Source organism: Telopea speciosissima, chromosome 9 (assembly GCF_018873765.1).
Source record: "Telopea speciosissima isolate NSW1024214 ecotype Mountain lineage chromosome 9, Tspe_v1, whole genome shotgun sequence".
Classification (NCBI taxonomy): Eukaryota; Viridiplantae; Streptophyta; class Magnoliopsida; order Proteales; family Proteaceae; genus Telopea; species Telopea speciosissima.
Genome location: NC_057924.1, coordinates 16,496,656 through 16,640,834, shown reverse-complemented (window position 1 = coordinate 16,640,834; position 144,179 = coordinate 16,496,656). Strand labels below are relative to the sequence as shown.

The 144,179-nt window shown below is 39.3% G+C and overlaps 2 protein-coding genes and 3 long non-coding RNA genes across 7 annotated transcripts in view; 3 read left to right on the top strand and 2 right to left on the bottom strand.

The window, feature by feature from the left end:
* The first annotated feature begins 27,153 nt into the window (after positions 1 to 27,153).
* LOC122641168 lies at positions 27,154 to 41,382 on the top strand. The gene is made up of 3 exons (XR_006329821.1): positions 27,154 to 27,166; positions 31,618 to 31,622; positions 41,315 to 41,382. It is a non-coding gene; the product is annotated as an uncharacterized LOC122641168 (long non-coding RNA).
* A 7,508-nt stretch (positions 41,383 to 48,890) lies between these two features.
* Positions 48,891 to 49,565, top strand: LOC122640506. Its single transcript, XR_006329674.1, has 2 exons — positions 48,891 to 49,107; positions 49,230 to 49,565. It is a non-coding gene; the product is annotated as an uncharacterized LOC122640506 (long non-coding RNA).
* Positions 49,566 to 53,039: 3,474 nt separating this feature from the next.
* Positions 53,040 to 96,473, top strand: LOC122640464 (transcription factor tau subunit sfc1-like). 2 transcript variants are annotated; one of them, XM_043833670.1, is made up of 15 exons: positions 53,040 to 53,253; positions 57,156 to 57,552; positions 57,665 to 57,754; positions 57,867 to 57,957; positions 61,338 to 61,404; positions 66,538 to 66,580; positions 67,693 to 67,864; positions 68,033 to 68,131; positions 86,850 to 86,921; positions 88,293 to 88,431; positions 94,135 to 94,339; positions 94,502 to 94,615; positions 94,655 to 94,713; positions 95,353 to 95,392; positions 96,273 to 96,473. In XM_043833670.1, the coding sequence occupies exons 1-15, from the start codon at positions 53,119 to 53,121 to the stop codon at positions 96,395 to 96,397; spliced, it is 1,848 nt and encodes a 615-aa protein (XP_043689605.1). In that variant the 5' UTR covers positions 53,040 to 53,118; the 3' UTR covers positions 96,398 to 96,473. The 2 variants fall into 2 exon arrangements, with proteins under 2 accessions (XP_043689605.1, XP_043689604.1); XM_043833669.1 differs by having other exon boundaries at positions 94,502 to 94,713.
* A 9,075-nt stretch (positions 96,474 to 105,548) lies between these two features.
* LOC122640526 lies at positions 105,549 to 126,962 on the bottom strand. The gene is made up of 4 exons (XR_006329678.1): positions 126,686 to 126,962; positions 126,082 to 126,088; positions 120,079 to 120,085; positions 105,549 to 105,558 (listed from the first exon to the last, which is right to left on the bottom strand). It is a non-coding gene; the product is annotated as an uncharacterized LOC122640526 (long non-coding RNA).
* A 14,215-nt stretch (positions 126,963 to 141,177) lies between these two features.
* Positions 141,178 to 144,179, bottom strand: part of LOC122640525 (MACPF domain-containing protein NSL1) — a 9,540-nt gene continuing 6,538 nt past the window's right edge. The window contains exons 6-7 of one of the 2 annotated variants that reach the window (XM_043833740.1): positions 143,102 to 143,268; positions 141,178 to 141,908 (exon numbers count right to left, since the gene is read on the bottom strand). In XM_043833740.1, the coding sequence (XP_043689675.1) occupies positions 141,216 to 141,908; positions 143,102 to 143,268 (860 nt within the window). In that variant the 3' untranslated portion in view covers positions 141,178 to 141,215. The remainder of the gene's footprint in view (positions 141,909 to 143,101; positions 143,269 to 144,179) is intronic. The other variant, XM_043833741.1, reaches the window with a different exon arrangement.

Genomic DNA, 144,179 nt, shown 5'->3' with positions numbered 1-144,179 from the left:
CTAGATCAAGTAATGGGTTTCTAAGTTCCAACAACAATAATCCGAAAAGAAGAATAGAAGAAAAAATAGACATGGAAAAGAATCAGAAACTCAGATAATTTAATAAATTCAGCAAACCAAATCAAATCAAAATGGTATGAAACTTCAATCAATGGGTTTGCAGAGTAGGATAAAATTTTGATAACAAAACAGTAGTTTTCTGAGAAATCCTACTGTACAAAATTGAATTAATTGATCAATAGAAAAAGAAATTTATAGAGACTCAAAATGGAATCACAAAATATAGAAGTTGTCGATATGCAAATTAAGAGATAAGAGCAGGTCTTATCAAATGCAATAGAACTTGAGTCTAAGAAAAGAGTTGAAAATTGATTAGAAGATTCAGAGAGAAAAAAATTAGAGACTATTGAAGAAATGAGTTTAACTCTAAATAGCGGAAACAGATAAGCTAAACAAATCTGAAAATTGAAAGAACAGTATAGCCGCAGGGTAGTTGAGTTGAATTGATCTAACCTGATTATCTGTTAGCAATATAGGTATAAGAATAGATAGGAAAGGAGACAGATACCGCAAGGGGGTTCTATAAACCGCCTTCAAAGCTGCAGATGTTCAACGAGTTCAGACTTCAGACTTCAAAGCTCCTTCAAGTTCAACGATTCTTTCCTTTTGTTTTTCGATGTGGGGATAATTTGCAGAAATCGCAAAGTGGGAAGGCCGAAGGGAAAGAGAAGGGGTTTAGGCTGTTTAGGGTTCGACTCTCATTTTCATTTGGATTTGGAAAAGATTTGCAGCAAACAGAAGATGAAGGGAAAGAGATGGGGTTTCGGCCTTTAGGGTTCTCTTGTTCGAGAAGGGAACGAGCTTATGAGAATCGTGTTTGGAGAAGAATTGTAGCAAACAGAGCATGAAGGGAAAGAGATGGGGTTTGGAGAAGATTTGAAGCAAACGGCGGATGAAGTTAAAGAGAAGGGGTTGAGCATTTGTGAAATGTGAATCGATTTAGGGTTTTGAGTGTTTTGAGGTGTTTTTTTTTTATTGTCCATTTTTGAGTGTTATTATAATATAAATATCTATATATATATATATACTTATAATTAAAATACAGGGTCGGGCCGGGCCGGGCCGGACTAAGCCCGGGATCTAAACCCTGACCCGACCCGACCCTGCCAGGGCCAGGCTATAACTAAACCCAAACCCGCCCTCAGGGTTGAAAAATTAGGGTCGGGTCCGGGCCGGGCTCAGGGCTGGTTCGGGCGGGTTCGGGCCAGCCGGGCTTTATTGACACCCCTACCATTGATCGACCTAGGCATTTTTTTGGTCCAAAACAACCCATCTCGTGTAGAGTTTGTAGTTCTCAAAGAAATTTCAAGGCAACTTGAATGTGTACGTAGGCAGAGGGAGTTATGGGTATGATTAAGAGGCAAAAAGAGTAAGAATCGAATACAAGAGTAGGGTTCAGAGGCATTGGTAGTTTGCATTGAAGCGCAGTAATAGTAGTAATTGTGATGATGGTGATACTGGTAGCCGGCTACGTACGTACGTCGTCGCATGCCGTGAGACTCGGAGAGGGAGAGAGAGAGAGAGAGAGAGCATTCGATGGTTAATTTCTCTCACAATCAAACACTAATGCTCGGATCTGATGCATGCGTCAGTGAGTGCTCGGAAGTTAGCCATAAAGAGAAAGGAAGGAGTGGGTTAACATCGTCACTGCGCGTGATGAGCTTTGGTTTCCAAAATCAGTGTTGATGGTCAGGAAACTATTTTGAGGAGGTTGGGCTTGTAGCTTGTATAGAAAATTAGAAATCGTAATTGTTTTGATTCTTGTTTGGAATTTAGAAGGGTTTTTAAGTTCCAAATCTGAGAAGAATGAGGTGGCTCAGATTTTGTACATTAAAGACAAGAGAGACCCAGAACAAGATTAAAGCTTAATTGACCTTTGCTTGGTTGGGTATGAGTTTGGCCATTAGAGAAGAACATAAATACATACATGTTCTTAAGTACTTACTACTGAGAAGTCTTGCACGCGCAATCATTTCTCCCTTACTAGAGCTGAAAGGCTATATATAACGATAGAACACTGAAGTTAGAATGGTCTTAGCAAGGGGTTGCTGTTTTCTATTCTATTGGGGGGATTAGGCTGTTCTTGTTTCATGTAAGCAACCCACAATTATGATGATATGTTCTTCAGTTGAATTTCAGGAAATGGTAAACACGCTGGAGGAGGAATGGGAGACTTTTTTTTCTGTAAATTTTAGGGTAGATCTTTATTGAGTCGTGTAGCGTATGGCCCAATGTAGGGTCCGGTGAGAGCTACGCAGAGGGTATCAACATAGATAGGGGTGTTGACCGGTCGGGCTCGATTAGGTTCAGTCGGGTGTTGGGCTCCAATCATATCGGGCTAGTGTAATCGGCATGTTTAATTCTAACCGGGTCTTAATATATTTAAGAGTAATAGAATAAACAACTTATCTTTTTCTTGCTCGCTGCTTGAGTTTATTAGCTTTGATCAATGGAGGAAAAAAAATCCTAATCATGTGGTCTTCAAAATATGGATAAATAAGTTAATCAAGATACCAATTAAAGTCCAACGTCTTCTGGGTTTACTCATGCTACATGGGATAAAGTTACTGCATGATGTTTTTATATGAGAGTGAGTGAGAACATATTATAAAATATGTGTGTATTATGAACCTAATCCATCGACTAAGATGTCAATTTTTAAGACCCATATTAAGTTAAAACATGATCGATCATCCAAAGACCAAACATGCCACTAAAATTTATAAATATTCAGTTCACAAGGTTTCAAAACCAGCAAATAAGGCCGGGCTAGCATTCGGTTGGTCCAGTTGGGCGCCCGACGGGCTAAGACCCCACGCCGGACCGCCTAGTTACTAAACATATCAGGCTTAAGCCCAACACGTTTAGTAAACTGGTTGGGCCTGATTGGGCCGGGCAGGCTCGATCAGTTCTACCATGTCGGGCCTGGAATTGACACCCCTAAACATAGATAAGGGTGTCAATTGGTCGGGTTCCGGTTATTTGGTTTGGTTTTAGTGCATTTTACATTTTGACAAGGTGAAATCAAAATCAAACCGGATAAATCAACCAAAATCAGAATCGTTTTGCATTTGGTACGATTTTATCGATTTTTATTCGGTCTCGTTATCTAGTTCATGACAGATTTTTATGCGCTTTGTAGTACTAGTTTTGAAAATTGATAATAAAGACAACCTCAGCTTTTCAAACCCTATATGTTCTCGTATTTCCTCATTCTCTAACCTAGTGTCCCCCACTCATCCTTTTTCTTACACCTATGTGATTAAAAAAATATCCCATCTTCACCATCCTTCTTTTCATTCCATGTTCCTTGTTTTCCCATTTGTTTTCTTCTACACTCTCACATGCGTGATAAGCTATTTCTTACATTAGCAAGTAGGGTTTTTTAATCCATTTTAACATGATAACCTATTTCTTACATTAGCAGGTATGGTTTAACATGATCCATTTTAGCAAGTAGGGTTTTGTTTTAAAAAATCTCATCTTCACTGCCCTTTTTCTCAACACATTTTACTTATTTTATGTTTCAAGTATAATGCAAAAATTGCTGTTTATTAAATTAATTATTATTTTATTAATTAACTCTATTAATGTGTGGACTAATATTCGAGTGAGAGCTAGGTCGGTTTTTATTCGATTTAGAACCGTCGATTTTGCAGTGTAAATCAAAAGCGAACGGAGAAGAAAACCTATGAAATCAAAACTGGATCATTTTTTTGCGATGTGGTTTGGTTCAATCATAAACAGTCTATTCCGGTTCCATTTTGACACCCTTAAACATAAATGCTATTTTTTATTTCATGGGGGCAGGGTGGGACTTTTGTGTGCTCTTATGTCTGGGCGCATGAGTCACATGACCAAGTAGTGTTCTTTTCCCAAATTTTTATTATTGGGAGGGGGATCGTTGTCAGGTTGCTTGCCCTTGCACCAATGTGGGGGCCTATGAGAGCACACATGGCATCCAACATGGATGGTGGGATTTTCACCCTTCATAGGGGGTGGGGAGGTCATTTCGTCCTTCCTGTGTCAGGGCAAAGGCACCAAGTAACATGGCAACCTTATTTATGGATAGTCGAAAATCCATATTCGATCCATGTACGTATCTATTTAAGGGAATTCGTATTCGCAAAATCACTATCCGGAAACTATCTAAATCCATTTGGTAACTAATTAGATACAAATATAATAATTATCCGATTCCTTTAACTATCCGATGGTAATAAAATATTCGAAAAATGTATTCGTATCCATTTATCCGAATAAATGATTAATTAAATTTTAATTTTAATTTTAATTTTGTAATAATACTAGTTGGTGGTATCACGGTATGTTATTAATAATATATTTACATACTATTATTGTACGGTTACTATGGTATAACACTGTATCTTATTACTCTTTAACATTCTTTTACATCTATTACTCTTTAACAATTGGGGGTGTCAATGGGTCGGGCTGGGCCAGGCTTGGCCTTAACCCTAGCCCAACCCTAGGAGCCTTAACCTAAACCTAAGCCCAGCCCAACCCTGCCAGAGCCAAGTATACCCTCAACTCAGCCCGACCCTAGCAGGGTTTTCCCAAACCCGGCCCAACCCTGATTGGTCCATTGAATAGTGAAATTAACAAAACCCACCATGGCATTACAGCCCCCTTGATTATATTAATATATATCAAAGCCCACTTAACATAGCCCTAGCCCACTTTTTGATGTATTATATAAAATAAATAATATATTAATGTCTTATATATTATATAATACATTAATTTATTATATATATAATACATTAATTTATTATATAACATATAATATTATATGTATATATAATACATTAATATATTATTTATTTTATATAATACATTAATTAATACAGGGTTGGGCTGGTCCTACCAGGGCCTAGCAATTGTGAAACCTAGCCCGACCCTTCCTTATTCCCAAGCCCAGCCCAACCCAGCCCTGTTCGGACTCAAGGAGGGTTATGGCCGAATCGGGATGAGCGGTTTTTTTTTTGACAACCCTATTAATAACAACATTATTTTACATTAAGGACTTTAGTTCCCAAATCCCAACTATACATGTCGTTTCACATTTTCACGGTTTCAACTCACCCTTTCTTTTTGTTCATTTTAGGGTTTTTTTCACTTGTGGATCAAAATTGAACATTGACTATTGCTTGCAGCTTAGTGCTCCTGCAAGTTCCGACAAAGGTTCTCTCTCTCTCTCTCTCTCTCCCCTTTAGGTTCTTGATTTTCCATTTTGTTTCACCCTTTAAGTTTTTCATTTAGGCCCCTCCGTTTGTTTAAAGAGGACTTAGGTGGGGTGGAATTATTGGGGTGGGAAAATCCTAATGTGACACTTCAAAATCTCACCCCAACATTGTTTGGTTAATTTGGGATGGTAAACTTACAAAAGCTGAGGAGACATCATTAATTTCCATTGTTTGGTGGGAAAAATAACTTTACCTCAACATATTCATCCTAACAAAACCCCACCAACATGTGGGTTCCATCTTCAGATCCAGATCCTCTACTACCGAGCTGCCCAGTAGGACCGTGCTGCCCAGACACAGTACTATGCGCAATGACCATCTTACCCCCACTTGGGTAAGGCGTTTGGGCAGGGGTAAGGTGGACATTGCATACAACACCATGTCTGGGCAGCACGGTCCTGCCGGGCAGCTCGGCAGTAGAGGATCCAAATTGTCCATCTTCCCAACAATCCCACCCCACCTTTCCCTCTAAATAAACGGGGCCTTAGGGTTTGCTGACTTTTGTTCTCTTCCAAGCCTTCATCGATTGCTGCTATGCTCCTGCAAGTTTCAACAACTCACAACTCAACCACACAAGTACTCTCTCTCTCTCTCTCTCTCTCTCTCTTTGGGTGCCAACTGCCAACCGAAATCCCGCGGATTCCGATCTGGAACAGTATCTCTTTGAAAGATCAGGAAATAGGAAGCATCAGAAAAGCATATAACTGTTGATCCAAAAGTTTTCCTTCCAGTGTCTCATCCATGAGATCGCTCAGGCCTTCAAGACCAATCTTCGATTTCCGCAGTGTTGTTTCTGCACTACAAAAGGCTGCTGAGCCATGTCTTGTGATAAATTTGGAAGAGATTGATTCTTAATTGATTGAGAAAAATTACATAAGAGTGCCATTTAAATAGTAGTATTGCAAGAAGATAGACAGCTATTATCACATGTGATAATGGTGGGATTTCATTTGAATAGTTACCACTATCATATGCGATAATAGATGGAAACAAATATTGCGGAAAAACTTCCATAGGAGTCATTGCGATGATCTCTCCTAGTAGATCACGTTACTACTCCCCCTCAAGTTGGAGCGTGTATGTTTCTAACGCCCAACTTGGATAGGAGAAATAAGAATTGATCACGCCCCAGTGCTTTAGTAAATATGTCTGCCAATTGCAACTTGGAGGACACGTGAAAGGTCTTCAAACAACCGGATTGAATGCGCTCTCGAACCAGGTGGCAATCAAGCTCTATGTGTTTGGTGCGCTCATGAAACACCGGATTCGCAGCAATATATAGAGCGGCTTGATTGTCACAAAATAGGCACATAGGTGTGGGAAGCATGACACCCAGGTCTTGAAGAAGAGTGTGAAGCCAAATGAGTTCACATGTGGCTGCGGCCATGGAACGATATTCAGCCTCAGCTGATGACCTGGAAACGGTGACCTGTTTCTTGGACTTCCAAGAGAGAGGGCAAGCACCAAGAAAAGTGATGTAACCGGTGACCGACCTGTGTGTGGAGGGGCATGCAGCCCAATCCGAATATGAGAAAGTAGTGAGGACAATGGAACTGGCTGCTGAGAAGAAAACCCTAGTGCTTGGAGATGATTTAATGTATCAAACCAATCGAAGTACTGCATCCTAGTGCAGCTGGCGTGGCTGATGCATGAACTGGCTAAGCGTGTTCACTGCATACGTGATGTCCGGCTTGGTTATTGTTAAATAAATCAGTTGCCCAATAAGCCGCCTGTAGGGCTTTGGATCAAATAGAGGAGTGCCTACGTCAATTGCTAGGCGATGATTTTGCTCCATTGGAAATGTGACGGGTTTGGCACCAAGAAGGCCTGATTCGGAAAAAATATCCAGGGCATATTTTCATTGATTGATAAAGAGTCCATCATTGGTGCATGCTACCTCAATGCCCTGAAAATACTTAAGATTGCCCAGATCTTTAAGATGGAAACGGTTATCCAAGAATGAGATGAGCCGTTGAATGGCAGTGAGATCATTACCAGCCACAATTATGTCATCAACATAGACAAGTACCGCCATAAAAGATCCAGAACCCCCCTTGACAAACAGTGAATAATCAGCATGAGATTGAGTAAAACCAGTAGCTAGGAGAGCCTTAGTGAGAGTAGCGAACCAATTCCGAGATGCCTGGTTGAGGCCATAAAGAGACTTCTGAAGCTTACAGAAACGGGTCTCCCTCTCTTTGCCATAACCTGGAGGGAGACGCATATAGACATCTTCGTCAAGGGCACCATGGAGGAACGCATTATTAACATCGAGTTGGCGCAGGTGCCAACCACGAATTATAGCCACAGCCAGTAAGCTTCGCACGGTGACAAGTTTAGCAACAGGGGCAAAAGTTTCATTGTAATCTAGCCCTTCCTGTTGCGTGTAACCCTTTACGACGAGACGAGCTTTATAGCGCTCGATGGAACCATCAGCATGTCTTTTGACTTTGTAAACCCACTTGTAACCTATTGCCCGTTTTCCTGCAGGAAGATGCTCCAAAGACCAAGTGTTATTTTGTTCCAGGGCAGAGATCTCATTTTGCATGGCGTTTTGCCAGTGGGGATATTTAGTAGCTTCTTGAAATGAAGATGGTTCATGATCAGAAGAAATTGCGAAAATAAAGGCAAAATGTGGATTAGTAAAACCAACATAAGATAAAAAATTATGTTGAGGATAAGGTGTGTTACCAACCAAAGGTGTAGTGATGGGTGAGGATTTTTGAGTAACGGTACTGCACACAAAATCTGTCAGACGGGCAGAAGGGACACGAGTCCGATCAGAGCGACGCAAGACAGGGGGATCGACGAGGGGTGCGGGCGAAGTGGCCGAAGGTGAGGGAGGTGAACCAGCCGCAGGTGAAGGTGGGGATGTGGATGGTGAGATGGTTTCAAGGTCATCAAACTCAGCAGAAGGAGAAGGAATGACCGAGTGCGGATCAGGGAGTGGTAGTAGGGTTTGGTATGGAAAGACATCCTCATGAAAAACCACATCACAGGACACAAAGTATTGTTGGGTTTGGAGATTGAAAACTCGATAACCCTTTTGACCATAAGGATAACCAACAAAAATGCAGCGAATTGCACGGGGGTCGAATTTGGAACGACCAGGGTGGTGATCATGAGCATAACAAAGGCACCTGAATACCCGCAAGTGATCATAAGAGGATGTAGTCTTTAATAATAACTCATGTGGTGTCTTGCCCCCCAAATTGGGTGTAGGAATCCGATTAATGAGATATGCGGCTGTCAGAATACAGTCTCCCCAAAAAGATAAGGGTACATGTGCCTGGAAACGTAGGGCACGAGCAACTTCGAGGAGATGTCGGTGTTTACGTTCGGCAACCCCATTTTGTTGTGGAGTCCCAACGCAAGAGTGTTGGTGATGGACACCCTCCTGAGAGAGAAAATCCTGAAATGGTTTAGAAAAAAATTCCTTCCCATTATCGGTCTGAATCTGCTTGATGGATGTTCCAAACTGGGTTTTAACTAATGCAAAAAAAAAGAAAAGAAGAGCATAAGTTTCAGACTTTTGGCGCCTTAGATATACCTAAATAATTCTAGAAAAATCAACAATTGTTAGAAAATAATGAGCACCAGTATTCGTTGGGGTGGGATAACCTCCCCCAATATCACAGTGAATAAGACTAAATATTTATGTGCATCGAGAATTGCTTAATGGGAAAGGGGACCGTGTTTGTTTAACCAGATGACACACATCACAATGTCCATGCTTAGAAATTGCATTAGACAAATTATTGGATAATAAAGATAAACGTTCATGAGAGGGGTGTGTTAGAATAAATTGATCCGAATAGGGACAAAATCCCATAAGCCAGGATCTCCATAGAGCATTCAAGAATGCAATCAATAAATAATAGAAAACAGGGATAGAACCACCAACCTTGTTTTGCATCCATAGTGATGATGATTGCAGCAAAAAAATAAAGAACAAAGATCTAGGTATTTTCTCTCTATTCCCAAAGTAACTAGTCTGATGAGAATACCGTATGCGTAGGGACGATGAACACTAAATATCTCCTTCTCTTTCCAGAATGCACTCCTCAATAGTGATTAAGAATAATTAGTTGTTATGGGTAGAGGGGGGACCTAGCTCTCCTTATATGAAATAATCCCTATAGGGTCTGACTCATCATAGTCCCAATAGGAATCTATCTGCCCACACTAAAGCCAGTCCTCATGGGATTCCTAATATAACTCAATGACCCCCTTAATTAGACCAATACCATAATTAGCTTGAGTTTCACTTTATTTAATATTAGTCCATATTAGGGAATATGAAATTATATTCCAAATATAATTCTAACATTCTCCCACTTTGACTTATATTAAATCACTCGTTTTTAAAGGGATTTAAAAACAGTTTTGACCAAAACAAATTATAGGCTAACAATTCTTTCAGAAAACTTTATGTGCACAGTTTTTAAAAATAAATTGATCTAGAGGTCGTATTAGAAAATCAAACATGTCCCATAGAGTTTTAAACACCGAATCATGGCGGTAACTGCATTTATGATCAAGCGACACAGAGCCTTCCATGGTCACGAGAGCCCTCAACTCTACTAACATGGATGTAAAGTAGTAGTGTGGCAACGAGATAATACTCACATAGTGATTCCTTATGTATTATCAATTTGTCAGTTCAAAATTTCTCTTCTTTAAGTGGCACAGGCTCACTAGAGAAATAATTTTTATGATTTCAATGAATCTGTATGTCTCATCTTGAATAACTCGAGTTTTACATTGTGTTACAAGACATACCTTTAGGCTAATAACTTAATGCCCCAACCTTGCTTAAGGTTAACACATTCGTTAAGTCTTTAAAACCGGATTTATATACATCATGTCAATAAATGAAACACCCATGTGTCCAAAAGAAATTTGCATGCAATGACAACTGATATATATAAATCAAAGTTTACCACACGGTAAAAATTACAGATGAAAAGAAACTTCATTTTACAATGGAGCAAAAAATAACTCCCACTAACCAACCACATCCCATGATGCACCTAAGCCCATACTTGTGACATGTATTTCAAAACACAAGGGCGAAGACCTTAGGTTAAGGGATCTATAACCATATCATCTGTACCAATATGCTCCACTACTATATCACCTTTCTTTACTGTCTCCTTTACGGTCAAATACTTGACATTCATGTGCTTAGACCCTCTAAGTTCTTTATTGTTGTTTATAAACAACACAGGCACACAGCAGAGCTGTTATCACTATATATCTGGATGGGTCTATCCACAAAATCTAAAATGGTCAACTACTTTATAAGTTTCTTGAGTTAAATAACCTGAGTGCCGGTCCCATGGCATGCTACAAAACTTTATTTATATAGTCGAAGTGGTTACCAATATCTATTTTACGTTACTGTCCTTCCTGCCATCAGGAAAACATACCCAGATGTGGATCTCCTATCATCCTCACAGCCAGCAAGGTCGCAATCTGTATGACCCACTAGCTTGAGTTCAGGAATGTGTCTTTATGTTACATATAATCTTTTGTCCCCTTCAAGTACCTCAATACTTTCTTGGCAGCAACCTAGTGGCTAAGACCAGGATCTTACTGATATCTGCCAAGAAGACCAATCACAAAGGCAATATCCGATCTGATACAGACCTGAGCATACATGATACTACCTAGTGCGGTAGCATAAGGCACCCTCTTTATTTCATCCTTCTCAGTTTCATTTTTCTGGCATTGTGTCGAGCTCAGTTTGTCACCCCTAAGAACAGGAATATTCTCAGGTTTGCAATCCAGCATACTGAACCTCTCCTGAATACGATCAACAGAAGCCTTCTGAGAAAAACTTAGTAAACGGCGAGAATGATCCCTATGGATCTCAATGCCAAGGACAAAAGAAACCTCACCAAGGTCCTTCATGTCAAATTCCCTAGATAATAGTTGCTTTCAGTTATGCAACATCCCTAGGTCACTGCTAGCAAGCAGGATGTCATCTACATAAACTATGAGAAAACAAAATTTGCTCCCACTGACCTTGTGATATACACACTGATCCACTTTGTTTTTCACAAACCGAATGAAGTCACGACATTGTCGAACTTCAAATACCATTGCCTGGAAGCTTGCTTAAGATCGTAAATTGACTTCTTGAGTCTACATAAGATGGTCTGAACCATCCATCGCAAAACCCTCAAGTTTAAATCAACAAGCTCCCACTCAACATTATGTTTCATCGATTTCACCTCATCTCTCATCACATCTAACCACAAATCTAACTGAGAACTAGAAACAACGCCCGAACAAGTAACTGGATCAACCACTCAACCAATGTCGTAGTCTTGTTTTCCCAGATAGACCTCATAGATAGATGATATTTTTGAATTTCTCTCCCTGATGGATTTCCGTAATGGTGCTACCATTGCCTCACCCTGAATCTCAGAAATCTTAGCTGGAACTGCATCAATGATAAGATCCTCAACCGCATCCTGATTAAGAGGAATCTTATCAGGTGCTATATGAATGTCAAGGACCTTAGCAATATCAGGCTCCTGAACTCTAGTAGGTGTAACTAATGGCGTAGTATGCCCCACATCCGTCTAAATAGGTAGAAGAACAGGTACCAATGTACCAACCATGTCGCTATCTTGAACAGTCTAAGAACAATTATTCTTTTCGATCATATCAAATTTCAGAAACTTCACTGTCTATGAGTCCACAATCCTAGTGCCTCCGCAAGGATTATAAAATTTATATCCTTTCGAATGATCTGGGTAGCTAACAAAATAGTAATGAGTAGTCCTGGGATCCAACTTGTTCAAAGTCAGATAATATAGTTTTACTTCTGCAGGGCACCCCCAAACTCTAAAATAGATTAAACTGGGTTTAGTATCTACATGGTTAAGGATATGAGGAGTAGTTTTCAAAACCTCTCCCATAAGAACTTAGGTGAATTTGTCTTACTAACCATACTCCTCACCAGTGCAGTTATGCCTTTCGGCGACACCATTTTGCTCAGGACTTCCTGGCATAGTTAACTGACCAACTATCCCAGAGTCCTCTAGGTATTTAGCAAACAGACCCTTAAGCTGTCCAGCATCGCCATTCCTGCCATAATACTCACCCCCATGATCAAATTTAATAATTTTAATAACTTTTTCCAACTGTTTCTCAACTTCAGTCCTAAAAATCTTGAACATGTCATGAGATTCAAACTTTTCTTTAATTAAGAATAGATAACCATTATTAGGAATAGTCATCTGTAAAAGTGATGAAATAAAAATTTCTACACAATGTGGCTGAATAGGGACCACTAATGTCAGTGTGAATGACCTCAAACAGGTCAGAATTATGGACTATAGTTTTCTTCTTTATCTTGGTCATCTTTCCCTTATAATTTTCTACATAAGTTTCTAGATCAGTTTCGAGAGTAGGTAGGATGACAGACTTTATCAGCCTTTCCACTCTTGCCTTAGAAATATGACCTAGCATCTTATGCCACAATGTGAAAGATCGTTCTTTAGGTAAGGGTCTTTTGGAAACAATATTTTCAACTTTATAGGAGGCATAGATATCATTAGGAGATAAACACAGTCTGTAGAATCCATTGGACATAATGTAGGAACCAACTTTATTTGAAACAATAAAAAAATGGTAACTACCAATGTCCAACACTGAAAATGAAATTAAATTTCGCCTGAAGGACGGTACATAAAAAGTGTTCTTTAAAGTCAAATTAAAACTAGAAGCTAGTAATAAAATGATATCTCCCACGAACTCTACGTCAACATATCCATCGTTCCCTACGATAAGCCTTGATTCATCCTGATTTGGCCTCCTGCAGATTTATGAATCCCTATATTGTGAAACCAACATAGTTAGTTGCCCCGCCATCTAGCCTCTAATAACTGGATGAGGCTTCTGGTAGATTGGATTCACAAACAAAAATCAAAGATTCAATACCTGATGGCTTGGGTTTTGATAACCAAGTCTTGTATTTGTTGTAGTCCTTCTTTATGTGACCCTTCTTCTTGCAAAAGAAACAGTGATCACTCTCTTTCTTGAAAGAGTCTTTCTTGGGTCCCAAATTGTTAATCCGATCGCATTCTTTATTGGTAGAATTATGAGTATGGTTTTTAGACTTTTCACTCTCATGGGATTTAAAAGTAACAAAGGTAGTATGGGATTTATCTTTCTTTAGTTTCTCTTCCTCAGATACAACCCTAGAAATGAGGTTATTAATACTCCAGACACCATCCTGGGAAAAATAGTTGGTTTTGATGATGTCAAACTCAAAAGGTAGGGTATTAAGAACTTGAAGAACAATGAAGGCATCAGGAAGAGGAACATTCAAGGCTTTGATTTTGGTTTGATAATCAACCATCCAAACAATATAATCCCTAATACCCCCAGAATCATGATATTCCATATTAAATAGCCCTTGCAGAAGTCTCCTAATCTCAGCATTCGGTGAAACTTGGTATCTCTTGGAAATTGCATCCAGCAACTCCCTGAAAGTACATTTATCAGGCAGACCACTCTTTAGGTGTTTCGGTATTGACCTCTTTATAGACAGTACAACTAAGCGATTACTCTTTTTCCATGCAGAATGCATAGATTTTTTATCATCAGTACTATCATCTGTTGGGTCCATTGGTTTATCTATAACAAGGGACGTATGCACATTCGTCATCTCCATGGCAAACATAATGTCCTCTTTCCACTTCTTAAAATTTGACACAGTAAGAATCTCAATAGTGACCATGTTATTGTTGACAGAAAAAGTGACTGAAAATTTAAACAACAAACAATACAACAATCAGCATGATGCAAGTATAACTTGAAACCTTATAAGCTAATGAGAATTTTACACACATCATTGTGAAAACACCTTTGGGCTAAATTTCCAACATACAATTGTAAAAAATCCATACATACTAGTGGCCATGGGAATACAACTCAATTTTTAAAATCCACCACCTTTGGGTGTGCAGAATTCTAGGGTCAGCATATTCACATGTATACTATATATGTACCCCTTCAAGCACCAATACATGATCACCACCTTTGGGTGTATGACCACATATCAAAGTTGAAGGACATCCCATAACTGTATAAGACCAGTGTTTCACAAATTTAACAAGGAATGTCGCTTTGGCGACTGCATCCTGTCGAACCCATAGAACCCTCTCTTGGGATTTTCCAAAATTACTTACATCCTTAAACAAATTATGTTATTTTATAATTTATAACAAGGGGCTTAACTGTCTCAAAATTAACACAAATGTGCCAACAGTATTGTTCATCAAAGTATGTATTCCAGCAAGTCAGAAAATTAGTTTGATTCCCAATGGAACGAACCGATAAATTCCAGAATAGGGCATGCATCAAAAGAATACTAAGAATATTTAAAATATGCATATCTATTTTTAATGTCTTAAAACTAACACAAAATCCAACGATTCTGTTCATCAAGGTAGGTATTCCAATAAGTCAGAAAATTGATTCGGTTCCCAATGGAACAAAACGATAAATTTTAGAAAAGGACATGCATCAAAAGAATACCAAAAAAATTAAAAATATGCATATCTGATCAAAACAGAGGGCACCACTGTGTAAAGCACAGAAAAATAAAGCCAACGCAAAAAACGGGACCCCAAACGGAGTCTCATAGCCCCCAGAAAACCCGATCAAAGTTTTTAGTCCAAAATGGTTGACTGTACTGGTTTGACCAGTCCGAATGGTCAAACCGGTCAAAGCAAACCAAACCAACCCAAACCCGGTTAGATCAAAGCATTTATACTCGGTCTAATCGGGTTCGGGTTAACCCGATCGGGTAAAAAATGGGTCAATGGGTCGAGAACCGGGTTGACCAAACCCGACCGACGCACGTTAGCAATGTCCTGAAATAGAAACAGGCGCACGATAGCAAACCCCTTAAATTCCTTTTTTTTTTTTTTTTTTTTTTTTAAACACAGCCGGAGAGTGAGATCCACTCGCCGTTGCCTCCAACGCGTGAGAGCGCGTCCGGCGGCCGGCGGTGGCGATCCACACACCAAAATTCTCAGCTCTCTGAGCTCTACACGCCTGTGCCTTCTGTTTTGACTGTCGCCAGCTAAAAAAAATCGGTAGTAAGCCGTGTCCGTACGGTTTTTTCCAAAATTTAAAAAAACCCCCAAAAACTTTATTTGAATCTAAAAATTTTTTATTCCCTTATTATGATCTATTATTTTGAATCTATATAAGTTCAAGAACGAATCTATGGAGGCTTTGATACCACATGTTAGAATAAATCGATCCAAATAGGGACAAAATCCCATAAGCCAGGATCTCCATAGGGCGTTCAAGAACATAATCAATAAATAATAGAAAACAGGGATAGAACCATCAACCTTGTTTCGCATCCATAGTAATGATGATTGCAGCAAAAAAATAAAGAACAAAGATCTAGGTGCTTTCCCTCTATTCCCAAAGTAACTGGCCTGATGAGAATACCTTATGCGCAGGGACGATGAACACTAAATATCTCCCTCTCTTTCCAAAATGTACTCCTCAATAGTGATTGAGAATAATTAGTTCTTATGCGTAGAGGGGGGACCTAGCTCTCCTTATATAGTAATCCCTATAGGGTCTGACTCATCACAGTCCCAATAGGAATCTATCTGCCCACACTAAAGCCAGTCCACATAGGATTTCTAATATAACTCCATGACCCCCTTAATTAGGCCAATACCATAATTAGCTTGAGTTTCACTTTATTTAATATTAGTCCATATTAGGGAATATGGAATTATATTCCAAATATAATTCTAACAGGGTGACCCATGCGAATGTGCCAAAGAGAGGAAGAAAGAGCATGAGATAAGTTTGGTATTGAACTAGACTGCCCGAAGTAAAGTGATATAGACCATTACGCAGCGTTCCAGTTCCAATCAGCCTCTTCGATGGAAAGTCCTGAATGGCACAAAAGGAAGAAAAAAAAGAAACCACACAGGAAAAATTATTAGTGAGTTTACTAATAGACAATAAATTAAATGAAAAAGAAGGTACGTATAGCACATCACGAAGGATAATATCAGAAGTAAGAGGGTGTGTGCCACAATGAGTAACAGGCATATGAGCACCGGTGGGTAAACGGACTAGTATGGGTGAGGCAAGAGAAGTAACATTTGTGAGTAATGAAAGGTCAGAGACCATGTGATCAGAAGCCCCACTGCTAAGTAGCCAAAGATGAGAGCCCTTACCTAAAACCGAAAAACACTGTTCAATACCTACAAAATTGGCATGAGCAACAATGGAATCTGTTGTCAAGAGCGATAGGAGTTGCTGGATCTACGTTGGGGTGAGGCTGGACGTAGTAGGAGACGCTGGCGACTGGGTCACAGGGGGCTGGGCCGGAGCAGTAGTGGCTGCCTTGGCTTGATTGGCAGCAGGCGAACCAGGTTTAGAAGCCTGGGTTGAAGAGGAACGACGGTGCTTCGAGTGTCCAGGTGGATAGCCATGTAATGGCCAGCAAGTGTCCCTAGTGTGACTGTGGATTTTGTAGTAATCACAAAAGGGACGATTGCAGTTGGGATCATGACTGTTGGAACCAGCAGATGTGCGAGGACCCTTTGATGTGGTAGATCGATTAACAGCCATTGTAGCCATGTCAAGAATAGGTGGTGCAGAAAGGGAGCGCTACTGCTCCTCTTGGACAAGGAGATGATATGTCTTATTCACATCAGGGAGGGGATCCATTGCGAGGATTTGGGAACGAATCTGAGCATATATATCTGATAACCCCATGAGAAATTGATACACACGTTCCTGCTGGCCAGCCGAGTGAAGAGCATTTTGGGCGCCGCAAGAACATATTGGAACAGCCACATAAGAAGCTAATTCGTCCTAGAGAACCTTCATCTGTTGAAGTAAGAAGAGAGGGAATCAGTTCCCTGTTGTACAGTTGCAATGGAGCGCTTGGGTTGAAAAACTCGAGAGGCATTGCCGCGTGAGAAATGATCTTCAAGCTCCTTCCAAACGGAAGAGGCTGTCTCAGAGTAAATCACGCTGTCAGCAATGGTTCGAGTGAGTACATTAAGGATCCAAGACAGCACCATGAAGTTGCATCGGTCCCATGTCTGGACAGCAGAGAGTGGCGAAGTGGGACGTGGGAGACTCCCATCCACGAACATCGTTTTATTTTTCGCAAATAGGGCCATTCGCATGGCACGTCGCCAGGTAGGATAGTTATCACTATTGAGGGGTGTGGAGACGAGAAGAGCACCTGGGTTATCGGAATGATGAAGGTGATATGGAGAGGAGGGATCCATGCTAGACAGCTGAGAAGCCTGCGATGAACCTCCCTGCACATTACTGGACTCACCAACTGGAATATTGTCTAGGTCCGGCATGATGAAGCAAGAAGGATGGAAGAGAAAAATGGTCAAAAGGAGGAAGAAGACAATCGGATGAGGCCAAGATCGTCAACAAGCTGATACCATGATAAATTTGGAAGAGACTGATTCTTAATTGATTGAGAAATATTACATAAGAGTTCCATTTAAATAGCAGTATTACAAGAAGATAGACAGCTATTATCACATGTGATAATGGTGGGATTTCATTTGAATAGTTACCATTATCACATGCGATAATAGATGGAAACAAATATTGCGGAAAAACTTCCATAGGAGTCATTGCGATGATCTCTCCTAGTAGATCACGTTATTATCTTGTGAGTCTCTTTGAGGATACTAATCTTTGGGCAATTCATGCCAAGAGGTTCAATATCTATGCCTAAAGATATCCAACTCGCTCATAGGATTCGTGGTGAAAGGGCTTCGTAGTGGTTGATTGTTGCTTCTCATTGCCTGTTTCTTCTTGGTCTTTCGTAGGTGATATAAATTTGTGGGTTTTAGGTGTTGAAATGGTGGATTCTAGATTTCTAGGCTTCTAGGCTTCGGAGTTGGGAACTATGGTGCATCTGTAAGCAAACAATAAACAATCAAAATGTTTAGTCTTAGATTTCTAGGAAATTCTTGAGAAATGAAGATTTGAAGATGTTTATGTCACTCTTTTTCTATTTTTGATGCATTTATGAATGGATACAAACATTCAGATATTCAGTATCCATTTGCTAAAGGAATCAATCCGGGTAATATCTGGAATCCATCTAACAAGTTGGATTCAAATTTGATATTGTCTCAATATATCCAATGGATAATTGGCAAAAAACCGTTAGCTCGGTTGGTTAGAGGCATTGCAAGTTGAGTGCATGTCCCCCAGGAAGACAAGGGATCGACTCTCCTAGATTGCATACTGTGCTAGAAAGGCCCCTTGGATAGCAAATTTGTAAATATTTTCGAATTCGGATAGTACCCAATCTTATTCGAATTCGAATTCAATCTGTTTACATCTCTATTCTTTTCCCCTTTATTATTTTTCACTAATATAAAGCGTATCCACTTTTCTTGGATCATGTTTTTCAAAATCGAGTGTTTTCAGAATCAGGCTGATTTTGTCGACTCTAACCAATTCAAATAAAAATGGGACTCAATTTTGGTTTCTAATACTTTGGAGCCTATGGGAATTCAAATTGAGTTTTGTCAATGGTTAACAATTCCCTTGCCCATCATCAAGGGGGATAAAATAACTTGAACATGGTGTGAGGACAATGATGGGTTTTCATTGGTTCCCCTCAAAGCAGAGAAAACGATGAATGATAAAGATTAATTAGAAGTCCCCACCTAGATTAGGGTCTACGGCCCATCAATATAATTTAAAATGGATATTGATTGGTCAAACCATAAGATATGGGAAGTGTTAAGTAATGGCCGGGAATGGTGTCAAGTTACGATGTGACCTACTTCGATTCCTCTTTGACTAACCATGAATTTTAGAAGTTTTTTTTTATGGCACACAGACTTTTGTGGATTCAGTCTTCACTGATATTTCTTGATTCCCTTGCAGAATTTTCTCAAGGCTTCTATGTGCCCTTATTACAATCCCATATCAGTCATAAGGGGGCTGATCCCATATTGATTACGAAAGGGGATTGGTGTGGGTTGATATTAGGGCTGCAACAAGGTTGGGTTGGGCTGGGCTTTTTAAAACCCTAGCCCAATCTTGAGTCCCCTTATTTGGGCCTAGGCCCGCCCTGACCATGACTCAGGGCCTAAAAACCTTGACGGGCCAAGCCCGCCCTGATTGGGGCGGCCGTGGCCTATTGGCCTTGGTCTTGACCCTGACCCTGACCATGACCCTGGCCCTAACCCTGACCCTAAACTTGTATTGGCCTCTTTCATTAGTCAAACCCACAGTTCATGCCCCTCACTCGGCTCCTGCTGCAATAAGCAAGTTAATTAAGGGTAATTTACACATACCACCCCTGAGGTTTGACAAAAGGATAATTTTACCCCCCAATTTTGGAAAATTCTGTGTACCCCCTGAGGTTTGCAAATGGTAACAAATAAGCCCATTCCGTCAGTTTATGACTAACAACGTTAAAAATATAAAGTGAACTGACAAAATTGCCCTTGTAAGAAAACAAACAGAAAAAAAAAAACTGCAACTCATCTTCCCCAAACAATTTGGGGAAGATGAGTTGCAGGTAGGGAACATCATAAGTTCCAGATTTGTTGTCGCCTAAGACTGCTGGATCGATCCAAACCATTTAGGGAATAATAGTGAAATAAAGCAAAGGTAATATTGACAAACCAGAAATTAGAGATTAAGAAATAGAAGAACCTTTCTCCTTCTTCCACTAAAACCCAATCTCTATTGAAACCAGCCAACAAACTCGAGGTTCAGCAACCTAAAAATCAAGGGGTTTGACAAGAAGCAACACTTGGCGGAAGTTAGGGTTTCAGACCTTCTGCAAGTATTGTTCCTCACCACAGGAATGTGGTTCCTGTGGTGAGGACTGGGGGTGCAAAAAATTAATTCGCCTAAGGGTAGAGAGTCTTTGATCTAAGTTCCAGATCCATTGAACAACTCATAAGGAACTCAATCAAATCTATCACAGCTCAACTGGTTCGGCAATAACAGAGTAGGGTAATAACAGCGTACCAAAGGAAAAGAAGTAAAGAGAGGAAATAGTGAGAGACAAGAGAGAATATCAGAGGGAGGGATGAGAATTGCGCACTCGCTCTTGGCAACAATACGGTAAACCCTTTTCATTCAATTTTCAAATCCCAAATCGTTGGGTTACATGCCCTTTATAAAATAAAATTCCTAATCTTATTGTAAAACTGAAATCATAACTCTTCTCTAACTCTATCTAATCCAGAACAGAAGACATATTTAAATAAAATTGGATCTTACTTTCCAACAATGCTAATAACATGAATAAAATAAGAAAGATTACAAAGAATCCCTATTTGATCATCTTCTTACTGCATCAGATCGTAATCTGGAATTTCAGAGCTGTCTTCCATGGTGTTCCCTACAAGGATACCTGCAACTCATCTTCCCCAAACGACTTGGGGAAGATGAGTTGCAGCTTCTTTTTTTTTTTGTTTTCTTACAAGGGTAATTTTGTCAGCTCACTTTATATTTTTAATGTTGTTAGTCATGAAATAACGGAATGGGCTTATTTGTTACTGTTTGCAAATCTCAGGGGGGTACGTAGAATTTTCCAAAACTGGGGGGTAAAATTATCCTTTTGTCAAACCTCAGGGGTGGTATTTGTAAATTACCCATTAATTAAAATAGCTGAATGTTTATATAGCAACACAATAAAGGGATGGATTCACATTAAACATTAATCTAGTTATTTTATTATGTTTCTTTTTCCTTGGTATAATGGTTAGGCCCCATTTTAAATAATTATATTCCTTGATCAAATGTATCATAACTTCTATTTTTTTATAAATAAAGAATTTTCTTCACAGAGCACAACCCAGAATTGTTGCTTAAGTGAACTATAGAGCACATACTAGAATACTAACATAATAAACAAATAAGGGCCAAGATCAGGGTCAAGATCAGGGCCATGATCAGGGTCAAAATAAGGGCCGAAATCAGGGTCGGGCTGAGGCCGAGGTCTCAACCCTGACCCGGCCCGACTTTGACTCAGGGCCAGGAAAGCCCTAACCTGCCCTTAAGGCCAGAAATCTTTAGCCCAGGCCCTGTTCGGGCTCAGGGCGGGTTCGGGCCGACAGGGTCAAACTTGCAACTCTAGTTGATATAGTCTTGGGCTCCCTCATCTTATAAGCTGATTTATAGGACTGAGTTCTCCTAAGGTTCATATCAACAATATCAAAGCAGTTGATCATTGATTCCAACTAGCGCATGAAAGGGGCGATATGGTCCTAGAATGAAGCCTCTACGAAAGGTTTAGCAGCCGCTAGGTAAAAATCATGGAGTGGAGTAGAGCCCATTAGAAAGTGGGCCACCATTGTGAGAACAATAAATCTCAACCCTCCTAAGAAAGGGAAAAGACCTAGGTTTACAAAATCCTGAGAAGGAAATCATCCTCACTTCTTTAAGATGAAAAAAAACATATAAGGATTCACCTCCTAGATTAGGGTCTAAGACCCACTAAACAAACAATTGACTCCCCCGTTATAGTTCCAATGGGAACCGATCATACAAAATCTACAATTCAAGTAATGTTATGGATTGAAGAAGGCATTAGGCACCACAATCCATCGGGTTAAATCAATTTTCCTATTACTTGGTCTAAATTAAATCACATAATACACACAAAAAAAAAAAAAAAATACAAAATCTAAATAAATATAGGGAAAGGCTCCAAGTAAGCTAGCGGCTATGACCAATAAGGAGGGTGGACAAACAATGGCTTATCCACACCCTTTCTTTGTGGTTGTGCATAATCACGTTCGCAAAGACAAGTTTGCTTAAATAGACCTTCGGGGTTTTGGAGAATATGAATAATAAGGCTAGAACTAGATTATTTAGACCAAAAAAAAAAAATAGAGTAGGCTAAAAACATTGTAGCCTATCTATTGGAGAGGGCTTTTTTTTTTATTCATTATATGTGGTGTCCACTTCTAACATTGAATTGGAAATAGGTTTGATAGAACATTAAAACATGTGTGAATAATTGGAGAAGGAATTAGTTAAAGAAGTCTTCAGCTCAAAACCAAGCAATCTCAAAAGATTTACGAAACTCACTTTTTTAAAATATTTTTCATAAAAAGTTAAATATTAATGATCTTTCTTTTTGTTTTTTTTTCTCTGATTTTTTGTAATATAAGATTGATTTTTTCACTTAATCCTTCCAACTCTTTTGTAGCAGTTCATTTTTTTAATCAAATTAATCAATAAAGTAAATTATATTGTCACAAAGCTTTGTTATTTTTCTAAATGTCACAAGGCATCTAATCTGCCATGTGCATAGATGATATGTTCAATTTGATTGTTAGATAGAGAGGACAATGTCTAAATTAGCCACTCGTCAAATTTCTTTTTCCTAATTCAATCAAATATCTCCTTATATATTCTCACACATCCCGTGTATGTTTATGCATGTGTAGTAGTACCCTAGACCACTCACCCAACTCTATTGGAAACATACAATTTAGATTAAAAAAATAAAAACATAAAAATGGATGGTTCAAATTTATCTTGTATTTTTAGAAACGTCACTTTTCAATGTTCTAATTGAATTCAAAAGTTTTAATTCTGATTTATTCACACCTCCAAATTTGTTTATTCAATGACAAGTGGCTAGACTGTTGGGTTTAGCACAAGTTCGGCGAAGGTGGCGATTTCAACTATCCCACCCCCACCCCTTTTGGACGACACCATCATTCCTCCCCACCCCCTCTTAAAAAAAAAAAGAAACTTTTTTGCTATAAATTTAGGTATCGTTTGATAATGTTTTGTTTCTGTTGTTTATCTGATGTTAATGTTTCTAGCACACAATTAGCATAGAAAACGCGTTTGAGAAATTCGTTTTGTTTCACTTATTTTTAATAAAAAACATAAAAATTTATAATAATTTATACAAAAAAAAAAAAAAAAATTATTGTAGAAACAACAAATAGTTGTTTTTACCCCCTTTATGGTCCAAAGTCCAAAACTGTTAGCCGTGTTTTGAAGAAAGAGAGCCCTAAAATCATTGACAACTCTCTCGCGACCTTTCCCTGAAAACTCTTCTCTCTCGACCTCCTCCTTGAAGAAAAGGTATGAACTCTACCTGAATAACGGTCTGAACTCCGACCGAAACCATAGCAAAGGCGTCGAGAGGGTAGAACGAAGCTCCTGATTTGGCCGCACCTTGCTTCTGTGCGATCCTTCGGCGCACTCAGGTAAACTCTAGTCTTTTTCTTCTTCCTTCTTTGCTCAGTTTCTTCTTCGGTGGCAGATTATCTTCTTCTTCTTCTTCCTCTGTTTATTATTTTGCTTGCGATTTAAACATTATACTCTGATTTTTGCAGAAACCCTAAAAATCCAAGACATTGAGGCTCTTCCCGAACGCTCGAAGCTCGAGTTCACATCTTCTTACGTCTCACACACCGATCCAAGCTCCACAGGTAAAAGCCCTCTCTACTAACTCATATTTGTCTAAAAAAATCCTCTTCTTCCCCCTTTTTTTCTTCCGATCTGGGTCTCTGGTTGTATTGTGAAATGTTTAATGGCATTGAAAGTTGAAAAAAATGGAGTAGGATTTGTCCTAGCAACAACATAGAAGGTGATTAAGGGTTGCCCCAACACAAAGTCATCAAAGAAACCATAACCTGTATTCAGATGCAAGTATGAATAATTGGATAGATAAACTTGGAAACTCATTAACTATATGTTTTGAGTATTATATCCCAACATGTGAAACTTCCAATATACTGGGTACGATTCTACAAGGTTCTGTTCTGGAAAGGGTGCCTATGGTTAAGAAAAGATGTTTCTGCACGCATGGAGTTGAACCGCTGCACGAACAGTTTCAAGCATCCTCCTTTCTTCAATTTCATCCTCTGGAAAGGGATGCAGCTAAGAGATTAATAGTACTAGTCCAAATAATTTATAAGGCATTGTTCAATAGAGAAAGATCAAAGAAAGGCTTTAGTAATCGAGTTGGGAAAATGCCAAATTAGAGAAAGATCAAAGAAAGGCTCGGGCAGCTTTGCTCAAAATGGTATAATTTTGTATAACTAGGAATTTGAGTTCATGTGGATAATTGGTCATCCATGTTCATTTGGCTAACAAACCATGAAACTGCTAGATTCAAACTCTTAACTAATTAAAAACCATCCTCCCTGCACCTGTTGTAGATTTTTACAAAATCATTGCCCATAACAAATTTTAAGGTCAAAAGGGTGGCAGATTACCATGAATTACCATTTCAACTATCTTGAGTTCTGTGGCTTGTGTCATCCATTAGGATATAATTCTATCTTTAGAATTAGAGTGGGAATAATGATGAAAAGATGTGATATCACAGAGCTGATATAAAGATACTGACTGATTTAAAGGGCTTGAAAGGATTTATACAACAACAAAAGTTTAATGATTTAAAGGGTCATATCATATCTGACCTATAAGATAGAGCACAAAAAATGCTAGAGGACCTAAAGGGTCATATATGACCTATTGATAACTTAGAAATGTAGAAGTGATAACCATCAAGCCAGAAAAGTTGCAGCCTTTTTTTTACTGTCAAAAGGGTAGAACATCCCATGTAGCTTCCAACCATATGCTTGGAAGGAAAAAAAAACATGTAATAAAATGATTTGCACTGTGTGATCATCCCATTAGTTGATCAGATCAAATGAGTCTGCCAGAGATATTATTCTCCATGAATGCCAAGGATGGAACTTCATAATTGTCGTAAGGCATAAGTATAAACAATGGTTTCAAGGCTCTGTTTCAGAGAGCATTTCATAAAACTTCTTGTTACATTGACCATCATCAATATGAACTGATGAAAAATGTCATACCACTAGACATAGGAAATGTAAGCAGTACATTGTGGGCTTTCAGTTCCACCAATATATAGAACTCTTGACAATCTAGAAAGTCCAGATTAACTCTAAGCAGTAGAACCACCAATAAAACCCCCTCCCTGTTTCCATGCCATCTTGGGAATGACCCAGAAACAGTAGGACTGGCTTGCTATCATAAGAAATTAAGAATAATAACATGATCCCTTCAAGTCTCACGATTCCTAACCCTATTAGACTGCTCTTTGATGCTAAGCCTATGCTTTCCCCAAGAGGTATTGTAGCACTGCAGTGAGAGAGTCTTCCAACAATGACAATTAGAATGCATTAGTCTTGGCACCTCTCCATCAATAGCCATTGCCTAGAATCCACCAAGAACACAGCATAACACATGCCTTTGCCTACCTCAACTTCTTCCAAATGGCTTATTAAGCTCTCATTCTTGTCCTTCTACCTCTACTTCACATGTTGTCGTTCCTTCTTCCGAGGGTTATCACTAAACTGACCTACTATCATGACTAGACTTCTACTTTCTAAGCTCTATTACACTTGTAACAATCAGCTATTGTTCCTATATTAGAAGTATGTTCTCTCCAAAGTTTATAAAGTACTTCCGCTGGACCTAGCTTGATAAGAACATTTGGTTTAATAAACGAAAAATCAAGCCATATACCATAGTTCATACAAACTGAAGAAAACTAGCTATGTTAAATATAATAACTGCTGCCTACCTAGCCTCTTTGGATGGATGATCAAAATTCCCAACTATAATGATGATAATTTGGTGTTTGGAGGGGAGATTAAGATAAAATTCTAAAGATGAAGGGCTGTTAGGATGATAAAATTCTAAAGAACAGGGCTATTGACACCCATTTTTCTCTCAGAAACTCTATATCTACCTTACACCAATTGCACTGTCCTTTATCAACTAGTTCAAAGCATCCTGTCAAGTCATGGTTTTAAAACAAGGAATTGGTTTCTGAATCGGGTCTAGTTGATTCTGATCTGATTCCATTCTGAATTGGCTGGAATCAGCCTGAACCCTAGAAACCCACTAAGGATAGGTAGCTACTCTTTGAATAGAAGAGAGTGCTTGGACTAAAACAGTCTTAGAACCGATCAGTTTTTTTTTTTTTTTGGAAGAACAAAGAAAAAAAGCTGCATGGAGTGCAATATTAATCAAATTAAATACATGTAATAGACTTTCCCTGAAACTATTACAGCATAGGAAGGGTTGTGGCAAGGTCCTCATTGGGTATTATCATTGAAGCATGGTTTGTAGCATGGTCTCATGGTTACTTGTAAATTTCAAACTTTACTTGTTGGGTCTTTAGCTCAAATTGGTAGAGCACTTGGAACATGAGGATGTGTCAAGCATGTTCCAAGGGGATGGTGGTTTGAATCCACCATGACCTTTTTTATTAAACTGTTCATAGAAGACAATCATGAGCATCATACAGGATGATGAGTAGTTTATAGAATCGTGTACCAAAAGCCAAACTCAGATTTCTTTTTTATGGGTAGTTTATACAAGACCTGAGTTTATGCTTGTAGTCTTGTAAACTACCCTTTGAGGACATGTACTTGGTGTCTCTGAATGTTCCAAATTCGGTTGTTGGTTCATTATGGGGAGACTATGATAGCATCAATCATCCAGAGGAAAGCAGTGGTTGAAATGGAGTATTCAATGGATGATATAGGTTAGACAGGTTACAAACAATAATTAATGTTGATGCCAAGGTATCTATCAAGTTACGTATTGGTTTATAACTTGTTTATTGATGTTGCCAATGTTCATGTGTTTCTCAGGCTATTTCAGGATAATCTAATTTCTCCTGTAAGGTAGTTCTGGGTTGGATTTTAATGCTTGGTACACATGAAAAACAGAGAAGAGGACTAGTGAAAACTGTGCTTTGTTATGGAGCTTTTTGTAAATTCTATGCTACATTAACCATGTGCAATGTCCTGACCAATTGAGGAGAGATGGAGAGAGTTGTCCAAAGCTCTCACTGACTTGTACGAATCAACAATCGGTGATTCATTATATAGAAACAAAGAGTGACAGTGTTGGATCCTCATCACCCATACAGAGAAAAAGAAAAGAATCGAAGTTGTAAAGCAAAGGGGTGAGAGCCATTTCCAGTTTTGCCGTTTAGTAGTTACAGAGGTGTACAGAGTGACCCTACTAGTGCCGAATTGAGGGAGCACAACGATGTAAGCACATCTCAGAGGGATAAAGCAATGCCCCTTTTGTGGGGCTTGATGTTTATAAAATCTTGTCGATTTTGTTTTGAGACTTTAGACCTCATTCACTATACTTCACATGACCATGTCTGTATTGATTGTATTACTGTATTCGTATTGTATTGGAGAGTTTTGAGGGCCTGTGGTAGGGGTGTCAATTGGTCGGTTCGTGCCGGTTTTGGCTCGGGCTGAATTGATTTCGGAAAGCTTTGGTTTCAGTTTGGTTTTGGGTTCATATCGGTTTCTTTTTATCGGATTGATTTTGGTTTGGTTTGACATGTATATGTATCCAAAATTATGAAGAAAAAAAATTAATCCGTTAAGTGTCCACAAGGCATAGGTGTCCACTCCCCCAACAGAATACAGAGATGGGTTGAATAATCCATTCACTCTCTTTCTCTCTCTCTCTCTCTGTGTACATGGTAGCATCTTTTCTTTCCCATGATTTTCAATAGTTTTTTATTAAAAATAATTTTTAATGTCCTACCATCCATGACTTTATGTATTTTAGTAAAAATGACAATTTTGTAATTTATATTAATCAATACAAAGCTGTTACAGAAACAAGTATTATCAAACATCTTTTAGTATTAATAGTATTCTGGATACGTTTCTGGAACAGGTTTATCAAACATCTTTTAGGAAGCCGGTAACGTTATTCTGGTAATAGTAACACTAAAATACGTTTTTGATTTAAAACGACACAGAAACATTAGTAACGTTGTCAAACGGTACCTTAGATAGCTATGTAAATTTGTCTCTCTGTCTAATTAGGAGGGCACATCTGAAGTTTTCACGCTAAAACGATTTATCAAACAACCTCATGACTCTGGAATTGTACTTTAACATAGCATTGACTTATAGGCCCCTTGTTTTACAGGAAAAATGGGGTGGGAATGTTGTGGAATGGGTCCCATAGTATATTGGGTTGGGGAGTGTGAGATTTCTACTTTTTATTTTTATTTTTTTTTATACTGTAATCAAAGTTTTTGTTTTTTTTTGGGGAAAATTACGTATCCCTCCCCTGTACTTTGCCCTAATTACACGTTCCTCCCCTTGATTTTCCTACCTTACATACGATTCCCCTATAGTTTTCAAAAAATTACTAATTCCTCCCTTGCCGTTAGCATCTATCTGTTGAGTGTTGATGTGGCGTAGTTAGATTATTTATAATGCCCAAACTAACCATGGGTTCGTGTAAATAGACTCTTTTACCCTTCTTCTTCTTCTTCTTCTTCCTCCTCCTCCAATCCCTTTCCTGCAACTTCGCCCCCACCCAACTCCTTCAACCTCTGATGTGGAAGTGCAGGCCATCCGCTTGCAATAAGCAGCTCCCCATCAGCCACAGCCTCTGAAGATTCCACCAACCCACCACTCACCTTCATGATAGCCTTCATTGAACTACTTCTTGCACATCTCTTCCCCTGACAAAGCCCACCAAAACCAAATCTTCTATATGAACCAGATCTGGGCATCACTCATAAATGCTTCTTTATGAATCAGAAAATTAAAGATCAAAAGAAGGGGCCTTGGGGTTAAAATAAGAAGAGATTTAGACCTGCAAAAGACCAGCAGCAACGAGGAGCAGCTTCCTTTGGTCTATTCCTGAAACAATCTTTTTCTTGTTGGTAAATTCCTTCACAAGTGACATCACCTTCTCGTGCATGATCAGAAACTCTGGTGAGCATCCCTCAAGTATGACATTGCAGTCGTAATCGTCGACACAGATTTCATTGAGGTCTGTACTGAGGACGACGTTGTGCCCTTGCCTCTCGCTGCAAACCCAAACTCCCTTTGGATCATGGATATGGTCATAGATGGCCATCACACACTTGTCCCCTTTCTTCTTCCCTAGGCTAATTGCATCCACCCTGCATTCCAGTGCTCCCATGGCTTGGAAGGGTACTTTTATCACGTAATCCTCCAAGAGCTTCAAAGATAGGCCTGGAGGAAGTCATCTTTGTCAATAGTCCGATCACATCTTCATTTTGCAACCCCAAGAAAATAGAAACCTCAGACCAAAAACCTAAAAAAAAAAAAAAAAGAATAAGATGGGAATTGCAAAAAATCTTGATAATAGAAGCAACTCAGATCTCACTCCCAAACCCTAACCTCGGTCACCGACCTTCAGAAGCTACTCAGATCTCACCTCACAGTTAATGTTGCTCACAATAGGATATGGATCCTATTAGAGGCCAAGCAACAGGATCTAAATACATCTGCTGGTTTGGCTAGGCAGTGTGGGGCTGTTTAGGGCAAATCTAGGGTTTAGGCTAGGGTTATGGATGAAAGTAATATATGGTAACGATCAGCAGGTCTAAGGGGTTATTTTGACATAAAAATATTAGGATTTGGATCAGTTTAAAATTCCTGCAAAATTAGGGTTAGGGTTTCGGGTTTTAGAAATTAAGAAAAATTACCAAAACTAGGGTTTTGAGTGGGATCTAAGAGCTGGGACTGAGGTCGAGTTTTCTAAACCGTAAAGGGAAGGTTCGACTGTAATATGGGCTGAATTGAATGGCTAATTAGGTCAGAACAGGTTTTTGACTATTTAGGGTTTAGTGGAGATGAAGGGGAATTAGGGTTTAGCTTCGGAAGATGAGGCAGCAGGCTAGGTCGAATGGAGGGGTTGATGTAGTGATGTTGTGTCTGAAGTTTGAAGGGATTTGGCTGATAGGATATGGCTGGACTGAATTTTGAACACTAGGGTTTATGAAATTAAAACAGAAAATAAAGGGATCGAATGGGGAAGGAGAATGAATGATAAAAAACAGAAATTAAACTCAAACTCACCACTGGAATCCACCGGCAGCAGCTTGAATGATGAAGGATGAAACCACCTTCAGAGAGAGATCCTCCTAGCCGTCACGGCGTAAGGAGTCGCAGGAATCCACCTACCCTTTCCACCTTGAAATCCACAAGGATGCACACTCAAAGGAGCAGAAGTCAGCAGCAGTAGTCGGCCAGCAGCAGAAAACAGTCTTTTTAATTCAAATTTTCAATGTCAGGGAGCCCTCCACGATTTTATTATTTATAATATGGCTTGAAGCCAAGTCCTACTACAAAATAAAGTCCTTTCCCTCACAAAATCGTGGAAGGGTGGGACAAAATAAAAACAACTTAAATCTTTTAAAAGAAAAAGACACAATTACCCCTACTAACTTAAAATAAAAGAAGCTAACTTAAAACAACTAATTTAAAAGAAGATTCCATATTAGCCAATAGGATATAAGAACCTATTAACCAATAGGAATACTTCACTTAAATTAGACCAATTGAACCAATTGGATGCAACCAATTCTAAACCGGTTCAATCTAAAAACAGGAAAATAAACTAAGTATGGAAAATAATAATCCCAATCTAAGGCTCCCTATTCAAGCCCTAAGTTCAGGGCTTCTTCTTCTTCTTCTTCTTCCTTCTTGGAGCTGCATCAACTCTCCCCGTCTTGAAAACATTCATCGGGTTTTCATCCCCAATGAATGGCTGGAGATCGCAGAATGGTTTTCCAAATCAGAATCAAGTTTCTTGAGTTCATCTTCAGCGGATGGTTCAAGCTTGTATGCGGACAACAGCTCTTTGGTGGATGAAGAAGGCTGCAATTCTGGCTGGACAGCAGCTTCTTGACGTACTACATGAACACCTTGTAAATCATCATCATCCAAATAATTAGCCACATCATATCCATCATTAGGAGGGAGTGCATGAATATGAATTACGCCTGGTTCTTCATCTTCACCTTGAACTTCTTCTTTTTCAGCCACGTTGATAGGCTTCTTCTTGTGTGGGCAGTCCCTAGCAATATGCCCCTTGTCTTGACAGTAATAACAAGTGAAGGGGTCATTTCGGCCCATAGGAGCCTTGCCCTTATCATCCACACGTGGGGGAACAACAGGGCAAGAGGTGTTGCCTATAGAGGAACCTTGTTTTGAGGTGCTATTGTTGATGTAGGCCGGCTTAGAGGTAGAACCCGGCTGTTTACTTGAAGCTAATAACTCCTCTGCTTTCAAGGCCTTCTCAAAACAATCTCGAATGTCTACAACGTCAACCACTCCAATTGTCCTGTTGATCTCACTTGACAGACATAACCTGAACCTGGAAAGCATTTGGATGCCCTCCTCCCTAATGCCAATGCGAGAAGAAAGAGCATCGAATTGCCTCATGTACTCAGTTACAGTCATGGTTCCTTGGCGAAGGGAGTTGAATTTATCCTGCAACTGAGACCTGAAGTGCCTGGGCAAGTATTGCTTACTCAGGTCACATTTCATTTCTTCTCAAGTGCAGGGTGCAGTACCATTAAAGTCCATCTCTCTTTCAGCAGTTCTCCACCACTCACGTGCAAGTCCGACAAGTTTAGCACGGACTAACTTCATTTTCCCCTCTTCAGATAGGTCATATCAGTCGAAATAATCTTCTATTGCAGCAAGCCAGTCATAAAATACCTGAGGGTCAGAGTGACCATCGAATTCTTTCAGCTCAAGCTTCACTTTTTGGTTGCCTGTATAGCGCCGATTAGTACCCTGGTCTCCAGTGAAGTAGGACCTCATATACTCCTCAAAAGTAGGCTGCTGACCTCTGTCTCTGTCTTGGTCTTCTCTATCCCTGTCTCTGTAGCCTCGGTGGTGATCTCTGTGTTCCCGAGAAGGTTCACGGGCATGTCTAGGTCTGTCCCAACGATCTCTATAATAATCTCTATTATCCCTGTCATCTCTGTCAGTCTTGAATCTGTCCCTGTGACCTATGTGTCCATCTCTATAACCCCTGTAGTCATCTCTAGGGCTCCCATTTCTGTCAGGCAGTCTCTTTATCACTGAATGGAGTTGGTACCTGTCTTCTTAAGTTGTTGTCCCTATCAGGAGGGATTCTTTGTCCTTCCAAGTGTGGCAATCTAGTTATGATTGCATCAGTTGTAGCCTTTTGATCTGCAGTAAATTTTCGGAACATCTCTAACATTGTTGCCATAGGGTCAGCTGGTTGTGGCAGCACCGGATTGCCATGTTCATCCATGGCTTTGGTACCAAGTTAATGTAGCTCACAATAGGATAAGGATCCTATTAGAGGCCAAGCAACAGGATCTAAATACAGCTGTTGGTTTGGCTAGGCAGTGTGGGGCTGTTTAGGGTAAATCTAGGGTTTAGGCTAAGGTTATGGATGAAAGTAATATATGGTAACGATCAGTGGGTCTAGGGGGTTATTTTGATATAAAAATATTGGGATTTGGATCAGTTTAAAATTCTGCAGAATTAGGGTTAGGGTTTTGGGTTTTAGAAATTAAGAAAAATTACCAAAACTAGGGTTTTGAGTGGGATCTAAGGGCTGGGACTGAGGTCGAGTTTTCTAAACAGTAAGGGGAAGGTTCGACTGTAATATGGGCTGAATTGAATGGCTAATTAGGTCAGAATAGGTTTTTGACTATTTAGGGTTTAGTGGAGATGAAGGGGAATTAGGGTTTAGCTTTGGAAGATGAGGCAGCAGGCTAGGTCGAATGGAGGGGTTGATGTAGTGATGTTGTGTCTGAAGTTTGAAGGGATTTGGCTGATAGGATATGGCTGGACTGAATTTAGAACACTAGGGTTTATGAAATTAAAACAGAAAATAAAGGGATCGAATGGGGAAGGAGAAGGAATGATAAAAAACAGCAAATTAAACTCAAACTCACCACTGGAATCCACCGGCAGCAGCTTGAATGATGAAGGATGAAACCACCTTCAGAGAGAGATCCTCCCAGCCATCACGGCGTAAGGAATCGCAGGAATCCACCCACCCTTTCCACCTTGAAATCCACAAGGATGCACACTCAAAGGAGCAGAACAGCAGCAGCAGTCGGCCAGTCTTTTTAATTCAAATTTTCAATGTCGGGGAGCCCTCCACAATTTTATTATTTATAATATGGCTTGAAGCCAAGTCCTACTACAAAATAAAGTCCTTTCCCTCACAAAATCGTGGAAGGGTGGGACAAAATAAAAACAACTTAAATCTTTTAAAAGAAAAAGACACAACTACCCCTACTAACTTAGAATCAAAGAATCTAACTTAAAACAACTAATTTAAAAGAAGATTCCATATTAGCCAATAGGATATAAGGACCTATTAACCAGTAGGAACACTTCACTTAAATTTGACCAATTGAACCAATTGGATGCAACCAATTCTAAACCGATTCAATCTAAAAACAAGAAAATAAACTAAGTATGGAAAATAATAATCCCAATCTAAGGCTCCTTATTCAAGCCCTAAGTTCAGGGCTTCTTCTTCTTCTTCTTCCTTCTTGGAGCTACATCAACGGTGCATCACCAAAGCTGGAGTGCCGCAATGTGGAGTGCAGTGTATTACTTCTCCAACCCTGCTCCAGATCAAAGCACTCACCATGGTGAGACGAGGTCCAGAAAAACCAGAGGTGGTGGTGGTTGGCAATCTCGATCTTGGCAACGGGTTTGAACTTGAAGCTCCAGAAAATATTTTCAGTTCAATCCCCTCGCTCCCTCCCTCCCTCCTTCCACTTTAGTAGGCATAAGGCAGACTCGAGTTGAGTAGATTTTGCTGAACAAAATAACTAATTAACTATTATATCCTAGAATACATGTTAAGATTGGTATCATATTGCGGAGACCCAGAAAGCTCCTTTACGGTTAAACCAAAGAAATGACAATTCATATAGATTTGTAGATTGTCATACAAAGAAACGGCAACTCCATCAGTTGATTTTTTGAGAAAAAAAATCCTCCTTTTCGAGATGAATCGGTCACAAAATAATGAAATCCTTATAAAAAAAACAAGATGAATATGTGAATTTGATTTCTCCTTGTCTACTATTTTCAGAGTTTAGAAAGAGAGAGAGAGAGAGGGGGAAATGGGATTACGTTCAATGTCAAAATCAGAGGTTGCAGGAGTAGGGTGGGGGCGGAGTTGCAGGAAAGGGGTTGGAGGAAGGAGGAGGAAGAAGATGATGTTCAGTCTGCCCAAGTGATTGAATTGAATAAAATTCATGAGAAATTGATGTTATACCCCACAAAGGAAAATGAGTGCTCTGTTGTGGTGGTGGTGATGGCGGCGGTAGAGGAGGAAAGAAATGGGTGTTTTAAGGTTGAAGATGATGAAAAGGGTATCATTGTAATTCTACTTGTGGTGTTTTAGAGCAGGAGTAATATTGTCGGTAATGTTGTCTTTTCAAACACTTAACTAACAGCACCCTAACACCGTCAGCCATAAGGGGTCAAAATGTAAAGTGGGAAAACCAAGGAGAGAGACGTGTAGGACTTTGGATGGCATAGGGGTGGGATTTTCAAGTGCCATGTCAGCAAACAAAACATTTAATGCTCTTCCCCAAGCTTTTCTAAGTTCACCATCCAAGTTAAATAAACAAGGTTGTGGTGGGATTTTGAAGTGCCACATCAACACTGTTCCACCCCAATTCTCCTCCCCAAGATCCCGTCAAACAAATGGGACCTTAGAGATCTGAAGAGCCATGTAGCACAACTCTACCAATCAATTAATTTATATTCAGGTTGTCTTCTCTATCATCTTCATCATTGGTTTAAGTTTATTTACTCAAATGCCCTGTTAGTATGGTTTGGGAAATTGGAATCGATTCGATTCCAATCGAATTGGATCAGAATTGACTGATTTTGAATTCTGATACTGTTCGATTCAAACCGATGATCCCATACTTGATTTCTAAGGCTTTATTTTAGGATTTGGATCTGTGGCCTGGGGTTGAGCGGCCATCGTGCTACGCTCAACTCACAGGCCACCACATGGATTTGATGCAAATACAATGGTTGATAGACTAGCTCAATTCAAAATTATCGCTCAAAATTTAAAAATTTCAGATCATCATCTACCAACCATTGGATTTGCATCAAATTCACGTGGCTGCCTATGAGTTGAGCGCAGCACGATGACCGATCAACCCAAGGCGAGGATCCAAATCCTTCTTTAAAAATAACCATTTCGATACGAATTGGTCGATTCACGGATTTAGGGAAATTTTGCCTTTAATACTACGATCTGAAACAGTAGAGAGTGGGCCACGTTGCCTAAACAACCAAATATTAGGATTCAGATCCTCTACTGCCAAAGTCTTGGCAACCATCGCGCTGCCACGCTCCCATGGTGTGACACGGGTATAAAATACCATCTTACGATCCATTTTAAAAAAAATTCAAAATTTAAAATGTAGACTTGGTTATCTCCACAATCAACCCCAATCAGTCCGAGTTGACCAAAACAAACCGAACCATTTTCAGACCCTCGTTTTCTTCACCCTGCCGCTGCGGTTGCTCTCCACACCGTGAGTGATGGCCGCAACTCACCTGCCTGTGCGGTTCCTCTCCTCACCGTGCCTCTCTTGGGGAGCATTTGCCCTTAAGCATAATAAAATCCAATAAAGACTGCAACCCTTATTAAGCAACCCATGTTTCACAAGCTCATACACACCAACCCTGGAATTGATGAATTCTCTTCGTTCGCTATAAAGACTGCAACCACACTCAACTTCAACAATCAGTTGTTCCATGGTCTTGAAGTTTATCCCCATCAATACTCAAAGAGAATGTTATAGATAATATAAAGGGAACACATCAGCGGATAACGTGGCAAGGGATATTACGACCATTACAACACTGTGGAAGCCACACGTCACTCTAGCGGAGAACCAAGCTACTGCAGCCTGCGTGACTATGTGATCCCACCAACCCGTTAGAACAAGCACATCAACTGTAAAGCATGAATAGATAGAGGGCCCACATTAGGTTATTAATGATAGGCTAAGGAAGTTTGGAGAATTCTGAATAGGACTATATAATGTAATTTCCCACAGTGGAAGAATAGAAAAGTATTATCTCAAATCTCTCTTCTTCTTTCTCCGTTTTCATCTTCTTCTTCTCCTCCTTCCCTTCTTCTTCGTCTTCTTCCTCTCGTCTCGACTTCCCTCTTCCTCTATCCCAATCGAACACGTATCATTGGTCCGACCGCTTCGGATTGCTCTCCAATGGCCGAAGGTACTGCGTCTTGACAGTTGGATGAATTGGTTCGGGCCTTATCCGGCAGCGGATCTACGGCGCGAGGATGCCGTGCTTCGGGAGATCCGTCTTGCCATGGCGGTCAACATGAATCGATAGCGGATCTGTCCATTCGCCTCCTTGCCCTCGGCGATCAGCTCGAACAATCCTGCGCCTTGTCCCCACGACCCTCGCCGGAATCCTCGGTACCCTGGTTCCTCGCGGCAGTAATCCCCCACATCCCCTGCGCCATTCCAACCCACACGATGCGTTTGGGTTTCCTCGCTTGGCGTGGACCCAATGGGATGGGTGTTTAAGGCTGAGCGTTTTTGACTACCATAATACACCCGATGACCAACGCCTCTTGGTTTAGTCTTTCCACATGGATGGATAGGCTCTGCGGTGGTACCGATGGATGTGCCGCTCCGCCATGTTCACGTCTGGGCGGCGTTCATCGGGCGCTCGAAGTGCGCTTGGCCCATCCGAGTTTGATGACCCCCGGGCGTCTCTCGCAGCTCTCCCAACTCACGGCGGTCATGATTCTCGGTCCGTTTTGAGGCATTATTGTCGCATTTTGGGACTTCCCCGGCTTTCTTAATGAGCTGCCGTTTCGGCCTGCGCTCGATATTAAGAATGAGGTCTGGCATTCCGTCCTAATACTATGTCCCGGGGGATCGATCAGCTCGCTGCACACGGGGCGAAGATTCTCGACATGCCGCGTTCTCACTTTCGTGCCTCGTAAGGCGCCACTCTATCGCTGCTCCCATTGCCATTTGTTCCTCTCTCCAACCCCCCCGTATTACCCGCACCTCCGCCGCGATCCCTATCCAACGGCTCACCTCGGTGAGATGCAACGTAGCGGATCGGGGCCTCTTACAATTGTGACGAACGATTTACCCCTGGCCATCGTTGCAAGAATCGCATCCTATTCCTCCTTGAGCTGATGGGGACCCACCCCTGGATTTTCCCACCGAGGTTGTCGACACGGGCCTTTCCTGCCTTGGATGTCGTTCGAGCTCTCCTATAATTCTCTCATCGGCGGCATAGCCCCTACTACTCTGCGTTTACAGGGTGCGTCGCGGGTTCCCCTATCCAAGTGCTTGGTCGACGGTGGTAGCACCCATAACTTTATTCAAAGTCGAGTTGCGCGTCATCCGGGGTTATCTATTGAAGCCGCACCTCGCATCAATGTTATGGTGGGCGTGGGAATCGCCTACGATGTGAGGGCAGGTCAGGTTTCACGTGCTGTTCCTCCTCATCTCTTTGTCCTTGACGCATATGTCCTTCCCTTATTTGGAGCGGACTTCGTCTTGGGCGTCCTTTGTTGGCCACCTTGGGTCCGAGTTGTTTTTGATTACGATAAACCCTCCTTGGAGTTTCACGAGAGATGGGGAGCGAATATGTCTTACGGGGATCCAACTCTCACCCCATCCCCACTACACTACCGAGCATGCGTCGCTTGTTTCACACACACTCCGCGGCGATGTACTTTCGTTTGGAGGTTCAGCCGCTTTCATTGCCAACTTCACAGCCACTTGTCTTGGTGCGCAAGAGGCCATTAGCTCTGTCAGAGTCATGCATCTGTGTTCACCACTCCACATTCCTGCCTCCCCCACGGCCACAAGACCATGCAATTCATCTCCTCCGGGCACTCAACTTTGTAAATGTCGGACCATATCGATACCCCCACTTTCAAAAAGGGAAATAGAGCGTTTGGTCTACGAGATGCTCTCGATGGTATCATCCGACCAAGCACAAGCCCCTACTCGTCTCCGCCTGCTCGTCAAGAAGAAAGACGGTACTTGGCGGTTCTGTGTTGGTTACGGGGGCTTTGAACATGGTGACGTGAAGGACCGCTTCCCAATTCCAAGCTGTCGATGAACTGCTCGATGAGCTCCATGGTGCAGTATTTTTTCCAAATTGGTTTGCGCTCCGGTTACCATCAGATTCGCATTCGCGCAGGGGATGAACACAAGACTGCGTTTCGCACACACGATGGCCATTACGAATTCCTTGTAATGCCCTTCGGACTCACCAACGCGCGCGTCTACTTTCCAATCCACGATGAGCGATATCTTCAAACCATTCTTACGACGCTTCCTTGTGTTTTTTTGATGACCTGTTAATCTACAGCCCCTCTTGGGAAGCTCATCTACAGCATCTACACAAGGTTCTGGAAACGTTGGGCACCACTTTGGCCATGAGTACAGCTTATCACCCTCAATCCGATGGCCAGACTGAAGTCTTGAATCGTTGCCTTGAGATGTATCTCCGGTGTTTTGTTTCAGATAATCCGAAATTATGGGTGAAATTTTTACATTGGGCGGAATATTGGTACAATACCGCCTTCCACACAGCTACAGAGATGACGCCATTTCAGGCTGTTTATGGCCGTCCACCCCCAACATTGCTTCGGTACATTCCCGGCGACTCCTTGAATCACGCGGTGGATCAGGAGTTGCATTCCAGAGATGAGGTCCTCCGTACCTTAAAGAACAATTTGATTCGCGCTCAGGCTCGCATGAAATCTCAGGCAGATAAGCACCGCGTAGAACGTGAGTTTACCATCCATGAATGGGTCCTGGTCAAGCTCCAACCGTATCGCCAGCAGTCTGTGGCACATCGGATTCACCAAAAATTGGGCAAACGGTATTTTGGCCCATTTCGCATCCTTTCCCGTATTGGCAAGGTCGCATATAAGCTGGAACTGCCCCCTACGGCGCAAATCCACCCAGTTTTTCATGTTTCACTTCTGAAACGATTCCTGGGATCGCCGCCGGCCCAACCGGAGCCATTGCCTCTCAGTTTTTCGTCTCCTGATGGTCTCCTCAAACCTGTTGCAATTCTAGGTTTCCGTACGCTGTTGCGCCATGGCCAATCTATTCCCCAAGTTTTAGTTCAGTGGGAGGGTTTGGCTCTCGAGGATACTTCCTGGGAAGACGTCACCCCCCTTCGTCGCCGGTATCCCAGTTTAAACCTTGAGGACAAGGTTCCTCTGGAAGGGAATGGCAATGTTATAGATAATATAAAGGGGAACACATCAGCAGATAACGTGGCAAGGGATATTACGACCATTACAACACCTGTGGAAGCCACACGTCACTCTAGCAGGAGAACCAAGCTACCTGCAGCCTTGCGTGACTATGTGATCCCACCAACCCGTTAGAACAAGCACATCAACCTGTAAAGCATAAATAGATAGAGGGCCCACATTAGGTTATTAATGATAGGCTAAGGAAGTTTGGAGAATTCTGAATAGGACTATATAATGTAATTTCCCACAGAGTGGAAGAATAGAAAAGTATTATCTCAAATCTCTCTTCTTCTTTCTCCGTTTTCATCTTCTTCTTCTCCTCCTTCCCTTCTTCTTCGTCTTCTTCCTCTGTCTCTGACTTCCCTCTTCCTCTATCCCAATCGAACACGTATCAGAGAATGGATCAAAATCCTGAAACAGAAACATATTAATAGAACTTTGTGATTTAATCCTTAAACACCATTACTCCAAAACCCCAATTGAGAGAAGAAAAAACTTCATTCTACAAGAAGAATCTAAGAAGTAGTAAGCATGAATTTGATTAGAAACTTGAAATGGATACCTTCAAAATGAGGAAAAATATTGAAGTAAAACCCAGAAGAAATCATTGCAGAAAAGAAAGAGAAGACGATGTACCCATTCATCAGGGTCAACAATAATGTTTCCTCTGCCCTGAAGGCCTGAACATAGGTGACATGTTTCACAATCAAGGAAGAAGATGATTTTGGTGAAAAATAAGTAAATGCAAAGCCCTTTCATGACTGGGGAAGAGGAAAAAGACGATTTTGAATCAGTGAGAGGCAAGGTGGAAGAGGAAGAAGACGACCTTGGTGGTGTTTCAGGTCGGAGATAAGGTGAAGAGTGACCGAAAAGCATTTTGGTTCAGTGAGAGGCACAATGAGGAGAGGAAGAAGACGACCTTTGGTTCCTCTTCTCATCGCATTGTCCAACTTAGGGTTTTTTGAAACCATTTCAGTTCGGTCGATTTTGGTCAGCTCGGACCGGTCGGGTTGGTTGTGGAGATAACCCAGTCACTTTCATGAAATTTGAATTTTTTGTAACTTAACCGTTAGATGGTAATATCTCCATGTGTCGCTCCCATGGGCGTGGCAGCGCGATGGCTGCCAAGACTTTGGCCGTAGACGATCTGAATCCCAATTATTACACCATCGCAGTGAGAGACGACTTGGTTGAAGCAACGGAGCCAAGGCAAGTTGAAGCCTAGCTCAGGTCTCCATTCACACCCAAGAAGAAATGCCCTTGGGTTAGGTATGCACTCTGAGCTCTCTTTCAATCTCAATCTCTGCCTCACACTCAAGCTCTCTCTCTTTGTCCACCTCCAGGCTCAATTTTATTTTTATATTTACATTCTTAAATTGACATGGCATGGGGATTATTAGATTTGATTTGGACAAGAATTTTTTTTTCAAATGACTAGACTTGTATAATAATGGGAGTTGGATTAGGAATCTCCTCAATCCAATTTAAGCCGTATTCACGTATTCTCTCTCTCTTCCTTGTTCTGGAAATTTGGAACCAGTGGTGTTCGATGAAATGCTCAAGAGAGTTTGAATGTGTTTGTCAACTTCTTGTTGTACATAATGAGAAGAAGCATTTTTTCTTCTATTAATTTCTCTCAATTCAGTTTGATTGCTCTGAGCCATCTAGACTCTGCTCTCACTCCTTTTTTTCCCCTTCCTGCAAGTATGATTTTGTTTGTCTGGTTCTATCATTACCGTTTCTGCTTTTCTTCAATTGGTAAATTTGTGACTGCGTAATATTTTGGCTTGTGCACTTCATTCTATCATACGGAGTGGTATTAAGAGGATATAGAGGGCAAAATGACATCATAGGGAGTAAATCAAGTACAAAAATCATATAAGTTGCATTCTCTAAATTGTCTCACACATGTTAAAAGTCTGTCAGAACTCAGAATTATGTCTCCAATATAGGTTTGTGTTTTGGTATTAGTTTACATAATATTTTATAAATAAATTATCTTTATGCTTCTGCTGCACAACACAAACATTGAAATGTCAGTGTTTGGCTCGTGTATGCCTTTTTGTAATTTGAGTAATTGATGGGATTTAGCCACAATTGGGTGCAGTTGTTCTCTTCCAAGAGTAGGAATTGAGTGGTAGAAAGTCTATACATATAACTGAGGCATTTGGAGTTGGTGGTGGTCTTTTCATTTTGAAGGATTAGTAAGACTTGGGTAAATTTTCTGGTTATCTATAACAATGTCGTTAACCTTTTCAGGTCTTTATCTTTTATTTCTATTGCTGCTGCTAGTTTCTTGTGCTTTAATACGCTCTTCTTCTTCCTTCCCACCTCCTTTGGGTGAGCTAATCACAACTAAAAACTTTCATAATATCTGCTACTGCTTGTTTTATTATTAGTTAGGCTTTTTTTCTTTCAATTAAAGTTCTTATACCCAATCAGATTTCAATTTGATAGTTTAATGACAATATATTACAATATTCCAATCTTTTAAGCATGTAGATAACGCATAAAGCAGTTGATTGCCTAGTTTTTACTCTATGGCTCTAGTGAGTGAAATTTTGGTTTGCTTGTTACATCCAGTTGCGAGATTATTGCAGGTTTGCAAGCTCATGCTTGTTCGTCAATAACATATTCAGATTTTACTTTTATTTAATCCTATTTCTTCTGTGTTTAACAATTTAAGAACTTCAGAACCAGAACCAGTGAAGAAGAAGAGAGCTGAGGGAGAGAATGGAAAGGGGAACTGACTAGAGAACAATAGTCTATACTAGCAGTCCGTCCCCCACCCCCAATGTCTTTATTTATAGTCATCAGATTACATAACTCTAGACTCCTATTTGTAATAGGAATCTGTGATGAAGTCTAAATACATCTCTGGGACTAAAATAGAAACTAAACTAAGGACTCACAATTGCATCATGATAGGGACACTCCCCCCTATTGTGAGTAGTCTTTAGCACTCCCCCTCAAACTGGAGTATATATCTATATCAAAAAGCTCCAGCTTGGAACAACAACAACAGAATATTAAGAGCAACACCAGTCTTGAGCATAATACTAGTGGTAGACACCAGTGAGCACAAGGAGAACTTCTTTCAGGTAGCAGTATCAACTCAAGCACATCAACCATCAACAGTTTCAGTAGATAATAATCTTCATGTCGAATCCAATCAGCAACGAGAAAATAGGCGGTAGTTAACACTAACCGCAATCCACAATATCATATCAGCAACAACAATATCAAAGGCACTTCTGAAAGAAGGCTGGTAGAAGTAAGTAGTCATTTTCTCAAAGAGGCATTGAATCGCCCTCACCGCCGTGCAATCGCCCTCCCGCCACTGCATTCGCCCTCCCGCCGAGCAAGGGGTCTTGAATCGCTGACCGCCGGGAATGAAGACGGAGCAGAATGAAAGAAGAAGGGGTGGATTTGGTTTTTTTCGGCCACTCAGATGAAAGGAAGAAGGGATGGAATGATGGATTTGGGGTTTTCTCTCATTCGAAGGGATTAGGGCAGAAGGCAAGGGTCGGGAAATGGGAATCGGGATTTGGGGTTATTTCATTTTGGGTTTAATTTCGTTTTTTTTTACCTAAATGTTTTAATACATATTATACGCGCATTTTATACATGTATAATACTTCAAACCATAAAAGCCGTGTATAAATCCGACTCCGACGACTTATACGGGAAAACGTGACTTTTTGAATTAAACGTTTGGATCCACGTGGATTTACTAACTATGGGTACGAGTGTAAGACAGCCACGCAACCAACAGGTAGGGGACTTGCGAAAGCGACTCTTAATGGAATAGAGAAGGGTAAATATAGAATTAAATAAGAAAATAACAAAGAACACAACAAAGATGTTACCCATCGACTTGCGAATTACGACAAACCAGGGACAGGCGGTAACCAAGGGAGAAGTGGATTACCAAGGGTTTTATGGAAGAAGAAGGGGCAAATACCAGCCGCAATCAACTCAGCAATCGATAACCATGAGCAGCAAATCAGAGGTGGAAAATAATATCAATGATCTTTGATTTCAGCCTTCACAATAAACATTGCCTGACTTCTCGAGTGAGAGTCGTCTTCTACCTCCAGCTGAAAACCGGAGGTGGAAAACAATGTGTACTAGAGTCGTCTTCGATCAGCAAATAGTTGGTAGCAGCAATTGATGGGAAAAGAACTCCATAGGAGTATCAGCAGCAGTCTTCGATTCAGCAATTCGAAGTAGATATCGATCATATCGTGAAAGAGAAGGTTGTCTTCAACCTTGACACAATCAGGCAGCGGTAGCAGCAATATATCACAGCAGAAACAGAGACAGTTATGTACCATCGAAATAGCAAAAATCCTATATCTTCTTCAACTGGGGCTTTATATAATTTTTTTTCTTCTTCTTCTTCTTCTTCATCGCTCTATTACCATGTAACAATTTAAGAACTTGAGAACCAGAACTGGTGAAGAAGAAGAGAGCTGAGGGAGAGAATGGAAAGGGGGACTGACTAGAGAACGAACAATAGTCAATACTAGCAGTCCCCCCCCCCCCATAATGCCTTTATTTATACTCATCAGATTACCTAACCTCCCCCCCCCCCCCTCCACAATGTCTTTATTTATACTCATCAGATTACATAACTCTAGACTCCTATTTGTAATAGGAATCTGAGATGATATCTAAATACAACTCTAAGACTAAAATAGAAAGTAAACTAAGGACTCACAACTACACCACGATAGGGACACTCCCTCTATCGTGAGTAGTCTTTATCACTTTTGTGGAACATAATTAGTACTACCATAGTTGTCAAGGTGTTGCCTAGGCGTCTAGGCGGAATTTTTGGGCTCTAGGCGACTGTCGTCTCAGTGGTATCGAACCAGGTTTGGCCCTTATTTATGCCAAATGTCATTTAAGTAAATGATTTCCTTTACTTAAGATATTATTCATAAATAAGCAAAGGGTGAGTTAGTTTGTAACCAGACTTCTTTGTCCTCCATAAAATGACGTGGCAGTATAGTGAAAAACCTAATGATGTAATTTTGCAATGGAAAAGAGGGAGAGAGAACAGTTCGGTTGTTGGGGAGCAGGGGTGGAGGAGGGTGTGTGATGCAGATCCAAGCATCCACAAGAAAAAGCAGCCCTAAGATTAGGGCCTAGTAGTTGGAGCCTTAGTTATTTCCATACTTAGTTTATTTCAGCTTTAGTTATCTCCCATAGTTTTTTTTTTAGTTTAATTGTTAACTTAAATTGAACCGGTTCAGACAATGGTTCAATTTAAGTGAATTAATCCTATTGGTTGTTAGGTTCTTATTTCCTATTGGTAGTTAGGGAATCTTTCTTTTTAAGTGTTTTAATTCCATCCCTCCATGAATTTTAGAGGGAGAGCTTTTTAGATTGTAATTAGGATTCAGCCTAGGATTCAAATTCCTGGGGTGAATACGTTTTAGGCCTATGGCCATAGTATATATTAAAAAAATCGTGGGAGGCTCCCCCACAATTCAGATTTAAAAAAAAACTAACCTTTGTGTTGCTTGCTGCCATTGTTGCTGCTGTTTTGCTCCTTTGAGAGTGTGCCTTGTGAGTAATATCAAGATGAAGGGATTGGTGGATCTCCAATCGATTCCTTGCGTCTTGTAGACTGGAAGGATCTTCTTCTCATCTCCTTGCATCTTGTAGATCGGGAGAACCTCAATTCTGTCTTCAAAACTGCTGCCATTGAAGATTTAGTTTTTCAAATATTTTATTATTTCAGCATTAAACCTCCTTCTGACCACTCCCATCATTGCAACCCTAATTCCCCTCATCCCTCCTTAAAACCCAAACCTCTAAAACCTGTCTAGACCTATCCAGCCATCCAAATCCCTCTAAACTACAGCGAACCAACCTACTACTGTACCTAACACTTGACCAAAAGCCCGTCCCTGAAATCCAACTCTAAACCCTAAAACTCACCACACTCATCTTCCCCAAAACCAAAACTCAAAACCCTAATTTCCTAAATTTTGAATTTCCATTCAAGCCTCATTAAATCTACACTATTAGCTTCCTATAAACTTGCCTAGCTTTACCAAATAAAATCTAACCCCATTACCCTATCCTTAACCCTAGAATTTGACCTAAACCATTAAATCTGTCCAATTGGCCAACAGGTCCTGGTTATTTGGCTCCTAGTAGACCCTTGTCTATCTAGGACTACATTAGTGTGCAGTTACAGAAGGATAGGAGCGGAGGAAAGGGAAAGTAGTGGTGGAGGACGGAGGTGGGATGGGGGTGAGGGCTGGGGCGGAAGTCACCTTAGCCGATCTTCCCCGTAGCCGTTTCTCCAAGAGCTGGAGCAGCCACAACTATCTCTCTCACACACACTCAGTGAAATGGATTTCTTCTTTCAATTTTTTGGTTCGATTTTTTATGGTGTTTCTTTCTTGAAATGATGGGGGAAGGCTTGAATGGGATGGGATCTTTTTCATTGTTGTCTTTTGATGATATTAAACCCTCAATTTATACAGCCAGATTCTCCATCCCTCTCTCACAGTGAAATGGAATTCTTCGTTCGATTTTTTGGGTCGATTACTAACGGTGTTTTTGATATTCCTGTCTTTTGAATTGGAATATTGGATTGAAGACAAAAGCCTGCAGGAGGCACTATGATTCTAAAGGATATTCAGTTTTTAAGTTTCTATCATCACTTTTATTTGATTGAATAAATGTTGAAAAACCATTAATTGCCTAATAATTCTCTTTGAATTGCAGCAGTGCAATTTTCAAATTCCAGATCTGACAAACACATACATGTTAATGGCGACATGCAATTAGATGACCAAAGGTGAACCCCTCTACTCTCAAATACAACCGGAGACGTCTTCGATGGGTAAAGCAAGGGCGGGTCGGGGTGCGTATTCGTTGTAAGGAAAGGAGGGATGGCGAATTACAGGGGGAGGGTGGGACCAGGGGCGTAGAGCTGCAGGGGAAGGGAGAAGTTCGATTATCCGTCGGAGAAGCTCTCTGTTTAGCTACTGATGATGTAGGTTCTCCCCTTACTTTGTACGCCCTTCATGACTCATGAGGCAGCTTCCTTTGCAAGTTCTTGGGTGCCCTTTTGTAGGAAATGTAGGATCAATACTATCTACTCCGATGCATTCCTTTATGGGTCTGCCTATGTCAATGGTGATGGTACAGATCTTCATTCCGTGGGTTTTAGTCCAGAAGTCGAGAAAATGAAGGTGTTTCGGAGGGGAGAGGGAGGAGTGTAAAAGTACAAAATAGTCCTCACAAAAAAAATGAGGGAAATATAGGTAAGGGCAAAAAAAGAAAATAAAAACTGGTTACAATAACTTGTTGTAACCACCTTGGTTACAAACAGCTTTTCCCATAAGCAAATACCCCCTATTTGAATTAAAAAAAAGGTTAAAAAATCAAATTCCAAAATGATAAAAAGTCAACCCCCCTATTTGAATAAAAAAATAGATAAAAAATCAAATTCCAAAATGATAAAAAGTCAACCCCCAGTTCAAGAAAAAAAATTTTGAATTTTCGATGGTAGGTGGAAAATTCAATTTTCTAATGCTAGGGTTTTTCTCAAATCTAAAAATTTCATAAATCTTAATATGGTAAATATTGCTAAAAACCAAAACAGCACTAAATATTCATTTGTTTTTTTTATATCTAAAAAAAAAAATTTCATTCTGAGCGATTTTGCCAGCATTTGCGCACACCAAACAAGCTTTGGCCGGAACATAACTCTTTCAATATAAATCAGATTTAAGCAATATTGGATTTGTTAGAAAGCTGGTCTTGTGCTTTACCTAATACAAAAAGTCTCATGTAAAAATAAAATCATTTGACCAGTCAAACTTCTTAGAGAACCATAATATTTCTCTAAATCAAGAGCAATTTAATTACTTATAGATAAGATCATATTTCTATGAACAGTATAAACCAAATGTGATACTAGGTATACCAAGACAATGTCCAATTCCAAGAACAGTAATAACCAAATGTATGTTGTGATTATTTCAATCTTCCAATAGTTTGCTTCTTCAGTTCTATGTCTTTTAGTTCTATGTTGATTTTTGAGGAGTTGATGTGGCTTACTATTGATTTTTGATGACTTGATGTGGCTTAATGTTGATTTTTGAGGATATAAAGTATATAAAATAACATGCTAAATAATGTTAGAAAAGAGGAGAAATATAAATAACACCGGAGCACCTTGGTCGCCTAAACGCTTAGGCACCCCTCAACCGCCTTGACAACTATGAGTACTACTTCCCCTCCCTCCTCTTAATTTTGTTTGATTCTCCATGTTGCTTTTTCCAGTGAGGGAGCCAATTACCTCAGCAATGGTGCTAGTTCTTGCATTATAGTTATTTCTATTATTTAGATTTGACACCAATTCCCAAAAAGGTTCATAGAGCTGTACAAATTTGTGGCAGAGATTCAATTTGGATTGCAAAACCACACATAATCATCCATATCCATTTAAAATACAGTCTAATATCTCCTGAAGAAATGGAAAAATAAAAACCACAAGTATTCCTGCATACCATTTTCGAATTTTAAATATTTTGGTAACCCATCCATTAAAATTTAAAGCAATAAGATGCAATTATCTTAAGGGAGTCATTGTTTTTGTTAAATTAAAATTTATAGACACTGATATTTCCTCTAATAATATTTGTTGAAGTATATCGAGCTCATAGGGAGAAGAGGATATCTCGATTAGAATATTCCATTATTCTTGTCGAGATTCCCCTCCTCCTTATGAGTCTCTCCTATTTATGTTTATTTTTTTAGTTAGAGTTTCCTAGTACTAGTTGGAGTCTTTAGTTCTAGTCCTAGCTCTAGTTCTAATTTCCTATTGTAATTTGGAATCCTAATATGATTAGGAATTCCCTCTTACTGTAATCTGTTTAGTATAAATATAAGCAAGGTGAGGGAGACTGTCAAGTTCGACGGTTCTCTTCTCTTCTTCTCCATCTTTACGGTTCTGGTTTTCTATTAGTGTGCTTTGTTACAGTATTTATTCAACATATATAATCCAAGTTATGGTCTAATGATTCATCAGACTACCTTGAAGTTGTAAAAAAAACTAGGAGCTACATTGGATAGAACTTGGATAAAAGGTCCGATTTTCCTCTTCTAATCAGTTTTCTGTATTTGCTATCTTGAAAGTTCAATGAATTTAAAATGTAGTAAATCAGTTAAAATAGTTGATCTGATCCAGTTGTTCCAAAGCAAGGGAAAACAAGGAGTCAAACTGATCAATTTGTTTCTTTTGGTAATATGAAGCTAAAGGGAAGATCCATATACATATATGAAACACAAAATCTTATGGTTGAATGTGGAAGGTACAAATGCACTGTTGTCATGGATACCTAGGAAGCTGGGTTCCTGATATATTGTTCTTGCAGGTGTTCGAATTGAAGTAGGTAGTGATATACATCAGTAAAAGGGACCGGGTCTTTTACTCTGGCCAGGAGAGGAAGGAAGGTGAGGAAGGATGAACAAAAAGTTTGGAGGAGGGACGCAACCAATTGGAACACCATCGCTAGCATGGTCATCCGTTGTGGTCGTTGTTTCACTTTTAGCAGGTGCCTCTGTTGTGCACAATATCTTCAAGCCTGACCTGGTAAATCACTCTTCTCCCCTTCTCCACTGGGAAAGTTTCTGCCGACCCTGTTTGGGTTCCAAATACATAATGAAAAGGTTTCCTTTATACAACTATTTTCTAACTTTATGGAATTGATGCAGACATTGCCAGCAGTGGAGAATGTCACTGAGACCAAGGAACATTCCCTAGGAAAAAAATGACTAGCCCTCTCTTCGAGGCCCAATATGGATCCAGTTCAGTTCTTAGATCATAAGACTATGTAACGCAGATTGGAGTTTCTGAACTCTAACGTACCAAAATGATGCAGGTTCGGATGGTTCCTTTGTGAATTCAGATTTTGACTTTGTTTCATCTTTAAACTTAATTATCACATTTTTAATGTACTCTCTGTCATACCCTGTTCTTCTGGGTTCCTTTCAAGATGAAATGTACAAGAATTTCATCCAAGTAATCCTTGAACTGATGAATCCTTTATATTTTTATGTGTTAATATCCAAGATATAATGCTCCCTATGGAACAGTTCAGGAACTGTGGCAATGTTTGGAATGTTAGTAATGGATAGAAAAGAGAAAGAAAAACATAATAAGATAAATAAAAAATCTTGATGAAAGTAATATTTTGAGTAACTATTGCTTTCATGGCTTTTATGTAATATATTTGAGAGAAATCCATCAATTTTACTATCTATTATCTATTTACATTATGGGATGATTTTCTTTTCACAAGAGTGCAATTGGGTGCAGGCTGTGCTCAGACAAATGGGGCGGGATGGAGCGGTCATTTCGACCATTCAAGGGGGCGTGCGGTCATTTTGCCCACCCCCATGTGTCTGGGCACATCTTGCACCCTAGTGCGGAGAAATTTTCTCTAACAGGATATATAAATGGAGTTGGGAAAGCAACATGAAAGCAATGCATATCTTAATTTTATTGAAATAGAAAAGATATAATATATATAACCTTGCTACTGCATAGCTTAATTTTATTGGAATAGAAAAGCTATATTATATTTAACCTTGCTACCCTTAAATCCACACCCCTCCCCCAAAAAAAAGTAAAATTCAAAGCACATCCCTATGAGAAGGTGTGATTTGATCCCATTACATGGCTACAACCAGCCAAAACCCTTACTAGCTGGTGATTGCTTCTAATTTGGCTCTTAATTTGGTAAAGATTCAATGATATGAATAGTAATCTTGTGTTGATGAAGAGAACGAGTCACCTTCAACAGTAATAATATGTAAAAGTAAAGTCTGTCCAAGAATCAAGTTCTCATTTAGGCATGAGCTTCAATTAACTCCATGAAAGAACACCTATTACTTTCAAGACCTACAATCCATCGGTCTCTCCCAAATTTATCATTGAGCTTGGGGTTGGCTTATCTAATTATTTAGCAAAGAGCTGTTACCTAGTGGTCAATGGTTCGAGTTTGGAAACAATCTTTCTGTGAAAAGCAGGGGTAACGTTGCATTCATTATGACCCTCCCTAGACCCTGCAGTGTCGAGAGTCTCATGTATTGGGTACACCTTTTTTATTGAGAATGGAGACAAAAAAAAAACATGTATGGACATGGTAAACAAAAAAAGTGGTGTTGGGGAAGGAGGTTGAGTAGGGTTTTAAGAATCGAATTGTATCCTTGACCGATCCAGATCAAAATTAGATGAGGCCAATTGTAATTTTTCTCATTCTGGCTGAGGCCGATCATGTATGAAAATACCCTATATGCATGGAATATGCTGATTCTGAGGTTGATCCGGACTGATCTAGGCCGATTCCAATCCAAAACCGATCTGGATCCTTATTATGTGTGTTTTTTATCCTGTTGAGGAAGAAAGGTAAAGAGATTATAAAATTCTCGAAGAGATGTGAATAATTTACATTAGTATGAAATAGCATTTTTGTAGTATTGTGAAACTTATAAACTAAACTCTTTACTTGTTTCAAGTTGGAAATTGACCAATGAAATGCGTGTGGGTCCTCTGTTACTTAGGCTGTGTTTAGTATGCATTCCAGGTCAATTTCGCATTCTCAGACGATAAAAACAACTATTTTTATCACCCAAGAATGCGAAATTGACATGGAATGCATATCAAACACAACCTTAAACTCACCCATACATGCCTGTTGTCATGAATATATGATCTCTTGGGGGGGGGGGGGGGGAGTTAATTAACAGAAAAATATGAACTGATTAATTGGAATGATTAAGTTTTTCTAGTTGCTCCTGAGTCCTCTTTTTTTTCCTTCTATAAAGTCACCGATTAATTCTCAATTGAGAGGCTTTACAGCTCCCTCTCACCCCAAAGTTATGTCACATAGATTGATTATTTTGTGAGTAGAACCATTAAATGATGAATCTTAAAGATGTGTAATTTGTCAAATTTGATGGTCTATCTTATAGTATATTATTTTCATGAATATAGTTTTTCTTTTTTAATGGTTTCCATATTCTATATTTGAAAAAAAAAAAGTGGTTTCTTTATTCAAATAATAAATTTTGTATCATAAATTAACTCTTGCATGATAGGCTGAGAATGTTAAATTAGACTAAAAATCAACCAATCTAGACAATAGTCAAAAGGAAGCGAAAACTATCCCACCCTATGTTGCTGGTTAAAAGCCAATCTTACCTTTTAATCTAAATATTTCATTGAATTTTGGCTAATAAAATGGTTTAACAAATGCATTATAGTAAGGCTATCTATAAGAGAATTATTTCCATATATTTTATAGCTAATATGGGTATGGTTTTAGAATATAGAAATATGGGTTCAATTATCCTAGCCGTTGGTCATTGCATGCCTAATTGGGCGATCTCCTCATTGGAGAGGAGTCGAATCCGTCTGATTACCTAACCAAACAATATCAATTAGGCCTGACCGAAATCGAGTGGGATATGGATGGAGTCTCACTTAGTAAAGAGAGTTTTAGATTTGTTGAACAAGCCGGTTGTAAATTAATTTCTCTCTCGTCTCAAACATTGCTCATCAGATCTCATCTTTGGCTCTTCGCTCTTGAATCCAAAACCAAAAATCTTTATACATGGAGATAATGTACGATAAAGTAGGCCATCAAATTTGACATAGTACACATCTTTAAGATTTATCATCCAATGGTTCTACTGACCAAATAATCAATCTATGTGACTTAACTTAAGAGTGAGAGGCAACTGTAAAGCCTCTCAATTGAGAATTAAATGGTGACTTTATAGAAAAAAAAAGAACTAAATAGCAACTAGAAAAACCTAATCATTCCAATTAATCAGTTCATATTTTTCTGTTAATTAACCCCCCTCCCAAGAGATCATATATTCATGACAAACCATGGACACGTTTCTATTTGGTCATTTAGTTTCCGATCCACAAGGTTAAAGGAAATTGGTATAAGTAGTCTATATTTGGGATTTAAACGGGTTAATAGATTAAAAGGGCTATAAAGGATTCTTAAACAGGTGAATGAATTGAGTTCCTCTCCAGAGAACCCAGCACGTCTAGGGAGCATCTAGCCGTTGGGTTGTGCCACACACATCCTTAGGTATGCATCGATATGCGTGCAGTACAACCCAACCTTTGGATGCCCCCTGGGCACTCCCTGGGCGCTGAGCTCCCAAGAGAGGAGTCGGATCCTTAATTAGATAGGTTTTTTTCCCATTTACATAGGATAAGAAAATGCTAACTGGTGGTGTAGCCTTGCACCAGCATGATAACCAATGAAAGTATGTGCAGAAGGATTGTTTTGGATGCGCTTTTAATGTCATTGGGCTGAACGATATTTTCGTGCACAAAAGCATTGATTTGCGTCTAGGCGCTGCAACCACGTTAACCACGCGAGCGGTTTTATTAGCATGTAACCTATATTGAATGAAAGTTTGGATTAGTGATTGTGGATTCTTAGGGTGGAGGGGAAAGTGGCGGGAAGAAAACAAAACGAAACGAAACAAAGGGAGCCATAAAACCTTGGTTGAAATAAATCTCCAATTGCGTCTGGTGTTGTAGCAGTGTCTTTAAGAGGGAAGAGTTGCGACTGCGATGGGAATCATACGAGACAACACTGTCTTCGGAGTTCTACCGGAGGCTAACGTTTTCGCGGTTGACTATCCAGGTTACCCTACATCAACCTCCCGGGCCATAGAGACTCTTGGAGGTCTTGAAGGAATCAGTAAGGTATTAATCAGAAGCTTTCCCAATTCTCTGTATTGATTGATTTGATGTTTTAAGGTGTGAACTTGTCTATGATTTTGATTTTATTTGCTCTGTGATATACTCTTGATTAACTAATTGATGGGTTGTGCTCAAGGGATTATTTGTTGAGTAATTCTATTTTTAATAATTATTTATTTTCTGGAAGGGGGTGGCTTGGGGTATTGTTGGGTGTTATTTCAAGTATTTGAAAACTCTAGAAGATGGATAAATGATTAAGTAAACAATTAGTCTCCGTTGTAGAAACCAGCCTGTCGTAGACGGGGGGGGGGGAATTGGGTTTTGTAGGAAAGAGGGGAACCTATGCTCTTTCTGCTTCTATTTTGGAACATTTATAAAATGAAGAAGAATTGAGTATAGAAGAGGAACCAACCCCTGCCTTTACATTACTTCCCAACCCCCCCCCCCCCCCCAAAAAAAAAAGAAAAAAAAGAGAAAAAAAAAAGAAAAAGAAAAAAAAAAGAGAGAGAGGTCCGAATAGGAAAGATGTCTAGGTGCTGTCTAGCTGCCTGTTCAAGTGGTTGCCCTGGAACAAATTCTTATAGGATATGATTTCTTTAATCTTGAACATGGTAGTTGTGTTTGAGTGGTTTTGAATGGTCATGCAATTAAAACTAAGACTGGTAGGTGAGATTAGAAAGTGGAAATTGAGCTCATAGAGAGGAGATATGATCGTCATGAGCTCATTTTTGGTGGAAAATATAATGGTTTACTCAGCCTCTACACTAGTACAAGTATGTAGCAGTAAATTTTTATAAAGAAGGTTTAGAAAGATAATGTAGTTGAAATTCAATTCAAACATCCAAAGAAATGTAGAGAGTTCATTGAATGGAGAAGGCCATGGCTGGGGGTGCTTTTGGATGTAGTGACTGCAACAGGTCATGTTTTCTCTTGGTGGGTTTTTGGCCTACAACGAACAAGACTGGTTAAGTTAACCAACCCCACCTTTTCATGCAACTCACTTACAAATGCCAAGTGGGTTGGGCAAGGTTGGGCTTTAGGCAAATTTCATTTCCTTGTTCTTTTTCTTTTTGCACTTTGCATAAATAGCCTAAAGAGTGGTTGTGCTAGGTTTATAAGTTTATTACAACCCAAGAGTGGGGAGGGAGTGAATCAGTTATTGAAAGACTTTGGAAACTTTCCACAAGTAACTCGAGTTTTCCAATTAGAATGTGGAAACACAAGCAATCACACATGGAAGACACAAAATTTGTTGTGGTTTGGTCCCCTTGACCTACCTCCACTCCCAAGAGCTCCTCATTCTTGGATTTCCACTATCAACGATTGGTCTTCATTGGTGCCAATCAAACCTTACATGTTTCCATGGGCTCACAACAAATCCAGTAGTTTCACAAGATCAATACTTTCAACCCAATCCTTTCACAGTGAATAATATCCCATACACACTCACAATAGAGTTGTTAAGTTTTGCAGCTCAATTACAATTCCTCTTAATAGGCCAATCTTTAATTAAAGAACACTCAAGGACCCTCACTCTAGGGTAGATATACAAATCCATGTACAAATGATTTCCGCAATTTTAAGAGCCCAATATTCTTGGTGTTTTGACAGAATTTTGGCTTAATGGTTGTTATTGGCAAAAGGCCCTCTGCTATATATAGCTAATCTTTAACAATTAAATAATTATCTCTTTTTTGATTGTTGGAGTTTTTGCAGTCGACCCTGAGAGTACGTGGTCGAGCTTGGCAAGAACCATTGATTCCAATGGCTTGTTTTTTGCCAACGAATCTCAGGGCGGCTGACTCTGAGAGTACACAGCAGACCTTAGCAGTCAACCATGTAAAATATGGAGTTCGACCCTGAACATCCGAAGCCCAAACCCCAGCCTCTGGAACTTCCATCCACGGGCTGGAGGGTTACCTCATGTTCTTCCTTCTTGCTCTTATGCCTTGTTTTGATTTTCAGCATTTCTTCAGGAGCGTGACTTGGCTTTTTTGTTTAATGATATTCCCAGGTATTTTAGTCCATGTGACTTGTCTAATTAAATATCTAAGCTGTTCTATGTGACTTGATCAAGTCTGGTCAAGTCCCCAACTCTGGGGCTTCAACCATTAGTTCCATTTCGACAATTTTACTATCTAAGTACTTTGGGCCTATTAGGACTATGGGAACCTTACAACTTTGGATTACCAAATATAACAACATGTTTGAAATAAATCCCAAGTCTAGAAACCCAAGTATAGCTACTCTTCAAAGTCTTGATTCCATTTGAAGCTTGGTTGAGTGCTTGACACTTTGGCTTCTTGTCACTTGAGCTTGTTATATGATCTCCAAATAATTTGAATCTTCCCTTCACTTGTGTTTGAGATGTCCTATTGATTCTCTTGCTTAGTGATGCATTTGGCTTGCTTGGCTTGTAGTGCTTATGCTCTAATACTGAGGGAGGAGAAGCAAGAATGATGCTTACTCTGTTAGAAGTTATGTAATAAGGGTAGTTTAGGAACTAGTCTGTGGAGAAGTCTCTCCAACACAAGAAATTCACAACCAAAATCTCTCTCCCTCCATTCTCTTGTCCTCTTCTTCCTCTCTTCCTCATCTCTTTCTCCTTCAACTTCTCCTCCTTCTGTTACTTGCATCTCTAACCAAAAATCCAACTTGGTATCAGAGCTTTAGGTTTGAGAGTCGTATCAATCCTCTTTCCCTATTCTTTTTCTCTCTTTGGAATCCTAGACGCAAGGGATTTCAAGGAAGAGGCTCTTATGTAAACAACTTGCTGAAGAGGTATGAAATAGGTTCTATACACCCTATTTAAGTGATTGAAGATGATCCTTGAACTGTATTGAAGCTCCCTTGAAGTTTTGAAGCTAAACAAGCTACAACTAGGGTTTCTGCCAGCTCAAAGTTGCAGGCTCTGTCTCTCTCTTTCTTGGCATGTGTTTGGATCTTGGAACAGCTCATTAGGATCGTACAAGGGTACTCATTATGCCCCATGTGTTCCTTCTTGATGAATGGGGATCTTGTTTGAGCATAGCTCATTTTCGTGGGGCCTTTTTTCTGCCTAGGTAAAATCGAAACTGCTGCTACTCTCTTTTTCTTGCATTTGGAGTGTCATGGACTTCTCCCTTGGTTGAGGAGTGATTATGGACACCTTTGTTTGAGGTCTTGGAACTTGTTTAAGTGGGTGTTGCTTCTTGGAAGGTGTTAGGGTGAAGTTTAGTCCAGCTTATACCTGTTTTCTGCCCTGCTGGAATTTTTTTCTTGTGTTTGGAATCCTTATTTGGGTTGAGTGTGTACTCCCCACTTTGTTTGGACTCTTGTGTATGGTTAAGTGCCATTTTCCCTACAATATGATTGATTCTGACGTCTCTGGGCTTGGTTCGGCTGATTCACAACCTACTCCGACAGCCCCTCAGTTTGTCTTTGAGAACTCACACCGACAGATCTCCATTGTGAAATTAGATAACACCAACTATTTAGATTGGTCCCACTCAGTGAAGTTTTCCCTTAGGAGCAAAGGGAAACTTGGGTATATTACAGGTACCATTATAGCCCCAAAGCCTGGTTCTCCTGCCTATGAGAAATGGGAGACCAAAAATTCCACAGTCATGACATGGCTCATCTTCTCCATGAAGCCTGAGATTGGGAGAAGGACCTTGCTGGGCTGGTTTTGGGGCTTGTTCCTGCGGGTACATATGGACATGCTTGAATAGAAACTACCATACCTAGCAATTAGTGACAATGGCAACTTATTGTGAGAGGGAGTAAGAAACAAGTCCGTGCTTTTTCATCAATCACAGACATGTTAGCAGTCACCAAAATATAAGTCAACATACAATATTCCAACAGTTGATAATAGAGAGAAACAAAAGAATTACTCACTAACTATGCCCATGTGTTATTTGTAGGTACGCTGCTTGCAGTCAAACGACTCAAACTGTTTGCAGTCAAACGACTCAAACCGTTTGGAGCTTCGTTTTCGTCCTGAAGATCCATACTCACATCCTGCTTATGGAGAGTGTCATTCCTCTAATAATTTATTACTTAAAATATCCAAAATGAAATGCAGTGTTGATCAAGATGCTGGAACTTCCCGAGGCATGTCTGTATGTTCATCTGCAGACATGACCAGTTCAGGGCCAATACCTTCCTGTCCTGAATCTGGAACAAAGGGACAACAAAGAAATTTAACTGAAAATGAAATGGCATTCAATAATGAAGGCGGTGAAGTCCGGATTCATGAAGAACCCGCAAACCTATCTGCAGATATTGTTGCTCGTGTGTCAGAGGTCTACCACTTTAGTGGTAAGAGCGACTTGTTACCACAATCTTTATCTTTTCCTTCTGTTTTCTCCCCGACCCCTTCCCTCCTTACCTTCCAGGAGCTTTGTTGATCTTTTACTGATTTTCACTGAAGGAATGGTGGACTACCAACATGTTCTTGCTGTTCACGCTGATGTCGCTAGGAGAAAGAAGAGACACTGGAAAGAAGTGGACCCTCTCTTTGGTTAAGCTTATATGGCCTCATGCCTTCGTACTTGAGGTTTTAGCATGGAACTTTTTCCTGATATTTTACTTACAAGGTTATTTCCCGACCCCTTCTTTTAATTGTTTTGCAGAGAAGGGTGGTCTTACGGACTTAGATCGGGAGGATTTAATGGTTTTGATGCCCCCACTTTTCTCACCGAAGGATGTACCAGAGAAACTAGTGTAAGATACTTTAGCTTATTTTTACATTAGTTCATGTTGCTTGTTTAATCTTTTGTTCTTTTATGATTATTAATTTTGAAACAGTGGGGAGCTCTTATTTGTGATATTGTTTATTATAACCTTAAAATTTTAGCTGTTTTATGTACAACTAATATCTTTGTCTGCTTTCTTTTATTTGCCTACTAAATAATAGATTGATCTCACGAAAGCCTGACTTGTCCTTAACAGTAGCTTTTCTTAAATCATGATTCCTTGAAATAAGAGCATTGAGGTTTCAAGGTGAATCTGTTTGTAGAAATCATTATTTAAAAAGTGGAAGTTTGTTTTCTGTCCGGGAGCATGCCCTATGCTCCCGGACCCCTGTGTCTATGTCTTTCCTCCTCCCTGTGTAATGACTTCCCTGCCCCCCCTTTAATTATACCAAAGGGGGGTACGAGTGGGTGTTTCCTGCCAGCTAGCGTACGCTCCTGGAAAGGAAACACTCTCCCTTAAGAAATATATTGCTTGTCTTTCCATTTGTATCTCCTTGATCTTTAAATTCTGTTGCTTGCCTTGTGAGTCTTTTGATTCTTTTAAAGCTGTAGGAAACCATGAGTAATATCAGGCATAATCAAACCTCCCCTCCCAAAAATATATATATTTTTTCATTACCCCTTGAGGGGGTGTACGGAGAAGAGTGGGCTAGGCACATTGTGATGCACTGTGGCACTCCCAATGATATCCGTAATTTCATACTTATGGCCCACATCTATACAATTAGGAAATTCAATAAGCATTTATGATATTATTTAACTCTTTTCATTTTCTTAATTCATATTTTCTTATGAATATATGTTATAATAAAATGAGAAATTCATATGCTTAATGCCACAGGTTTCTTTACTTGATACTAGCTAAATGGGAAACTGCTGGCAAACAACAGTCCATGGGATCATCTAACACATGAATCAAGTGTCGATCCAGTTGGGTTCACAAGTATTAGAAAAATTTGGGTATCCCATGGTCGCCCATAGGCACCCTATTTAAATTATAGGGTTTCCCATGGTCGCCCATGGGAACCTTGGTGTAACTCAATTAGGGTTTGGAATAAAAATTTATTACCAAACCCTCTCTTTTCTTATCCCATAAAATTGTGGGATCCACAAGAAGAGAGAATATCATCTCCTTTCCATCCCATGGAGAGAGGGAACCATCCCATACCCAAATGCGTAGCGGAAAATAGATCGATTCACATTTCTTTCACATCCCATGATTATCAAATAATTAAAAACACTTAATTTATAAAATAAACATCAAGATCTGCTAACCTGTTGAGCCTCAAGTGTTGTTCCTCCTCTAAATAATGGTTCTTCTCCTAACGAGCTGATCAACAAAGCCCTAATCTGGATCTCCTTGATGCAAGTAGAAGATCCCTAAGTCAAACCAGAAAAACCAGGTTTTCAAAACCCTAACCAGATCTCAAAGCTCTAGAGAGCAAAAGAGCAAAAGAGAAGGAGAAAGGAGAGAGAGTGCCTGCGATTTTTTTAGAGGGGGGCAGAAAAATTTGTCCAACCTTGGAATAATGGGTTCTGCACCCCCTCTGGTGTGTTTAAATAGGTGAGGCTTTAAGAGCCTCCCTCATTCTCAGTGAGAGTCTGACTCTCTCTCTCCTGTTTGACTTGAAACCCTAATGGGCTCAAGTGATGGGCTTCTAATTAGTGAAGAAGCAGAATCTAAAAAGGAATAATTTTAATTAATTAATTTAAACATTAATGGGCCTATTAATTAATTAGCATCAAGCCCATACTAGTTTAAATAAATCAATTGATAATTAGCATATCCTAGAAATACCCCTGCATATCAAATCTGCACCAACCCTCTAGTAAACAACATCATCTTCATAGAATCTAGGGCATGTACACTAGTATTGCCAAACCCCATTCCATGGTACATGTCCGTGACGGAGCGTCTGTGTACGTGATCGGAATCCGCAAAACTCGATTACACTCTTTAATCAACTACATAATTATAAGTTATCATTTTATGTGAAAATATGTTTTGAAAAACCATTTAACAAAACGGTACAAGATCCTGATTCAAATCCGACCATTCACAGACTAACTCCCCTTGATGTTCCTCAATCGAGCAGTGGAGACCATGTTGAGTGACTCTTTCACTCACATAATATTTACGCATTCCCAGAACACCAGCTTTAGTTCTCTTGAACCACAATCATTGGTGAACCAAAGAATACGCTCACATTATACAGTGACAAGGCCCTCTCAAGTACTGGGTCTCGGTGACACATGTCTATCCTAAACCTACATCTGACAGTAATACATGAGGGAATCGACAAAATAAGATTCTTTGCCAATACACACATCAACATGTGCGTACTCGCATTCGTACCCCAACATCAAACATGTCTAGGCATACCCAATGCGACGACCATATGATAAGGGCTGCCCAACCCAAACCCTAGTCGTGACTACCAATTTAAAGTAATACTTATGGACATACATTGCTTAAAAAATTTATATTGCATGTGATCATATTAAACAAAAATGTATGAAATGTTTAATACATAATAAACCGGGTTAATGGATACACATATCCAACAACAACTTAATCCGTTTTCATTTTCCAATGTACTAATAAATCAAAGTAGCCAAAAGGTGGAGAAGTCCTATAAATGTCAGGTTCAGGCCTGCCTGTCATCTTTTTCAGGTGCCATATAAGCTGCCATGTGATAGATTTGGGGTGCATTCCACTGATCCATACAATAAGTACAAAAATTATGTTATTTACTTTTACAATCTGTCCTGTTATGTAAAATCTCAGGTTTGGGCTATATGATGTATGCTGATCTAGGTCCTTAATGACATGCCATGCAACATATTCGAGGGATCAAGACTTGTACACAAAGGGCTGGCATGTTAATGATTATGGCAATTAAAATTTAGCATGGTCATGTCATTTAAAAAAAGTTAGCTCTAAACTTTAATATCTTTTGAAACTTTATTTGAAATATTCTTCTTGATCATTCAAATTAATTGACAAAAAGCATACCATTCAATTAATGATGCTTTTCAATCACAATAGTGGATCCCCATCTTCTTATTATGGAACACATGGCAAATTGTAATTATTCTGATTTAATTTTTTTTGAAAAGGTTAGTATAACTTAACAGTTGCCCTCACTTAATGCATTGGAAGTGGGGTCAACTGTAAGTTGGAGAAATTGGAGAAATTTGTTAAGCACTTATGGTAACAATATTTTCAGTCTCCTGAAGAGAAAGATCCTGTCTACTGCCCTCATGACATAATATAGCGTCCTTGGCAACTGTTAATTTTTTCTTCCCTTTTTGATCTGCTTTTTCGTTTTTTCATGATGTCTTCAGTTTAAGACCACCGGCTGCATTGAGTTTGAAAAAGAAGAAGGAGGGAGTTGTGCAACACCGTTGGGAGGTAAATGCTTATGTTAGCTGAAATTATAGGATGTTCTTGTTTATAGGTGTTTGGAACAATGCTAAACTTATACCTCATGAACAAGGCTTGAATTCTATTAAGAAGTTGGTTTGTGTATCGGATTCAAGTGTTAACTAGAATAAACTACTTCAAACATTCATAATTCTAATATAGGACATGCCTAACCATAGAACTTTCTTGTTATTTCTTCAACTGTTAGTGATTCTTTTGCCTTCCTCTAATAGTAATCTACGAACAACATTTTTAAAGTGATTAAGATGCTTTAAAAAAAAAAACCCTTGTCTAGGAGTCAGAATCTCTTCTTTCGGAGATAGTATGTATTAACTGAAAAAGAGATAAGATTTAAAATGGAGTTGAATAGCCAACCCCATTTTAGTTGGGATAAGGCTGAGTTGTTGTATTTAAAATGGAGTTCAATGTAAAAACAAGATTTTCTTTGTCAACCCCATTTTGTTGTGATAAGGCTTATTTGAGTTGATTATATAGCTATAAAGTTTCGTTCATATATCTTTGCTTTATGCTCTTCCTCTTTCTTATCTTTTAACAATATAAGGTGATCTTGGGAGTGACATCAATCTGTAATGAATAGTGTGAACCTTATGTATAAGGGGATCAACTAGGTTGTGAGGCCTGAGTGAGTTTGTTGAGTGCCCATCCACTGGTAGGCCCCTCGCCAAAAGGTACATAGGCATGTGATTGTAGGGTATTTATAGACATACGTAATATATCAGAGTTGAGAAGATAATGTAGAAGCTAGTTCAACTAAGAACCAACAAGATCGATGTATGACTGTGTGATGTAGGACAACACATTAAGAAAAACAGGCCAAAATACTGTTCACGTGAACAAGGTCACAGCCCCTTATTTTGCCTTGGTGAGAATATTATTAGAAGATACTTGATGGAGACCACATGAGAATCCAAGCTTTGACAAGAAAGAGGATCGGTTGCTAGAAGACTTGAAGATCTGATTTTTTGTTACTATTTTCTTAGTAGTACTTAGTTACTAGATCTATTAGTTTCTATTTTAGTTATTCTTGCATGTGGCTGAACTATAAAGTCTAGTAGTTTCTAATTTTAGTTATGTTTTAGTAGTTTCTATTTCTCTACTTTCTATTTTAAAAAGTTTCTATTTTTATTGTAAGCTTGCCTAAGCTATTAATAGGCCCCCTATTGTAAGGAAACAACAGATTTTGGAGAATAGAAATTTCAGGCGATGTTGCCATCGGTTATGGGAGAAATTCCAGGTTTCAACAGCTGGGATAGCTGTGGGTGAGAGACCCAGGTTGAGAGAGCCATTCCCCTACCCCCTTTCTTCTATCTTCTTCTCCCTTCTCTTTTCTTATCCTGCTCGATCTCCTTTAGTACTGCTGCTACTAATCTGTGCCTGCAACAACTGCTGCTGCTTCCCCTTAGATCAACACTAGTGCTGTGAAGATCCATAGAAGACTGCTGCTATTCTCCAAGCATATACAAAGCTGTTGCTGCTGCTATTTCCATTCAATTGAAGACTGCTGCTGTCCTGCGAGTTGATTGTTGCTGCAACTTCAGAGCCCCATAACTTCACAACCTTACATCACAAGCTGCTGGGTTTTGGAGTATAGAGTCACACCACCAACCACCCCATTTGATCCCAGTTCTAGCCTATTCTATTGGCTGGTTTATCCCATAGCCAAAAACCTTTTATTTTCATTCCACCATCATAACTTCATCTGTCTGTCGAACCACATCAAAATTGCAGCAGAGCCTCCCCTCAGCAAGACCTCTACTCGATCCAGATTTGAGCCCAAGCTGAAGGTTGGTTTGGCTTGCAAGGCTTAACTTTCTATTTTGGTGTTGCTGCCATATCTTCCAATTCAACCATCAGATTCAAGTGAGATTTTCAGTAGTGTTTCTTCGCCATACAAGCACCATTTGATCCAAGTTTGGCTGCCTTCTCATGGCTGGTTTGTTTTGAAACCCTGACTTTCTAATTCTGTCCTTTGTTACTATTTTGGTTTTGTGGGTTAGTTGGGACTAGTATTCTAGTCTTACATTACTGTGGTACCAATTGAGTGATGGTTCCTGCAGTGGCAAATCACACTTGATTGAGTATTAAATAGCTAGCAGTTCTCATTCACAGATATTGATTGGAATAAAAAAGATGAAGATAGAAACAAAGATTGGCTAGGTTGGATCGAGCCTCTCACTCTCTCCCGGGCCTCTCACCCATTCATAGGTCTCTCACCTCACTGCATCTCACAGCACCATGTTCAAACTGACCAAAACTCATATTTTCTCAAACTCGTTGGCTATGCTGTCCAGCCCCCATGCTCTTTATGTAATAAAACTCAATTACAACCTAAGACAACCTCTAGAAATAAAATCCCCTCTAATCGGTTGCAAAATAAAGCCCAAATAAAATAGGAAACTTATCCTACATAGCTTTTAATTCTGATTACATAAAAGTAAACCTATTAACTAACAAAACCCCCTACTTAAGTAACAAATCTTTCCTAAAATCTAAGACTAACGAAACTGTCAAACACTCCATGCATTGGTAATCAATCTTCAAAGTTATCTCCATCTTGCTGGCATTAGACCCACATGAAACTGGAACCAATCTTCCTAGAAAATAGCCTATGCAGGCTGTCCAAACACAAGTCCATATTGGGCTTCTTAAGTCCTACCGCAAGCTATTTCTTCCCCAAAAGATCTCACACAGCTGGACGGAATCTGGAAATGATCTTCTCCTTAAATCAGCAAGTCAAGGGCTAAATAAATCTGGAAAATAATTCTTTCTTTAACACTGGCCGATATCCCCAAATAAGGTTGCTGGTCGATCCCTGTTATATATGGCCAGAATATTGGTTTGAACATGATTGATTGATGGGATTTAATAAATCAAGATTATGGCCCAGATTCAGACCTGATTTGGAGCCCCATTGATGTATCGATACTGCATCAATCCCCCCCCCCCCCTTAAGAAAAACTCTTCCATGAGTTTTGGTGGACGTTTGTCTTCAATCCGTAGTAGAATTCTGGCAACTCCTTGACATTTGGAATGTAGTTTTGGAGTCGTGGCTCCCGTTCTTTCAAAAATTCAGGTGGCATAATGAATTCCACGTGACCAACCTTGATATCAGATTTGGATTGGATCACCATTCCCATATTGTCTTCTTCCATTGGATCCTTGACCTCCACCTCTTCAAACGCCGGTGCAATGTTGAACTCTTTGGGGTCTTCTTGGTGATTCTCCATAAGCTTAGTTGGTGCTTCAATCTCCTCTTCAATGTTAGCTTCTACAGTAGGAATTGACTCTTCCTTTGTATCACACACGGCAGGAATTTCTTCATTGGGAACCTTGACCTCAAATTCTGTCGCCTTGATAGGAGGTCTCGTCTCTTTCCATAGAGGTGCTACAGGCGCTATTAATGATTCTGGGATACCAACACATCGCTGCATTCCAGCCAATCTGATGTAGTCCAAGTTCTCGATTGGGGCTCCAAAATGGTTCACAACTGGCCCATAGTTTGGCTATCGATCCAGCCTATTTTGTCCTATTCTATGATTCTATTCATATCGAGCAAACTATTAAGAGGATATTGAGCCAGCAGCTGAAGGAGATATTTTCAGATCTCGAGTGGGCCCCATGACAGCTGGTGGAGAATGAATTACATGCAAAACACTGTTCACATGAACAGTGTCACAGCCCATATTTGCCTTGTGTGGGATTGCTTTTTAGGTGTGCACCCATTGGAGATATCAAGTGGAGAAAGATCCTAATGCTGCCATAGTTTAGTTTCTATTTTCAGTTTTAGAAAGGATACTTTATTTTCTTGCAATAGAATCTTAGGTAGTTTCGATCTCTTCATTAGTTGGGGGAAGAATCCGCACGAATCAGATTTTTTGAGGAACGCATCTAGTGAGAATTGGATTTGGTTAGATAATGTGTGGTTGGTAAGCAAGGATTGGTTTTTTAGCAAGGTACGGAATGTATCGTCAAATATTCAATATGATTCCACAAGATCTATTTTCGTTCAAGTAAGGGATTCTAGCCAATTGAAAGGATCTTCTGATCAATCCAGAGATCGTTTCGATTCCATTAGTAATGAGGTTTTGGAATATCACACATTGATCAATCAAAGAGAGATTCAACAATTAAAAGAAAGATCGATTCTTTGGGATCCTTCCTTTCTTCAAACGGTCAGTTTGTTACTATTTTTGTTTTGTTCTCTATAATAGGAGTTTCTATTTTGATGTATGGCAACTAGATTTTACAGGAAGTTTCTATTTTGGTTGTAAGCTACTTGGTAGCGAACACTTCCTATTTTCTAATCCATGTTTCTATTATAAATAAAGGGAAGAGAGCAGCCTAGCCCATGATTTGAGTTTTAAGAAGAAAAAAAACATAGTTTGTGGTTTATGTGCTGTGAGAGAGTATGGTGAGATGCCATTGGTGTGAGACTCTAATGCGGTGAGAGGCCGTGGGTGAGAGACCCAATCCTATCCCCTTCTTTCTTCAATCTATTTCTTTGTTCTGCACCTACATCAGAAAAGAATCGAAGGCCTTGTTTACTCCTCCATTGAGACTGCTGGTCGTCATAAGACTGTGCTACTGACTACTGTTGTGCCATCGATTTCTGGCTGTAGACTCAAGAACATGACCTGCGGGTATACTGTTTTGGAGTTTATTGCATCAGACTTCAAACCTATGGAACTCTTGATCTGTCCCTCAGTTACAGCTCAAATTCTGACAGTTATACCCATACTATGGTCTTCCTGCGATGGTAATGGCAGTCTGATCCTATGGCTAACTTTCCCACTTGTGTTACTTCTTATCTGTTTTAAGGTCTTGTAGTTGTTTTTGTCTGAGTAGGAACAGTCAGTCTTTAGATTTCCCCCCTTCTTTAGCTATTTCAACTCCTAGTTGAAGGAATGTTTAAGTAGTTTTAGCCAATGTCTAAATCTCAGATTGAAAGGATTCTTGGGTTGATCATTCAGGACCACATCTCTTTAAAAAATCATCCATATTTGTAAAATGTTCCATTTGCATATTTTCTTTCATTTCCCTTCAGATTTTTAAGGTTTACAAAATTTAAATTGACTCATTTGTTATTTTCTTTTCATGCAGATGGATATTGAGCCATGTCTTGCCGTTGATTTTGGCATCAAAGATATCCTCCTTGTTTCAATAGATGTTAATCAAACTTATCACATTTATTATTTTATGTTACTGTGTATACAATTTAAATTCTTTCTTCTTTGAAGAATTCCAAGGACATAAGGAGAAGAATAATAGATCGAAAAGGCTAACCTCACAGTCTAATCAGTAATCACAGCAGATAAAATCATGTTTATTTTTTTTCCTCCCCTCCTTTAATGAGGGTTTTCAATGCCCATATCCCATGTTATGTGCTCAGTTGGGCCTGTGAGCCAACTTTGAGATCGTTTCTGTGAGGTCAGCTCTAGCCAAATTAAATTTATCACCTCTGAATACAGCCCATGCCACCATGTATTAATTCATAGCAATCAGCATCCTAAGTTTTTAATTTGGTTTTCTTTCTAATTCATAATTGTATTTCAATATTTAAATTTTCATATGACAAAAATGTTTGAAATTCCTCGTGTGATATCCTTCCATCATTCATAATAGCAGTAATCTTTTCACAATGTCTTTCCCTCCTGTGATTTATGATCTGTAATGTCTTTTATTCTCTAGTATAGCCTTTGAGGAATCACCCTTGAGATACTGCAAGAGTCCTGTAACTGGGTTCCTCCAAAGATTCCTCCACTTCATTTTTATTTTTGGAAGCATAATTGTCCTATCTCCATTAATGATTACAAGAAGAAATCCTTGGCATGTGCCTCCCCTCCACTGAAAGACCTTCTAGGAGTTTAAATTCATTAAAAAGACATAAGTGCGCCCATTGTTCTCGCCCTGAGTCACCCTGTTCATCTCACCAAATAACCATGAGGCCTATTCTTTTATTGTAATCAGTCAAAGTGCTTTCTTTTGTCGGTAACTGGTTTATGTCATAAGTACCATTGTCTCCTCACTCATTTATTTTTTTCACTTGAGCAGAAGACAATCATTTTTTTAGCACCATTCCATTGATATTTCTTCCATTTTGAATGGAGATCTGGCTTATTCGTAGTGGAGGAAACAGTGATTGTCAAGATTATGGTTTTCACTAAAATAGTCCGTGACTTATACTTACCTTTAAAAAAAATTGATGAGTACTGGTTGCATTCTTTCTCCCCCATTTGTGGTGCTTAAAATACATACAGGTACCCAAGAAATTCCACTGGGAAGAATTTATACCCCAAGGCAAAGGGCACTGGCACTGGCAGATGGCAGTTGCTAAATTGTTTGATGAGCGTCCTATTTGGCACAGACATTCCCTGACTCACCGTTTGCATGATGAAGGCCTAGATTTTGGTGCCCATTTGCTTAAAAGGTCTTCTCCATGAACAGTTTCCCTTTTCTATTCTTTGCTTTCTTGTTTTATAATGGGGATAGAAATGAAAACTGTATGGAATGTGGATTTCTATTGTTATTTGTAGGATTTATGTTGTTATTTGTATTAGTCATGCGTCAGTTTGGTTGTGATACTTGATTTGTGCAGGCTTCTCTTTAGAACTGCGTACTACTTTTCAACTGGACCATTCCGCCTATTCTGGATTAGAAAAGGATATGACCCTCGTAAAGATCCTGAATCTCGAAAGTAAGACCTATACTTAACAATCTTTTAAACTTGTATAATTTTGTCCCCCTTCTATTTTGCCTTGTAGCATAATTCCATATTTATTCATCATTTTAAAAGTTCTATTGGACTGTCACATAACCTGGCCTACATCCTTACTCAAAGTGTCTCATCTGTAGTTAGTTAAAATGGGCACAGAAAGAAAAAAACAAAAAAAAAAACAGAAAACTACTCAGAATTTGAACTGTGCGGTAAAAAATCTGGTCAAACATTAATGGAAAATAAATTGGAAACAGAAAACAGGTTTTGAATGTTTAGATTTGGAAAATGTGGGACCAAAAATACGTCAATATACATTTAAGTTGAGGTTTTTACCTAATTGCCTGCATTTAAAATTTAAAAATCAATTATTACATCCAAGAGAAAGACATAATATCTGCAACCCATTCCAAATGAATAAAGAAAAAGTGTTTTGTTGCTTAGTTTTTCCCTTCCATTGTCAAATAGCATATTTGGATTGACAAAACTAGTTTTTTTTTATTTAAAAAGATACCTTTGAAACCATCACTCATTAGATTTTTCATTAATAAAGGTTGTGATGCTTTTCATTATTAAAGGCTTTATGTAAAGTGGATAATGGGGTATTCTAATCACCTAAGGGATTAGAATTAGAAAACCTCATGTAATCTAGGATCGTAGGATGTAGCCACCAAAACTAGCAACTTAGATTTTTTTGGGTGAATAAAAAATTCATTACCAAAAGGAGAGAAAGATACAACGAGCCCCAGGAAACAGGGGAGAAAGAAGAAAAATTACAAAAATGGCATTACAAGGAAGAACCAGGCCCAACCCTCGGATTGGGGGGGGGGGGGGGGTGAATCAAAGAGAGAGGGAGACACCAGGAGACAACAACAACAACAACAACAAACTCAGCCTTATCCCAACTTAATGGGGTCGGCTACATGGATCCAAACAAAACAAAGTACGGAAAATAGAGTTTTAACCAAAAAAAGGAAAGAAAAGATGGGAAAAGAGATGAGAGACGAAAAAGGAAAAGGACGAATAAAAAATGGGTAATAAATAGAAAAATGAATGATGAAAGATGAAAGATAGTAAGTGGAAAGAGGCATAGCCCAGCTCGCCAGGAGAATCTCAACTAAATGGGGTCTGCGACTTGGATCCTTGACCTCTAATAGGCTCTGTCTGAGGTCATACTTGGAGCAAGCCCTAACCTATACATGTCCTTCCTCACCACTTCTCCTATGGTCATTTTAGGTTTGCCCGTAGCTCTTTTAGCTCCTTCAATCGGAATCATATCACTCCTCCTTACTGGGGCATCACTAGGCCTCCGTTGAATATGACCATACCACCTTAAACGGCTCTCTCGTAGTTTGTCATTGATCGGGGCTACTCCCAAGTCCGATCTAATATGTTCATTTTGTACTTTATCCTTCATTGTTTTCCCACACATCCATCTTAACATCCTCATCTCTGGTACACAGAGCTTATTAATATGACACTTCTTAACTGCCCAACATTCTGTCCCATACATCAGGCCAGTCGAACAACAGTCTTATAGAATTTTCCTTTAAGCTTTAAAGGAATACGTCGGTCACACAACACTCCGGACGCACCTCTCCAGTTCATCCATCCCACTTTAATTCTCTGTGAAACATCATCCACTATGTCACTTTCTTTATTTATGATAAACCCCAAATATCTAAAATAGTTACTTTGCGGTATCTCTCTTTCCTCAATTTGCACCGTATCAGTATCCATCATAGTGTGACAAATTGCACATCATATACTCTGTCTTTGTTCTACTAATGTTAAGGCCTCTTGTTTCCAAGGTTGATCTCCATAGCTCTAACTTAGCGTTAATCCCTTCTTTTGTCTCATCCACCAGAACGATATCATTGGCGAAGAGCATACACCATGGGACCTCGTCTTGAATGCTCTTGGTTAGTTCGTCCATGATAAGTGCAAATAGATAAGGGCTTAAGGTGGACCCCTGATGTAACCCAATCGTAATTGAGAATTCCTTGCCCTGCCCTCTCACTGATCTTACACTGGTCACCCCACTCTCATACATATCTTTAATTACCTGCACATATTTACTTCGTACTCCTCTCTTTACCAGAGTATGCTGGATTAAATCTCTAGGGACTCGGTCATAGGCTTTTTCCAGGTCAATGAAGACCATATAGAGATCCTTCTTACTATCTCTATACCTTTCCATGAGCCTGGATCTACTTGGCATGAAACCAAACTAGTTCACCGAGATATGAGTCTCTCTTCTCAAACGGGCTTCAATAACCTTCTCCCAAAGTTCCATAGTGTAACTCATTAGTTTTATGTTTCTTTAGTTTTTGCAGCTCTGGATATCACCTTTATTTTTGTAAATTGTGCTTCTCCATATCCATAACTTCTATACCCTACAGAAGCCCCATGTCCATGGCCCGAAGAAGAACCTGACGCATAATGCCCAGGGTCTGATGAAGCACCAACATGATATGAACTAATAATAAGTGACTCCATGCCACTCATAAGCACATCACTATCATGTGGATTGTGGGAACGCTTGCCCTTCCGGCTGTAAGTCTGATGGCGACCACCTTGATCAGTATCTTGGGTAGCATGTGTAATGTAGTCCTAGAATAGGAGATAATCCTACTAGGACCCAGGTGAAATCAGATTCTGATCAAGTCTGCTGTTTGGGGCAGATTTGGGGCTGTTTGGGCAAATCTAGGGTTTAGGCTAGGGTTATGGATGAAAGTAATATAGGGTAAGGATCAGCAGGCCTAGGGGACTATTATGATAAAAAAAAAAAAAGGATTTGGTTCAGTTTAAAATTCCTGCAGAATTAGGGTTAGGGTTTCGGGTTTTAGAAATTAGGAAAACTACTAAAATTAGGGTTTAAAGTGGGATTTAGGGGCTGGGCTTGGGATCGAGTTTACCAAACAGGGAAGGGAAGGCTCGATCCAAATATGGGAGGGTTTTGATGGTTAGAAGTGCTGAATCTAGAATTTTAGGGTTTTGGGGTTTAATGGAGTTGGGGGATTTTAGGGTTTGAACAGATCTGATCAAGCCCAAAGCTGGATCGAATGAAAGGGTTGGGATAAGGATGCTATATCTGAATTTTGAAGGGATTTTGATGATAGGATATGGCGGGACAGAATTTAAAGTACTAGGGTTATGCAATCAAACAGAAAATTAAAGGATTGAATGGGAAGGAGATGGAAGGTAAAAACAGAATTGAAAGTTCAAACTTACCACAGGATTCCACCAGCACAGCTTGGATGATGAAGGATGAAGCCACCTTCAAAGAGAGAGATCCACCCAGCCGTCACAGCGTAAGGAGTCACAGGAATCCACCCACCCTTCCACCTTGAAGTCCACAAGGATGCACACTCACACAAGGGAGCAAGGAACAGCAGCAAAGGCAGCCACGAAATCTGTTTTTTTAAATTCAAATAATCTGTCGGGGAGCCCTCCACGATCTACTTTATTTATAATAAAGGCCTAAGCCAAATCCTAGTACAAATTAATGTCTCTTCCTTCTAAAATCGTGGAAGGGAGAGATCTAATCTAACTTAATTAAATTAAAACAGTAAATGTCCTAACTACCCCTACTAACTTAAAATAAAAGAATCTAACTTAAAAACAACTAATTTAAAGTAGATTCCATATTAGCCAATAGGATATAAGAACCTATTAACCAATAGGAACACTTCACTTAAATTAGACCCATTGAACCAATTGGATGCAACCAATTGTAAACCGGTTCAATCTAAAAACAAGAAAATAAACTAAGTATGGAAAATAATAAATCCTAATCTATGGCTCCCTATTCAAGCCCTAATTTCAGGGCTTCTTCTTCTTCTTCTTCCTTCTTGGAGCTGCATCAACTGTCCCCGTCTTGAAATCATTTATCCCCGATGAATGGCTGGAGATCACCGAATGGTCTTCCAAATCAAGATCAAGTTTCTTCAGCTTATCTTCAACGGATGGTTCAAGCTTGTATGCGGACAGCAGCTCTTTGACGGATGAAGAAGGCTGGAATTCTGGCTGGGCAGCAGCCTCTTGAAGTACCATATGAACACCTCGTGAGTCATCATGATCAAAATAATCAGCATCATCATTAGGAGGGAGTGCATGAATATGAGTGCCGCCTTGGTCTTCATCTTCACCTTGAACTTCTTCTTTTTCAGCCACATTGATAGGCTTCTTCTTGTGTGGGCAGTCCCCAGCAATATGTCCCTTGTCTTGACAGTAATAACAAGTAAAGGGGTCATTTCGGCCCATAGGAGCTTTGCCCTTATCATCCACACGTGGGGGAACAGCAGGGCGAGAGATGTTGCCTATGGAGGAACCTTGTTTTGAGGTGCTATTATTGATGTAGGCCGGCTTGGAGGTAGACCCCGGCTGTTTACTTGAAGCTAATAACTCCTCTGCTTTCAAGGTCTTTTCAAAACAATTTCGAACGTCTGCAACGTCAACTACCCCAATTGTCCTGATGATCTCACTTGACAGACCCAACCTGAACATGGAAAGCATTTGGATGCCCTCCTCCCTAATGCTAGTGCGAGAAGAAAGAGCATCGAATTGCCTCATGTACTTAGTTACAGTCATGGTTCCTTGGCGGAGGGAGTTGAATTTATCCTGCAACTGAGGCCTGAAGTGCCTAGGTAAGTATTGCTTGCTTAGGTCATATTTCATGTCTTCCCAAGTGCGGGGTGCAGTACTATTAAAGTCCATCTCTCTTTTAGTAGTTCTCCACCACTCACGTGCAGGTCCGACAAGTTTAGCACGGACTAACTTCATTTTCCCTTCTTCAGATAGATCATACCAGTCGAAATAATCTTCTATTGCAGCAAGCCAATCATAAAATACCTGGGAGTCAGAGTTACCATCGAATTCTTTCAGCTCAAGCTTCACTTTTTGGTTGCCTGTATAGCGTCGATTAGTACCCTAGTCTCCAGTGAAGTAGGACCTCATATACTCCTCAAAAGTAGGCTGCCGACCTCTGTCTCTGTCCCGGTCTTCTCTATCTCTGTCTCTGTAGCCTCGGTGGTGATCTCTGTGTTCCTGAGAAGGTTCACGGGCATGTCTAGGTCTGTCCCGACGATCTCTATAATAATCTCTATCATCCTTGTCATCTCGGTCAGTCCTGAATCTGTCCCTGGGACCTCTGTGTCCATCTCTATAACCCCTGTAGTCATCTCTGGGGCTCCCATCTCTGTCAGGCAGTCTCTGTACCACTGAATGGAGTTGGTACCTGTCTTCTTCTATGGGTACATTGCTGTCCCCATTAAGTGTGAGTTGTCTATGCTCAATTACTTGTAGCCTCTCAGCCACAACTCTCTGTTCAACTCTAAAGTCTTCAATTAAGGTCTTCTGGTCAGCAGTAAATTTCTGAAACATCTCTAACATTGCTGCCACAGGGTCAGGTGGTTGTGGCAGCACCGGATTGCCATGTTCATCCATGGCTCTAATACCAAGTTAATGTAGTCCTAGAATAGGAGATAATCCTACTAGGAGCCAGGTGAAATCAGATTCTGATCAAGTCTGCTGTTTGGGGTAGATTTGGGGCTGTTTGGGCAAATCTAGGGTTTAGGCTAGGGTTATGGATGAAAGTAATATAGGGTAATGATCAGCAGGCCTAGGGGACTATTATGATATAAAAAAAAAAAAGGATTTGGTTCAGTTTAAAATTCCTGCAGAATTAGGGTTAGGGTTTCGGGTTTTAGAAATTAGGAAAACTACTAAAATTAGGGTTTAAAGTGGGATTTCGGGGCTGGGCTTGGGATCGAGTTTACTAAACAGGGAAGGGAAGGCTCGATCCAAATATGGGAGGGTTTTGATGGTTAGAAGTGCTGAATCTGGAATTTTAGGGTTTTGGGGTTTAATGGAGTTAGGGGATTTTAGGGTTTGAACAGATCTGATCAAGCCCAAAGCTGGATCGAATGAAAGGGTTGGGATAAGGATGCTATATCTGAATTTTGAAGGGATTTTGATGATAGGATATGGCTAGACAGAATTTAAAGTACTAGGGTTTATGCAATCAAACAGAAAATTAAAGGATTGAATGGGAAGGAGATGGAAGGTAAAAACATAATTGAAAGTTCAAACTTACCACAGGATTCCACCAGCAGCAACTTGGATGATGAAGGATGAAGCCACCTTCAAAGAGAGAGATCCTCCTAGCCGTCACGGCGTAAAGAGTCACAGGAATCCACCCACCCTTCCACCTTGAAGTCCACAAGGATGCACACTCACACAAGGGAGCAAGGAACAACAGCAAAGGCAGCCACGAAATCTGTTTTTTTTAATTCAAATAATCTGTCGGGGAGCCCTCCACGATCTACTTTATTTATAATAAAGACCTAAGCCAAATCCTAGTATAAATTGATGTCTCTTCCTTCTAAAATCGTGGAAGGGAGAGATCTAATCTAACTTAATTAAATTAAAATAGTAAATGTCCTAACTACCCCTACTAACTTAAAATAAAAGAATCTAACTTAAAAACAACTAATTTAAAGTAGATTCCATATTAGCCAATAGGATATAAGAACCTATTAACCAATAGGAACACTTCACCTAAATTAGACCCATTGAACCAATTGGATGCAACCAATTGTAAACCGGTTCAATCTAAAAACAAGAAAATAAACTAAGTATGGAAAATAATAAATCCTAATCTATGGCTCCCTATTCAAGCCCTAATTTCAGGACTTCTTCTTCTTCTTCTTCCTTCTTGGAGTTGCATCGATGTGTTTATCCTGCCTCACATGTGTACTGCATCCCAACATAATATTGTGAAGCCCCACGACCACCACGACCACCACCATCACCACCACCATCATCATCAGCATCAGCATCACCATCACCATCACCATCAGCATCAGCATCAGCATCACCATCACCATCACCATCGTCGCCTTAATCATCATCATCAAGATCTTGTTGAGTTCCTCCATACAGATGACCTGACCTCGTCCTCCTAATTAAACCTTCGCCAGGGTCACTGACATCCTCTTCAACATTAGGATCTTGTTCTTGTGATGGTGCCTGTGTTTCATCGTCATCAAATTGTCGAATGATGTTCTCTATGATTGGATCAGGTGTGGTTCTCTGGCGATCCTCACTTAACTGATCCATCACCAATACCTTATCGGTGTCCTCTGTCCATGCTCTAACTGGATCTTCTTCGTCAAGTAGATGGTTGATGTTGATTGGGTTGACATCTACTTCATCCCCTTCTCTTTCCAACTTTAAATAGTTCAACTTCATCTTCATATTGTAATGGACATAGACTAACTTCTCCGACTTTGAATAACTGAGACGATTGCGGGGTTTGTTGTGTATCAACCCGAATGTACTCCAGTTACAATCACAGCCACTAGAGGATGCTATTAGGGATAACACCTGAATTGCAATTGTTGTTAAGTGTGGAGCACTAGTACCCCCATAATTGAGCCACCAATTAACTGCACAATAATAAATGAAATATTAATAGACAAAAATTTGAAACAAATTTTCAGTAACATAATAAATTATTAAACCTAACTTATCTGGGCGTTATGTGCCCCTAGCATGGATAGTCATTCTATCAGCAAAACCATGGGTGGCCTCCCGAAAATACTTAGCCTAGAGAGGTATTAAAATATTAGTTCAAAAACTAATGTTTGCCTATGGGAATTTTGCACCACATTGTCCCCTCTAGAGTTATCTATAGTTGTGGCTTGAACAAGAACTCCATGGTAGCTGACATCATTTCTGAAAATGATTGGGATCCTCCCCACTCTCCTCATCCAGTTCTCAACTCAGTGTGGGATGTTTTGCCTTCCATTACTAGAAGACCCTTTGGGAGGGATGATTGTGTTTTCTGGATTCCTGCATCTTCAGGTCTCTTCAACTCCAAATCTGTCTGGAATCTTGTCAGGGCCAGAGGTCCTCTGGTTCAAATACCATATCCCTAGGCATTGATTTACAGCCTGGAGAGCTCTATCTAATTGCCTTCCAACGCAATCCTTTCTTCACCATCGGCAGATCCAGGTCTCCCCTCAATGCTGCCTTTGTTGGAATGCTGTGGAGGACATAGATCATCTCTTTTTTGATTATCCTTTCCCCCACTCCATTTGGCAAGGTATTCTCAATAAATGCTGGCCTCGTCGAAGGATAATCCTTTCTTTTGATCGAGAATGGATTTGGGTTGACATGACTTTTGGTGGTTCTTCCATTTGCGACACTGTGGGGAAGCTTGCTTTTTGCACTGTCATCAACCACATATGGATGGAGCGTAACATCAGGAAATGGACCTCTAACTCTAAGTCTCTTAGACAGATTTGGGACGCCATTTCTTTTGATATTAGAACAAAGCTTTCTTCTGTTCAGTTTGTTTGTTTTGATTCCCCAAGGAACAGGCATATTGTTGTTATGGATGGAGCGTAACATCAAGAAATGGACCTCTAACTCTAGGTCTCTTAAACAGATTTGGGACGCCATTTCTTTTGATATTAGAACAAAGCTTTCTTCTGTTCAGTTTGTTTGTTCTGATTCCCCAAGGAACAGGTATATTGTTGTGTCCTCGGGATTTCCCTCTTCCTCTCTCCAGCCTTCTTCCTCCTCTTCTTGAGGTAGGGGCTGCTTGTGTATTTTTGTATGTCTTTTCCTTTTTCTTTCCCCCTTTCGGCGGTCCTTTGTAGTTCTTTCTTATTGTTAATGAAATTTTTATTCATCAAAAAAAAAAAAAAAAAAAATTAGTTAACCACTGAAACTGTTCTATGATAAATTCTTGGTCTCAATCTTTGTATACATTAATGTATTACTAACCTCTTCCATGGCAAGTGTGGCCTTGGCCACATCTGGCTCTAATCTGTTGACAACTCTCTTTAGGGCTTCCAATAGATCCAGTCTACACCCTATATTATTGGTGTATTGAATATCCGGATTCAAATAATATGTTGCACATGGTTTGTAGTTGATGGTTGGAAACCTAGAATACTAATAAATGAATAGTAACTTAGTGTTTAAAATGAAACCAAAGTCATCTACATAAGGATGAGTTATAAGATTACCTGCCCGATGAACATCTTGAACCAACATTTTTTCCCATCGCTTATTTAGAATTTTTAAATACTTCTTGTTTGATGTTGGGCTATTCTCATGTATCTTCTTCTTAACTAATTCCATGGCCTCTATCATCTTACCCATGGTCTGCTTCTTATCCCCATCAACCTCTCGAAGAAGACAAAAGAGTGGCCTCATATTATTATCAAGTCTGCTCATCATATCCCAAAACCTTAAGGAGATGACAAGATCTTGAACATATCTCCCAATTTCAGACCTTGCATAACTGTTAGTCAACCAGTCAGAAGAGGTGAACATCTTAAGCAGCCTATCCTTACGGGAAATGAGGCTATCAATTGCTATATAATTTGTTGCAAATCTTGTGGTTGCAGGCCTCACTAAATCCCCTTTTGTGCACCTCCTCATCAATTCCAAAACCCAACTGTGATTATAAATAAAGTTGGTAATCTTCCTTGCATTACCAATCATCTGCTGGACTTTTGGCAATTCTCCTACGTCCTTGAACATTAGATCTATACAATGAGCTGCACATGTTGTCCAAAATAGATGCTTCCTCTTCAACATAAGCAACTTACCGATCTTTTTGAAATTTGTTGCATTGTCAGTTATTATCTGGACAATAATATCTTCTCCTACCTCCACAACTTCATCCATTAACTTATACAAGTAATGGGCATCTTTGATTTCACTAGATGCGTTGACTAACTTGTGGAAGATCATCCGACCATCACAATATACAAGGAAATTGATGATGGATAATTTTGTCGGTCCACTCCACCCATGACACATGATGATCACTCCATATAAAGGCCACTTCTCCTTGAACCTCTCAATATACGCATGTACCTCTTGCTCACTATCATCCAAGTAAGGCTCAGCAATCTCATAAGGTGTGGGTGGCTTAACATTTTTCCCACAATACTGAATCTCCTTTACCATAGCTTTGAAGTGGGGATCTTTGGCCTTATGTGGTAGAATCATGGAACTATGGAACAATCTGGAGATTGCTTTACCTATCCTTTTCCTCAATGTTTTTGGGCTAAAAGCTTTCTTCAATCTTCTGTTGGCCATCATCTCTCGGTCTGTAGACATTTGGATCCATGTCTCGGATATCTGAGTTCTTTCTCTTACCCTTACCACTCTTAGTAAACCGGTCAAACATTCCCTTGACACTGGTTGCTTTACTAAGGTCAGCAGGCTCCGTACCCTTTCCTACATATGGACGATAAGAGGAACCGACACCAATTTCTTCAGGGCCTTGACGTTGGGGTCGAGCTAATTGACTTCTTATCAATTGCTCAGCTCTCCATTGTTTCTCTTTTGCTCCATGTCTTGACTGTCGCATAGTCCATGCCAACTCTGGGTCCACCTCCGCTTCCATATCTGATCCTTTATAATCTTCAAAATCTTCTATCAAATTTTATACCAAAACATCCTCATCCTCCTGTGCTTGAGTGGATTTCTTTTTTGCATCTCTAAGGTGTTGCATTGCCTTACTTAACTCTACAGGGCACTTTGTACAGTTGGTAACATTTCCGTATTCTCCTGCCATGTGTTTTTGCTGAGTTACCCCACCTCCAGGATGCTGAGTGTCACAGAAGTTGCACATTGTATGCAATTTGTTGCTGTTTATTTTGGTACAATAAGACCACCCTAATGTCTTTTTGTCGCTGCATCGTCCTAAACACCAAAAATAAGTAAATAACTACATAAGTATCAATGTATATTAAAATCCAAACATCAATAACTTATACAAGTATAGTATATGTTTAATTGTCTATATGATGCATTTCATGCTTTGCATGTACTTAGCAATTAATCATTTTTATATTTTCCACTGTTATTTTCACATTATTTCATTTTTTAGAAATTAAAAAATTGCATAATATAGTACATTATGATACAAATAATATAAATCTAAGTCTTGTCATGTATTTCAGCCATTGGGGCATTTAATCAAAACTATAATGAAAGAGTAAAGATGAAAAAATACTGAATATTTTTTTTCTTCCATTTTTGTAAGTATTTTATAATTCCAGAAAATAGAAAAAAATAATACAGATTATAGAGTAAAAATATAATTTTCATTCAAGGTGATAGATCTGTACATAATGTAGTACATATATTATACACATAACCATAGGTTTCTTATTTTTGGAAGAAATAAAAAAAAATCATTTTTGGAAGCCATTTTCGTTTTTCACTATGGAATGGAAGCCCTCAAGAGATTTGGGCAAAAAATGGTTTCAAATCCAATTTTCTAGGTTTCTCCTTGGCTGGAAATGGTTTTTTTCCGCTGCAGGCAAGCTCTCTGGTTCGTGTTTGGTGTAAAGTGTGAAAAAAGACATAAGTATCGATACATTTAAAATCCCAGAAAAATGGTAAAATTAGTACGTATCGAGTGTATCGATATGTATCGACCACATCGTGTCGACACGTATCGATCGATACATTGATACACTCAATACAATATATCTTTTTTAAAAAAAAGAGACGTATCGGTCAGTATTGTATCGATACTGACCGATACCGATACCGATACGTATCATTCGATACGATACGGACCGATACTTTAAACCTTGTATGGAACTAAAACAACTAATCCCGTATGCAACCCTATTACCCATACTTTAGGCCCATAATAGTGGCCTATTACATAGAAAACCCATGGATCAAAGGCCCAACATGTATATAATCCAACCCTAGACTTATTTCTCAGCAAAGAAGCCCAATTTGGTGATAAATTGCGTCACTAAAACATAAACATAAATAGGAGAGACTCATAAGGAGGTGAGGAATCTTGACTAGAATCATGGAATATTCTAATTGAGATATCCTCTTCTCCCTATGAGCTTGATATACTTCAACACTAGTGTACAAATTACCTAAACCCAGCTTTGAACAACTTCGACGAAAAGCAGGTCCAAACAGCGGCTTTGTAAACATATCACCAAGTTGATTGGTAGTAGAGACAAATGGAGTAGTAATCAACTTCTTCATAACAACATCCCAAACAAAGTGACAATCAACCTCAATGTGCTTGGTCCTCTCATGAAATACAGGATTACTTGCAATATAGATAGTTGCTTGTTTATTACAAAACATTTGCATAGGTTGAGTGATGGGAAATCCCCATTCCTGGAGCAAAGATTTTACCCACATCAACTTTGCTGTAGTATGTGCCATCGCTTGATATTCAGCTTCTGTACTCGACCGAGCAACAGTGATTTGTTTCTTGCTTTTCCAGGTGACCAAATTACCACCCACAAAGGTACAATAACCAGTAGTAAAACACCTATCACCATCACTCCAATCAGCATCAGATAATCTAACCAGATTATCATTCCGATTAGGCCGATTAACAAGACCACCAGGAACACTTTTAGATATCACAACACACGACAGGCAGCATCCTAGTGAATTTTCTTTGGACATTGCATAAATTGACTAATAACTCCCAACGGAAAAGGATATATCTGGGCGAGTGAGAGTAAGATAAATAAGTTTTCCCACTAATCTTCTATATTGATGAACATCTGAAAAATCCTCACTCTCAATGGACCCAAGTTTTTTATGGGGGTCCATGGAGTATTTGCTGCTTTAGAAGCAAGCATTGCAGTGTTAGTCAGAAGGTCAAGGATAGATTTTCTTTGAGATAAGTTAACACCTTTCTTGTTTCACAAAACTTCAATACCAAGGAAATACTTGAGGAACACCCAAGTCTTTCATCTGAAAATGCTGATAAAGATATGCTTTAACTTGGGCAATACCAGAAGCATCATTACCAGATATAATAATGTCATCCACATAGACTACCATCACCACTACCGTTGAACTCTGACGGCGAACAAAAACAGAATGGTCAGAATAACACTGTGAGAATCCAACCTGAGTAACAATGGAGTTGAACTTATCAAACCATGCTTTTCGAGATTGTTTCAACCCATAAATTGCCTTACGAAGCTTGCAAACCTTGGTAGAATTCTCCCCCTGAGCAACATACCCTGGAGGTTGTCCATATAAACTTCCTCTTGAAGATCACCATAGAGAAACACATTTTTTGATATCCATCTGATATAAGGGCCAATCAAAATTAAAAGCCGAGAAATAAGGATCCGAACGGAATTCAGACAAGCAAATGGAGAGGAAGTCTCAAAGTAATCAAGATCATATGTTTGAGTATAGCCTTTAGCAATTAAGCGGGCCTTTAGCTGCTCAACAGAACCATCCAGATTGTATTTGATAGTATAAACCCATCGACACTTAACAAGATCCTTCCTAGTAGGTAATGAAACCAGAGTCCAAGTATTCTGAGATAATAAAGCATTCGTCTCGGTATCCATGGCAGCCTTCCAATAAGGGTGAGAGAACGCCTTATGATGGTGTGAGATATAAAGTTAGTAGATAAAGGAGAAGTAAGTGGGTGATAGTGGGAAGGAAGATGAATAGTGCAAACATTCTGCTCAATAGGATAAACAATTAAGGATTTGTGGGATTTGTGAGTACAAGATCGAATACCTTTACGAACAACAATGGGTAAGTCGATGAAGCCCTCAATATCAGAGTCAGATTGAGTGTCGGGCTGATTGGCGTCCGTTGTAGCAGATGGCAAGTCTGGTAAGTCCGGAACAGCAGGAGCAGTGAGGGATGGACCAAGTACATTTGGTGGGACAGCGGAGGCTGGTATATTAGTAGTGGTGGATGGTAAGGTCAGTGGTCAATGTCGGCGATGGTGATAGACTTGAACCGGTGAGGGGATGGGAATGGTGACAGGTATTGGTGGACCTAGAAGATCTTCATTATTCACTGTGGACAGTATAGAAGTACGAGAAAAATAAGAAGTAATTTCAAAAAATGTGACGTCAACGCTAATAAGCTATTTATTTGAAATGGGATCAAAACATTTATACCCTTTTGAGTACGAGAGTAACTAAGAAAGAGACATTTAATAGACTGAGGAGATAGTTTAGTGATGGTAGGATGAAGAATGTGAACGAAAAACACGCAACCAAAAACACGTGGTGGAAAGGGAAATAAAGGACTATCAGGATAAAGAATAGAAAAATGAACTTTATTATGTAAAACTGAACACGACATACAATTAATAAGATAACAAGCAGTAAGGATGATATCACACAAAAACGTTTGGGGACATTCATGTGGAGCATAATAGATCGGGCAACTTTTAGTAAGTGCCAATTTTTGTGTTCGACCACTCCTTTTTGTTGTAGAGTGTACGAGGGACTAGTTTGGTGAATAATACCATGAATGAGGCAAAAATCAGAAATCTCAGTTTGAGTGTATTCAAGAGCATTATCAGAATAAAATTTTTTTATGGATGTGGCTAATTGAGTCTTTATTTCTTGATAATTTTTTTTTAAATACTGTAAGAAATTGAGTCCAGTCCTTCAACAAATAAACCCAAGTGGATCGGGAATAATCATCCACAAAACTAGCAAAATAAGAAAATCCTAACCTATTACGAACTCGACATGGACCCCAAATGTCTGAATGAACTAAAGAAAACAATGGAGAACTTCTAGGTAAAGTACGGGTAGGAAAGGAGGCATGGCGATGTGCGCCCAATCACAAGCTTCACATTCAAGATGAGATGTCAAGATGTGGACTTGCAACTAGGAACCATTAATTGGAGTTTTGGTAGAGATAGGTGACCAAGGCGTAGATGCCATTGAATAGGAGATAGTATGGTAGTAGATGTAGCAGCAGTGGAAAGTCCGGTGCCATCCAGGTAATACAGCACATTGCGCTCAGGGTCTTGAAAAACACAATAAGAAGGATAGAAAGTTACCGAACAGGTAAGAGACTTGGTAAGTTGATTAACAGATGAAAGATTTAAAGGTAATTTAGGAACATAAAAAACAGTTGAGAAAGTCATGCAGGATGTTGGAGAAACAATTCCATGACCAGCTATCTGAGTAGAGGATTCATCAGCAAGGATAACATTGGAAGAGGTTTGAACGGGATTTATGGCAGAGAATGAACTTGACTTACCAGTCATGTGACATGAAGCACCCGAATCAATAAGCCATGAAGTAGAGGAAGGGTAAAAAGCAGAGTTACCTTTATAGGCTAGAGTGGTGGTAGAGGTGGAGGCAGATGTATCAAGTTGTTGGAGGTGTTTGACTAGTTGGTTGTAATCACCATGAGACACAGGTGATGAAATAGTAGAACTCTGATTGATTTCAATGGTAGGTTTCTCAGTAGCAGTACCCGTCATGGCAACATTGGCTAGTTCATTTGCCCACTCAGGTTTTCCATGCTTGGTCCAACAAGTATCTATTGTATGATTTGGTTTGCCACAATAAGAGCACTAGTGGGAAGATTTGTCAATGAGTTGATGGCTTGTACCTCGTCCACTAGTGCCACGGCCACAACCTCTAAATTGGCCATGACCATGTCCTCGTCCACGATTTGCAACAAATGCTGAGTTGTCCTTGGGTGTATTGTCAGGCTGGAATGGATTAGCCAGACGGTTAATATGAGAAAAAACTTCATTGAGAGAAGGAACCTTGTCCCCTGTGAGCAACTGACTCTTCACAGACAAGTAGTCAGGATGTAGTCCAGCTAGGAATTTTGCAACAATGAACTCAACTCTTTGTTGTTTTAACTGATCCAGATTAGTAGTCAAAGGCTGATGTATCTGGAGTTCTTCAACCATGCTCTTATAACCGACAAAATATTCATTCAAGGTTTTATCTCCCTGTTGGAAAGTAAAAAGTTTCTCATAGAGATCATACATACAGGAGATATTCCTTTTCTTGAGAGAAGCTTTCATGCAAGTCATTCCGGACATCCTTAGCAAGTGTCAACACTGTTCCATAACCATATCTTGATAATAGAATTTTCACGCATCCACTCATCATGAGCTGTGATTGTGGTAGGGTCCTTAGGATCACGATCAGGAGGATCATCTGTAATGTATTTTAGTTTGCTCTTGGCATGTATGTAAGCTTGCACTGCTTGGGCCCATAATAAATAATTTGAAACTCTGGAGAGTTTAATAATAGTTATCTGAACTTGGACATTGTCCATTGGTGGTTGGGATCAGCCATCAAACCAGATTAGGGTAACAGCAACAGCAATATATTAATTGGCTCTTAGATAGAACCAGGTTAGGGTTGAAATAACCCAAAACAGCAGCAGTAGTAAAGTTAGGTTGTGATAACCTAAATCAGTAGCAGTGGTATCGGCAGAACCAATAACCAGAACAGCAGTAGATTAGGGCTTAAAGAATACCCTAAAGAAGGCAGTAGTAATAACCAGAACACCAGGGGCACACTTGGCAGTTCTGAATTAGGGTTTATGAACCCAAAATAGCAGATAAAAACACAACCGGCAGTGGGGAATATTAATCCCAACAGTTTACTAACTCAAACCAGAGAGAATGAGACTGCCGAGTGTTGTTCTGGGTGAAGGAAAATAAAATCCAAAAACTCACCAGAGAAGTTTGGTTGATTGGAGAAGAAAAGCTCACCAAAAAATTTTAATCTTCAAGAAGTAATCGCAGACTTTCAATCTTCATTAATAATTCACTGACTGGATCAAAAATCTTCAAGAAGTATTCGCAGCGATATGATCTTCATAGAGCACCGCAGCTTGAGAAGGAAATTCTCCAATTGAAGTTGCATTCAGGTATGTAAGATAACCCTAGTTTATAATTGAAAACTCCATCTAGGGTTTAAATTGTAGTAATATGCAGCACAGGGTGCTGCAACCCTTTAAGAAAACTTAATTAGGAACTTTCAAACCAGAATCACAGAAGAACAACCAATTAAAGGTTGGGCTCTGATACCATGTAACGAAGCGCACTAAATAGAAAACCAGAACCAAGAAAGTGAGAAGAAGAGATGAGGAGAAGAAGATGGGGAAGAGAAGAGGTCGAACTTGACAGTCTCCCTCACCTTGTTTATATTTATACTAAAAAGATTACGTTAAGAGGGAATTCCTAATATGATAAGGATTCCAAATTACAATAGGAAATTAGAAAAGAAATTAGAAATAGAACTAGGACTAGGAAACTCTAACTAAAACATAAACATAAATAGGAGACTCATAAGGAGGAGAGGAATCTCGACTAGAATCACGGATTATTCTAATCGAGATATCCTCTTCTCCCTATGAGCTCGATATACTTCAACAGTAGTTACATACTACTTAGGTTTGTTTAGTATGTTATTAGTAGAGTAGTAGTATAGTTGTCAAGCATAACCTAGGCGTCCAGGCGTCCCTTGTTGGACGATGCCTTGGGTTGTTTAGGCGCCTTCTTTGTGTCGCCTATGTGTCCAGGACGACTCCAACCCCTTGAGTTACCTAGACGCCATGACAACTAGGAGTATTAGTATGGTTAATGTGTATATACTTATGTTACTTAGTAATATATTTATATTTACATATTGCTTGCTTGTTTTGGAACTTTAGGGGTTACTTTAAGCAACAACAACCATAACCTTATCCCAACTAAATGGGGTCGACTACATGGATCCTATAGAGGCTATAACAGTAATAGAAATAAGAGAAGTAAAAAGAAGTAAGAGTAAAAGAAAGTAAAAAAGAAAATAAGTAAAGGAAGAAGTCCAAGCAGTAGTCAAAGCAGCATCCCAGGAACATTCCCCTACAAGGGGTCGGCTACACGGGTCTTTGTCCTCCAAACAACTCTATCTGCAGTCATACTAGGATCGAGCCTTACCACATGCATATCCTTTCTTACCACTTCTCCAATAGTCAATTTAGGCTTGCCCCTACCTCTTTTAGCTCCGTCAAACTGAATCTGGCCACTCTTCCTTACCTGTGCATCCATAGGTCTCCGTTGTACATTACCATACCACCTCAAGCGGCTCACACGGAGCTTCTCTTGGATTGGTGCAACTCCCAATTCGATTCTAATACAATCATTCCTTACTTTATCTCTCTTGGTCTTGCCACACATCCTTCTCAACATCCTCATCTCCACTACACTCATCTTATCTATATTACTCTTCTTAACTGCCCAACAGTCCTCCTCATAAGTCATGGCGGGTTTTATTACTGTCCTGTAGAATTTTCCCTTAAGCTTAACAGGCATGCGTTTGTCACATAACACTCCCGAAGCACCTCTACACTTCAATCCTACTTTAAATCTGTGGGAAACATCATCCTCTATATCACCCTCTTTGTTAATAGTTGATCCTAGGTATCTAAAGCATTCGCTTTGTGGTAACTCTCGCTCCTCAAGTTTCACCACTTCATCATCTCTCCTGGTTGACTGAAGTTACATATCATAATACGCAAATTGATTCTTTTTCAAATCTTCTTATTAGTTTTCTATTACTCATTAGTAGGTTTGATATTGCACTTTTCAATGAAGATTTGAATGACATAAATGCTGGAAGACATAGATAACCTAACATTGTTGGATACCATTTTGTTATTGCTTATTTATAGTGCACAATGCCTAAAACACTTATTTTGCATGTATCATAAGTATTTCCATTGGTATCAAAGTGTATCTTGCATCTCTTAATGTCTCTCCGATACATCTTTGAGTCATCTCCTAAAACCAGCTTTTTGATTTGCTGCCCGATACTGATACGTGACACCTTGTTTATAGATGCATTTATATTACCACTTGGGTGTTGTCTGTTGACAGATATCAAACAATTGATTTTAGAGTCCCACCACCATTACGAAAATTTGGTGATACAAATTCATCTGATGAAGAGTGAGTTTTTCTTTTCCAGTTATTTCCTTCACTTCTTCACATCTAAAATATGATATGTTGAGAAGTTCATATCAATGGTTGATTTGATGTGTGTGCATGTCAAGCTTAAAAAACTGGTTTTTCTTCTTCACAAGTCTAAAATTTAACTGAAGGTAGGCTATTCATGCATGTATTTGTGTATGGAATTTTTTTTCTTTAAAATTTGAGTCATTATATTGGTTATTCTGTCAGTACTCTTTGGGGCTACTTTTTGAATGGTCAAAACCTTAGTTAATATGATTTTGGTGCCATTTGGAAGCTTATTTTCTTTCCATGATGACTGGAATTTTGTGTTCCAATTTGTATTTCGAGAGCTATGGCTAATTTATTAATTGGGTTTCATTTGATGGGATAAGAGATTCAAATCTAGTCATTGCCTGGTTATAATTTTGTTTCAGAACTCACATAGCCCATAAATATATATATATATATAATAAATAAAGCCCTGCTGGACAACTGGGGATCCTAACTCCTACCTAAATTTCTACTTATTTGCAACTGCTGCAGTAACTGAAAGTTGAAATAATAATTAAATAAACACCTATAAACTAGAAATCAAATTAAAACCTGTTGTAACCCAATATTCCCCTAACTGAACCCTCTGACTGGGGACAAGATCCAGTGTGACAGGATCCTGTATGTTGGATCAACGGTTGAAAAATTCAAAAAGAAAACCTGTTGCACCTGTTGGAAGGGCTCCATCAGTGTTCTTACCTCTATCTTCCTTCTGAGCGCCATGGCCCATTAGTGGCTAAGGAAATATATAGAAGAGAAGGGATTTCTGATTAAACAGCCTAGAATTTCTTCAACAAAGGCATGTATATACTTAGTTTTGCAAGGAGAAAGAACTGACTTCGGAAATTCCCCTCATGCTACTTGCAACAGAATAACAATTAGCTTTGGCTGAAAGCAGGTTGCTCATAAAAGTGGATGAGTGGAGCATGGGTTTTAGAGCATTCGACTAGTTCTAAACATAGTTATCAAGGCGTCGCCAAGGCGTCCAGTAGAGCATGCCTTGAATTTTGACCCTCTAAAACGCCATGGTCACCTTCCCCACCTTGAAAACTATGGTTCTAAATGCCTACAGAGACAATGAACTGTATTAGCAAAGCATAACTCAAAGATCCATTAGTTATAACAGGTAATACTACATATGATAGGGTAAAGCATTATTTTTTGTCTATTATATTCAGGGTCGGAATTTGGTCCTTTGTTATCTTTAAATCTGAAGAAATAAATAGGTTCTAGAAAGTTGAGAAGGTGTAAACCGACCTCGACGTTTCATTGGTGTTTGACATTATTTATTTTAATACTTTCCTTTGTTTTTTACAGGTTGAAGGTCAGATGGAGGGATATATGTGCATTTAAGTTTTTTCCTTCGAAGAATCAAACATGCTTTCAACTTTGTGATCTTGCTGATGAATACATTCAAGAACTGATCGGGAAACCTCCTGATCTACCAAATTGTCTTGTAAGTATTTCATCCTAGTCTCTTCCATGTTTAAACAATACAAATGGCAATAAACTTTGGCTTAAACTACTGCTGTGCCAGTGGAGGTTTCACGCCCAAGAAATGACCCAGATCTATTGAGCCAAAAAGGTTGGGCAAGAAACGGGAGAGACGTTGAGGTGGGCAGGTTCTTTAGTCCCACATTGGCTAGGGGGGAAGAGACTGGGCTAATTGATAACCCCAAGCAGTCCTCTAAGGTCGCGATGGGTTCACCTCAAAGCGGACAATATCATGGCTTGGTGTGATGCTGGGGAGTTATAAATAGTATCAGAGTGGACCCTGACACGGTGCGGGGCCATAATGGGGATGCTGTGTCATAAAGGGCAGAGAATGTCACGCCCAAGAAATGACCTAGATCTGTTGAGCCCCAAAGGTTGGGTCAGAAACGGGAGAGGCGTTGAGGGGGGTAGGCTCTTTAGTCCCATTCACTTGGGGCCACATAGCCTCAATGACATTCTTGGGAATGGAAATGGAGGAAAGGGTAGTAGTAAAAGCAACACCTGTGGGAGAGCATCATAGGAGACAAATTGGGCTATGGGATTAGTACAAGCTCTCTTTCCCTTTCGAATAGCAATGGGAAGATCTAACTCAGAGGGAAGAGAAGGAGTGTTACCTGACTGAGGAAGGTGGAGCTCAGGATGTGGATCCAAAGAAGACTTTTTGTAAGTTTTCTTCTATCTTCTCTTTGTTTTGTAGACAATTCTCCTTATAGCCAGAACCAACACTTGATTGATCATCAATATCAACAACAGCCCCTTCTTTGTGTTTCCCCATATCAAACTAAAATGGAGAAGTAGGCAAAGGTGGGAGGAAAGGGATATCAACAGCCTCTTCATTGCCACTATTTTACCCTTGAAGAGGATGCTGATGAGGAGTGAAGAAAGGTATAGATTCAAAGAAGGTGACATCTTTGGAGAGAAGTCGCCTTCGGAAAGAGGGATGGTAGCACTTATGCCCTTCGATAGAGGACGAATATCCAAGGAAAAGTCATTTGAGGGCCGTAGGTTCAAGCGTAGTCCTAGCAAATTTATTGAAACGGATGTAGCAGACACACCCAAATACCTTGGGAGGAAGAGAGAAAGCTGATGTCTAAGGAGACAATGTTTCCAAAGGGGATTTGGAGCCAAGAAGTTTAGTGGGCATACGGTTGATTAAAAAGGTATCAGTAAGGAGGGTATTTGATAAAAAAGTCTGAGGAACATGCATGCTAAAAAAGTAGACTCCTAGTGCCTTCCAATAAATGACGATTTTTTCTTTCAACTACCCCATTTTGTTGGGGTATGTCAACACAAGCAAGCTGATGGATAATTGGTAAAAAAGTTTTGGAGTCCCCCATACATGTACTCCCTCCCCCCTTTATCAAAATGAATAATCTTAATTTTAGTATCAAATTGAGTACAAATCAATTGATAGAATTTATTGAGAGCATTATAGACCTCACTTCTATGTTTCATAGAAAAGGTCCCATGTAGTGCGGAAACAATCATCAACAAAGGACACGAAATAACGATAGCCAATCAAAGAGGTAGTGGGAGAGGGACCCCAAACATCAACTTGCACAATATGAAAAGGAACTGTAGATCTATTGCCATGGTAAGGATAAGGAGAACGACAATGTTTAGCAAACAAACAGAGTTCACACTGAAAGATATGGGAGGAAGGAATAGAAGAAAGCAAGTGTAGTAATTGTTTCTTCATAACACCAAAAGAGCGGTGGCCCAAACATCGGTGCCAAAGCATCACGGAGTCAATAGTACTACAGTCACTACGTCCACATGTATAAGACTAGCAAGCAGGCAAAACAAATGTTCCTGGATCAAGAAGGTTGAGCCCCTTGTCCCACGTCCACTGCCAATAATCCTCTGTCTCCAAATCCTGAAAAATACAACGGGATGGAAAAAAGGTGACACAACATTTTAAGGATTTGGTTAGGTGGCTCACAGATAGAAGGTTAGTGTTAAACTAAGGAACATGAAGGACAAAGTCAAGGGAAATAGAAGAAGTAACATGGACATTGCCCTTACCAAAAATAGAAGAAAGGGAACCATCAACAACCCTAACCTGATCCTTACTAGAGTAGGCAGACAAATCATAACACTGAGACATACCAGTCATATGGTCAGTAGCTCCGGAGTCAATGACCCAAGAAGAGGCAGTGGAAGGAGTAGATGTAGTGGCCTGCAATGTTGAAGCTGAAGAATTTGGCATTGTTGGTGTAGAGGAAGAGCAACCTAGATATGACACAACCTTGCGAAATGTTGCAATATTAGCCTGAGTGAGGGAGTTGGAGTCTGTCTGTAGTTGAGATGGAGGTCCCGTAGGTTCAACCTTAATCATCATAGTGTGTTCTAGGCCCCCGCTTTTGTGCTGCCATGCATATCAGGTGGGCAGCTATGAAGCACCCAACATCTCTCTTTAGTGTGCCCAGATTTCCCACAATGATCATATTTGAATTTATCATTGTCATTCCCTTGGGGTGGAACCATACTTATCAAGGCAGGAAGGCGACCATGGTGTTTTAGACTGCCAAAAATCAAGGCGACACCGCCATGGCGGTAAGGCACCAGCCTTGGCGTCCAAGGTGACCAAGGAGCCTGGACGCCACGGGCGGTACCTTGATAACTATGGGTGGAACTTGGCATCTTCCTCTAACATCTTACATAATGTGGAAACACATGGAAAAAAGGGAATGAAACACAAACCAAATGGGGAGTACACACTCTACCCAAACTGAGACAATTCTTCCCAGGTAAGACTTCTCCAAACTACTTTGTTTTGTCGATTCATTGATCCCAGGCTGGCTGAAGAAACACACTTAAAAAATAGGGGTAACACCCAAAATCAAATGGGGAGTAAATTCTCAACCCAAACAATAAAGGAAAATCCTTCTCAATACTGGGAAACAAGGTCTAGCAAGCATACAACTCAAAGAAACTCAACTCAGCCACCTTCTTGAAGGTATAACTTCATCACGAAACAACTTGAGGGGCTCAAATGGCTCACCTCACCAACACAAAGTAGCTGGAAGCATCACATACCCACATCACAGGCAAACCAGAGAAATGAAACAGAGCTGGTGGTACTATGGAGATTCCGAGAGAGTGAGTTGTGCTTCTTCAGCTGCACTTCAACAACCGAGACCACAAGGGAATGAAACGTACCTCTTGGGTGTTCTAAGAGACCTAGCCTTAGTCCCAATGGATGCTTGATGAGAGAGAAACAAGAAAATGACCAATAGGCTGGCGGTAACAGTGTGAAGGTCTCTTTGTGCTTCAAATAATCTTCAGAGTCTTCAAACTTCATTCATAGGGTCTTCGTTGTGATGGGGAAACTCTATTAGATTCAAGCAGTTGGTGATTAATATATCTGTTTCTTGACCTGGTATAGCCTCCACACAATACAGTCCAAAAGGCAGCTAACAAACAAGAAAAAAAAACAGGGGAGGCAGTACCTTGAAGTCAGGAAAGAAAGGAGGTGTGGCTTAACAGCCCTTCTCTTTAGGAACAGACGGCAAGAGGGGATGAAAGGATGGCCTAGGGCAATCCAAATGGATCCTACCCCAGCCTCAATGGTAGTCGGATGAGAGAGAGAGGCCCATTCCAAGAAAAACTGGCAGTAAAGGGGAAGAATCTGCCCCACTTTGGTTTGAGCTTCAAAAGCTCTATTTCTTCATGTGAGGCCTCCTCTTGATGTTCCAATGATCTTCAAACAAGTTCATCTCATGGTTTCTTCGAATCTTTCACATAGTATTCTCTTCGTTGGAACCCCTTTGTAACCTAGGGTTCCAAAGAAAGGAAATGGGAGCGGAGAACTCGAAGCACGACTCTCAAACCTAAACCGTGAGATCTGATACCAAAGTTGGAATCTGAAGATTACAAGGGAACAAGAGAGCTAGAGAGAAAGATGTGGGTAGAAGGTTGAAGAAGAGAAAGAAGAAGAGAAGAAATTGTGGTAGAATGTTCTCTTCCACGCCTATAAATATTACTTCACTAAGATAATATATGGAATTACATACAACTCCCTAGGGAGGTGAAAAGTAAAAAAGGACAATTACAATGTAAGACAATAACTTGACTAGTTCCCAAAGTACCCTTAATACATAACTCTGGGGTGTACCTAGTGTATGAGGCTCTTGCCACTGCTGGGTCTGGGGAGGGTCATAATGTCCGCAGCCTTACCCCTGCTTTCGCAAACAGGCTGTTTCCAGACTCGAACCCGTGACCAGTTGCTCGCAATGGAGCAACCTTTACCGTTGCACCAAGGCCCACCCTCAATACATAACTCTTAACAAAGAAAATAAATGAAAGTTTTCTCTCTTTGCTGATGGCAAAAGAAAAAAAATAGAAAGAAACGAACATGAAATGGAGGAGCATAAAGATTAAACTGCTTAATTTTCATTCCCTTGCTTAAACCATAAATGCTAAATTGTTCTCTCACTCTCTCTCTCTTTCTCTCTCTCTCTCTCTATATATATATATATATATATATGTTTGTGATCCTGGACTAATGGTCTTGCTTTTGTATGCTTGTTGGCCTAATGTTAGTATGGAGACTAGGGGTGAGAGGTTTGCTTGAAGGTGATTTAGGACAGCTCAGGACAAGGTGCTGATCTATGACGAAGAAGTATAAGGAAAGGTTTTAGGAAGATTAGGTTTAAAGAAATGGAAGAGACTAGGGTAGGAATGAGAAGAAGGTACTGTGACTGGCTTTGAATAGTACCCAGTAATGGTGACTCTTGAAATAGGTAAAGGAAGAAATAGAAGAAGAAGAATAATAAGAGGGGGAAATTAGATCAAATAAAAGGAGGGGAAAAGAAGAGAGGAGATAGAAGACATGAAGAGATTCACTCCCAACAGGTTAATATGGGCACATTTTACACAGAAACAAGTTTTTTTTCATTGTTTCTTCCAAGAAGTTCCGTTAGATCCTTATATAACAAAGAAATTTATTACTCAAGAAGCTATAAGGTAGTTTACTCAAGAAGTTAAGAAGTAACATGGTCAAGAAACAAAGATTTAGCTTCCTCAAGAAGCCAACTGTTCCTTCAACTTTCTTAAGCCCCAACGCAAACCAAAAGTTACAATTATTGAGATCATAATTTAAACCTGATCCTACACTACTCATCCCCCAACTTAAACCTGATCCTAAACTACTCATCCCACAACATCAAAATGCTTCCCTAACAAATAAACTTGATTCAATTGTTGTGATGGAAGATAAATCCCTATAAATTCTCCATGAAGATGCTCCTGCATCTGAAGGTCTTAAAAGTAGGGGACAATGAGCATCAAATAAATCTCTTGATAGAGAGCACTTGTATATCAGTTGGAAGTGGGACTTTAGGCTTAAGATAGAAACAAATGGGAATGGAAAAAATAGAATACCATAAAGGAAAGAACTCATATGATTAACTTAAACGGGCATCAATTAGGTTTGTATTCTGATGCTTTGTCAGTTCTCTTAACATTTTCATGTCATGTGTTCTAAAGCTGCTACTCAACCCTATCTTTAGTTTTCTGCATTGTGCATCATAGTTGTTTCCAATTTGAATCATTCTTTTGCAATTTTTTGATCATTTTCATGTATATTAAGGGTTTCATTTCATGTGCCAGAGTTTTTAATCACCATTTGTCATTTGCATATTTGACATTGTTGAGTCTGTAGTGTTCGACAGGGTGGTTTTCTTCGTATGTACTTAGTAGCTTGAGATTATGTGTTCAAGTGAGGTTCCTATCAATATATCCTAAAGTGGGTGCAAAAGACTTGTTGAAATCTGCATCTGAACGCTTTGAGAAGTCAAAAAAGATGCAACTTCATAAAACCGACTTCAGGCCTGATGAAGAAGAAGAACAACAACATACTAATGAAGGTTGCCTCTTTATCTTTTGAGCCTTACCTGATTGTGTGTGTATGGATAAGAAAGGTTGCTATTGCACATCCAGTTTTGTGGTTAACACTAAATAATTTTTGCATGTCTTGCCTTGAAGTAGTTGCAACATGTGCTTCTTATAGATATTGTTTTCACTTGCAGGCTCAGATGGTCATGCTTTCGGAGAATCACCAGTAAAATTTAATGATACGGAAAGGGGCAGCAATGATGATAAAAACGAACAAGAAAATGAGGATTACTTTGATGATGATGATGATGATGAAATTGAGGATGTGGAAGAGGAGGAAGAATTAGATGAAATTGAGGATGAGGAAGAGGAGGAAGAATTAGATGAACTTGAGTCACCCCCATTGGTAAGAATATTTCTTACATGTAGGCTTCAGGTTTTACTGGTGACATGCCCAGCTTTCGTAGGTGGTTGGCCCTTGATTTGAGCCATGTGGAAGGATGATATGGTACTGCTAACATAATAATGAATTTGGTGACATTATGGTGAAAATGAGTTGGTCCTTGCGATAGAGAACTGTGCATGCATCTCAATAGTCATGTTTTACTCCTTAGAATAAGTATGTCATGTGGTTAAAAATCGAGTCCAAGTTCCAAAAATTACCCCCCCTAAAAAAAGTCATGTGGTTAAAAATTGGGTCCAAGTTCCCAAAAATTACCCCCTCCAAAAAAAAACTACTGGATTTAAATTACTAAGTGGTAGTTTTGTAGTTGTTGTAACTTTGTGTCTGCACTTGAGCCATGCAGCATGCTTTATTTTATGCTGAAACTTGATAAATGAGATGATTGTGGGCCTTCAATCATGTTGCAGTTAATTCAATGTTACAGAATTCGTTAACAAGACCCTATGTTTCTGTAACATATTTTTATTATGGGGTTTTTATTTCCTTTATTTAATATATATATTTTAATTCCATTTCTTGAGGGAGATGTTTCTTATACATGTCATGCTTGTCAAAATTCATATTATGTTCTCTTATTTGTAGGCTGGTGAGGATGGTGATTTTACTCAGCAACCTTTTTCTTGTATCCTTGGAAGTTGAGTATACTAATCCTGAGGTTTTGTTTCTAAACCGAGTTCAAATTCAAATCGATGATTTAACCATTCATAAAATCATGGTAGTTATGTTGCCAAGGCAATCTTGTTGGGGGGGGGGGGGGGCGTATATTACATTCTAAATAATGTCTTAAAAGTTAGTCATTTATTTTTCATATCAGTTACTTTCAAGTTTTACTGTTATTATTAATAGATTTGTAGTGATTTATTGTTCTTCTCCTGAGTGTAGGCACCTTGACACTCTAAGGTGACCCAATTCCTTGAGCATCAAGGAGCACCTGGTAGCAGTCTTTGCTATTATATTATCCATTCTATGTAGCACTCACTCTATGAAGCATGCCACAAGCATATGTAGTTTTTTCATATCATTGTTTCCGCATTTCCTCCTCTATTTATTGCTTTTTCGCATTAGTTTCCTCTATTTAGTCCATTTCTAGGAAGGTTTCACCATAACCACACCTTTAATTGTTTAATCCTGTAGAGGATAAAAGTTTGTTGGTTCACTGCCAGCCTCCTTTTATTCTTCTTCTTACTGCCCTTTTATTTCCTTTTTCAACTCGCAAAAAATTGAATATAGTCTTTGGGATCATATCAAAATGATGAATTAGTGTCAGCTGAAAGGATGCAGGGAGCCTGAAGAAGCATTTGTAACTTTGTAATTGGCTGGTGCTGGCTAGATTAAGTGGGGAGGGGGGACTTGGTACTTTATATTTTTACATGCTATTAATAACTTATACTTTTCCATGATTGGTTAGTTTTGGTTTTTACTGGGTTCCTTTGAAAACTTTTTCTTGTCTTTATCATATGCATATATTTTTAGAAGAATTGGATTTCCTATATGCTGCTCAGATGCCAAGAACTACTTGCAAGAGCTTTTTGATAATTTTCCATCAGCCGGAGCAGGTAGGCCAGATGTTGATACCAGCGATGGAGAATATCAGATATATGAGCAAGACAGCAGTGACAATGATTGATAACTATTTTGGCAACAATGCTTCCTAGCATCAGTTTTGGTAACCAAGTATTCTGTACATAATTTTTATCTATGACTCAGAAATATTGCCACACATGGAAAATAATGCAATTTCTTGGGTGGTTTGGGCATCTGATCTGTTCTCTGGGTAATGTAAGATTTAATGAGTGGATCAAACTTGACAATGAACTAAATTGGTTCATTGAACAGGGTTGAATTGTAACCAAACATCAAACTGACCTGTTTTGATTAAAGTCTGGTAAAACATGTTGAAATCTGAAACTGACCAAAACTGAAAAACATAAGTTATCAGAAGAAATGCTATTAGCCAGTAGTTGAACCACCCTTTTGCTTTCAGTTTTTTTTTGGCTTTGGAGCAAAGGCAGTTGAATTTTGTTCAAACCAAAACTGGTATCCTACTTGTCAATTTAGTTTCAGTCAGTTTTTAACTTAATGTGTGGTTTTGCAGTGTTCGTGGAGATCAGGTAGAGCAGAAATTCTGTGGAAAGATAGATCCTAAGGTCCTCTGTTCACATGTTAAATTTCAGTTAAAATGGAATTAGACAAGTGGAAAAATAAAGTTTTGAAATCCAATGAATGCATGGAAGTTCTTTAGAAAGAAATCGATAACTTCAACGGAATTCGCTAATACAGGGGAGTGTGTATAGATAAATTTATCTGAAATTCAACATATGGTTAAGATAGACCATTTTTCTAGATATCTATACAGTCGAAATTGCCACTCCACCCTTCAATATGGCTAAACCTGCTACTGTACTCTCTAATCTTGCGAGGAACAGATCCATTTTTAGGTTTATGCATCTAAATGTTTTAATCACATAAAATCATCATCGTCAGGTACCCTTTTTACCTTTTGTTTGGGGCAAGTGGAGAGCTTAAGAGACAAGTTACCTCAGAGTTTCTTCATATGAAATCATGGTTTTCATGTTGTGCTGTTTAGAGTGGCTTCTAAGAAGCCAGATTCTGGGGATTATGTGGTTTCAAATAAACACTTGCCTACCAAATAAAAACATGGGAGAGGGTTCTCCCAGCCGGCAGCTTGGAGAATGCACCAATCTGAAGGAGGTATGTCGTTTCAACAACAAAGGCAAGGAGAGAGAGAGAGAGAGAGACTTCCACTGCCAGCTCAGAGAACCTTTCCCTTAAATTTTTATGCTGTGTTTTGTATGCATTCTAGATTGATAATGTATATCAAGAAATCATACCAAAAGCAGGCTTACTCTTCCACCCATTATCTTTAACATCTGGAACCATTAGAAAAAAAAGACTTTTGGCATAGCTTCTTCTGCCAGCTTAGAGAACCTTTCCCTTAAAAACCTTTATGTTGTGTTTTGTATGCATTCTAGGCTAATAATGTATATGTAGAAATCATACCAAAAGCAGGCTTACTCTTCCGCTCATTATCTTTAACATCTAGAACCATTAGAAACAGAGACTTCTGGCATAGTGTTAATAGATCTGAATTAGGGAATAAGGCTTGGATGATCAAAGGTTGATCCCAAGCAATGTATATATAATATTAGAAGACAAATTACATGGACAATTCTGTCCCTCAATCGACTCAATATAAAGCAAAATCAAAAAAGGAAAAAAGGGACCAAAATACCCCTCACGGTATTCTGTCCCATACAACCAATACTCCCCCTCAAGTTGGTGCATATATGTCACACATGCCCAACTTGACTAAAACAGGACAGAAAACTTTGCTATTCAATCCTTTAGTGAACACGTTGGTTAATTGGTCAGCAAACTTCACAAAGGAAACACAAATGAGGCTAGCTTCAATCTTCTCTTTAATGAAATGTCGGTCAATCAACATGTTTTGTACGATCATGCTGGACAGGGTTATGAGCGATGCTAATGGCAGCCTTGTTGTCACAATACAACATCATGGGAAGATGGACAACAACTCCAATGTCTTGCAACAACCCTTTAAGCCATAGCAACTCACAGATCCCTTGTGTCATAACATGAAATTCAGCTTCAGCACTGGATCTTGCCACAACATTCTGGTTCTTGCTACGCCATGTGACAAGATTCCCACCCACAAAAGAGCACTATCCAGAGATGGATTTGCTGTCAGTAGAGCCAGCCCAATCAGCATCAGTGTAAGCTTCAACTTTCAGATGGCCATTAGGAGAAAAAAGTATTTCTTTTCCAGGAGCAGACTTCAAATACCGAAGAATACGAATAACTGCCTCTGTATGAGAGGAATAAGGATCATGCATAAATTCGCTCACTAGACTAACTCCAATAGCTATATTTGGCCGTTTATGAGAGGGGTAGATTAGCTTGCCAACCAATCGCTGATAGCGACCTTTGTCAACTGGTTCACCTTCTTTCTCCTTAAGCCTTGCAGTGGCTTCCATGGGAGTGTCTGTGGGATGACAGCCTAACATCCCTGTTTCGGACAACAGAGCTAGGATATATTTCCTTTGAGAAAGGAAGATGTCTTTTGAAGATCGAGCAACTTTTATCCCTAGAAAATATTTTAAAGTTCCCAGATCCTTTATTTCAAACTCACGACAAAGGAAGTGCTTTAATTTCTTGATCTCATCACCATCATCTTTGTTTACAACAATATCACCAACATAGACTATGAGAATAGTTACCTTATCACCAATTCGTTTGATGAACAGTGTATGATCAGCATTGCTTTTCTTATAGCCCACTTAAATCATAGCCTTGTGAAACCTGCCGAACCAAGCTCTAGGTGACTGTTTCAACCCATAAAGAGCATACTTCAATTTACAGACCTTGCCCTTGGTCTTATCATCAGAGAAGCTTGGTGGAATATCCATATATACCTCTTCCTCTAGCTCTCCATGGAGGAAGGCATTCTTCATATCCAACTGCTGAAGATCCCACCCAAGATTTACAGCGCATGACAATAACACTCTTACAGTATTGAGTTTAGCCACTGGTGCGAAGGTCTCCTAATAATCAACTCCATAAGTTTGAGTAAAGCCCTTTGCAACCAGGCGTGCCTTATATCGATCCACAGTCCCATCAAGCTTCTGTTTGACCACAAACACCCATTTACATCCCACTGGTCATTTCCCTGGAGGAAGATCTACAAGATCCCAAGTATTATTTTTTTTTAATACTCTCATTTCTTCCAACATTGCTGCCTTCCACTTTCCCTCTGTGTAAGCTTCCTGCCAATTTTAAGGAATAGAAATAGAAGAAAGAGAGGACACAAATGCACGAAAAGATGGAGAAAGAGAACTATAAGAAATAAAGCGAGAAATTGGATGCTGAGTGCAAGACCTAGCACCTTTGCGATGATCAATAGGTAGGTCGGAAGGAGAAATCTTACCAGGAGAAGTAGGGTCTGGATCCAGGGTCGACAACTGGATGGGTATTGGAGCTACAGTGGATTGAGGCTGCCCTCTTCTGGAACATCTTTTGTGATATGTTAAAATGTTGGAGTCGTCGATCCTCTTCTGAAATTTCTCAATGGTTATCTGAATTGGAAGTTAACTTCCCCTCAATAGGAGCTTCACCATCACCATTTTCTATAGTCTCCTCCTGTATAGGGTTATCTAAAGGTGATGGGACAGCAGCTAAAGGTGTTGGGGCAGCAGTCAGAGGTGATGGACTTTCAAGAATAGTAGGCCCAAGGGAAGGAAGGGAAGGAAACACATCCACATCTTCACCATAACTCTCCCCCTGAAGAGGTGGTGAAGAATAATAAGAAAGGCCTTCATGGAGGGTAACATCCATACTGACTAGAGTACGATGGAAAGGGGGATGATAACACTTATAACTTTTCTGGGTTGGAGAATAACCCAAAAAAATACACCGCAATCCACGGGGTGCAAGCTTATCAGGGGACCTGGTATCCCTAGCATAACACACACAGCCAAACACTTTAGGTGAAACCACAAAGGACGAATTTCCAAGCAAAACTTCAGCCAGACTACAGGAGTCAAGGACCCTAGTAGGCAATCGATTAATGAGATAGGCTGCAGTGAAAATAACATCACCCCAATATTGGGAGGGAACATGTCGAACAAACATTATTGCTCTGGCCATTTCTAGTAAATGACGGTTCTTCCTTTCGACCACACCATTTTGGGCTGGGGTATAAACACAACTAGTCTGGTGAAGAATTCCATGATTAGCAAGATATTTTTGAAAGTGACCCTCTTTATACTCTGTTCCATTGTCACTTCTCAAAACCTTGAGAGTGGCCTGAAATTGAGTTTGGATCATCTTATGGAAATGCTGAAAACAGGAAAAGACCTCATTTTTCGTGTGCAAAAGGTATATCCATGTGTTTCTAGAGTGACAATCTATAAATGACATAAACCAATGATGTCCAAAAATTGAAGTCTTATGACTAGGGCCCCAAACATCAGAATGAAACACATGGAAAAGGGAAGAACTTCTTTTATTAGAACTAGAATAAATTGAACGTGTCTGTTTGGCCAGTACACACGCCTCACAATAGAATTCATCTTTATTATAACCCTTGACTAAGGCTGAAAACAAATGAGACAAAGTTCCTAATGGGAGATGATGACCTAATCTAGAGAGCCGTTGGTAAAGTTCAGAAGAGACCAATAAATTTTGATGAAGTGGAGAAGGTACGGTTGGTGGAGAAGAACGGCCATCATCAAGCAGGTACAACCCACCTTGCACTTTACCACATCCAATCGTCTTCCCTGTCACAAGATCCTGAAAAACATAGTAAGAAGGAAAAAATGTTACTTTATAATTAAGGTCATAAGTAAGACTACTAATGGAAAGAAGATTAGTAGTAAAATTAGGAATAGGTAAAACTGAAAACAAAGTAAGGGAAGAAGTGCAGTTAATGGATCCTTTTCAAGAGATGGAGGAAAGGGAACCATCAGCTACCCTGACTTTGTCCTTCCCTGAAATGGGAGAATAACGATGAAAAAGACTAGAAGATCCAGTCATGTGGTCTATAGCACCAGAATCTATGATCCAAGAATGGGATGCTACAGAAGCACAGTGACCACCAAATTTGATACCTGACCAAGCAAACTATGAACCTAAAGAAGCAGAGAAATTGGCAGGAGCGGATGTAGTAGGAGTCCTAGTAATGTAGATCTCGATATGATGAGCCTTGTTCTTTGGTTTTTCTTGGCAGCCTGTTTTGCTTCAAAGTCAGCTGGTTTCCCATGGAGTTTCCAACACTTCTCTTTGGTGTGGTAGGGCTTGCGACAGTGCTCACAAGTGACAGTGCCAGGAGTAGAATCACCAAGAGAAAGGTTTTCAGCAGGTGCAGGAGTAGTCGGGGCAACAGCCTGGAGGGCTGATCTGTCAGTGGTAGGACGATGTAACATAGCAGCCCTACGATTCTCTTCAGAGAAGACCAAGGCATAGGACTATTCAAGTGTGGGAAAAGGAGAATGGCCCAACACTTGAACACGAATCTGGTCATACTCCACATTCAACCCTGCCAAGAAATCATAGACCCTAATCTTGTCCACATGTTTCTTATAGGCAGTAATGTCAACAGCTGTAGTAGGGTGAAAATCAGAGAAGTGGTCCAATTGTTGCCAAAGGCTGCGCAGGGGAGCATAGTATTTGGAGACGGATAATTCTCCCTGAGTAGTGTGAAGGACCTTCTTCTTGAGTTCATAAACCTGGGCATCATTGCCAAGCTGATCGTATGTTTCTTTGCAAGCAGACCAAATCTGAAAAGTTGTGTCAAGGAGAAGAAATCCGTGTGCAAGGTCTGAAGTCATAGAACCAATCAGGTATGACATGAGAATCCCATTGTTGATAAGCCACCTACTTTGAAGAGGACCTGGTGCAGTCTGTATAACACTGGTGCCATCAATATGACCAGTAAGGCCATGGTCAGCAATAGCAAAGGCTATAGATCGAGACCATAACAAGTAGTTGGATCCATCCAATTTGATGGGATTAGGAGGAAAAGTGTAGTAATCAGTTTTGCCTTGACCATCCAGATCAGAAGTAGTAGTGGAAGTGATTGAGTCACCTATACTTGTAGTAGAGAAACCCAAATCGTAGAGAGGGGTTGTTGTGAAGAGAACCCCTCCAAGATAAAGGCTGAAAATTGGAGGAGAGACTATTGGAAATATATATAAAAAAAACCCCTGAATATGGTGAAATCGATGTAGGAGAGAATGGAAGCAAAAACACACTGGAATGAGATGATACTTGGATCGAGTGGCCTTCTAGTAGTGCTGAATTACCATTCCAAAAATCAGCATCAACAGAGAACAGTAACCCAAAGATCAATATTTGCAGAGTTTTAGAAAAAAAACCTAGATGAGAGCAAAAATTGATAGGGAGAGAAAGTCTTCAGTATGGCTGGAGATAGAACCTTGTCCAATAAATCTGCTGCAGTTCCTGAGCTTCAATAATGTGGAGAGATCCCTTGGGAGATAAAGTTGAATCAGTCCAAAAAATTTGAAGGCTTCAAATTTTGCAAGCAGGGTACACAAGTTTCTGTCAATTCTGAAATTTTAGAACATGAATGAGGTGATGGAGGGCAGTAACTGGATCTGTAGATCACCTCATTAGTGCTGCGCTAATGGGAGAATGAAGAACAAAGGGAGAAAGGTGGAAGAAGAACTTGAGAATGAAAGAGAGAAGAAGAAGAAGGAATCAAGAATGGAAGAGAGGAGAGATGCCCTATTTCGAAACTTGCTCTGATGCCATATTAACAGATCTGAATTAGGGAATAAGGCTTGGATGATCAAAGGCTGATCCCAAACAATGTATTTATAATATTAGAAGACCAAATCACATGGACAATTCTGTCTCTCATAACCGACTCAATACAAAGCAAAATAAAAAAAAAAGAAAAAATAGGACCAGAATACCCTCCACGGTATTCTGTCCCATACAACCAACACATAGCTTCCTCTGCCAGCTCAGAGAACCTTTCCCTTAACATTTATGTTGTGTTTTGTATGCATTCTAAGTTGATAATGTATTCCAAGAAATCATATCAAATGCAACCTAAGTCTTCCAGCCATGATCTTTAACATCTGGTCCCATTATTTATTTTAGGGTAAATTACAGATCACCCCTTGGTTTTCAATCGAAACTCAGATTACCCCCTGGTTTTTGAAAAAACTCAAATGTCCCCCTCTACAATAACGGTGTTAGTCTGTTGTTAATTATTGGTGTGAAAGGACTATTTTACCCTTGTACTAAAACATTAGAATTAAATTTACAATACTACCCTTCCTTCATCTTCAACATTGGTCAAGGGTAGTTTAGGGATTTAAATTTATTTAATTGGCTGACATCATCACTTAATAGCATAAAACTAACGTTAGGGACTAATTTGTCATTTTGGGGTCTAAACCAGGGGGTGATTTGAGTTTCGATTGAAAACTAGGGGTGATCTAAAATTTACCCTCCAAATTATGTATATTTATCATCTCATCTTTTCAACCACAATACTTTTTGGGTCCCGGGCACCTCGCTCCTAGAAGATATCAATTCTAAATCATGGTTAAAGATAATGAACTATACAACTATACTTTGAAAGCGTTTGGAACAGTATTGTGAGCTTTTCAAAATTAAGGCTGCATTAGGTATGAAAATGCATGCCAAATGCAATGTTAGAATCATTATGGCATAAGCTCAAGAAGTAGCCTCTCGCCCTTGTGCTTCAAGTATTAAAGTTTCTAAACATCTTAATCATTAGACCTACCCTTTAGAATTTGAGAAGCTGACTTCTGGAGTTTTGGAAGTAGAATTCCAATAAGTTTACTCACTTACGGCATTCCATAAATGGTATCCCCGCCCCTCCTTTCATTCAAGGTTTGAATTGAATAAGTGGAAGCAATTAGGGATGTAAATAGATCATATTCGAATCGAGTTGATTACCATCCAAATTCGAATATGTTAACCAATTCGCTATATGAATCTGATCTGTTTATCTGACAGATATGTAGAAGCAGCATCAAATTTGATTTCGATTGTTTTTAACAGAATCCGTATATTATCCGGTTTGATCCGTTTAATAAACGGATATCGACTATTGATTACTGATTATCCGATTACCAATTTTTATCTAATCTTAGTTTTCCAAAGAAGAAGAAGGTAGAAGAAAAAGGAGAGAGAGAGAGAGAGAGAGAGAGAGAGAGAGAGAGAGAGAGAGAGAGAAGGGAGAACAAGAGAAGAAGAGAGAAGAAAAAGAAGAGAGCGAACAAAAGTAACAAGACATCAGAAGAAGAAGAAACAAAAGAATAGAGTCGCAGCCTCGTAGGATACCCGTCACAGTGTCAGCTTGCTTAGGTGTTATTAGAGTGTTAGTAAACCAAAAGCAAAAGCACATAGTGGTTGATGACACTTGCCCAGGGTGTGATCAGGCTCTGAAAATGGTGCAACATGCTCTCCTCTATTGCCTTTTGACACAAAAAGCTTGGTTGGCCTCCCCGATGTCTATGAGATCGGCTGCAAACTAGAGCTTACCTTTCTGTGCTTGGATTTTAAAGTGTGGCAGAATCCCAGCAGCTTCAAAAGGTTTTTATTTCACACTCCATCATCGTTTGGGTAATTTTGAAGTTAAGAAATACTAGTGTTCAAAACATCTATTCCCCCCCCCCTTTGGAGAATGGTTAGGTGGTGTTATCAAAAATGTTGATGCGGTGCTATCCTTGATCCTTGGATCTTCTTCTAGTCAGATGCCTTTCCATCAGAATGAGGGATCACCTCTTAGGGGGATTTTTTTCTATCTATAAGAATGTGGCAGTCTCTGCTCGTCCAAAAGCTATAGGGATTGCTCATGCTGTCTTGGACCAATTGGGGGACCTTCAACTAATTACTACTGACCATCATGTAATGATGCCAGTTGTAATAAGTGAAGTGTTGGTTGTTAGACTGGCCCTTTGTTCTCAAAAGACGGTAGGAATCTCAAGTTTCGATTTGTTCGGACTGCCAAGTCCTTGTTGGGTACCTTTTATCTACCTCCATGCTAGCTCCACGGGAAATTGCCACCATAGTCAAGATATCCTATGGTTGAAGACTGAACTTTCCTTTTGTTGTTTTTGACATGTTAGTAGGTTGGCCGATATCATTGCCCACCCTATTTCCAAATGGGCTATCAATTACCCTAGGTAGGGTTTTTGGTTGTCTTCCTTTCCAGAGATCTTTTTGAGTATTGTAATGCAATTTTATACCCTAGGAAGACGATAGATGAATGTAATTTACTAAGTTATGTGTGTGCAAGTCCCTGCATAGAGTTGCACTAAGGTACAACTTCAAAAACTATATATAAGCAAAAGGTTGTGTGCACAGTTGTGCATGGTGCACAACCATTCACGAACTCACAAAACCTAAATATGAACTATTGTCAAAAGGCGTAAATTTTAAAGTACACATCCTTAAAACAGACCAAATGCTTAAAAATTTACTGATGGAAAGAGAGTTTGACAAATCTACACAACTTAGAGTTAAAAAAGATAATAGAGTTTGTTATTCGTTCTCTTTAAACTCAATCTCAAGACACTTCCCCTAGTTGTTAAGCAATAAAACTTAACCAATGAGATAGGTGTGATGTCTCCTATCAAACTAATATTCCCATAAAAAAATAAAATGATGAACCAACCAATTTATATATCTAAAATAGGAATGAGATTTTTCTATGGATACCTCATAAGTGACATACAGAAAATCTCAATTCCATACTCGCCCCCCCCCCCCCCCCAAAAAAAAAAAAAGAAGAAGAAGAAGAAGAAATTACCATTGATTGCATCTTGTAAAACAAATTCTAAGATACAACAACTACAATATTAAAGCAATCAATTGAATCTCTTGAATACTTTTAATTATTACAACAACCTTAAAACCAACTATAATATATGATACAGAATGTTGGCCAATTAAGAAGTGTCATATAGATAAACTAAGCATAGCAGAGATGAGGATGTTGAGATGGATGAGTGGCAAAACTAGGAATGATAAAATAAGGAATTATCATATTATAGTTGGTCTAGGAGTAGCCCCTATTTAAGATAAGTTACGAGAAAATCATCTAAGGTGGCATGGTCATGTTCAAAGGAGACCTTCGGATGCTCCAGTTCAGAGGAGTGACTTGATTCAGATTGAAGGCTCTAAAAGAGCTAGGAGTAGGGCCAAATTGACCCTAGGAGAAGTGTTGGGGAAAGACATGCATAGTTTAGATCTTGTTTCAAGTATGACATCGAATATAGTTGATTGGAGGGTAAGGATCCGTGTAGCTGACTCCAAGTCGTTTGTATAAGATTGTTTTGTAGTTGATATTGTTATGTTCATTTTCTTTACTTTTAATTTTAATATTTCTCCTTCTAGAATTCTTGTAGCCAACCCAATTTAGTTGGGATAAGGCCAAGTTGTTGTTTCAAAGAGAGATTTTCATCTCTTAGAAGGGATAAGCCTTCCCTATTACAAAATGAGGAGGCGAGAAGGGCGACATTCAGTTTGAAATCCTTGAAAGCTCCGGGTCCGAATGGTCTATCACCAATGTTCTTCCAATCGTACTGGTCAACGATTGGTCTTGATATTTGTGTAGCAATGCAGGATTTTTTCGAGACTGAGTACCTCCTTAGAGACATCAACCACATTCATCTCCTTTTCATCCCAAAGGTGAAGGCTACATAAAGTGTGGATCAGTTTAGGCTCATTAGCTTGTGCAATGTAATTTGCCGTATTTTTGCCAATGTCCTACTCAAGAGGTTGAAGAAGTATCTGGATTGTATTGTGGCCCCCGAGCAGACAACATTTATGGAAGGAAGGAGCATTTCGGAGAATAGCATGATGGCCCATGAAACCTTTCATCACATCAGAAATAAAAAGAGGGGAAAGGAGTATTTGGCTGCTATCAAACTTGACATGAGGAAGGGCTATGACATAATTGAATGGAGTTTTCTTTTTGGTGTCCTTATTAAGCTTAGGCTATGCAAGAATTGGGTTAATCTACTGATCTAGTGTGTGAGTCCTGTCTTATATTCTTTTCTTGTAAATGGAGTGGAGAAAGGTCTTGTATTGTCTTCCAGGGGCCTCAGACAAGGTGATCCCCTATCCCCAAGCCTTTTTTATCTTGTGCACAAAGTGTTTTACATCCCTAATCACTGGTGCAGTGGCAAGAGGGGTCCTCTAGGGGATACACATTAGAAGGCGAAGCCCACAAATCACCCACTCTTTTTTCGCTGATGACTGTCTAGTGTTCCTTTAGGCAAACCATAGCTCTCTCAAAGGCCTTAGAGTTGCATTAACTCTTTATTGTGATGCTTCAAGTCAAGCTGTAAGTGGTCTAAAATCTTCATCTACTTTTAGCCCTAATACGTCAGCCAGACTCAGGAGGAGACTTGCTAGAATAGGTGGGGTTGATGGTCTTGTGCACCCAGACCAATATTTGGGCTTGCCAACTGAGATTGGGAGGAGCAAGAAGGTTGCATTTCAAAGTATCAATGATAGAAACATAAGTAAGATTATTGGGTGGAAAGAGAAATTTCTTTCACTGATGGGAGAGATGTTTTTATAAAGTCTGTGGCGGTGGCCACCCCCTCTACCCTATGTACCACTTTAAGCTCCCTAACAGCCTTCTTTATGATATCACAAAGTTGAGGGAAGATTATTGTGGGCTAGAAGAAAGATGAAAGGAAGATTCACTGGGTAGGGTAGGATTGCCTATGCATGCCTAAGTTGGATGGTGGGTTAGATTTCAAAGACCTAAATATCCAAAATCTTGTTCTACTTGCAAAACTGGGTTGGAACCTACTCAAATAAGGAATCCCTGTGGGCTAAGCTCTTTGCTAGTATCTATTTTTGAATGGTGATTTCTTGAATAGAATGGTGGGGGACAAGCCTTCATGGGTGTGGAGAGGTATTTTGAAGGGGCAGGATCTTCTTAAAGAGGGCTTGTTGTGGGTGGTTCGCAATGACTTGTCTATCTAGATTTGGGAGGACCCTTGGATTCCTGAACTTGAGGCCTACAAGCTCCTTTTACCGAGAAATCTGAATTGCTCTATTGTTTAGGTCTCGGAGTTGATTGGACCAAATGCTTCTTGGGTCTTGGTTTAGTTGAGGAGGTTCTTTTTACATATGGAAGTGGAAAGAATTCTCTAGATTTAGTACCACCGGCTCTCCTAACCAGCTTGTATGGGGTCCTACCCCAAAAGGGGCTTCCTTTGTTAGATCAGCTTACAAATTGGGAGTTGGAATGTCCCCTCCATCATCTAGATTGGCAGTTAAGGCATCCTCTATTCCAAAAGATGTTTGGAAGATTCTGTGGAACACAAAGTTCCTCCAAAGTAAAGTCCTTTATGAGAGTAATTCAATGGCCATTTTCAAATAGAGTGGACAAATACATTTTTAGACCTATAAATATGAAGTGAAGTGCAAGACTTAGTGGTTTGAGTGGAATATAACTTAGTCTTAATACAGTATGGAGAGCAATCTTTATTCCCAATATAATTGGTAGGGCCTCACCTACAAGTGTCGGTACAAATGATCAGTAGCAAGTGACAGGAGCTTACTAATTTTGATTGTGTCACAAAACCATAATAAAAGTTTCAAAGTATAAAATTATTTTGTACATAGGCACATACCAAACCTTTGTCTCATTCTATAATCTATTATGCCTAGTAGTTATCAAATGATTTTTATTTTTAGTTCGAAAATAATTTTCATTAATAATTTTTTATAAATAAATCATTAAAAAAAATATAAATATCAAAGATAGCCCAAGTCTTCTCTTCTTGGACTGGTAGAAGCTCATGACTCACGATGTTTGTGTCTTACATTTCATGTTTATATATAGGTTCATCTCATTTTTTGATTAGGTAGGGTACTCTCCATTCTTTCACTTAAACATTATTTATTCATTTATTCTTAAGGGAGAAAAAATAATTTAAAATAAGATATGAGGAGGCACAGTTTATGCCTTAGGCTTAGAGAGCCTTTTCCCTTAAAAATTTGATGATCTCCTGTACAAGAAGGATGGGGGAGAAAAGAGAGAGATTTTTGTTTTGTTTTGATTTGTTTTGTTTTTTTGAGGGGGGCCGTGGAGAGGGGGGGGGGGGGGAGAGAGAAATATTCATGTAGTCATAATGTTTGACCATATATATTTTCTAAGCACAAGTGGATTAAGTTCATGGTAGTTTGCTTATCAAAAGGAGAAAAGGAAAAAAAAAAAAAAAATCATTGGTCACAGCCTCGCAGGTGGCTCTCCCAGTCATAGCTTGCTCCCTTTAAGAAAATAAATAAGGGGAATAGTTCTCTGTGTTGGAGCATGGCTCCTACGTGCATGCAGCCATGCGGGAGCCAAAAGGAGTGCATGCGACAATATAGGATATTTTTTACTTTCATGGGGATCGAGATTTTCATGGGAACGAGATGATCATTTCACACGTGTCTGGGTGTATGGGCTACACTCCCACACCAAAACCATTTTTCCTTTCAAATATCAATTTTTTTTTTATCTCCATAATAAATTAATTATTAGCATGAGACTTGGTTGGGCATAGAATCTCATTCCAATAATCAAAGCCAATTATCATGTTTGTATAATTTATTAGTCATATATTAATAATGAAACCATGATACCCATTTGTTTGTTAGCTAATAAATCACCTATCCATTAATTTATTTTTTCGGTAAACCACCTATTCATTTTGGATATATCTAATTAGAGTCGGTGTTCTCTACAGCGCACGCTGCGCCAAGGCACATGGTGACGGTATTTCTGCCATTCAGGGGTGGAGCAATCATTTCGCCCACTCCCATGTGTCTGCTCGCAGCCTGCGTCCCCACATAATTAAGAACATTTTCCCAACTTATAATGTAGCTTCTTGGATGACTCAACAACAACTCAGCCGTATCCCAACTAGATGACTCATCTATATAATTAAGAAAATGATCAAGTTTTCCTACACTCACAGAGGACGGTTCACCCACCATCCAAGGTTCACAAACACCTCCTAAGGTTTTAGTATGTTCCAAAATACCTTCCTGATACTCTTTCCCGCTCTCACCTGCCCCACGGTGAATGAGATCCCATTCACCGTGGGTGGAGGGAAACTCGATCTATTAAGAAATACCCCCCAAGGAAACCCCCCAAAAAATGTTATTCATGCAAGTTGTACAAGCAAGAATATACTCTTTTAACCTTCAATTGTGCACTTTGAAGTGGTCTTGGTTTTCTACACTGTGCAGCCTAAGGGGTAGGGATGTTAACGGATTGGATTCGGCTTGGATAGTGCTATATCTGCATCCGCATCCAATTAGCTTTCGGACGGATTCCGATAGTGCTAAACGGATACAAACACGGATACGGATTGAATATTTTATCTGTTTACACGTAAATATAGATTTTCGGTTAGCTATAGCCTATCCGTATCCGTATCTGTTTAGCTTTTGGACAGATTCGGATAATGCTAAATGGATACGGACACGGATACGGAAACAGATTTTGACTATTCATTTACATCCATACTAAGGGGTTTCCTAGACTATACAGCTGGTTTTAAAACAACAAATCGGTTTCTGAATCTGTGTACAGTCCAAGGTTTTAGTAATCGGGGGGATTGGAATCTTGGTCGATATGGATCCATCTGGATCATCGTAAATCAGGTTGGATCAGACAGATTTGCGCTTATTTTTAAATAAAAATTGATTATTTTTTGCCCTTATCATCTGGATGTTTCTGTAATCGGACATCCCTTCACATATCACTGTTCATGTAAAGAGGTGATATAATGTCTCATAAATGCACTTCCCCCCATTGTTTGATTTCAAAACAGGTTCTCTCGTTCTTGTGAAACTACACTCAAGCAAATAGACATTGAAGTGAGCACCGAAGTAATGTAGGCAAGCAATCGGTTAATTTTACCACCTACTTTTCATTGAAATTGTTTTATGATAATTTTACCCTTTGATCAGATACCAATACCCGAGTCAAGATCGCATAGGTATTGGTATCAGTCTTGACCAATATCGATATGATCTGATCGATTGATACTGATACCTTTTTTTTGGTAAAAATTGATACCGATACCTCAATCCATGATTGTTGGCATGAATATTGAGTTCATTACATTACATGGATGAATTCAGCCATAAAATTCCAATTTTCACTTTTACAATATTTTTTTTGGGGGAGTTGGGGTGGTTTAATCAATATATATGAATTCTGTATCTAATGTAATAATGACCCTTATAAGTTTTTTTTTTTTTAATAAAAATGGCCCAAGTTAAAACCACACAAATTGACATTGCAACTCCCCCAAGGACCCAACACCACCAACCATTCTTTTCTTTGATCGAACCATCTCAACCCAGAGTCTTTGACACTACAAAACCCATGGTTTTAGTGCAAGGTATCGGATTGAATATCAATCTCTAGCAAAACCGATACGATATTGGTATAGATTGATCGTATTGGACTAGTTTACCTTTGATTTTTTTTATTATTTTACCCTTTGTTTAAGTACCATGCCACCAATACAATATTGACACGATATCAAAATTGGCAACTAGCAAAATCGATACCAGCGATATGATATAATATGACAACTATTGTTCTAAGTATCAGTATCATACCGCCCATATCGGACGATACATATTGGTTTTGCTAGTCACCGATACCAATACCATATCGATACCGTATCAATAGCATGGTACGGACAAGGGGTGAAATGGTCAGGAAAATAATTTTTTAAGAAAATTCAAGGATAATTTTGTCTGATACAGCCGATCCAGGCCGTTACCGTATCAGTATTGTATCGATTTTATGCATTACCGATACCCGTTCCGATACCATACACTAAAACCAAGATGACAACGATACCTCAAACCATGACAAAACCACACTCAATACTAACGTAATTTTAGAGGTTAATTAATTAAACTAATACGATATATAATCAGAAAGACATTATTATCACAAAGCTTTGCTTCCACCTTCCATCTTCCCTCTTCCCCTACCCCTTTCAGTTTCTAATGAATTTTAACAGTAATATGAAAAAAACGTGACGGCCAGTGCAAAAGCAAGCCATCTCAAATTCTCAAATTCTCAACTTCAAGCCATCGTCGTCATCATCATATCTGTCTCACTCTCTAATACCATCCAGCAAATCCCAAGAAACTGCAACGAAACAACCAAACACTGACATTAGAAAATCATCATTTATCTATCTATCTTCTGTTTGATCTTTCTGATTACTGAAACTACAGAAAAAATCACATTCTAAGTGGAAATCAATTAAATTACAGTCAAAACCGTGCCCAATTCTCAATCCTAACCTAAAATTTCATCTTTGAACTAGTGGGAGACTGAAACAGAGACAGAATGAAAGTGAAAATTTTAATCGCAGGTATAAATTGCAAATTGAATCAGTGAAGGAGGAAGAAACAAAGAAAGAAGGGAAAATTTCAAATTTGAGGTTCGTACCTGAGAGATCTATAACTCATATGCCGAAAAATAGCGTGGAAGAAGAAATTAGCACCGTGGATGAAGACGACGGCGGCCGTAGAACTCAACAAGATCAACTCCAACATCTTTCGTTCCTTCGAATCAATAACAGAAACTAACGAAATCGTCTATTTGCAGAAAGAATTGTTAATTAACAGGTCTATACCTACCTTACTCCACCAACCTTATTTTTAGAAGAAGAAGAAAGAAGAGAACAAAATAGATTAGGATTAGGGGTTCCTGTACTTACGACACTACGGTCACTTCTTTCGATAACAGACAATGAAAAGACGAAATAAGCCTCTGGGCGGAACTCGGGAGTCGTAACATTCGGAAACACAATAACGGAAGGAATTGCAAGATGTGGACGAGTATAGATGTGTGTTCACTTCTCTGAACTTCTAGATTTTAAGGATTGGAATCCTGTTAAGTCTCATCGAATTGGGATGCTTCTGATATTAAATCCAACGATTATAAACAAAGGAAAGTGAAATTGGAGTTGAGAACCTTTGATCGCTGATTGATATCTGGTGTGGTAGGTGGGTGACTGTGGACTGACGAGTATCGGTGTACGGACCAAACTCTAAATCCTTCCTTTCGGAATTCGGAAATCTACTTTGGAACTTCTCTAGGAGTCTCAAGTCCAAGACAATGTTCTCAAACCCGGCTCACTCCTAGACCGGTTTAAGTTGGCTGTTGATGGGTCAATCGACCAATCCGTTGGGCTAAAAGGCTCAAACGAATGTGATTTTCCTACTATTTTTTTTTTTTTGGTAAGAGATTTTTCTACTACGCGCAATAGAAGATTCTAGACTATTCGTCTAAACTGCTTAAGGAATAAAATAAAAGTTACAATCTAGAAAATAAGAAGCAATGTGAGATATGTATGATAAATATACCACGATTTAGTCAATGGGGGATGAGGATCATACATTGAGAGAAAAAAGCAAAAAACAAAAATAGTGCATTTGATCACCATCTAAAGATATGAAATCACATGTCTCTAAGAGATGCAAAACAAGTATTAAAGGGAAAACGATAAATTTGACAAAAAATATGTAGAAAAAATATGTTCTTATCTAATTAGAAGAAATTCTAATTAGAATAGGTAGAGGCTTCCTTTTGTGACTCAAGAGTTGATGTGTAGTGATAGTATCGTCGATATTAGTGCATTTTCTTGTCTCTCTTCAGACAACACTGTGTCTCCAAGCACTGAAATCACCAAGTGTTGATTACTCTAAGCTACAAACTAGAAGCATGAAGTCTAAAAACCAAGTAATAAATTCGAGAGGCAAAGGCAATTGAGCAAGAGGCTAAGGACCAAGCAAGGACCAAAGACCAATTGAATAGCAAAGCCAAAGGGCCAGGGGACCTTTTTCAACTTGAGAGATAACTGTATTTATAGTTGTAGAGGGGTATGTATAATCCCAAATTCGTGTAAAGATTATTGGTGAAGCATTGAAAGAACTGTTTATTGTATTGACAGTGAATGTTTGGTCAAAATTATGGCCAATGGGTGTCAAAAAGAGTTTTGTTGCCAAAATTAGGATTTTTTAGGGCCTCAGAGAGCTAAAATATGGATCCAAGTTACCAAAGTTAAGTTTATTCACGAAAGGAAGTGAAATTGGAGCTAAACACGACAAGTTTGGGTGTCTTGAATTTGCATAGGATTAACATTGATGTGGGATCGAGTCGACATCGAGCTGATGTCGATGAACAGATGTCGACATCGATGTGGGTATATTTCAGTGTTGGTAAAAAAATGTCTGAATGTTGAAGGAGGATAGTCATTCAAAAGGCTCTGTTTGACATTCACAGGGGGAAGGTCGATTTTGGTGGAAGGTAAGGTCGATATTGACTCGGGGTCTTTGAGTGTCGACCCCATGTTTGAGTGTGGATAATGGGTTTTTGGCCATTTGGACCGATTCTGTGCTAGGCCAGGCTGGTTCCAAAGAGGACTGGGTCGGGGCTAGCCCTTTCGAGGGTGGTTTGCAATGTCTAGGGGTTCTCGTTTTGGCTCCGGTGAAGGTCTGTGCGGTTCTCCTTTAGAGGTATTTTGGGTGAACGGTCTATGAAAGAATTAGAAAAGTACACACTTACGTTACATCTACAGATACATCGGCTCTACACCTTGAAAAATGTTCATCATCGTCTCGAAAAGCTTCCAAGGCGATGACAAAATGAGGTGTCTACACTTGTAACAACTCGCCTTGGGCCTTTTGAGTGGCAATAATCACATCAATTGGCTTCCAAACCCTATTAGAGAAAAGGAGGTCGTTTTGAGCCCTTTAAAGGTACCAAGAAAGAAAGCTAAATAAGCTAAGACACTCTTTGCTCTGTTTTTTGTTGGGATTGGAAAAACAAAATTTTCAACTTTCTCTTTGCAATGTGAACAAAGCACGAACATTGTGTGCACAAAAGAAGAGGCAAGAGATTTATATGGTTTGGCAAAATCGCCTTCGTCCACAGAGTGGGATCCCACTTTCATTATGGATCAAGAGAAAAGAAAATAGTACAACCCATGCGATTTGATAACCAAACCCAAGCACCCATGCATTTACACCCCTTCTCTCATCTCTCATTCAATCTACATCTTCACTTTGGTTCCTCTATTTGTACTTGTACACATGTTGTACCCCACATTGTACCTCTTGGACTCTCAATTGGATCCTCACATCTCTGTTCTCTTTGGTAGACACCTCTATCCTGTTATAGGACTTCTTCTCTACTTTGTTGTTTTCTTTCTCCTTAGAGAAAAGCCACTGACTCTCTCCTCCTCTACCTTGTTGGGTAAGATTTTACTTTCTCTCTCCTTAGAGATAATCCACTGCACACTTCTTCAAAGGTGTCTCCTTAAAGACTCCACCTTGCGTAATGTCTTCAACCACCAACCACTTTCCACTCCTTTGGAATATCCAATCTTGTTGAAGACTCCATTTCCTAGGAAAACTCTACTACTTGAAAGGCTCCACCTCCTCTACTCTCTTGAAAGACTCAACCTTGAAAAAATTCACTCACTCTCTTTCTTCTTCTCATAATAGAGATAACATTACTTCATACATAAGAAAAGTGTTTGCCAACTCTTATGACACTTGCACACATAGACTTGGAACCAACATGACCCAACACCAATAAATTCTCTATCTTCACCATTAGCCCATCTAGACCATTGAACCAAAACTTCAACTGTCTATATAAAAGTCACCAAACCCAACATTTTTTCCTAAGATGGATGAAAAATCCTAATTTTGAATCCAAGATTGAATAGTAGCATTACCATTAGATTGCACTTGGTGGGCCAAAGGGCTTCCAAATGAAACCACCTTTACAAAGGAACAGTTTAAGAGGACATGCACTGGGGTCTCTTCCTCCGATCCTCTCCATAGTGTTGGAATCTAGGATCCACTAGCAAATTACATTGCTTGAAACTTTATCAATAGTTTATATAAAATGCGACTAAAAATAGTTTCAATAATAAAATGAAAATAATTAAATTTCTGACAATTATTTTTTAACCACACTAGATAAGATCTCTATTATCAAGGCGAAAACAACTACATACATAAACCTTAATATTCTACCAGTGGTTTCAATTAACCGTCGGTAAATAAGATATACTATAGCAGCGCCATATTAGGTTATCCAATGGCGCGGTTTCTGTCTCTAAAGAGAACCTACAGACAACTAAACCGCCACAATCCAAATATGGCAATTGATTAGACGACGGATTTCTACCGGATTAAAAACGGTGGTTATATGGGTTTTGTGGTGGTTTTATGACATACGGTGGAGGAATATTAAACTGCAGTACTTGATTTACCAAAGGAGACACATTTGCATGCTTGTAGATCTCTTTGGCACATCATCATTCAAGTGGCGCAATAAAGATGAGTTACTTTGATAAGCTTAACCCGTGAGAATGAGTTCTAAAATTTTCCGTTGGAACAAACTTAACAAATTAATACTTAAAAGAGAGAGTCTCTTCCATCCCCAACCCCTATATGAACAATGCATAAATTTGGAACCCGTTCCATAACATTTGGATTAGATAGGATAAAATAAAAGAGAACGATTTCAAATAACAAATAAACATAAAAAGTACTCAATATATAGGAACTGAAAATCATATTCTCTCTCCCTTTCTACAAAGAAATTGGTTTGAACCAGATGGGCAGAGACAAAAAGGAATGCGAATATTCTGATTCAAATCTTGCAATGTTGTTATACCCTTTCGATCTAACTTGAATATCTTGACCATATCAGTTGAGACAAAACATCTTTTAACCACTAACAACTCTCCAAGGCATTCCACCAAATGTAAGGATGAAATTGTGCCCTTAATTTCCTCTTGTGCTGGAGCAGTCGTGGTCTACAGAAGGCTAAACATCGTCGTGGACTTCTCTTTCTCTCTTTAACCCCCCCAAAAAAAAAATCAGACTTCTCTCTCCCCTACTTCATAAGTTTTGCATTTTTCTTTGTAGATAATTTACACATACCATCCCTGAGGTTTGACGAAAGTATAGTTTTACTCTTCTAATTTTGGATAATTCTGCGTACCCCCCTGAGGTTTACAAACTTTAACACTTACATCCATTCCGTCAGTTTATGACTAACAATGTTAAAATCAAGGGATAAAGTTGCAAAAATGCCCCTTCAAGAAAAAAAAAAAACCTAGAAACTCATCTTCCCCAAATCGTTTAGGATTTGAAAAAGGGGAAGATGTTGGAAATTATTGTCAGAATATTGAGAGATCAAATCTAATTTGTTGCCTTGATGGTAAGAGAGCTTTCAAATTATCTCTTGCACTGATTTTTCTGTAAACCTGTAATAGAAATTGTTAAAAAAAAAAAATGACGGGCTGAGTCGTGTCACTTACCACTGTCCTTAAGATCATAGAAGCCCCCAATGGTGCAACTGGGAGTATTGCGAATCGGCCTCCAAGATTAAACAGCCCTCCAGCTCCCCTAGTAATCGTGCACTCGACTACTAGACTCCTTCGAGTATTACAGGGTTATGCTCAAACTTAAAAGAACTCACACAAAGGACCTTTTCAAAAGCTCAAAAGAAACTAAGAGAATGCATGAAGAACACATGCACTTCTAAAGAAGACTTGATTACTTGATTGATTGATATACAAAGAGTCTAAGCCCTCCTCTATTTATATACGAAAGAAGATGCAATGGGAAGGAGGAATTAAGAGGAGAATTCAAGAGTCCAATAACTGAATAGAGTTTCTCTTTTCTTTAGGAGCTTCAAGGGAAGGCTACATAAAAACCTAAAAATTATCATGAAGAGACATAAGTGTCTCTTAAATCAACTGAAGTGATAAGTAAATACAGACATTAATATTAATAAAACTTATTTTGTATTTAAATCTATTTTGAATCTTAATTTGTTTTAAAACTTCATTTAAAACCAACAAAATATCAGTTGCTGGTTCTTCTCTCCTCTTCTCTTCCCTGTTCTCCTTCTCTATTTAGTTTTTCACGTCTCTGTCTTTATTACTAGCTCTTGGAAACCCTAAGCTTCTCTCACCGCCTCCATGGCTGATGAGCAGGAGCAGATTCTGCAGAAGATAAACGTGAATTCATTCTTATGCGGTGGATTTCTTAGAGCTTAGACACCTGTAAGTTTTTAAAAAATTCTCATTCCCCCTTTGTCATTCTTGTCTTCATTGATGAACTTCTTTGGTTTATAGTTCAATCCGAATTGGTTATTGGTTTCCTTTTCATTTTTCTCCTCTTTTTTTTTTTATTTTTTTTTTTCTACAAACCATGAACGCCTTCCCTGGATTAATTGTTGAATTTCAATGGGTACGGGGATGGGTAAATTTGGTGTAGAAGTGTCCGTGTCTTGCATTTCCAATCTTTGAAAGGGAAGAGTATAGACTTTCCTCCATGACACCCACCCAAAAGATTCCCAAACATATGCAGAATCACCTGAACTATTCTTCCTTCATCACCCAGAACCCAGTCAGGCACCGAGTTCTCAACCTCAATGCGGAAATCAAGACCTTTACAAACACAGAGACTCTTGGCAAGGCAAGCCGCTTCCTTCACCATAGGATGTAGCCGGAAAGATCTCATTTCTCAAGCTGCTTCCAACCTCTCTCTCGAGCTCCCAAGCCTTCTCCTTTAAGAATAGCTCTCTGACCTTTACTTTGAGGAGCAGAGGAATAAGCGTTACAAGGGTTATGGCAGCGGCACAGAAGACCACAATAGTGAGAAATTTGGTTATGGTGGGGGCCAGCATCAGCTGGAATGAGTGTGGAGCATAAGTCCAGCCATTGAGCAAATGGGTCAGCCCACAGAGGACAATGAAGGCGATGAACTGAAAGAGTACCCATTTGAAGGGGACGTTGGAGCAGCTAACGAAGTAAAGGAGTTCCATGGGGATGGAAAAGTAGGCTGCAACGATCAGGAAAACACTCAATCTCTGGCAATCTAGGATGTTGTCCTTCTCTTTTTTTCAAACCCTAAACGATTTGGGGAAGATAAGTTGTAGGTTTTTTTTTTTTTTTTAAGGGGCATTTTTGTAACTTCACCCCTTGAGTTTAACACTGTTAGTCATAAACTGACAGAATGGGTGTAAGTGTTAATGTTTCAGGAGGACCTCATAGACAAAATAACTTGAAAATAAAACCCTAAAACCTTACTTCTCCTTCAAAGGTTTGGACAATCTTGAGTTCTCTTTGTCGAGGCCAATTAGATTAGAGCTTAGGGACACTTCTTGATGGATCGCTACAACTCTCTCTACTTTAACCTTGCAAGTGTTAACGCTTTGTAAACCTCAAGGGGTATGCGTAATTATCCAAAACTGGGGTAAAACTATACTTTCGTCAAACCTCGGGGTGGTATGTGTAAATTACCCTTTCTTTATTGAAAATAAGTAGGAACTCAAACTTATCTTACCTCTCCTTCCCCTCCCTTAAAATATCTATCCTCTTACGGTAATAGTGTCTCTATCAATCCTCTACGGGCTCTCTCTTTCATTATTTTTAATAGTTTCTTCTAAGTAAAATTCTTCATTAATCATCTCAAGAGTCATGTAGACTCGGCCACGATTAAAAAATACAAGACTCAGTCCGAGTTGTACCGAGTCGCACAAAACTCAGTTTTCATATCCGAGTCATTAATAACCAGTCGAGCTCGATCAAAACTGATAATTGGAGCAACAATGATTGAACCACCATTGAACTTTTCAAATCATCTTCTTCCCATTCTCCTTACCCAGAGAACAGGCTCATAGACAAAATAACTTGAAAACTAAAACCCTAAAACCTTACTTCTCCTTCAAAGGTTTGGACAATCTTGAGTTCTCTTTGTCAGGCCAATTAGATTAGAGCTTAGGGACACTTCTTGATGGATCGCTACAACTCTCTCTACTTTAACCTTGCAACGTGTAACCCCCCCCCCCACTGCCATATCCTCTTATCTGAAGCTCGTTTCTGGGCCAAGTTATAAAACCCTTACGGTCGCCAGCAAAACAAGATTTCTTGGAGGAGAATATTTAAAAACGTAAGCAAGTTTTCTGTCTGAAAGTATGGTCTACACCAACACTTCCATGTGTGTATCTCTCTCCTTCTTAAAATAAAGAGGCAAAGATATCTTTTTATATGAAAAGACGAGAGAAACTCATGGGAGTACTAATGTAGACCATACTCCCGTACATAATTCTTTTTACCATTTAAAATTTTCGAAAAAACATGACTCACCCTTAATCAAAGCCAATTATCATGTTCGTATATTCGTCATATTGGTAATGAGAGCATGGTGCCCATTCGTTTGTTAACTAATAAATCAACTATCCATTATTATTATTATTTTTTTTTGGTAAACCACCTATAGCTTCTTGGATGAATCACCTACACAATTAAGAAAAGACAAAGTTTTCCTCCACCGATCCCATTCACGAGGGGGGTGGAAATGGGTATCGGGAGAGTATTTTGAAACATACAAAAACCCTAGGAGTGATTTGTGAATCCTAAGATGCTGGGGGAACCATCATTCTCTATGGATAGAGGAAAACTTTGTCCATTTGAAGTGGTCTTGGTTTTACTACACTTTGCAGCCTAGGGGACCAGACTATAATTCTGAATAATTGTATCCAGTCCAAGGTTTTTTAGTAATAGGGAATCGGAATTGGTCTCGACAGATATTGATCCAATTCGTCTTGGATCAGGTTGACTCAGACAGATTTGCCCTTGTTTTTTTCAATAACAATTGATTTATTATCTTTTAACCCTTAAGTAATACCAGAGGATCAGAATCGGGATTGCACTCGACTAATATGGATCCAATCCGGATGATTCCTGATGAACCCCAAACAAAGCTAACCAACTGGAGATCGTCACGTGGCAGGACTAGGCAAGGTAGGGTAAACACCCCCCATTTGGGCGAACCCCCCTCTTTTGGCGCAGACCTTATGCACATGGACAGACACAACGGACTCTAGACCCTGCCTCCAATTGCAAGACGTACACTATCTCCAAGACTCTAGGCCACCGCCTATTAGTCAACGTACCCACAACGGACTCAAACACCCAGAATCTATTTACAGTCTATCCATCAAGGATATCAAGTCTATCAAGGACACCATGTCTCGTGGGAAGACAACCAATCAAGGATGAGCCCTGATGCCCAGGGACTCTATCCACTACAAAGGCCACACTACATCAACTGGGACTCTCCACACCGTCACGCACTACTAGGTACACAGCCCCATCAAGGGAGAACTTAACTGATCTTGAATTCTACTATTCACTCATCTATTTGATCAGAGAGATTTAACTTAGTCATCGGAGAGTCCTAGGCCAGAATCACACCGGTTCTCCTTTGTCATTCAAGGTCTTTTGTAGGTTACGACACTCGAAGGACCGCTGAGCGATTTCTCGACGCAACAATTCCATCTATCCAAGAGACTGATTCTTTGAATCATGGTCCAATCAATTCCGATCTGATTTCGTTTCGATTCAGTTCTGGATTGGGGATTGGGGTGGTTTAATCAATATGAATTCTTTTTTACTTTTTATGGATAAAAATTCAGCCATAAAATTCCGATATCTTTTACTTTTTCTTTTTTTCTTTTTTTGGGGGGTTGGGGTGGTTTAATCAAATATGAATTCTTGATGTAATGTAATGCCCTTATAACCACACAAATTGACATTGTAGCTCCCTCTCTGAAGGACCCAACCCCACCAACCATTCTTTGATCGAACCATGTCAACCCACAGTCTGTAATTCTACAAAACCCATGGGGTTTTAGACTTTTAGTGCACAGTATCGGATCCGGTTTCGGTCACTTGTAAAACCGATACAATATCGGCATGGATCGGCCATATGGGATAAATTTGCCCCTAATTTCCCTTAAAAAATAACAGGATTGTTGACTGTTTTACCCTTTGTTGGTATCATGATACCATATTCCGATATGGTATCGAGATCGGCAAGAAGCAAAATCGATATGTATCGATACAGGTTATACGATAATGACACTTGAAACTGAACCATGATTCAAAACCACACGCAATAGGCAATACTAACGTAATTTTAGAGGTAAAGTAATTAAACAAATACGATAGATCATCGGAAAGACTTTATTATCACAAAGCTTTGCTTCCACTTTCCATCTTCCCCTACTACCCAACCCTTTTTCAGTTTCCAGTGAATTTTCACAGTAATCCGGTACAAGCTAGCTAGCTATAACTCAAATTCTTAACTTCAAGCCATCAATCTCATCATATCTGTTTTCTCTCTCTCTCTCTACCATCCAGCAAATCCCAAGAAACTGCAATCAAACAACCAAACACTGAAATTAGAAAATCATCTATCTATCTATCTATCTATCTATCTATCTATCTAATCTATCTTCTGTTCGATCTTTCTGATTACTGAAACTACACAAAAAGATCCCAGTCTATGTGGAAATCAATTAAATTTACAGTTAAAACCATTCCCAATTCTCATTCCTAACTCTAAAATCGCATCTTGACATAAATTGGAAATTGAATCAGTGAAGGAGGAAGAAACAAAGAAAGAAAGAAGGGAAAATATCAAATTTGAGGTACGTACCTGAGAGATCTACAGCTGAAATGCTGAAAGATAGCGTGGAAGAAGAAATTGGCACCGTGGAGGAAGACGACGACGCCCGTACAACTCAACAAGAACAACTCCAACATCTTTCCCTCTTTCCTTCAAATCAACAACAACAACAACAGCAGAGCTACGAAATCGTCTATTTGCAGAGAGAATTAATTAACAGTTCTATCTACCTTACTCCTCCAACCTTATTTATAGAAGAAGAAGAAGAGAAAGAGAGAAAGAAAGAAAGAAAGAAAGAAAGAAAGAAAGAAAGATGGATTAGGATTAGGGGGTCGGTCGTGTACATTAGAAAACACAAGAATGGAAGGAATTGTAAGATGCAGAACGAGTATACATGATTAGATGTGTGTTCACTTCTCTGAGCATCATGATTTTAAGGATTGGGATTCCAATCTTAAATCCAACGGTTAAAAACCAAGGGAAGTGAAATCGGAGTTGGCAACCATTGATCGCTTATTGGTGTTTGGTGTGGTGGGTGCGTAGGTGTGGGCTGACGAGTATTACACCGACCTACAGAGTCAGTAAGCACCGACCAAACTCTAAATCCTTCCCTTCGGAATTTGGAAAACTACTTTGGATCGTGTCTCAACTCTCAAATCAATGTTCTCAAACCCGGCTCACTCTTAGACCGGTTTAAGTTGGCCGTTGGTGGCTCAATCGCCTAAACCATCGGGTTAGTCAAACATACGAGAATAAATAATAAGGAAAATGATCTCTGTTCGCCAGCACTCCCATGAGCCTATCTCTCTCTTCTCTACATGAAAAGACACCTTTGCCCCCTTTTTTAAGGAGGAAAGAGATAGACATATGGGAGTGTTGGCGTAGACCACACTCTCGGATAGAAAACTACTTCCCTAAATAATATTAGAAAGAAGGATCGAGGTTCCATTTACCGATACAGATTCAAATGCATAGAGGTATATATTCTAAGGACTTGGCTCTTGTGTAGCCGTGGCTGGAGCTGGACAGGTACAACATGAAAACCACCCCAAATGTAGAGGGGAGGTGGTCATTTCACATGTGGGGCCCAATTGGGACCCACTCACCTGTGAAATGACTATCTTACCCCTATTTTTGCTATCGTTTAGTGGTGCTGCACCTATGCAACTCCCGCCACAGTTGTATAAGATCTTTTTAGCTATTTTCTAAGGGTGAAGAGAAACTTAATCCTAAAATACCCTTAATTAAAAGTACAATGCAAGTAATAAAGTATCGGGAAACACTATTAGTAAAAATGTGTTTAAAACCCATTTAAAACTCCGTTCTCGTCTATTTTTTTGACGTTTTAAACATATTTTTTTTACCGTATACCTCTCAAACGAATGGAAAAAGAGGCATCCTTTTTGCTAACTATGACCATAAATCAATTGAGCGTTCTGGTTTTTTTTCCATTAATTATAAAATTGAAGCTGGAGATGTATTGGATTAAGCACTTGGTAGAACAATGTTTTAACATTTTTTCCGAAATCTAAGATGTATATAATTATAAGGGATTGATCCAACCGTTTAGTTGGGCGGTGACGAATTTGCTATCGTGCGCATCTGTGTTTCTATTCTTTCTTTGTCTTCAAACCTTCCATGAGGTGAGACAAGGGGGGAAAAATATTATGGACGGTTTGGAGGTAAGAAGACAAAAAAAATTCTTGTCTCTGACTCTCTATGCTCCCTGTGGCATACTGGCATCTAAATAAATTATTTAAGAAACAAAAAATTCCTTCTAAGTGACACTATGTGTAGTGAATTATAATATTATTATTATTTTTTTTTTCTAGTAAACGTGAACTATAATATTTCACTATTTGTCATTTGACAATACATGAGTTAGCCCATGTGGATCAAGAAAGTGGCTCAAACTTTGATTCAAAGTTTTAGTAAAGTTACCTAAATACCATTAAATGGAGATCAGTATAAAATTTAAAGAGAAGAGTTCTTTACGTGGGATGCAGTGTCCACCCTAAGAGATACATTGGGGGTGGAAATGATCGCACCGGCTCCATGAATGGTGGAATTTCCACCTCCATGTACCAGCACGTGCATATGATATTGTTTTATCGCATTTCCCTTATGTTGCTTGCTTAGAAAACCCTCTTCCAATTAAATAATAGTACCCAATTGTCTCTTGCTTTAAAAAGACTAGGAGAAAGTTTTCTAAAACCAAAATAGAGAGAGAGAGAGAGAGAGTGATGGTTGTTGTACTACCTATCGTCTTGCGTGCCTCATCCTTGTAAGCCCATAAACTGAAGGGCATGATTCCCTGCAATGTCGTACCTACAAGGCAGAAAGGATTGAGAGAAGAAAAGACAAGAAAAACTAAACTTAGGTTTTTGGGCTATGGTGAAAAAGATGTGAGGCCAGTTCATTTTCCATATATTTTCCTTGGGATTACAACCCATTTTATATAAACGTTTGGGTTTATAATTTAAGGTAACCTTCAATCACCTCCGCCCAATCCTTGATTTTAGATTTGGTTTCAAAATCCCTCTCTTTTATCTTGTTCAATATTCTCTTACCATAAATGGCTAAGTGAGGCCAACTAGTCAATATTCCCTTAAATTTGAATCATCATGCCATGAAAACGATTCCCATTGACCATAGGAACTCCCACTATCCCTGGTAACACATCACTATCTGAGACACACACACACAAAAGAAAAAAAATAAAAAAAAAATCCCATAGTCATAAAATCTCATCAACTCAGATATCCATCAAACTAACATGCTTGAGAATGAATTCTAATATTGTCCGTTGAAACAAACTTGACAAATACTTAAAAAGAGAGAGCCTATACCATCCCCAACCCCTAGATGAACAATGTAAATAAATTTGGAACCTTTTTCATAATTTATTTTTTTTTTTTGGTAAAGGGGGAATTTATTGATGAGAGGGGTGAGTATAGCCAGTGGCTTCAGTCACACATAGCTCCTGAAGCCACTGAATGGAATTTGACTAATTTGATGACCTATTCTTCAGATATCTGAATAATACCGTTTGTTTTGTGTTTCTTGTTTTTATTGGAGTCCAGAAATGGTAGATTTAGAGCTCTTGAAGAGTACATTTGTCTGGTAAGTTTCAGATCTGGTGTGCTTTCTGTTACCTACGGCAGTTATTAATTCAACCAAGTAAAAGCAGAAATCTGAAAGAACAAAACTTACTCTCACTCTTCCTCTTGATCCAGTCCTGCCTTCCTAAACTCAACTTCTGAACCTCTCTCTCTCTCTCTCTCTCTCTCTCTACAGATCAATTATTTGGGAGTCTTACCATTTCCCTCAAACAAATCCCTCACGTCTCTCTCTCTCAGTTCCTAAAATCTCTCCTTTTTTTTTCGGTAGAACTAAAATCTCTCCTTCATCTCCAATAAAATATATATCCTCTCTCATGGAATTATGGTAGTAACCTCTCTCTTAATTCTCTTTCATCGTTTTCAATAGATTTTTTTTAGGGAAAATTACAATCCTCCCCTATACTTTACCTTAATTACACATTTCTCTTTTCGATTTTCTCCAATTACACATAGATCTCCTGGCTGACGGTATTAGTCTGGTATTATTTTAATTCGTAAAAAGACTATTTTACCCTTGTACTAAAAGAGCAGAAATAAAAGTACAATGCTAGGCTTTTTCTTCATCCTCCACCACCACTGTTGCCGTTGCCTCCTCCACCGCCTCTGTTCTGAGTGGTTACAGTGTTTTTTAAATGGTTTATTGAAGCTCTCTTTGAAATTGTTTAAATCCGAGGAGTTGCAGGAAGTAGCTACACTGGAACTCCTTCAAATCTTCTTCCCATCCTTGCCTCCTTCACGTCTTATTCTTTGAACCCTTTTAACGTTTTCACATCCTTGCTGCTACTGTTGTTCTGTACATTAGATATTTTGTGGTTCTCCCACAACCTCCTCTGTAAAAGCTCGTGTGTTGCATGAGCATTGTGATATTTACTTCGTATTTGGGGATATCAGGGGTAATTAAACTAAAAGAGTAAGGATTTCTAATAATCTGTAATAACCTCCTCCCATTGGTGCTCTGTGAGGGATTCCCTTCCTTCGCATGGCAGTTCTGTAATTTAACCCAGTTGATGGCAGTGTCGAAGGGGGTGAAGCTCTGAATTTTTTTATTCTCATATTGTCATCGCTACTGCTGCTGTAAGATTCTTCTTCATCTAAAGCCAAACCCTGATGGCGTTTCTTCTTCTTGAAGTTCTTCGAACAACCCACAATCTGGAATCAATAAGTAAAATCCGATTTGATTAAATGATTAATGATTTAGAGAGAATGTCGTAGAAGATTTCATCAGGGGAGTCAAATGAGATTAAATTAGGATTATGTTTTTTTTTTTTTTTTTGTGTGTGTTTTAATGTTTACCTTACAACCCAGAGAACAGAATCAGAAGGAATCGAGAAGACTTCGTTCGCAGACCTGACAAGTGTTGGTTACCTCTCTGCCTAGCCTGGGCTCGGGGCATTCGTTATGGTACACGACTCTAGCACTGTTGATAATGTAGGTCTGAACACCACTAATGTCCAATTCCTTCTGAATCTCATTAGCCATGATCACATCATATCATGGTATGAAGACCTCCTTATCTGTAATGGTGAAAACAGAGCAAATCCATTAATGGCAAAAACAGAAAACAGAGGAAACCCTTTTGACATTCAAGATTGAAATTAAATAAAATCCAGTTCTCCTAATCGAAAACAGAGCAAACCCTTTTGTCTAAACTCTGAAGTGATTTACTGGGGAACATGGAAGCAATCTGTGAAAAGGAAAACGAGGGTTTTGATTTTTAAAATCAAAATTTTCTTCGTGTAATAACTCTGTAAAAGAGAGAGAGAGAGAGAGACGGGTTTGTGTGTTCAAAAGAGTTTGATACAATGTCAAAATGAGAGGTTGAAGGAGCACGGTAGGGGCAGATTTGCAGAGGGTAAAAGGGTTATGTTACATGGATCTAGGGTTAGTTTGGAAATTAAAAAAATACTATTTTGCCACGTGACTAAACCACCACAATATTAAATTTCTAGTCGATTAAAAGCGAATTAAGATCCTCTCCAATCACATTTAACCACCATCCATGGGGTGTGGGACCACACCCCATGTCCAGAGGAGACATGCATGCCTACAGATCTCTTAGACACATCATCATCCAAGTGGCACAATGAAGTTGGCTAATATTTCCTGTGGAAACACACTTAACAAATATTTAAAACGAGCGAGTCTTTTCCATCCCCAACCCCTAAAAATTAACAATGTAAATAAATTTGAAACCTTTTCCATAACATTTGCATTAGATAGGATAAAGTAAAAGAGAACCCTTTCAAATAAAATATAAGCATACATAAAAAGTGTACAATAGGAACAGAAAATCATATTAAACCCCACACCCCACACCACCCCCCCCCCCCCCACCCTTCAAAAAAAATATAATTTAAATCATAAGGCAAGGTGGTGGTGTTGGGTATGTAAAAGAAGATAATGATTTGGGGAAGATGAGGGTATTTTGATATTTTCAAATTTTAGCAAATAGGTCAAGGCAATTAGGTCTTTTCAAATTTTAGAAAGATAGAAGAAAGGATAGTTTGATCATTTTTTAGCATTTAACACTTGGTGTCGACTTAAATGGCATTAGGGGGGTAAAGTAGGGGTGGTATGTGAAATTATCAAGGGTAGTACGTGTACTTGTTAGAACCTTAGGGGGGTACAAGGAATATTAGGTGCATTATAGAGGGTACGTGTATTTAACCCTTAAAATTATTCACTAATTACCTCGTTACTTACAACATTACTTCTGTTTCCCTATCTATTTCTAATTTCTAAATTCTAATAGTATCTCTATATTCCACTAACTCTCTTAGTTCATAAAATCGTCCAAGTAGCTGTTTGTCTGATCGTGTAGCGCTTGCACTTGGGGTCAATGGGAAAATGCACAAGTGCATCAACATATATGGGGTTTTTTATTTCATAGGGGGGCAGAGCGGTAATTTCACACACTCCTGTGTCAGGGCGTAGGCGCCACACCACCATAGTTAGTAAGTTCGTGTACAAAAATAATATGGGATTAGAAAGTTCGTGTACAAAAATAATATGGGAACAGATATGTACGACAATTAATTGAACCATATGACAATAATACATTTTCAAAAATCTGGCGCAATAAAACGTGTACGGTAATGATATTGTACGTGTTTTAATACGGTTGTTCTGTACAAGTCTAGGAGCTAAAATACAAGTTTATCCTAGTAAAAATGAAGGAGCAAACTAATTTTTTTGCAACTAAATTCTAATCTCTCATGCCTTTATAAACACTTAAAATCAATATGGCTTTCCAATTTTAAATCATTTCTCATTCTTTTGGATCTCTACATCTAATATTAATTAAGTTTAACCATATTTATCAAAACAAATGTTGATAGGTAATCCACCAACCACAATCTATCATAGCAAACAAGCATGTATCAGTCAAAAAATAAAAATAATAAGTAGACAATCATTTAACAAATCAAAATATCATCAAATATCATCATTGAAATTATCTTATCAAACAAAAGAGATTTCATGGAGCTGATCCTAGGTTTTTTTTTTTTTTTTTAATAAAAGAAAAAAAGGATTTTTTACAATTACCATTCCAAAATCTTTACTATCTACTATTACCCTCCTAAAAACTTTCAAACAACTGTTATCCCCCTCTGATGCATATTAATCACTAACTGACCCCCACCGTTACATTTCCGTAACGGTGGGGGTTAGTCGTGACAGTATGCCGTTGTCACGAATTTTCTAGGACCAAAATGCCCTTTTGGGGGTGATAATTATAAATAAAATAAAATAAAAACCATCACCGTCCTCCTCCTTCTACTTCTTCTTCCTCCTCTGCAACCCCAAACCTGATTATATTCCCTTGGGAGATAACCAGCTTCTTCCCTCGTCTTCTTCTTCTTCTTTTCCACTTTACTTTTAATTTATTTTGCTTAGCTCCAGCCATGACTAACAAGCAGCAGCATCATACCATCCCCTGTTGTTTTCTTTCTCTGATTCTTCCCTATTGCGAGCTCCATTTCTTCTTTCCATTTCCCATCAATCCCTGAAACCCCTCTTTCTTCCATTTCGTTTTTATTTTTTTGATTCTCCTTTCAATCACCTGAAACCCATTCACCACAACCCAGTTCCTCTTCAAAAAACCATCTTCCAAAACCCATCTGAAACCACTGTTCCTACCCCATTTGTAAGCTTCTTCTTCTGAATAACCTATTTCCTTATTCCTCTTCTATTTCTTTTCTTCTTTTCCCCAACCGAAACCACCGTTCCTATTGCGAGCTCCATTTCTTCTTTCCATTTCCCATCAATCCCTGAAACCCCTCTTTCTTCCATTTCGTTTTTATTTTTTTGATTCTCCTTTCAATCACCTGAAACCCATTCACCACAACCCAGTTCCTCTTCAAAAAACCATCTTCCAAAACCCATCTGAAACCACCGTTCCTACCCCATTTGTAAACTTCTTCTTCGGAATAACCTATTTCCTTATTCCTCTTCTATTTCTTTTCTTCTTTTCCCCAACCGAAATCCCAGCTCCCATCGTCTATAACCGAATCCTAGTTTTGGTTCATCACGCTCGATTGTGATTTTTGGTGAAGGATTCTGCAAATGCTCCATCTTTGATCACACCTAGCACAGTCAGAAAAATCAACGTTGGTGCTGCTGCAGATTACGTTGGAGAACTTGTATCTGGTTTTATTTTTATTTTATTATTTTTTTCATTTATTCTTCATGTAATGGTTTGTAATTAAATCCCCCATCCCCTTTGTTCGATTTGTTCTTCCCTTTGTTCCTGATCAGTCGCCGGTAGCTTTGCTCCCATTGCTGGCTTTGCAGGTCGATCATCTGTGTTGCAGGTGGTGCTGGTGTTGTTGGTGGGAGTAATAATTATGTTAGTGGTACTCATGTTACGTTTTATTCCCTAGAATTCTCTTCAGTTCCTCCTCGCAGCGTGGTTTCATTCCATCCAAGGTTTTTTATTTTGGTTTGATGGCAGCCACATTTTGGGGTTGCAGAGAGGAAGAAGAAGAAGAAGAAGAAGGAGGAAGGTGATGGGGTCTTTTTTTTTTTTTTTTTAACAATTACCACTCCAAAAGGGCATTTTGGTCTTAAAAAATTCGTGACAACGGCACACTATCACGACGAACCCCCACCGTTACGAAAATATAACGGTAGGGGCCAATTAATGGTTAGTATGCATCAGAGGGGGTAACAGTTGTTTGAAAATTTTTGGGGGGATAATAGTAGATAGTAAAGATTTTGGGATGGTAATTGTAAAAAACCCAAAAAAAAAAAAAAAAATCTGTGTTTTTCTTTTTTCATTTTAACCTTTTCAACCATAGATGCTCGGCGGAATTGTTTTTAAAAAAAATTCTTAAACAAAGCATACGGGTGAATATCGGAGATGGAGGTTTTTACCTGTTGCAACAGAGATCTGCTGTGGAAACGATGGGGGTTGGAGAAGAAGAGGATCCACTGCTTCACTGTTGAAAGAGAGGGAGATAACGGAGATGGAGGTCGGCTGCAGTCGACGTTGAAGAAGGGTTTCAGGTTTGGGGGTTTTCACACGCTTGGCAGAGAACTACTTGGACGATCGAAGAAGAAGGGTTTCAGGTTTGGGGTTTTTCTCACGGGCTTTTGGGTCTTTAGGTTTTAATTTTTTATTTTTTTAATTAAAACTCATAAATCCGTATTAATACATGATTAAACGCGTATAGTACGACATATCTTCAAAGTGGCATATAAATCTGACTAATTGATAAAATACGATAAGAGGTGATTTATTGATTCATACAGTTGGATACGCCAATTAATATACAAACTTACTAACTATTCACGCAACTGCTTAACTCTCTTTTTCCCTATGTATATCATGTCAAGCGATTAGGCTACTTTTCCCATTGAGACAATAAATGAAGGGTCCATAAGAGAATGAAATTAGCAGTTATCCATGAAACAATGGGAGGTGATGTTTCCAAAAATCATAAGATTAATTTGAGTCATATATTTTTATGTTTTTTTTAATTCAAATCGTCTGTTCCCACTCAAAGTTGGGACTTAGGAGTAGGGGTGTCAAAGTGGGACTTAGTAGTAGGGGTGTCAACGGACCGCACTGGGCCGGGCTTCTCATTAACCCTAGCCCAACCCTGGGAGCCTTAACCTAAACCCAAGCCCAGTCTGACCATGCCAGGGCCAAGTATACCCTCAACCCAGCCCGGCCCTGATTGGCCCTGATAGCCCATTGAATAGTGAATTAACAAAGCCCATCCTGGAATCACAGCCCACTTGATATATATTAATGTATATCTACGCTAACTTAACAAAGCCCCAGTCCACTTTTTGATGTATTATATAATATATTAATGTATTATAACAGCGGGAAAATAAAATAAACTCGAAGTAAATTTGCAGAAATAAACTTTCGTGTGTGCTGAGCAGGTGCTACAATCCTTAATTTGGACTGGTCGCTACACTCGGAGTGGGTAACCCTCGTCGGTCTACCGTTTTGCAGGTAGCCTTCTACTGTGCTTTGAAGGCGGCTGAGTCAGCCAAGTAAGATATGAAGATATTTGAAAATAAAACTTTTATATTATCTTTGGAGAGAATCTTGTTACAAAGTTGAGCTTGGGGTAGAAGAAGCTTGGGTACAGGTAAGGTTACTGGGTAACTTACTGGTACGTTGAAGAAACACTTGTAAGCCTGAGATAAAGGGTTAGATCTTGACGAACACTTTGATGAAGATCTTAGTTGTGATCTTCAGTTACAGGACTTGACTGACGAACCTGACTTGGACTGGTGAGATCTTAGTTGAAGATCTTTACAATTTGAAAATAAAATTAAAAACTTGAAGTTCTTCTTAGAATTTTTTATTTTTGATCGAAGGTTGAAGATGAGTTGCAGAGCTGCTTCTCTATCTTCAAAAACTTCCCCCTCCCTCCTTGAGACGGAGAGGTCTTCTTAAAGGAAACTTGACGCTTTGGCTCCAGCCTTATCCGAAAGGAATATTCAGAGGCACGAGACTCTTGTCGGCTGGACTTATCGAGACTTGTCGGCTGCTTTTGGACTTCGGAGGCAAATGGGGCCTACCCACCGAAAGCATATGGCATCTTTCGACTTAAGGGGCAAAAGCCACCAAAAGTATATTTGTCTTTGGGTGAGAAGAATAGTGGGGACACGTGGCATTCCGTGTCTGAGGGACAGACTGTTTTCCACTTTGTGTACACACTGTTTGAACTCAATGATTTTAATTGCCGAGTCGTGGCAATAGTATGAAAGGCATCAGCCTTACGTCATACCAACGTAGTCATCCATTTTCCTTTCGGGTTGCCCGGATTGACTTTTGGCTAGGATCCATGACCCGGGTCCACGGGTTTTGAACTAGTCTCCTTTTTTTTTTTTTTTTTGATGGGGCCCTTATCGGGTTCTGTTTGATCTGCGGGGTAGGTGGCTGACTGTACTGCCACGTCCCCTTCCTAGACCCCTTGTTGTGGAGTGGGCTGAGGAGGCTGATTCTTATTGCTGGGTGAGTAGGTCATCCTGATCATTTGGATCTTGGGCGAACTGCCCTTCATGAAGATGATGTGTGGATAAGGAGTCCATGCTGAACCTTTCTTCCTCATCGTCCTCTTAATCACTTGCTGGGCCGAGTTGGGTCAGCTCTTGTTCTAATTGTTTTCGTCTGAGACGGATTTTTTCATTAGAAGCTTGGGATGGGGTCACCTTTGGAATGGGCTTCAGCCCAGTGATTGCCTTAATGATCTTGTCTGTGGTACAGTGGGTGATGTTGCACCCATCCCACCATTTGACGTAGAAGATCCTGGCCAGGGTTGGCAGGGTCACCTCTTGAGTTTCCATTTCTTGGACTTGGTATTCCCAGTACATGATCCATGCAAGATGGCACTATAGGAAGAATCTTAGTAGGTCCGCTTGTTTTGGGACTTTTTGGGTAATCTCGTAGAACTTTGCAAATACCTCCGTGAGGGATGCAGGAAGTATTTCTTCAATTAGCCCGTAGGTGTGCCACCATCTTGAGAACCAATTTGGGATGTTGCTATTGAACTTGTAGTCGAAGCAGAAGAACCACGAGTGTCTTCCCTTCTGATTTTGCCATAAGAATGCGTGGTGCCAGGCATCCACGTAATCAAAATAATGGTAGCCTTTGGGGTTGAAAATTTGGGAGAAATTTTTGTGAGATAGGGGACCTGTGCCCCAGTCTTCAGCACTAAGGATCTTGAGGATGGTAACGGAAGAATGGGTTACCAGGGACTTGTCTGTTTTGTCCAAATTTTGTTTAATTCGGATAGAATCAGTATCTACAAGGATGAACTCATAGAACTCTTGGGTTTTTGAAGGATTTGGAGAATAAAAGTACCAATCTTGATTGAAAATCCTCCTGGCAATATCTATTGCAGAAGTGCACTTTTGAATGTAGTGGTCTTCTAGGATGGTAAGGTCTTGGAAGGTGCCTTTGTTTATGTATTGGCTTTTTTGAATAGGTTTTGGTGCTTGGTGGACTGACCTTTGAGTGGGGATGTTGGCCACTGATTTGGAGGAACTTGGTTTTGAAACTGTTTGGGATGTCCCTACGATCACATGGGAGAAGGGGACGAGTGAAGTATCTTGAGAGGAACTTGCTATTTGTTTAGGTGGGGGAGCCTTGGCATAGGTAGCTTTTGATTTGACCCTAGAGAGGGGGTTGTCTTCTTTAGGAGGCATGGCTTGGATGGAGTTTATGGCCTTTGATCCCTGTAGGAATTCCCGGGTGAGAAAGTCAGGGATTGAATTTAATTCTCCTTTTATATATTCAATTTCAAAATCAAAACTTGATAGTAAAGCTTGCCATCTTGCAAAAATTTGTTTTGATGCAATGTTTTGAACATCATTTTTCAAAACTTGCTTTGCTGCACTGCAATCTACTCCGACTAAAAACTTTTTGTTGAGTAAATCACCTTGAAACTTTTGTATGCACAAAACAACTGATAGGATTTTCTTTTTGATTGTGCTATAGTTCTTTTAGGCATTGTTCCATAGTCCAGAGGTATACTGTACTAGGTTTTCTTTGTCTTGGTCAACTTGTTTGAGGATACCACCATAACCTAAGTCTGAGGCATCAGTTTCTACGAGCTTGGGAAATTCTGGGTTTGCTAAGGTTAAGCAAGGAATCTCTTTTACCAGTCTTTTAATTTCTTGAACGGCTTTTGTTTGTGGCTCTCCCCAAGCAGGGGCTTTCTTCTTGAGCCTTTGGTAAAGTGGTTCACAGATCTTGCTTATTGAAGGAAGGAAATCCCTGACATAGTTCAGGCTTCCTAAGAACCTTTGTAGTTGTTTCTTTTCTAATATTTGATCTGAGAATTTTTCTGCAAAAATAATGGTCCTTTCAATGGGAATGATCGTCCCTTTGTGAATATAGTGTCTTAGAAATCTGATCTTGATTTGGAACAAATCCATCTTCTTTTTTGATAGGACGAGTCCATTTGTTTTAACAACTTGATAAAAACTTCTTAGGTGTTTGAAGTGTTGGTCTATTGATTCTGAGAAAATCAATACATCGTCTATGTAAACTATGGCATAATGGCCATAGGGATTGAATATGTCGTTCATTATATTTTGAAACTCACTAGGAGCATTTTTTAGTCCAAATGGCATTACGTTCCATTCGTAATGTCCAAAGGGTGTTGTGAAGGTAGTCTTGTAACGGTCTCCTTCATGGATCTGGACTTGCCAGAAACTAGACTTCATGTCAAATTTGGAGAATATTTTAGCTTGGTGGATTTTTTGGAGCAGGTCTTTTTTATTTGGAATTGGATACCTGATCCATTGGAGGACTTCATTCAAGGGTTTGTAGTTGATTACTAACCTTGGGGTTCCTCTTTCTATTTCCGAGTTTTTGTTTACATAAAAGGCCGCACAACTCCAGGGTGACCGGCTCTTCCTGATTAATTTTTTTATCTAGGAGATCTTGGATCTCTTTCTTGCATGTCTCTTGGAGTTCTTGACTCATTTGAATGGGTCTTGCTTTGGTAGGAATGTTCTTTTCAGAAAACTCCTTTTCATAGGGTAATTTGACTATGTGTCTCTTCCTGTGCCAGAAGGCATCAGGGAATTCAGAACACAGGTTACTTTCTATTTGTGTTTTTAACTTGCTTATCTGGTTCTGAGTCTCCTTCTTCTGTAGGGTTTCTACAGTTTTTATATGCATAATTTCTTGCTTAAATGTTTTAAATGTTTTTCTTTGGATTTGATTCTATTTATGGAGGGATCTTTTGTTATAGCTAAGGTTTTTAGGTTCCTTATTTGCTCCATATCGGAGGGTTCTAAGAACTCGAAGCTAATTTTTTGTCCTCCTATTTTGGTGGTTAATCCTAAATTTGTTACTTTGAAGGGCTTTGTCAATTCTATGAAAGGTTGCCCTAAAATTACTTGGCTATCTAAGACTTTGACAAGTATGAAGGGTTGTTTGAAACATACCCCTTGGTTGCATATGTAGATTTCTGGTAGTTTGTATTGGACATCGAAGTAGGCCCCACTGGCCGTGGTTAACCTCTGTTTGGTCCTTTGGTAATATTGGGTAGGGACAAGTCCCTCTTGGATGTAGTTTAACTGTGCTCCTGAATCAATCAGGGCCACATAAGTGAACTTATAGGATGAGTCAATAGTCAGATTGACTTTGACAAACCATTTTTGGGGGGAAATGCTTTCAACATAACTAGTTTCAACTGTTGGGTCTTCTGAGACCTGTTTGGATTTCCCTTTTAGTGTGATTAATTCTTCCTTGACCTCTTTGATTTCCCTTTTTAGTTTTTGAGTTGTTAGTTCAAGATTTGTGATTCTAGTCTTGTCTGATTTTTCAGTAGACTTTTGTTTGTCAAACCTTTTAAACACTTGATTAATATCGTAAGGTTTTTGTCTTTCTTTGTTTTCTTCTAGGGCTTGTCTAGCCTCTTCAAGGCATTGTTTTCTGACTTGTACGTCAGTTATTTGTTCAATTGCATCAAAGAATGATTGCTTAATCATTCCGATACTTTTGGTCTCAGAATATTCTTCAGAGGAAGAATATTCATTTATGGCATTTGTGACACAGTTGCATGCAACTGCATCGGGTTCAGAGTCACTGCTGGACTCAGTGTCTTGGTTAATTTGATTGACATCATAGAAAATTTCATCTTCTGAGTCATCTGAGTCTGAGTCAGACTCGGCAAAGATCTTGAATATTTTTTGTTGGGTTTCTTGATCAAGGTTCAGCAGGCTCACCTTCTTGTCTGCCTTGCAGTACTTTGCAATGTGGCCTAATTTGCCACAGTTAAAACACTTTCTTTTATCTGAACTTGTTGAAGGTTTGTCTTGTTTATCTTCTTGGGGTTTCTTGGATTGAAACCTTTTCTTTTTTGAATACCTGGGTTTTGTGTGGAACTCTTTTGTAGGTTCTTTTGAATATTTTTCCCTAGAATGTCTCTTGTTTTTAAACTTTGAGTGTTTCTTATCCTTCTTGTTTGAAGGGGGTTTTGGAACTGGGAATCCATATTGTTCACAGAATCCACCTAGTTCTTTGCAAGACTTAGTTTCTTTTTTCATTTGTTTTGCCAGTTTTAAATCTGTGCAAAGGGCTATGCCCTCTTCATGTATGGTATTGATTAGGTCTCCATAAGTGAGATTTCCATAAGGGATCTCACCATTGTTTTCTTTTATAAGTCTTTGTTTGATCTTCTCTGAGAAGACACTTGGAAGTCCAGTGATGAACTTCTCCTTCCAAAAGGGAGAGTTTGCATCTTCCCTGGTCAGGAATTTGGTCATGAAGACATCTTTATACCATTTGAAGTCGTGCAATTTTCTGCACCTTAGATTTGTTAATTGTTCGGAGGACCTATCTTTTAATCTTGAAGGGTCTCCTAAGAAGTACTTGGTTATGTTGTATATGAGGGTGTTGACTGCATCTTCAACAACCCTGCCATCTTCTAAGATTATAACTCCGTCTTCAGTAGTCTGGACGGTAGTCAAAATTTGGGTTTTTTGGTTAACGGTTAGGACATAGTCCCACCATCCTTTGAGTTCGCCTGTGAATCCTGAAGCCAGGAGATCAGCAACGGCTTGGTCAGATGTTTCTTTGATCCGGTAGGCATTTGCTACCATGGTCATTTCTTGAAGTTTGTTAATGATATTGTATTCAAACATGCCATCTATGTTTCATTCATAGATGACACCACTTTGGTAGGAGGCCTGGGAATAAATTCCCCTTTTCTTCATTTGAAGGTCTGGAAATGTTGGTTTAGGATAGGACCTTTGAAAGTTCTCTTCAATTATAGCATTTATGGTATTTGATTCTTCATCAAAGTCTTTTTGGTTTATGACTCCAACGGTTTTGGTATTATCTGAAACTTGAGATTGGTTTTGAGACTCTTTCTGAGGCGTCTCAGGGATGACTAAGGATTTTAGTCTTTGTTCAATTTCTCTTAAGGCATCTGTTTTGTTCAGGGCCTTAGTGTTTCTTTGGTTAATGTTGTAAGGGTTGAACATTGGTCTTGTTGAAGAACTTGGAAGGTCTTGTTTTGAAGAACTTGGTTTAATCCCTAGATCTGGGTCTGGAGGATCAGGCCTTTGTTGTACTAATGTTTCTACCCTGGATAATTATTTTCTTAGGGTTAGAAGGTGTTGGTTTGTATAATTTGATAAACCTATAAGTTTTTTCTCAGCCTCAGAGGCTCCATGTGTTGATCTAAATGGTGTTGCAGAAATCTCTGCTTCATTGATTTTTAGTTTGAGATTTGCTAAGGGTGGATGGACAGATTTTATGATCTCGTTTGTGTCTGTTATCCACATTGTTGCTGTGTTTTGGTTTGTATTCAGACTACCAAATGGATAGTCTATTTTGTGGGGGTTTGCATAAATCTCTAAGTAAGTAAAGAATTTTATATTAAACTTTTGACTAGTCATCAACTCGTACCAGTGTTTTCTAATGTTTGTTCTTTGTTCTTCAGGGATGGTTGTAAAGAACCAATCCTTCTTCTCTTTGTTCTTGGGAGATTCAAAATCTTCCCTAAACATTGGTTTATTAATTTGGAAGTCTTCTTCTGCGAAGATGACTCCGATTCTTGCATCTGGTGTTGGGGTTTCCATTTGAGAGTAAGTTGGTGATTTTGGAGGCGTCGGAGTTGAATCAGACTCCTGAGTCTCAGTTTGGGTTTCAATCTTGTATTCCTGGTACATCCCTTGCAGGATGTTTCCTTGTTGCCTAAGGCCAGTAAGGCGACTACTTTGATAACTGAAATTTGAGGGTGTGCCTGAGTACGAGGCTCTGGCAGGTTGTTCTTTAGGTTTAGAGGATCCTACAGGTTCCTTACCTTTCTGGGTATTTTGGGTTCTATTAAACTTAATGGAAACTTCTTCGTTGATGGTCTGAGTTATGTACTCGACCTCACGATTGTCTATTTGGGGTACCGGAATCTGGCACTGCACCTTCCATTCTTCAGGGAACGAGATTTCGTCCCACTTACAGGTTCTTGGGAGAATGGTCCTTGCATGTGCAAAGTCCGTCTCAATATATCTTGTTCGACCTTTCTCAGATCTCCTCAGGGCTCTAGGGCTGGAAATCTTTTTCATGGCCTTATACCGATGAACCACAGCAATTGGGATGGATCCAGGCTTCATGTTATAGCCATGGGTTTTGAGGTTGATTTTGAGAGCAACTAAGATGTTCTCATCTTTTAAACCTAGACTTATGTCTGGGTAACAATTGAAGTGCACTAGTCCGTAGCACATACTGGTCTCTATGGCTCCGATCAGGGAGTCGTCAAACTTGAGGAACCTAGTGTCTCTTAGAGCTAAGAGGACAGAGGTGTTGAGTCCTTCCCTGTGAAGGGGTTTGATTGCAACTTGAATTAATCCGATGTAGATGTAGTTATACTTTTGTTTTAATTCTTGGAGACTTTTGGGGTTAAGCAGGCAGATTTCCTACATATTTGGGTTGTAGTCTATTGTTTGTTCCACCATGTTGATGGCTTCAGTGAAGGTAATTAAGTCTTGTTTGTAAACTTCTTTGGTCGGAACTTTGGGGATGGTCCAGTTTTGGAGACTTCTATCTCTCTTTTGTTCTTCATTACTGATAACACTACAGTCGGAGCTCCAGTCTCCTAAGGTACTTGAAGACATTGTTCTGTCCAAACGGTCCATGATATGGGTACTATCCCCCCTTTAAAAGTGCATTTTACCTTTCTGAAATGGTTTAAAGCACTACCTAGTGTTATACCGGCTTCTCCCGAACTTACAGTCCCTCTGCCGCTTTCACCGGTTCAATGCTAGACTGTTAGGTACTATCAGACTTATTCCACTCAGGAAGGGAACTCGCAGGTTTAAGGGAAGTCAAGTCACAATATCACGAGCCTATTCTTTCAAGTGAATGACACTACCTAGTATATATATTTATTTTATTTTTTTTTATAATACATTAATGCAAGGTTGGGCTGGCCCTGCCAAGGCCTAGCAATTGTGAAACCCAGCCTGACCCTTCCTTATCCTCAGGCCGGGCTCAGGGCAAGTTAGGGTCGGATTAATTTGACACCCCTAGTTGGGAGAATGCACAATATTGTCTACAATATTGATACACATGTTATTACCCCAAAAAAAATGGGTACACATAGACATACACAAGAAGTGTGTGAATACAAAAGGAGATATCTTATTGAATTAGATTTTGAAATTTGACACGTGATTAATCTAGACCATATACTCCCTATCCAACGATCAGAACGGACATGTCATATGTCCAAGTGACAGAATAAATGTCTTGTAACAATTGAAAAAAAATAACATACCTTTGTGACAATAATAATTCACCATTTTCTTTAGTAATTACCAACCAAGGTTTTAGTTCATGGTATTGGCACTGGTATAAGTAGCCATGTACCAATACAGGTCAGCTGTATCAGTCCACATCAGGCAAATTCCATTTAAAGAAAAAAAAATTACCAAAAAAAAAATTTAACTGTATCAATCAATACATTAGGAAGCCATATTGGTTTCGATCACCACCGATACCGATACGTATGGCTGCTATGATACCAATACCTAAATCTATGTTACCAACAATTATCATGTAATTAACTTAAAAGCTTACTAAATATGAACATTACAGTTTAAAGCAAATGCAGTCAACTTCAAAATTGAATTGCACTAGACACGACTGTACAGTAAACATTTGATTTAATAGATCTACACAAGAATTTTGTGGAAGGCCATCGCATTTGGAATCAATCCTTCAGCTCTTTTTGGCATCAACTAGTAAGAGTCATCATCCGAGATTATTGTCAACAAGGAGTACTTAACTTTCAAAGAGATCCTGCCACCCTCTACACATAGCTTTGCACCGGTGACCACCCAATATCCAGGCAGGTCTTCCGGGCCCCTCACTATTTCCATTGTATCTAGGAAGTGTGACAGCTTTGGAGTCCTAGAGGGTAGAGGTGGACCCCCTGGATGCACAGCCGAGTTCACAATCACTTTGCTTGGCTTCTCAGGGGGAAGTTGTGTGCTGAACCTAGTGCTGATCAGCATTGAGAAGGCACCTGATTTCCGAGATGGTGTGCTAGGCCCAACCCACTCTGATCTACGGATCTTTGCAGATGCCACCATTGAGAACCCTAGTCTCAAGAACAGGACCTTCTTCACCCCAACCATCTTAACCTCGAACCAGGCCTTGGTCACTATGGAGGCAGCTTCATCATCTATACAAGCCCCATTGTATTGAACTGGTTCCGCGTATACGTGTGAAAATAACTTGCACTTCACGGTTTCAATATAGCCTCGATCGATCTGCTTCTCATTGGGCACGTGACTGTAATCATCAGAGAGTTGAATGCTCTTGGGAAGCATCTCAAGGTGTTGCAGATGGATTGCTAGATGATCATTCTTCCTACCTTCCAAGTATAGACGGATTCCAGTCACTGGCCGATTACCCGAGTCAACCTGCAATTGGTCAATTTAGAAACCAGAAAGGATCTAGAAAACTGGTGACTACCAATGTCAAATAAATAACTAAAAACTGGTTTCAATAATTATTTGGTGGAAAATCTTGATGTAACCAAAGTTGGTGAAAAAGAAGTAACGTTATTTTTTTGCTCTTTTAGTATAACACACTTGTTTCAATGAGTGTAAAACCAGTCATTTCACGTGTATTCGGAAAACATGCTAGACAATGAAGTTCTTGAGGATGACATAAAAGTAAGTCGCTTTCAAATTATTTTGAAAACCCTTTTTTACCCCCAACTCGAAGAAATTTTAGGAATAAAATGAGGAGCAATCAATGGGTTACAACTTCTCAAGTCACCACTTTTGTTATAAGAAGATGCACCCTTTATTAGCAGACATGGAGCTTAAATACATAAAGGCAACAAGGTGGAAAATATACATCTTTTAAAGCAGAAAAGTATCTTATTACTGATGGCTATGATATCTAATCACCACACTGCCAACATCTCTCAATAAGCGACATTGGAAAAATGCAATGGAATAGGAAAGACATGGTGGGTTTACAGAAACAATGGTCCTTTGGGTGAGCCCTTAGAGTAACATTAGAACTTCGAATAGGACGACAGACATTAGAGGACTCAACTTGTAACTCTTACCATACAAAGAAAGATTTGCAGTTTTGTATTAAAAAAAAAATGGGGGGGTACGATTTGGGCGGAAAGGTTTTTTTGCTATTTATTAGGTTGCTCATTGGATGATAAGGCTGAACCCATTTAATTGGGATGAGGCCGAGTTGTTGTTCATTAGGTTGCTCATTGGAGGATAGTTCTATTTTCCCAGGTAAGAAATGATGTACTTTGAAAACTGGATAACTTGTTTGACCATTTATGTGAGCTTAAAGTTATTTAAACAAAAAAAAAAAAAAAAAAAAACCTATAAAGTTCCATCATCCCATGGGTCATGCTAGCACACGAACAGATATAGATGTCAGTTATGGAAATATGGAAGTTCTATGCACTTTCTAACACATGGAGGTTCCCTAGTCTCAAGTATCATGTAATAGAGTTACCAATTTCTTTTACCACCTAATCATTATGTCAAAATTTCAGAATTGGGTCTTCCAGTACATTATGCTGAGGTTTAAAGTGGGGGTAACAGATATGACCATCTCATGAACAGGCAAGCAAAAAGACTACCTGCACCGTGTTAACATAAAGTTTGGGGCCCATGAAGGAGAACTGCAGTGCTGGTGAACCACGTATCTTGCGCCGAGGACCAAGAGGGAGTTCACTGTAAATGGGAGCCCATTGCCTGGGTAGCTGAAACTCGAGAAACTGATGAAGTTCTTCTATTGGAGGCTTATCTGCATGAATTACCAATTCTCATAAGATATGAGAGCCACTTGAGAGGAAAAAGGAAAGACAAAAATAAAAAGGTGGGGCAGATGGTTTGTCTTTGACACACCACAGAAACACACCTATACAAATTGGGAAAAATATCAACCTTGACACATAACAAGATGAATGCTTGAATAAAACGATCGATGCTGAAATTCCACAATAATAAAAATGAAAACCCCCACCCCCCCTTGGGGGTGTGGGGGGGGGGGGGTCACAACCTTTCATTTCTCATCCCCACACACATTAGTAAGGTTTTTTACTCTGATACTCAAAAAATAACTTGTGGTGGCATAAATCTTTTTTGTCTTGAAGGCCAATCACCTACATGTATGGCTCAACAATCATATGTTACAGAAAATTCTGGCAACCTCGATTTCTTTACAGTTTGAATGGGACAAGAACATTGGAAAGAGCCTTAAAACGATATTTTTGGGAAAGTACAGTCCAATGATGTGAGCTTTGTAAGGTTTGGTACCTGTTGGATGGATCTTATCAATCAGACAAGAAAAGAACTGACACAGATTCATCACCGAAATGGACTTTGTTTTATTAGGAATAAGTATAGGGTCGGATTCTATACATGTTGGGCCTTTGGTCCATTGGATTTTTAATTTAACAGACCACTTTTATGGGCCTAAAACATGGGTAGTAAGATTGCATACAGGATTTCCTTTTTTAGGACTTAGTTTCTTATACAAAGTTTATTTTTTTTAAGTTGTTTTGGGTTAGTTCAATCGAACCGGTTCTATGTGGTTCAATTTAAGTTGCAAGTAATTGTAATTAAGTGTTTTAGTTGATCTGGGTTAGGATTCTATAAGTCCAGTCCTAGTTTGAGTTTGTTTCCTTTATTATTTCACTTTCCTAGTTCCTTATT

Excerpts from the sequence above, each read along its gene's own strand:
- LOC122640464 (XM_043833669.1), top strand. The coding sequence starts at position 53,119 with ATGGGAATCATACGAGACAACACTGTCTTCGGAGTTCTACCGGAGGCT. Across the intron at positions 67,865-68,032 it reads GGTGCCCATTTGCTTAAAAG|GCTTCTCTTTAGAACTGCGT; the intron begins GTCTTCTCCATG and ends TGATTTGTGCAG. Across the intron at positions 94,340-94,501 it reads ACAACAACATACTAATGAAG|GCTCAGATGGTCATGCTTTC; the intron begins GTTGCCTCTTTA and ends TTTCACTTGCAG.